This window comes from Ranitomeya imitator, chromosome 2 (genome assembly GCF_032444005.1).
Source record: "Ranitomeya imitator isolate aRanImi1 chromosome 2, aRanImi1.pri, whole genome shotgun sequence".
Taxonomy (NCBI): domain Eukaryota; kingdom Metazoa; phylum Chordata; class Amphibia; order Anura; family Dendrobatidae; genus Ranitomeya; species Ranitomeya imitator.
In genome coordinates this window covers 825,995,397-826,104,588 of record NC_091283.1, presented here as the reverse complement: position 1 = coordinate 826,104,588, position 109,192 = coordinate 825,995,397, and the positions used below count along the sequence as shown (strand labels likewise).

The window sequence follows — 109,192 nt, the reverse complement described above, 5'->3', positions numbered from 1 at the left end:
CACAGAGAAAAACACCAGCCAATGTGTTAGTGGGGTTCAGCACCGCCTGCTGTTCCCCCGCTGTGTAGCCGGCATCGTGTCCAGCACAAGCCACGCTGGCACAACCGACCAAAAGCTGCCACCAGTGCAGGCTTCGGCCTACACTTTGCTCCTCTCCTCCTCCTGCTGACCCTGGGCTCAAACAACGCCAGTTTCTGCCCGGACATGCTAGCTGCACAGAGAAAAACACCAGCCAATGTGTTAGTGGGGTTCAGCAACGCCAGCTGTTCCCCTGCTGTGTAGCTTGCAACGTGACCTGCAAACGCCACGCAGGCACATGAACTGAAATTGAAGGGAGCCTGCCCCCCACCCACAGGTGTTTCTATGTATATCAGCCACCTTGTACAGCAGTACTGCTGCATTTGTACGAGGTGGCTGACTTTTTCTCCTTGCCCACGTGGAACTCAACACGTACAAAATGTGTCTCATTAGAGACCATTACAATGTCCCTGAGGTGTGACTTTCCTTTGTAATGACACGCAGCACCCCCATTGTTAGCGCTGCCCGTCTCCTGACATCATTGGTTGGCTGGCTGTGCCTGTGCGTCCCCCCTGCCCGACACAACGCCCCCCGTTGTCTCATATATTTTGACTGCGAGGGTGTGATTGATGGGCACGAGCAGTGCATATGTTCCCCTGTTTTCACTCCCCTCCTTCCGCCTTCTTCTGACTGTGCGGCCTCATGGCCGCGGCATGCGATAAGGGATCAGCTGAGGCCGCCCAGTCTGAAGCAGGTGTAAGGACATGTGTGAGCGGCGAACATATTTACTGCACAAGGCCACGAATCCCAGCACCGCAGTGTGACTTTAGGAAAAGCCACTGTGGGTCTGGGATTTATGGCCATCGTTAACCGCACCGGCCAACATGAAATGAGGTCATGAGACGGCCTGCACTAACAGGGTATTGCCAAGGGATAACACAAGAGCGCAGACTCCTGTACAGCAAATAACAACGCTCAGGAATCTGCGCCCAGTACCTAGGTGCAAATTTTGACACCTGTGCTGCGTCTCGTTAAAAAGACAAGTCACGCCTCCACAACTGTTTGACAGTATAATGGGCTAAATAGTGTACGTGTTTAATTCAGCGTGTGCAAGGAGCAAAATTAAATAGAGCAACCTTTGACTTGTGCATCATTAATGCTGTTCAAGGTGTGGCTCTTGTACCTTGCAACACCTGAGGGGGGGGTTAAAGGTAACCTTTGAAATTGGTTCAACTAGGCTTCGGCCTACACTCTGCTCCTCTACTCCTCCTGCTGACCCTGGGCTCAAACACCGCTAGTTTTTGCCCGGAAATGCTAGCTGCACAGAGAAAAACACCAGCCAATGTGTTAGTGGGGTTCAGCACCGCCAGCTGTTCCCCTGCTGTGTAGTCGGCAACGTGTCCAGCACAAGCCACGCTGGCACAACAGAACAAAAGCTGCCACCAGTGCAGGCTTCGGCCTACACTTTGCTCCTCTCCTCCTCCTCCTGCTGACCCTGGGCTCTAACACCGCTAGTTTTTGCCCGGACATGCAATCTGCACAGAGAAAAACACCAGTCAATGTGTCAGTGGGGTTCAGCAACGCCAGCTGTTCCCCTGCTGTGTAGCTTGCAACGTGACCTGCAAACGCCACGCAGGCACATGAACTGAAATTGAAGGGAGCCTGCCCCCCACCCCCCCAGGTGTTTCTATGTATAACAGCCACCTTGTACAGCAGTACTGCTGCATTTGTACAAGGTGGCTGACTTTTTCTCCTTGCACACGTGGAACTCAACAAGTACAAAATGTGTCTCATTACAGACCATTACAATGTCCCTGAGGTGTGACTTTCCTTTTTAATGACACGCAGCACCCCCATTGTTAGCGCTGCCCGTCTCCTGACATCATTGGTTGGCTGGCTGTGCCTGTGCGTCCCCCCTGCCCGACACAACGCCCCCCGTTGTCTCATATATTTTGACTGCGAGGGTGTGATTGATGGGCACGAGCAGTGCATATGTTCCCCTGTTTTCACTCCCCTCCTTCCGCCTTCTTCTGACTGTGCGGCCTCATGGCCGCGGCATGCGATAAGGGATCAGCTGAGGCCGCCCAGTCTGAAGCAGGTGTAAGGACATGTGTGAGCGGCGAACATATTTACTGCACAAGGCCACGAATCCCAGCACCGCAGTGTGACTTTAGGAAAAGCCACTGTGGGTCTGGGATTTATGGCCATCGTTAACCGCACCGGCCAACATGAAATGAGGTCATGAGACGGCCTGCACTAACAGGGTATTGCCAAGGGATAACACAAGAGCGCAGTTTCCTGTACTGCAAATAACAACGGTAAGGAATCTGCGCACAGCACCTAGGTGTAAATTTGTACACCTGTGCTGCGTCTCCTTAAAAAGACTAGTAGTCACGCCTCCACTACTGTTTGACAGTATAATGGGCTAAATAGTGTACGTGTTTAATTCAGCGTGTGCAAGGAGCAAAATTAAATAGAGCAACCTTTGACTTGTGCATCATTAATGCTGTTCAAGGTGTGGCTCTTGTACCTTGCAACACCTGAGGGGGGGGGTTAAAGGTAACCTTGGAAATTGGTTCAACTAGGCTTCGGCCTACACTCTGCTCCTCTACTCCTCCTGCTGACCCTGGGCTCAAACACCGCTAGTTTTTGCCCGGAAATGCTAGCTGCACAGAGAAAAACACCAGCCAATGTGTTAGTGGGGTTCAGCACCGCCAGCTGTTCCCCCGCTGTGTAGCCGGCATCGTGTCCAGCACAAGCCACGCTGGCACAACCGACCAAAAGCTGCCACCAGTGCAGGCTTCGGCCTACACTTTGCTCCTCTCCTCCTCCTCCTGCTGACCCTGGGCTCTAACACCGCTAGTTTTTGCCCGGACATGCAATCTGCACAGAGAAAAACACCAGTCAATGTGTCAGTGGGGTTCAGCAACGCCAGCTGTTCCCCTGCTGTGTAGCTTGCAACGTGACCTGCAAACGCCACGCAGGCACATGAACTGAAATTGAAGGGAGCCTGCCCCCCACCCACAGGTGTTTCTATGTATAACAGCCACCTTGTACAGCAGTACTGCTGCATTTGTACGAGGTGGCTGACTTTTTCTCCTTGCCCACGTGGAACTCAACACGTACAAAATGTGTCTCATTAGAGACCATTACAATGTCCCTGAGGTGTGACTTTCCTTTGTAATGACACGCAGCACCACCCTTGTTAGCGCTGCCCGTCTTTTGACATCATTGGTTAGCTGGCTGCGCCTGTGCATCTCCCCTGCTCGAAACAACGCCCCTCGGTGTCTTATTTTTTTGGACAGCGAGGGTGTGATTGATGGGCATGTGCAGTGCATATGTTTGCCTGTGTTCACTCATCTCCTTCCGCCTTCTTCAGACTGGGTGTCCTCATGGCCTCGGCAGGCGATAAGGGATCAGATGAGGCCGTCCAGTCTGAAGCAGGTGTAAGGACATGTGTGAGCGGCAAACATATTTACTGCACCAGGGCACGAATCCCAGCACCGCAGTGTGATTTTTTAAAAACACACTGTGGGTCTGGGATTCATGTCCATCGCTAACCGCAACGGCCAACATGAAATGAGGTCATAAGACAGGAAGCGCTCACAGCGCATGGCCAAAGGATCACAAGAGCGCAGACTCCTGTACAGCAACTAACAACGCTCAGGAAGCTGCGCCCATGCAAAAAGGTGTTTTCGACACCTGTGCTGCTTTTCTTTAAAAAGACAAGTCACGCCTCCACTACTGTTAAACAGTATAATGGGCTAAATAGTCTACGTGTTGCATTCAGCTTGTGCAAGTAGACAAATTAATAGAGCAACCTTTTACTTGTGCAGCATTAATGCTGCAGAAGGAGTGGCTCTTGTTCTTTGTAACACCTGAGGGGGGGTTAAAGGTAACCTTTGAAATTGGTTCAACTAGGCTTCGGCCTACACTTTGCTCCTCTCCTCCTCCTCCTGCTGACCCTGGGCTCTAACAACGCTAGTTTTTGCCCGGAAATGCTAGCTGCACAGAGAAAAACACCAGCCAATGTGTTAGTGGGGTTCAGCAACGCCAGCTGTTCCCCCGCTGTGTAGCCGGCATCGTGTCCAGCACAAGCCACGCTGGCACAACCGACCAAAAGCTGCCACCAGTGCAGGCTTCGGCCTACACTTTGCTCCTCTCCTCCTCCTCCTGCTGACCCTGGGCTCAAACACCGCTAGTTTTTGCCCGGAAATGCTAGCTGCACAGAGAAAAACACCAGCCAATGTGTTAGTGGGGTTCAGCAACGCCAGCTGTTCCCCCGCTGTGTAGCCGGCATCGTGTCCAGCACAAGCCACGCTGGCACAACCGACCAAAAGCTGCCACCAGTGCAGGCTTCGGCCTACACTTTGCTCCTCTCCTCCTCCTCCTGCTGACCCTGGGCTCAAACACCGCTAGTTTTTGCCCGGAAATGCTAGCTGCACAGAGAAAAACACCAGCCAATGTGTTAGTGGGGTTCAGCACCGCCAGCTGTTCCCCTGCTGTGCAGCTTGCAACGTGACCTGCAAACGCCACGCAGGCACATGAACTGAAATTGAAGGGAGCCTGGCCCCCACCCCCAGGTGTTTCTATGTATAACAGCCACCTTGTACAGCAGTACTGCTGCATTTGTACAAGGTGGCTGATGTTTTCTCCTTGCCCACGTGGAACTCAACACGTACAAAATGTGTCTCTTTGAGACCATTCCACTGTCCCTGAGGTGTGACTTTCCTTTCTAATGATACGCAGCACCCCCCTTGGTAGCGCTTCCCGTCTTCTGACATCATTGGTTGGCTACTTGCGCCTGTTCGTCCGCCCTGCCTGAATAAAATGCTCCTCGTTGTCTTAATTATTTTGACTGCGAGGGTGTGATTGATGGGCACGAGCAGTGCATATCTTCGCCTGTCTTAACTCATCTCCTTCAGCCTTCTTCAGACTGTGCAGCCTCATGGCCGCGGCATGCAAGAAGGGATCAGCAGAGGCCGCCCAGTCTGAAGCAGGTGTAAGGACGTGTGTGAGCGGCCAAAATATTTACTGCTCAAGGCCACGAATCCCAGCACCGCAGTGTGGCTTTATGAAAAGACACTGTGGGTCTGGGATTTATGGCCATCGTTAACCGCACCGGCCAACATGAAATGATGTCATAAGATGGGCAGCGCTAACAGGGCATTGCCAAGGGATAACACAAGAGCGCAGACTCCTGTACAGCAAATAACAACGCTCAGGAAGCTGCTCCAAGCACCAAGGCGTTATTTTGGACACCTGTGCTGCGTCTCATCAAAAAACCAAGTCACGCATCCACTACAGTTTGACTGTAGAATGGGGTAAATTGTGTATGTCTTTCATTCAGCGTGTGCAAGTAGACAAATTAATAGAGCAACCTTTCACTTGTGCAGCATTAATACTGCACAAGGTGTGTCTCTTGTACTTTGTAACACCTGAGGGGGGGGTTAAAGGTTTCCTTTGAAATTGGTTCAACTAAGCTTCGGCCTACACTCTGCTCCTCTCCTCCTCCTCCTGCTTCAACACGGGCTCTAACATCGCTAGTTTTTGCCCGCAAGTGCTAGCTGCACAGAGAAAAACACACGCCATTGTGTTAGTGGGGTTCAGCAACGCCAGCTGTTCCCCCAGTGTGTAGCCGGCAAAGTGTCCTGCAAACGCAACGCAGACACAAAGCTGCCTCCAGTGCAGGCTTCGGCCTACACTCATCTCCCCCTGCTTACCCTTTGCTCCAACACCGCTAGTTGGGGCTCTAGGAAGACAATCTTTAATAGGCAAGGCAACGCATCCGGGTTCCAGCACCGCCAGCTGGTTCTCGGCAGTGTTTTTGTCACAGGTACTCCCTCGTGCCAAGCCTGGTTTCAGCACCGTCAGCTGTTTCCGGGTTGTGTCAAGCTCACTGAGACACCTATGCTTGCCTCGTCGTGGTGCGGTCGGGTTAGCCAACTCCAGGGTGCCTCCAGTTTAGGAGCTTCCTATGTGGGCTGCGTGAACTGGTAGTCAAGGCTGGTTCTGTAGTGCCAGTAGGCCCAGCTCCCCCTGTAGGACTGTTGGGGTTCGGTAACTGCGGCTGCCTCGCGGCCTAGCTGTTCTCTCCTCTCCTGTGGACCTTCGGGTCCACCACCTGGTTCCAGCACCGTCAGCTGGTTCCGGGCCGAGCCTTTGGCTTAGGTGCCTCCTCCTGGGTATCCGAGTTCCGCCAACGCCAGGCGGTCCTTGGTAGTGCTTTTAAGCGCGGGCACCTACAGCTTAGTAACCGGGTTCCAGCACCGTCAGCTGGTCCTCGGTCGTGCCATTGGCTCTTGCACACTGGGGCAACGCATCCGGGTTCCAGCACCGCCAGCTGGTTCTCGGCAGTGTTTTTGTCACAGGTACTCCCTCGTGCCAAGCCTGGTTTCAGCACCGTCAGCTGTTTCCGGGTTGTGTCAAGCTCACTGAGACACCTATGCTTGCCTCGTCGTGGTGCGGTCGGGTTAGCCAACTCCAGGGTGCCTCCAGTTTAGGAGCTTCCTATGTGGGCTGCGTGAACTGGTAGTCAAGGCTGGTTCTGTAGTGCCAGTAGGCCCAGCTCCCCCTGTAGGACTGTTGGGGTTCGGTAACTGCGGCTGCCTCGCGGCCTAGCTGTTCTCTCCTCTCCTGTGGACCTTCGGGTCCACCACCTGGTTCCAGCACCGTCAGCTGGTTCCGGGCCGAGCCTTTGGCTTAGGTGCCTCCTCCTGGGTATCCGAGTTCCGCCAACGCCAGGCGGTCCTTGGTAGTGCTTTTAAGCGCGGGCACCTACAGCTTAGTAACCGGGTTCCAGCACCGTCAGCTGGTCCTCGGTCGTGCCATTGGCTCTTGCACACTGGGGCAACGCATCCGGGTTCCAGCACCGCCAGCTGGTTCTCGGCAGTGTTCTTGTCACAGGTACTCCCTCGTGCCAAGCCTGGTTTCAGCACCGTCAGCTGTTTCCGGGTTGTGTCAACTTCACTGAGACACCTATGCTTGCCTCGTCGTGGTGCGGTCGGGTTAGCCAACTCCAGGGTGCCTCCAGTTTAGGAGCTTCCTATGTGGGCTGCGTGAACTGGTAGTCAAGGCTGGTTCTGTAGTGCCAGTAGGCCCAGCTCCCCCTGTAGGACTGTTGGGGTTCGGTAACTGCGGCTGCCTCGCGGCCTAGCTGTTCTCTCCTCTCCTGTGGACCTTCGGGTCCACCACCTGGTTCCAGCACCGTCAGCTGGTTCCGGGCCGAGCCTTTGGCTTAGGTGCCTCCTCCTGGGTATCCGAGTTCCGCCAACGCCAGGCGGTCCTTGGTAGTGCTTTTAAGCGCGGGCACCTACAGCTTAGTAACCGGGTTCCAGCACCGTCAGCTGGTCCTCGGTCGTGCCATTGGCTCTTGCACACTGGGGCAACGCATCCGGGTTCCAGCACCGCCAGCTGGTTCTCGGCAGTGTTCTTGTCACAGGTACTCCCTCGTGCCAAGCCTGGTTTCAGCACCGTCAGCTGTTTCCGGGTTGTGTCAACTTCACTGAGACACCTATGCTTGCCTCGTCGTGGTGCGGTCGGGTTAGCCAACTCCAGGGTGCCTCCAGTTTAGGAGCTTCCTATGTGGGCTGCGTGAACTGGTAGTCAAGGCTGGTTCTGTAGTGCCAGTAGGCCCAGCTCCCCCTGTAGGACTGTTGGGGTTCGGTAACTGCGGCTGCCTCGCGGCCTAGCTGTTCTCTCCTCTCCTGTGGACCTTCGGGTCCACCACCTGGTTCCAGCACCGTCAGCTGGTTCCGGGCCGAGCCTTTGGCTTAGGTGCCTCCTCCTGGGTATCCGAGTTCCGCCAACGCCAGGCGGTCCTTGGTAGTGCTTTTAAGCGCGGGCACCTACAGCTTAGTAACCGGGTTCCAGCACCGTCAGCTGGTCCTCGGTCGTGCCATTGGCTCTTGCACACTGGGGCAACGCATCCGGGTTCCAGCACCGCCAGCTGGTTCTCGGCAGTGTTTTTGTCACAGGTACTCCCTCGTGCCAAGCCTGGTTTCAGCACCGTCAGCTGTTTCCGGGTTGTGTCAAGCTCACTGAGACACCTATGCTTGCCTCGTCGTGGTGCGGTCGGGTTAGCCAACTCCAGGGTGCCTCCAGTTTAGGAGCTTCCTATGTGGGCTGCGTGAACTGGTAGTCAAGGCTGGTTCTGTAGTGCCAGTAGGCCCAGCTCCCCCTGTAGGACTGTTGGGGTTCGGTAACTGCGGCTGCCTCGCGGCCTAGCTGTTCTCTCCTCTCCTGTGGACCTTCGGGTCCACCACCTGGTTCCAGCACCGTCAGCTGGTTCCGGGCCGAGCCTTTGGTTTAGGTGCCTCCTCCTGGGTATCCGAGTTCCGCCAACGCCAGGCGGTCCTTGGTAGTGCTTTTAAGCGCGGGCACCTACAGCTTAGTAACCGGGTTCCAGCACCGTCAGCTGGTCCTCGGTCGTGCCATTGGCTCTTGCACACTGGGGCAACGCATCCGGGTTCCAGCACCGCCAGCTGGTTCTCGGCAGTGTTTTTGTCACAGGTACTCCCTCGTGCCAAGCCTGGTTTCAGCACCGTCAGCTGTTTCCGGGTTGTGTCAAGCTCACTGAGACACCTATGCTTGCCTCGTCGTGGTGCGGTCGGGTTAGCCAACTCCAGGGTGCCTCCAGTTTAGGAGCTTCCTATGTGGGCTGCGTGAACTGGTAGTCAAGGCTGGTTCTGTAGTGCCAGTAGGCCCAGCTCCCCCTGTAGGACTGTTGGGGTTCGGTAACTGCGGCTGCCTCGCGGCCTAGCTGTTCTCTCCTCTCCTGTGGACCTTCGGGTCCACCACCTGGTTCCAGCACCGTCAGCTGGTTCCGGGCCGAGCCTTTGGCTTAGGTGCCTCCTCCTGGGTATCCGAGTTCCGCCAACGCCAGGCGGTCCTTGGTAGTGCTTTTAAGCGCGGGCACCTACAGCTTAGTAACCGGGTTCCAGCACCGTCAGCTGGTCCTCGGTCGTGCCATTGGCTCTTGCACACTGGGGCAACGCATCCGGGTTCCAGCACCGCCAGCTGGTTCTCGGCAGTGTTCTTGTCACAGGTACTCCCTCGTGCCAAGCCTGGTTTCAGCACCGTCAGCTGTTTCCGGGTTGTGTCAACTTCACTGAGACACCTATGCTTGCCTCGTCGTGGTGCGGTCGGGTTAGCCAACTCCAGGGTGCCTCCAGTTTAGGAGCTTCCTATGTGGGCTGCGTGAACTGGTAGTCAAGGCTGGTTCTGTAGTGCCAGTAGGCCCAGCTCCCCCTGTAGGACTGTTGGGGTTCGGTAACTGCGGCTGCCTCGCGGCCTAGCTGTTCTCTCCTCTCCTGTGGACCTTCGGGTCCACCACCTGGTTCCAGCACCGTCAGCTGGTTCCGGGCCGAGCCTTTGGCTTAGGTGCCTCCTCCTGGGTATCCGAGTTCCGCCAACGCCAGGCGGTCCTTGGTAGTGCTTTTAAGCGCGGGCACCTACAGCTTAGTAACCGGGTTCCAGCACCGTCAGCTGGTCCTCGGTCGTGCCATTGGCTCTTGCACACTGGGGCAACGCATCCGGGTTCCAGCACCGCCAGCTGGTTCTCGGCAGTGTTCTTGTCACAGGTACTCCCTCGTGCCAAGCCTGGTTTCAGCACCGTCAGCTGTTTCCGGGTTGTGTCAACTTCACTGAGACACCTATGCTTGCCTCGTCGTGGTGCGGTCGGGTTAGCCAACTCCAGGGTGCCTCCAGTTTAGGAGCTTCCTATGTGGGCTGCGTGAACTGGTAGTCAAGGCTGGTTCTGTAGTGCCAGTAGGCCCAGCTCCCCCTGTAGGACTGTTGGGGTTCGGTAACTGCGGCTGCCTCGCGGCCTAGCTGTTCTCTCCTCTCCTGTGGACCTTCGGGTCCACCACCTGGTTCCAGCACCGTCAGCTGGTTCCGGGCCGAGCCTTTGGCTTAGGTGCCTCCTCCTGGGTATCCGAGTTCCGCCAACGCCAGGCGGTCCTTGGTAGTGCTTTTAAGCGCGGGCACCTACAGCTTAGTAACCGGGTTCCAGCACCGTCAGCTGGTCCTCGGTCGTGCCATTGGCTCTTGCACACTGGGGCAACGCATCCGGGTTCCAGCACCGCCAGCTGGTTCTCGGCAGTGTTCTTGTCACAGGTACTCCCTCGTGCCAAGCCTGGTTTCAGCACCGTCAGCTGTTTCCGGGTTGTGTCAACTTCACTGAGACACCTATGCTTGCCTCGTCGTGGTGCGGTCGGGTTAGCCAACTCCAGGGTGCCTCCAGTTTAGGAGCTTCCTATGTGGGCTGCGTGAACTGGTAGTCAAGGCTGGTTCTGTAGTGCCAGTAGGCCCAGCTCCCCCTGTAGGACTGTTGGGGTTCGGTAACTGCGGCTGCCTCGCGGCCTAGCTGTTCTCTCCTCTCCTGTGGACCTTCGGGTCCACCACCTGGTTCCAGCACCGTCAGCTGGTTCCGGGCCGAGCCTTTGGCTTAGGTGCCTCCTCCTGGGTATCCGAGTTCCGCCAACGCCAGGCGGTCCTTGGTAGTGCTTTTAAGCGCGGGCACCTACAGCTTAGTAACCGGGTTCCAGCACCGTCAGCTGGTCCTCGGTCGTGCCATTGGCTCTTGCACACTGGGGCAACGCATCCGGGTTCCAGCACCGCCAGCTGGTTCTCGGCAGTGTTCTTGTCACAGGTACTCCCTCGTGCCAAGCCTGGTTTCAGCACCGTCAGCTGTTTCCGGGTTGTGTCAACTTCACTGAGACACCTATGCTTGCCTCGTCGTGGTGCGGTCGGGTTAGCCAACTCCAGGGTGCCTCCAGTTTAGGAGCTTCCTATGTGGGCTGCGTGAACTGGTAGTCAAGGCTGGTTCTGTAGTGCCAGTAGGCCCAGCTCCCCCTGTAGGACTGTTGGGGTTCGGTAACTGCGGCTGCCTCGCGGCCTAGCTGTTCTCTCCTCTCCTGTGGACCTTCGGGTCCACCACCTGGTTCCAGCACCGTCAGCTGGTTCCGGGCCGAGCCTTTGGCTTAGGTGCCTCCTCCTGGGTATCCGAGTTCCGCCAACGCCAGGCGGTCCTTGGTAGTGCTTTTAAGCGCGGGCACCTACAGCTTAGTAACCGGGTTCCAGCACCGTCAGCTGGTCCTCGGTCGTGCCATTGGCTCTTGCACACTGGGGCAACGCATCCGGGTTCCAGCACCGCCAGCTGGTTCTCGGCAGTGTTCTTGTCACAGGTACTCCCTCGTGCCAAGCCTGGTTTCAGCACCGTCAGCTGTTTCCGGGTTGTGTCAACTTCACTGAGACACCTATGCTTGCCTCGTCGTGGTGCGGTCGGGTTAGCCAACTCCAGGGTGCCTCCAGTTTAGGAGCTTCCTATGTGGGCTGCGTGAACTGGTAGTCAAGGCTGGTTCTGTAGTGCCAGTAGGCCCAGCTCCCCCTGTAGGACTGTTGGGGTTCGGTAACTGCGGCTGCCTCGCGGCCTAGCTGTTCTCTCCTCTCCTGTGGACCTTCGGGTCCACCACCTGGTTCCAGCACCGTCAGCTGGTTCCGGGCCGAGCCTTTGGCTTAGGTGCCTCCTCCTGGGTATCCGAGTTCCGCCAACGCCAGGCGGTCCTTGGTAGTGCTTTTAAGCGCGGGCACCTACAGCTTAGTAACCGGGTTCCAGCACCGTCAGCTGGTCCTCGGTCGTGCCATTGGCTCTTGCACACTGGGGCAACGCATCCGGGTTCCAGCACCGCCAGCTGGTTCTCGGCAGTGTTTTTGTCACAGGTACTCCCTCGTGCCAAGCCTGGTTTCAGCACCGTCAGCTGTTTCCGGGTTGTGTCAAGCTCACTGAGACACCTATGCTTGCCTCGTCGTGGTGCGGTCGGGTTAGCCAACTCCAGGGTGCCTCCAGTTTAGGAGCTTCCTATGTGGGCTGCGTGAACTGGTAGTCAAGGCTGGTTCTGTAGTGCCAGTAGGCCCAGCTCCCCCTGTAGGACTGTTGGGGTTCGGTAACTGCGGCTGCCTCGCGGCCTAGCTGTTCTCTCCTCTCCTGTGGGCCTTCGGGTCCACCACCTGGTTCCAGCACCGTCAGCTGGTTCTCGGCAGTGTCTTTTGCTCTTGTACCTTCTGCTCCCCATCCTGGTTCCAGTACCGTCAGCTGGTTCCGGGCAGAGCCTTTGGCTTAGGTGCCTCCTTCTGGGTATCCAAGTTCCACCAACGTCAGGTGGTCCTTGGTAGTGCTTTCAGGCACGGGTACCTCCTGCTTAGTAACCGGGTTCCAGTAACGTCAGCTGGTCCTCGGTAGTTCCATTGGCTCTTGGACCTTCGGCTACCCATCCGGGTTCCAGTACCGTCAGCTGGTTCTCGGCAGTGTCTTTTGCTCTTGTACCTTCTGCTCCCCATCCTGGTTCCAGTAACGTCAGCTGGTTCCGGGCAGAGCCTTTGGCTTAGGTGCCTCCTTCTGGGTATCCGAGTTCCGTCAACGTCAGGCGGTCCTTGGTAGTGCTTTTTAGCACGGGTACCTCCTGCTTAGTAACCGGGTTCCAGTAACGTCAGCTGGTCCTCGGTAGTTCCATAGGCTCTTGAACCTTCGGGTAGCCATCCGAGTTCCAGTTCCATCAGCTGGTTCTTGGCATTTTCTCAGCCTTCTTGTACCTTCTGCTACATTTCCAAGTTGAAGACCCTAACGTCGACGACCCGGAAGACCACCACGATGACGACGACACGGAAGACCACCCCGATGACGACGACGACGACGGCGGAGATGACGACACTGGAGACGACGACCCTGGAGACGACAACATGGAAGACCGAGAAGCAGAAGAACAAGAGGCTGCAGAACAAAGAGCAGAAGAACATTAAGCATAAGACTTAATATCAGAGCAAAAGATATTATCTAAATTATATGCAGAAGAAGACTAAGCAGTGTATGGGGGTGAGTCCGTTCCTCCTCGTGGTGCCCCTGGATAAAGCCTGATGCTGCAGGCCAAACTGAACGCGGACAAATGTAACTTTTGTGACTGGCAGAACGGAAGGTGTAATCTTCAAACTTTTATAGATAACAACTACGGGAATGCCTGTCACAAATGAGAATATGATGAAGAAGTAGAATAGGAAGAATAATAACAGTGGAATAAAAAGAATATGTAGAATAAGAAGAATAATAATAGTTGAATAAAATGAATATGAAGAATGTAATAAAAAAAAAAAAATAGGTAGAAGATGAAGAAGAAGATGAATAAGGTGAAGAAGTTGATGTCAAAGATGCTGATGATGATGAAGATGAAAGTGTGGGAAAAGAAAAAAAAAAAGAAAAAAAAGAAGGGGAAGGGCGTGGAATAGTGAAACATCAATATCTGACAAAATAAAAAAAAAATTTACATAGTCAATATCTTTGTCACTCCGAACGTCTTAAAAAAAAACAAAAAACATGCTATTCTATTTGATTGGGATAAACCTCTATGACTTTAATGTCTCCGCCACCTCCCCAAATACATCCGGCATTATTCTTAGTTGTTTTCCTTCATGTAGAATGAACCTACAAGGAAAGAAAGGGTTTATTTTAATTCCGATATTTTGGTCCCATTGACTTGCATTGGGATCGGGTATCGGTATCGGCGATATCCGATATTTTTTGAATATCGGCCGATCCAAACCGATACCGATACTTTCCGATATCGGAAGGTATCGCTCAACACTATTGATGAGACATAATCCTCGGTATTGCGCCAAGTAACGACAGATCACATAATGCTTTAGCAAATGAAATAATTTACTGTAAAACTTGATAAAGTCACACAATATTACATGATTAAAATTACTTTGTAAGGGACAGAGTCAGTTGTGAAGTACAATGCAGACTTTACCTAGTAGTACCATTGTGGAGGAGAACATGCACGGGACCTGAGGTTACAGCTGATGAGAGATCGCTGCTCATGTTCTGTGCGGAGTGAACCTCACATCTCAATGTATTAGATACATGATGGCATTCTTAATAAAACATCTGAATATAAACATTTACATATAAGAACCGCACTTGTAGGGCGTAGTTTTCCAAAAGTAATGGATTAATATTGGCCTGAAATATTGGCATTAGTGTGTCATTGGAGAAAGAAGCCCAGCCCTGGTTTATCAATAGCATTTATTATGGGACAGGACGCTCCTCCCCTGAGGAACTGACCAGGAATAAGGAACAGGTCCATGAGTTAAAGAAAGGACCTGGAAACACCAGATCCTTTAGTCTTGAGTGGAAAAACCAGATCCATTTTGGGGACCACATTTTGGCTACTGCTATAGACCCCACTACTTTTCTGTGAATGCTACTAAAGTTTGCAGACATTTTCCCAATCAACCATAGTTGACCTTAAATCTCCTATTAAATAATTTTTTGAGCATTGGGTACAATCAATAAGCCTTAGGAAACAAATTTATTAGAATATCTGATACATTATTACCCTTTTAAATAATTACATTTATTACAAAACCGATCACATCGTGGAATTAAAAGTTCTTACAATTATGTTCTATACCGATGCCACACCTTCATTGTGGAGTCACAAGGGAAAGGGGCAATGGCGGCGAAGAGGAAGATCTCGACCCAATGGATGTTAGGTGCAAACATAAGAATTTGCCTTTTTTTCTAGACGTAGTTTCCTTCTACTTTAAAACATGAAGTTTCTTCAAAAAGTGGAGTAGAAGGTGTCTTGACATAGTTCATGGCTCAGACAATAACTTGGTTAAGTTGCTGTTTGAATTGGGGAAAAGGGGCTCCAGCTAAAGTTTACCCATACACTTGCTGTTAGTGTTGTGGACCTCAAAAAAGTGGAAAGGTCCAAGGTTCCTGGCTCCTCTATTCCTGCAAAAGTCAGGAGCAAGGTCAGATCCTCATAATCCACATAGAGAACATAGCCTTAAAAAAGTACCCAGTTGGCGCCTCTTCTCAAATTTGGTTATGAGGGTTCCCTTTTCTTTTTGGAGCTCCTTAAAGAAACTTTAATGGGATGTGACACTGAGTTTTTTTAATTGAATTTTTGGAGTGAAAAGTGAACATTAACTCCAAGTTCATAAAGAGTTTTGATTTTTTTAAGAGTATTTGGAGGGTTTCCACATGGTTTTTCCTCCAAGGCTCCACAAAAAGTTGGTGTGCACATACACATAACCGTAGATTTTTTTTTCCAGGTTTTGCCTTTCTTAAAAAAGCATGTAGGCTGCTCTACACCTCAACGTTACATCATGAGTAACAATCATATGAATGAGCTCTAGGGAAAAAATAGCCTCAGAAATTGTGGACAGATGTATCAAATTTGAGCAAAACGTTTTGCAAAATGTAAGAACTGTATGTAATATAGATAAAACTACAATTAATTGCTAAATATATATTTTTTATAATGTTTGGAGTTTTGTTTTTTTTTGGGTGCAGTAAGGTTAATTTGTTCTGTCCTTTGACTTTGTTTTCAGCGCAGACACCAAAAATTTCTGTTTTGTATCTAAAAAGTAATGAATTGTTACGTGTCGCCCTTTTTTATTGCACTTGGTTATATTTGCTCGTGGATAAAATCACAGGTTTTGATGTTTTCATGGACAAAATGAACTATTTTTTTGCAAAAATAGTCCCAGGTCTGAAAGCAAAACTCAACTTGTCTAAAAATATCACAATTTAATCCTTTTCTGGTTGGTGCAAAAATCAGTTTTGTTCTGGGAGTTGCAGAATACTTATCATTTTCACACTAGTCCTTTCTTGCTGGCCCTCAGCTTCTTCTACCATCCCTAGCATTTTGGGATCTGCTTACCTACAGTTGTTTCATCCAGCAAAACAGAAGAGCAAATTGATTTCCTATCAAAATATTCGCATTTGTCAGAATTTTGTTGCAATTTGATTGCATAAATTCTTAGGTTCTAGGAAGGGGTTAATAAAAAAAAACTTATAGTCACTTCTCCAAAGTCCTCCCCTTACCTCTCCCACCAGTGACGGTCCTCCTCTGTCTTCTGTCTTCTACTTTCAGGACCTCCGGTGCTGCCATTCTCCACTGGGCCCTCACTGTACTATGTTATTGACAATAATCTGTGCGCCATGCTCCACGTGACCGGGTGCGACCGGGTGTAATTTTCATTAACATGTCATTAATGTCAGTGGCAGTTGTTGAACCCCAAGTGACAACGTGGCGCCTGCAGAAGAACGTCAGCCTTGGAGACCCAGAAAGTAGATAGGAGACCAAAGAGTGAGAGAGAAGACAGAGGAGCTAATTAGAGGACCAACAGCTGCGGAAAAGGTAGAGGGTGGGCTGAAGAGAGGTGACATTTGCGACAGACATCAAATTTATTCAATGCAAATAACATTTCCCAGCTGATTTAGAGCAAATCTGCCAAATTCGAATTTAGTCAGGACCCCAGATTGGCTCATCTGTACCCAACAGATATTTCTCACATCCACCCATTAATTTTAAACAGCTTGATCAGCTTCCCTAATAATTCATACGGAGGTCATCACTCAAGGCGAAAATCCAACATGGCCAAGTTCAATGTTTATGAATAAATTTCTTCCCCAAAAACCGTTCTTTAGCAGATCTTGACCACAATGGTGGCATCCATGGACAATGTTAATAGACAGCTCTGCATTTTTTTCTTACTCGTCAGTCCCATCAGCCCAAAATTCCAAAGCAGAAACACCATTCATGTAGAATGTGACCATTGGGTGTAGACCTTAATATCTGGCTTCCGAGAGTTCCTGCAAATGACCCCATAATCCAGCATTACACAAACTTAATACCATTTTGTGCCCAATTTTTCGTGAAGGCATTTGCTAATCTTTGTTGTAGATGTATTTTGCTTCTTCATGCCAAGTGCTATCGAGGAGACAAGTAGAAAAATGCCTTTGCCACTAAATCTTTGTTCGTTCCATAATGGAGATCTACAGACCATTGGAGAATTAGGTCCCTCTCCTCAGTTACTGCAATATTAGCAAATGATACAGGCTTTTCTTTTAGAAGGTGTGTGGACTGGGTTATGAACAAGCACTGGACCTTTCTGCTCTGAAAATGTGGTTTGCTATGAGGTGCTTTGTCCAGTTGATCAACCAAGAGTCAAGTGTTGCCAAATATATGCGCCAACTGCTTATACCCCTACATAGTAACATAGTTACTAAGGTTGAAGGAAGACTTTAAGTCCATCTAGTTCAACCTATAGCCTAACCTAGCATGCCCTAACATGTTGATCCAGAGGAAGGACCCCTGTCCTTGTAGGAATAGACAAGCATCAACCACTCTGTTTATTTTAACTAAAGGGTCTTACAAGGCGATGAAAATAATTATTAAAAGGGGCTTATAACAGTTCAAAATAATAAAATAAGGGGTCCTCTGCAGATCTCTCTCCTTACAGGGTCTTTGCTGGTCTTTGTTATCTGGACCAATCCTTTTCACACGCAGGGCTGTGGTTTCGATAAGCGAAACCTCCGACTACGACTCCTGACTCCTCAATTTCCCTGGGGCAATGACTAGAAAGGTCTACTGAGTTGGGTCACCACTCTGGCCACTAATTGGCTAAATGGACATTTCTGGCCATTTCCAGTGTGCCGAATATTGGCTCAGGAAACAGAGTCCGGGGTCACATTTCGGCCCAGAGAAGCTCCAGAATATGACATGTGTAGGATATTTTTATTATTGTTGACAGAGTTTTCTTAGGCTGAAAAACACCTATAAACTTTTGTTTGGGTGGGTGGTTGGTGGCCAAAGATGATGAAAACCCTGAGTGATTTCCCCTTTAGCCCACACTGTGACAACTTGCTCCACCTTACTGTTAGTGGAACTGGGCTCCCTAATGTTGCTCAGCCCCACAAAAACTCTTCTGTCCCGTAGATATGCCCATGTCCCCAGCTCTAGGTTGAAACTATTCATTGCCAGTACGAAAATAATATTAATGGCCGTGTTCATGTCTGTTATCGGTGAATATATATTCATGTAGTGAAGTTTCCTGGAATAAGAATCTGACGTCAGACTGTGATTTATTACAGAGCGTTCGCCCAGTCACGACTCCGACACTTTCCTGTAAATACTATATTTTGCTTTTGTCGGCTTAAGTCTTAATGCATTTTGCCTTAGGGAATGATAAATTGCTGATTTGTGAGACATAAATCTATTGTTCCAGGTATTTTCCTAAGCCTTGTACATTGTGTTTCCAATCAAATCTCTGCATTCAAAGTCCGTTCTTTCGCCATTTACCGAGTCTGTCTTGCAGTGATCACATTCTTCACCCTCTCAGCCATATCATTCAGTATGACTACCCTAGTAACTCATCTTTTATTTTATTTTATTCGAAGCTGAGTATGCTATGTTACTGCTATTGCTAAAAATATAAAGTCCATTTGGTAAGGCTAGGTGAAGGCATCACAGAAAAAAAAAAGTTCTCCAGGTATCGATCCTTTAGCGGAAGGAACCTATGTGTGCGCCGTGAGAAAGGGACTCAGAACACGGATAGGTGAACATGAAGTTCACTGCGTACTTCATGTCTTTGCTCTTCTTGTCCCACTTGTAGATGGCGGTAAGCAAAAGCTTATTTTCTACCTTCCGGCCCATGATTAGAAAGCTCCCACTCAAGTTGTCCAGTTGAGGACATTGACATTCCACCGCGTTTTTAATGTACAATACGAGTTTGCGGAACTCCTTCCTCTTGAGTTTTCCAGCTTTTAGAACCTTCTTCTTCTTTTGGGCCGCTATGAGCTTCAGATCTCCGTTCTCAATCTTCACCTCTTTGATTCGCATCCGTAGAACTGGAATGAATTCAAGAAAATAAATAAGTCAGTCTCGCTGGAAAGTTAAGTGCATACGTCACCAAGTGTTTGAGTTGTTGTCTATTTTCCTTATATTGAAAGTAATTCATATTGTTTTAAGTAAAAGAAGTAAGAAAAGAACAAAAAACAAAGTACTTTGTAAGCTACAGTCAAGTGCCAAAATATTACATAATGGTGAGCGTGAAGCGTCTGGTGGTGTATATTCCCTATTGTTCCCTATAATTCTGGATTAGGAGACTTTTTTGTAGTCATTGGGAAGAGATTTGACTTTCTGATGTTTTTGCTGAGATACATTGTGATAGAAACCTCGATCTGAATACAAGCATATTGTAGCCAAGTCCTGTCATCATTGTGGGGTTTTTTGTCCATTTTTCAGCTCTTTCGAAGGTTACGAGAAGCATCTAGAATTGCTTCACCACACTTCTGAATTAATGGGGTTTTCCAGACTTAACATATTGATGTGATGACCACAGATAAGTGAACACATTACGCCATTTTTCTGAATCACAAAAGGCCATCAAGATGTTAAAAAAAATACTTATATTCACCTTACCGCTCACTTCTACAGACCGTCTACTTCTCACCGTCACCCATCCTAATCACTTCTTCAGATCGCCACTGCTCACGTTGAATTCCATAACCCTCTCACGTTGGATTCAGGTTTCCAGGTTTGATTAGGCCTGGGAAGGTTCTGCACATGTACGCGTGAAGTCATGGCATATGCTATGATGTCCTTATGCCATGACCTTTGGGCCTCATGAGACCTGGAAGTTCGGAATGCGGGAATTCAATGCGAGCACTGTCAATCTGAAATTGCAAAAGGGTGGAGGCGCCGGAAGGTGAGTATAAGTATTCCTTATCATTTTTACATTCTACGTTTATTATGTATTAGGGTCTGCACAGAGTCCAGAGCATAACAAGGGGCATTCAATTTGCGAAGGATAACTTCTCCGCAGATCGAATTTCATGGGAATATCCGCACAAAGAAGAGAATTCAAATTTTGCCTCATCTGCTCTTCTCTAGTGATGACCTATCCTGAGAGACTGAACCAAAATTGGACACCTCCACCTATCCGCTATTTTTTAGCTCTGAAAGCGGTAGTACCTGAGAATGGCCACTACACAATGAACGGAGCTGTGCTGTTTCCACTCCATTCATACTCTGTTTACACCTGCGGGAACTGATCGCCATGGGTGTCAGCAGTCGGACCCTCAATGATCTGCTGTAACTGATCTATCTCCGGGATAGATGTGACATCACGCTTTCCCCCGTATCGGAAGTCCGCTGCCTCGGAGTAACCCTTGACTCTGCCCTGTCCTTCAAACAGCACATCCAAGCTCTTTCTACCTCCTGTCGCCTCCAGCTCAAAAATTTCTCCAGAATCCGTCCTTTCATCAACCGTCAATCTACTAAAATGCTCGTGCATGCCCTCATCATCTCCCGCCTTGACTACTGTTACATCCTTTTCTGTGGCCTCCCTGCTAACACCCTTGCACCTCTCCAGTCCATCCTTAACTCTGCTGCCCGACTAATTCATCTCTCTCCTAGCTACTCCTCTGCTTCCCCACTCTGCAAATCTCTTCACTGGCTCCCATTCCCTCAGCGTATCCAGTTCAAATTACTAATACTGACCTACAAAGCCATCCTTAACCTGTCTCCTCCATATATCTCTGAACTAATCTCCCGATATCTTCCCTCACGTAATCTCCGGTCCTCCCAAGACCTCCTTCTCTCCTCCACATTTATTCGCTCCTCACCCAACCGCCTCCAAGACTTCTCCCGAATATCCCCCTTCCTCTGGAATTCTTTGCCCCAACACGTCCGACTATCAACCACATTCGGATCCTTCAGACGGAACCTGAAAACCCATCTCTTCAGGAAAGCCTACAGCCTGCACTGACCCCCGTTGCCTCCCTTACACTACCGGAGCTACTGCCTCACCAACACCGGAGCTACCGCCTCACCAACACTGGAGCTCGTGCAACCCTCAACCTACTGTCTCCTTCCCCACCATCCTGTAGAATGTAAGCCCGCAAGGACAGGGCCCTTGATATCTGTAATTTGTATGTAACCCCTTCTCATCTACTGCACCATGGAATCAATGGTGCTATATAAATGAATAATAATAATAGGACATCAATACCTTATATCTGGTCAATGCCTTTAGCATAGGGGGTCTTCTTTCCTGTTGATCAGGGTGGAAAGCGGTGGAAAATAGTGTCTGTTGCTCTGTAGGACATGTCCTGTCCTAAAAAAGGCAACCGACTGATTTGAATGGACAGTGTGTAATGCTTTTTTTCCCCCTATGGTGGCGCTGCAGAGAAATAGAACACTTGCTGAGAGATTACAGCTGATTGCCGGGGATCCCAGCAGTGGAGCTTTTTTTTTTTTTTTTAGCAGTGGAGCTTTTAATGATCAACAACCCCTTAAATTAGTCTGGAGAAAGAAAATTAGCAAAGCTTGGGGATCATTAGCTTTCTTTAAAAACCCAAATGTAAATATTTCATTCTTATAAAATGATGGTCAGGATTAGGAAACTTCATCAAAACTATTTTAAAGGAAAACTCCCAACAACTACTACAAACTCCTTGAAGCAAAAATGTAAAAGGCAAAACTTTGACACTGAACAAGAACTTCATGTTTTCTCAGCAAAGTTTCCTACCGGTATGGGACGGAGCATCCTACTGTTTAAAACTGATGGTCTATGCTCAGGATTGGCCATCAACATTGGATTGTGGCGGTCCGTCAAGGCCTTAAGGCTGCCCCTTCTTCCAGCAGATTTGCGAGGGTGACCGGAGTTGCGCCACCACCACGTATCTGGTATTGATGGTTAATAGTGATGAGTGAACGTCTTCGAATAAGGTGTATCTCAGCATGCTCAGGTGCTAACCAAGTGTCTTCGGCGTGCTCGAAAAGTATGTTCGAGTCCCCGCGGGTGCATGTCTTGCGGTTGTTCGACAGCCTCAACACATGCAGGGATAGATGAACAAACAGGCGCTCAAAACTACTGGTAAACCCTAAATCAATATTGTCGTTTTGGAAAATCCCCTTACAGAAGGATGAAAGTGGAAAATAGGAAAATAAACCAGCACTTCTCCTATAACATGTCTGCGGTGTGTGGTCCGACCACCCTAAATCCAATGTAAATGAACATACAGAATGACGGCAGGCTGGTCTGGCCCGTGTTTCCTCTCCTGTGGTACGCAGCCATGTTATACCAAGGATTTATGGGAAAATAATAGTAGATTCCACTTAAACACTGGCCACAATTTTGGAGGAAGTCCCAGTTTAATGCCATGAATTGGATCGTTTGTCTTTTTTCTTGAATTTGCACTTGCAGGAAGTCATTATACCTTAAATCGAAAAAAAATGAACACATGGCGGCGCTCAGAGTTATCTTACATATTCTACTCATATCTTGGATGCATTAGTCTATAGTGAGACGTCACATTGTGTTGGAACCAGAGCTAAAAATTCTCTGTAAATTCCATGACGTTCCATAAACATAGGAAACTTTTTCCTACTTTCCGTAAAGCAAAAAGTTGACGTTCCCCCTGAGAACATAATACGGATTATTATAACTGTGAAAATTCTCAATTTTACAACACTATTGTGTTCATTTTAGTAAATCAAAACATAGCCATAAATCACTTTTATTTTTATTAAAGGCGGTTGTCCACCTTTGGGTGTTTTTCTTTTTCTTACAGAAATGCATGTATTTTTGGATCAATATTTTATTTGCAATTGTGTTTCATTAAAAATGTTGCTCTCAACAACCTCTGTGCTGCGCTGTCTATTGCTGGCTGGCGAATGAGTTTACTGAGAATCCATCAGTGAGTTCAGTCTGAAGTACCAACGGGTGAGTTTCTAACTCTAAGGGCTCATACTCATTTGTGGAAAAACAGACGCATGCAATCCGAGAAAAAAATGGATTGCAATCTGACCAATGTTATTCAATGGGTGACATCTCATCTGCGATTTTTTTCTCACCTGAAATCGGACTGAGAAAAAAAAAACGCAGCATCGATTTGCTGAGTATAACGGCGGAGACTCGCCAATACAAGTCAATGGGTGCGAGAAAAAAAGCACAGCACTCGCACCATGCGAGTGCTGTCCGTTTTTTACGCATCGGTGTCCTTTGAAAAGCCGGTAATTCATGTGCGGTGTACAGGAAAATCACACTGACAGCTTATAACAGAAAAGACAGAATAGATATATACACATAGAATACACATATATAGATGTTAGTAACACACATATATATGTATATATAAGTATTTATATTGCACAGAAAGATAGACGAATAGCTGGTAATTCATCTGCCAGCTTCTGTAAAATCACTGCAGGAGCCGACAGGATAGAAGACATGGATTACATACAGTAAATACATATAGAATAGGTAGATATATAGATGTCAGTGACAAATATAATTAGGACAGTGTGTGTGCAAATTAGGGGACATGCATGTAATTAATAAAAGATTATTTTTGAGGAAAAAAATGGCGTGGGCTCCCAAGCAATTTATGGAACCAGCAGAGGGAAAGCTAATGACTGGGGGCTGATATTAATAGCCGAGGAAGGGACCATGGATATTGCCCCCCCCCCAGCTAAAACATCAGCACTCAGCCGCCCCAGAAAAGGTGTATCTGTAAGATGTGCCAATTCCAGCACTTAGCCTCTCTCTTCCCACTTGCCCTGTTACGGTGGCATATTGGGTAATAGTTGTGGGGTTGATGTCACCTTTGTATTGTAAGGTGACATCAAGCCCTCGGCTTAGTCAATGAGACACCTATCCATAGTTGGTACATGTTAAATAAAGACACAGCCAGAATAAAGTCTTTTAATGAAATAAAACACAACACAGTTTTCCCTTTTATTGTTAGTTACTCCTAATCCATGCAACGCCCTCGATCTCCTGTAATAGAAATAACAAACCAAAGATATACCATACCTGTCCGTCGTTGTGTCCCACGCCGTAATCCATATCTGGGGTATATACAGTTTTCAACCAGGACGGTGCCAAGATGCCACCGCCCCGGCTGAAAACCACTGATGAATGAGGAGATGTTGCGAGCGGAGCTTCAGGGACTAGCGGTGACGTCACTGAAGCTGCGCTCCCTCACAGCCTGACCTGTGCTGAACTCTGGAGCGTGGGAAAATGCCAGTTCATTTCCCCATGGTCCAGAGGTCACCGCAGTTCAGCACGGCTGTGAGTGGCAGCTTCAGTGAGCCCCACAATATGATTAGACATATTAGCCTAACACCATGCTCACATGGCTCAGCTATCTGTAGATGGCCGTCTAGCTTAGTATTGACTTAGTTAAGAAGATCATTATCTCCAGTAGGTGGCACTAGCAAGACAGATCTTTTCCTTTTAGAAGAGGGCTAATTTGCATGTATTAATAAGTTTTTTTTTTTTTAATTACGGTAGTTGATTTTGAGGGTTAATATTTTGAAAAAATATTATTATAAATTATTTATATTTTATTTATTTAAACTTATTTATTTCAATTAATATTTATTTAATTAGTTGATTTTAAGTTTAATATTTTGCATATATATTTTTTAAAATATTATTATTACACATACTATTTATATTTTATTTAAACGTAAATCTTTAGATTACGGTTTATTTAGTTTATTTTGAGTGTTAATATTTTATATATATATATATATATATTTCTAAATATTATTATTATTACATATTATTTATATTTTATTTATTTAAACTTATTTATTTCAAATAATATTTATTTAATTAGTTGATTTTCAGGGTTTATATTTTGTATATATTTTTAAAATATTATTATACATAGTATATTTATATTTTACTTAAATGTATGTGTTTAGATTATTATTTATTTAGTTGATTTTGAGGGTTAATATTTTTTACATATATATTTTTTAATATTATTGTCATTACATATTATTTATATTTTATTTATTTAAACATATTTATTTAGATTATTTATTTAATTAGTTGATTTTAAGGGTTAATATTTTGTATATATACATTTTTTAAAATATTATTATTATGCATATTATTTATATTTTATTTAAACTTTTGTACCGTATTTAGATTATTTTTTATTTAGTTGATTTTGAGTGTTAATATTTTTTATATTTTTTTTTAAATATTAATATTACATATTATTTATATTGTATTTATTTAAACGTTTTTATCTAGATTATTATTTATTTAATAAGTTTATTAGTTTGAGGGTGAATATTTTGTTAAATATTATTATTATTCTTATTATTTATTTTGTATTTATTTAGACCTATTTATTTAGACGATCATTTACTTTTCGTTTCCCCACACTGATATGTAAAACTTTTCCCCCTTATTTTTTTTTTCATATAAAAATATTACAATTTTAATCCTAAAAGGGCTGCACACACTATCTAGAGCCTGCATGCTATCTAAAAAATTGGGATTTGGAAGAGTTAATGAAATCCAGGTGTCTGCCTGATATGGCTTAGCGCTCTCACATGCTCCCTGCACCCTTTTATTTAAATAAGCAAATTTACGTTCACGGGTCAGCGCTTCATAAAGTCTTGCTTTCATTACCTACATCTTGAACAAGCTGATCTTTTGCGCTGACAAGGCAATACACTTGCGCTATTGTGAGCCTCCAGACTGAAGTCGCCCAGCTGGACAGATCCAGGAGTGACAGCTTCTTACTTATTCGCCTTCCAATTCATCACACTTTAACTAATATTCATCCATCTTGGTGGCGTAAAGGAGAAATGACTGTGTGGTCTGTTACCGCTGAACATGCTCCTTGCCTTCTTAGTCTTCTGCCAGAAGACCGAGCCAAGGTCCAGTTTTCCAGCTGATATTATTAATGGCTGCCCTCATGTCCTAGGTGAACATTAAAAGTCACCTTGTCTGGGTTCGCAATACAAATAGTCCATTGGCCAAATCCCTCACAGGTGATAATTTCCCAAGACTTCGACTGCCGAAAAATGGCAAGGAACCCTGATGTTCCAAGTAGTTGAATTTGGAAAGGTCTTCGAATGTTGCGTGCCAAGCTCCCGAAAGACCTCCCGTACTGAATGCTCTAAATAATCACTCTCAGCATTGAAGAGGTGGTCTGAGAGCTACTGTATCATCTGTGAATGTGTGAACTCGTACTCGCCTTGTGGTGGTCTACATTTTTGTAGATATTGGCTTACAGGAGACACATACAACACTACAGGTTGGACAAGGTTACCTGCTTAAGGATACGTGTGGGTCTGCAGTGTGGGTCCGACTAATGCTTGCATGAACTCCAATATTGCTGCAAACGTTAAAAGTGTAAAGGCCTTAGTTAGCGTTTTGTAATCAAGGAGCGGAAAAGCCTCCAACCTTGTCATAGTGCACCTAAATATGGATGGTCCCTGATGATGTTCGTCCTTCGTTTTCGAAGATGACCATGACTTCAGGGTTCGCAGTGGTTGAAGTCATGACTTGCGCTTGACTTGGATTAAAGTGAGGAAGAGTTGCGCAGTCGTCAACCTCACTCTCTCGCCCGTACCTATCGAGCCCCAGAGGCAAGAACTAGGCGAGACAACTGGAGATAGGTCAGGGTGCAGTAGATGGCCAGCAGTGTCCTATATGTGCCTCGCTGTGCCCTCTCAGCGCTCCACAACGCTGTGCTAGAAATCGCTTGTCTGTCCGTTGAATCTTGGTTTCTTCCGCACAGTCTGCCATATCCAGTCTTCACATGCAAGGGTAGGCAAACCCTTGAAAATCACTGTAGGTCTCAAAGAAACCCAACATCTACCCTCACCTGGTTTGGCCCGCTTGCCGAGGCGGTGTTCCGGGGTGTACACGCTGCCACATTCTAGCAGCTACTTGGAGGTACAGGTGAGAGTTGAGCATCAGATGAGGACCAAAGATGGAAGAGCTGTCCAAAAAGGACACGGCAAGCACTCCACCAGAGGTGCTACCTCCATCTAGATAACCCCATATGGTCCCTAAACACTAAATGTCCTACCTGTCTATGCGCCAAAACTGCCTCATGTGAATGGGGGGTGAAAATGAAACCAAGTGTAGCTCGCAATTGAAACCTCATGTTGGCAAAATAGGGGGATAAGGGTGCTGGCCCCTGATGGGGGACAAGCCCCCGATATGTATTACACAATGCCTGGCTTCCTTTTCACTCTCCAGTCAAATGGAGCCGTTTTGGCACATAGAGAGATACGCTAAATGAGGCGGCCTTTACGTTTTTAACATTTGCAGTAATATTGGAGCTCATGTATTTGGAGGTAGTATTGATTTGGAAGTAGTAGTGGGACCTCTTACGTCTTCGACCCCGGAGGGACTTCGCAGGTTGCACCAATAGTATGTCCGCCTCTGTTGTCAGCCTCCACCAGTTCAGGGAATATACTGATATGTTTCACATTTGGGACACTGGGAAATACAGGGATATTTTTCTCATGCATCTAAAATGAAAATACAATTAAAAAAAGTCTCTTTTTTTTTATATCTTCAGCTCTTATACAGATCTTTGTATCTCCGTGGCAACAGACTACAAAGAAATGAATGTAGTCTGATCCTGCAGCTACACTAGTTTCATTCTGTCTACTATTCCTTGCTAACCTAGTAAATGTTTATTATCAAGAAGAAGTAAGGGACAGGAGCAAAGGAGTATGGCTGCAGGGATAGAACTCATAAGGCTTGTTTATATTCTGTTACCATGGAGATACATAGATCTGCATAGGAGCTGTAGACTCAAAACAGTAGAAAAATGTGAGAAGTTGCTTCATTTTGCCTTTAGGTGCATTTTAGTAATACGCCCCATCTCCCCTCCTGAGATTATTAGAAATTAATAATGCTTTCCCCCATTTAGACCCCCATTTGTTAATATCCATGGGATCTTTTGATGCAGACTGTAGAGTGAGTTGCTGTGATATGAGATGAAGGATGAAGATGCCTCGATCCCAATGGTAAGTGATGGTAAAGATGGCTGCTGGGTATAAATACAGAACCCTACATATTTGTATATGACTTGTTATCAGAAAACTTTGTGACTTTTCTCTTTTTTTTCATTTAAACCCTGGCCTAGGGTATTAGATAAAACCATATTTGTCAGAAAAAAGGTAAATCTAAAGGCACTTAACAAGTTAATTAATCCTGATAGCATCACGGGACAGTGGGTTGGAACCTGTTATCCATACCTTACATTCTGGTTGTACACATAGTAAATAGAAGATGCATGTGAAAAAGCATAAAAGTAAAGCAATGTGATGTACATCTGATGTCTTTCCCCAAACTTTTAGCTTTAGCTAAAGCCAAAGTATCTTTAACTGCTATATATTGACTCTACATGTGGGCAAGAGTCTCCAAAAAGGCAAATATTAGTGTTAAAGAGCCAGTATATACTTCTGTGGATAAAAGGGAAAAATAGTGATAGGTAGCAAGTAACTGTAAAGTCACTTTCTTATTATCTTTGGTTTCTTAAAAGCAAAGTTCCACTAGTTTACAATATACAGATGGTAGTCAGCTTTGCAAAATGTTTATAGTGTAATTTGTGGGTCTCCAGTTGTTGGAAAACTACAAATCACCGCATTTGCTAATACGTAGTTTCGTGAATAGGTTGGATGAATTGGTTATTCACTTTTTCCTTTGCCAGCTGTCAGAATAAAATCACCTAACAGCATGTATCAGCAGATAAGAAGCTACAAGGTTAGGAAGGATGACTTAAAATTCCACAATTTTCTCCCTACGTTGTTACACGGCGGTTACGGTTATCAGTTCCTTGCAATGAAATTCATTGATATAATTGGGCAGGAATGATGGTCTGGAACTTGCCAGTGGTCAGAGCTTCAAAGGTAGCTGCACCAGGATATCAGGCTCCTAGGAGATAAGTTATTCCTACAACATACTCGAAATATGTCAGACTGCTCAACACCATCTGTACTCCATATCCCAAAACATCAGTGGTCATAGATCATTTCAGATGGGTTTTTACTGTCTCGTTGACTTATGGTCCATGTAGGACAGTTGCCGTTATCTATGAAATTACGACTATGAACCCAGTCACATTAATATTGAGTGTTTATTTAATTTAAAAAAAAAATATTCAACTAATTAAAGGGGCTATCTGAATCATAACACCCATTTTTAAATAGCTAGTTGGCGAATTCTGATAGATGAAGGTTCCTTTCGTGACCTCTCCAGAAATTTATCAGAGCAGAGAGTGAATTTAGAATCACGTACTGTATATTAGTCTGGATGTCACACACTTTGCCAGTCTCTCATACAGCCAAATCAGATCTCTTGCATTGCACTGATGAGGGGTAACACCCCGAAACACGTGTCTGCAAATTGAGATTCTGGTTTGTCTTTTATCCTAAGTCACATGGCAAGGATTATTGAAGGGTCGTTATTGACTTTTAGGATCTCTGCTTCCAGTAGGAGGCACTAGCGTTCAAGTTCGCTTCCTCCCTGAAGAGGCAATTTGCATATTTAATTTCCCAGAGAACCACTGCATGGCCTATAAGTCTCCTCACACTGGCATGTCAGGCATGTCACTTTCCACAAGGAGATGTTACCCCTTAGACCTCTGGAGGATCCATCACATCTATGCCCCATTTAATGCTTCATTTTCGCAGTGGGGGCACTGGCAGGGAAATGTCCAACTGCTTTAATACTTATATATAATATTAACATCCTTTTTTCTCCACTTCTCAGACTCTTCTTTCTTATATCCCTGTGTAATGTAGTATCTGTAGCCACTCACAATCTCTGCCACCACTGAAAAAGCAGGTCAGTTATGAAGCAAAAATAGCTGCTAATCAGTGATGGAGGCATGGTTGGACTGGAAGGCACAAGGCACCTAGTCCTGTAGTGATAATCTGCTGATAAAATACTGATTATATCGAAGCAGCAAGACACAGCCTAGTAAGTGACACATCGCTAGAATCAGGATCTCTTCCCCTACATCATGGTGCTCTCAGATTACATAGCAAAAACTTGGTGGCAGATTCCCTTTAATATCTTAAATGCTTTACCGCTCCTTTTGCAGAGTGGGAAAGACGTTTTACAGTTCTCACAATATTTCGGAGGAGATAATTGATCACAGTATTAAACATAGTAATTATAGAATCTTTAAGTCAAGGGGGTTGTAAAGGACAATGATATTTATGATCTATTCTTAGGATAGTTCATCACTATCAGATGATCGGGGGTCAAACATCCAGCACCCCAACCAATCAGCTGTTTTCAGGACCCTTAGATGTCGGAATTACACAGCATACAGATCACCACCACGGCTTTGTAGTGGCCCATCTGTATTAATGCAGCTCAGCTTCTATTGTAGTGAGCTGTGACGTTCTATCACTATCCAGATTCGCTATAAAGCATCAAAGGGAATAGGAGTGAATAGGAACTAAGACGCAGTACTCAGTAATGGCCACTATACAGTGCTGTTTAGTAAACTCCCAGATGGTGTCTGAACCTGGCCGTTCTGATATTGAGGATATCATAGTCCTGGAAGACCCCTTTAATTAGAAACAGGCACAAATATGTGTGACGGGGAACAGGATGCAGTGCTCCTGAGTGTGAGTTAACATCATAGTGCCTGTTCCTTCTGAGCCGAGCTCTGGAAGAGCAAACGAGATCTCAAGCAAGTGGACATGCAGCGAGCAGAAGGAAAAGTGTTCCTTATCTTATAGAACATAACAACATACTTTATTTCTGGTCAGAGCTATCAAACTCGCCCTGTAATTGGCCCATAGCTTTAAATAATTGAGCGACTATTTCTTTTTGCTTTAAGCTAACAGAATCCACCCGAGACCTCTATGATGCATCCACCGAGAGCCTAAGTGAGGTTCTAATGGAACAAAGTTATCCTTCACGGTCCCTCAAAGCAGACCAGGCCTGTCAAGCTGATAGGAGGCAGCACTTCGACGTTAATTTGTTAGGTTGCAAGCCATGTGCCTCCCTGTATAATAGAACTAATTGAGGTATAAGAAGGTCATCACGTCATTGAAGGCAGGAGCTAAGTCATCACTTTACGCCGCGAGCCAATAACTTGTCGAGGAGATGAAGCTAACATGATTTTCACGAACGATGAAAGCGAGGAAACTACTCAATGCATATTGTGATTTCGGACTGCGGTAAAATTACCGTAATCACAAATGGGGTCTACTAGAGATCAGTGAATTGATTGGTTTTGAATCAAATTCATGACGAATATTAGTAAATTCTTTGGACCCAGTAAATTTGAACAACTTGTGATTATATTCATGCAAATCCAGAACTGATTGTTATAATCGGTAGCAATCCAGAAAAGAAGGAAGAATTAAAGAGACCGGGATGGATGGATACAGAACATAAAACATTTGTTAAAAAGGAAAAAAGAAATGTATATTAAATGGAAAGAGAGGTCATATCTAAAGAAGAATATAACGCTGTCTGCAGGGAATGCAGGGCGAGCTAAAGCCAATTATGATGTGAGGCTTGCAAGGGAGACTAAAAGCAATAAAAAGGATTTTGGAGGTATGTCAAAAGCAAAAGAGGTTATAGTATTTTTACAGAATGAAAAGGGTGAAGTGGTCAAAAATGATGTTGAGAAGGCCGAATATTTACATTCCTATTTTGCATCTGTATTCTCTAAGGCTACTTTCAAACATCAGGTTTTCGCTGTCAGGCACAATCCGGCTAATTTTTGAAAAAACTTATCCGTTGCAAATAGTGAAAAACTGATGCGACGGATCCGTTTTTCTTCTGGATCCATTTTTTGGTTTTAAGCCGGAGATACTGTTAGGACTTCCTGTTTCGGGGAGAGAGAGACTCTCCAGAATGGTAAATGCAGTCACAGGGCATGTTCAATGTAAAAAAACTGAATCGGTAGCCAGATCCACTCATTTCACCTCACATTTCATCAGTTTTCGTCAGGATCCATCGCTGTGCGCTTTTTCGCCGGACAGAAAAATGTTCCTCTGAACGTTTTCTCCCGCCACCGGAAAACTAATTTTTGACCAATCTGGCAATAAAAGGATGAAACGTGAGCCCATCAGGCGCAATCCGGCACTAATACAAGTCTATGAGAAAAAAACAGATCCAGCAGCAAATTTCGTCGATCCTTTTTTTTCAAAATTCGCCGGATTGTGCCTAACGGCAAAATCCTGATGTGTGAAAAGAGCATAATAAAGCAATTGCAACATTAACTGATCTTCACTGTGCCATCGAAGGAATAAGGGAATCCACACTATCCATAAACATAGAGTGAAGGAACACTTAGCTAATTTAAATTAAATATCCTGGTCCAGATTAATTGCATCCTAGGATAATGAAAGAGTTAGAAGAAATTGCAGAATCACTACACTAGCCAGAATCTTTGAAAAATACTGGAAAACAGGAGAAGTCCCAGAAGATTGGAGAAGGGCAAATGTTGTCCCTATCTTCAAAAAGGAAAGAAGATGGAGCCATGAAATTACAGACAAGTGAGCCTTATTTCTATACCAGGAAAGATCTTTGAACAAATTAATAAACAGCATGTATGTAAGTACTTTGATAAGAATACAGTAATTAACCAAAGCCAGCATAGGTTTGTAGTAACAAGTTATGCCAGACTAATCTAATTTCCTTCTATGATGGAATCACTGACTGGGTGGATCAGGGAAATGCAGTAGATATAGTATACCTCGTGCACCCATCATAGCAGCAGGACATGCTATGGGGCTGTGGTGCACCCATCATAGGGGCAGGACATGCTATGGGGCAGTGGTGCACCTATTATAGCAGCAGGACTTGCTATGGGGCAGTGGTGCTTCAATCTTAGCGGCAGGACATGCTATGGGGCGGTGGTGCATCTATTATAGCAGCAGGACATGCTATGGGGCAGTGGTGCACCTATTATAGCGGCAGGACATGCTATGGGGTAGTGGTGCACCCATCATAGTGGCAGGATATGCTATGGGGCAGTGGTGCACCCATCATAGTGGCAGGACATGCTATGGGACAGTGGTGCACCCATCATAGTGGCAGGACATGCTATGGGACAGTGGTGCACCCATCATAGTGGCAGGACATGCTATGGGACAGTGGTGCACCCATCATAGTGGCAGGACATGCTATGGGACAGTGGTGCACACATCATAGTGGCAGGACATGCTATGGGAAAGTGGTGCACACATCATAGTGGCAGGACATGCTATGGGGCAGTGGTGCACCCATTATAGGAGCAGGACATGCTATGGGGCAGTGGTGCACCCATCATAGTGGCAGGACATGCTATGGGGCAGTGGTGCACCCATTATAGGAGCAGGACATGCTATGGGGCAGTGGTGCACCCATCATAGTGGCAGGACATGCTATGGGACAGTGGTGCACCCATCATAGTGGCAGGACATGCTATGGGGCAGTGGTGCACCCATTATAGGAGCAGGACATGCTATGGGGCAGTGGTGCACCCATCATAGTGGCAGGACATGCTATGGGAAAGTGGTGCACACATCATAGTGGCAGGACATGCTATGGGGCAGTGGTGCACCCATTATAGGAGCAGGACATGCTATGGGGCAGTGGTGCACCCATCATAGTGGCAGGACATGCTATGGGACAGTGGTGCACCCATCATAGTGGCAGGACATGCTATGGGAAAGTGGTGCACACATCATAGTGGCAGGACATGCTATGGGGCAGTGGTGCACCCATTATAGGAGCAGGACATGCTATGGGGCAGTGGTGCACCCATTATAGGAGCAGGACATGCTATGGGGCAGTGGTGCACCCATCATAGTGGCAGGACATGCTATGGGAAAGTGGTGCACACATCATAGTGGCAGGACATGCTATGGGGCAGTGGTGCACCCATCATAGGAGCAGGACATGCTATGGGGCAGTGGTGCACACATCATAGCGGCAGGACATGCTATGGGACAGTGGTGCACCCATCATAGTGGCAGGACATGCTATGGGACAGTGGTGCACCCATCATAGTGGCAGGACATGCTATGGGACAGTGGTGCACACATCATAGTGGCAGGACATGCTATGGGACAGTGGTGCACACATCATAGTGGCAGGACATGCTATGGGACAGTGGTGCACACATCATAGTGGCAGGACATGCTATGGGACAGTGGTGCACACATCATAGTGGCAGGATATGCTATGGGGCAGTGGTGCACCCATTATAGGAGCAGGACATGCTATGGGGCAGTGGTGCACCCATTATAGGAGCAGGACATGCTATGGGGCAGTGGTGCACCCATCATAGTGGCAGGACATGCTATGGGAAAGTGGTGCACACATCATTGTGGCAGGACATGCTATGGGAAAGTGGTGCACACATCATAGTGGCAGGACATGCTGTGGGGCAGTGGTGCACCCATTATAGCGGCAGGACATGCTATGGGGCAGTGGTGCACCCATTAAAGCAGCAGGACGTGCTATGTGCCTCTGTAGCATTGAAGGAGAGATCCAGAGATCTGGGCAGCTTCAAAGAAGCACTTACAAGCTCTTCAGCAATGTGCTTGTAAGCGCAGAGCCTAGGATAGTCTGCAGCAATGGTTATAGAATTATTAGTGTCTCCATTCTTGAGATTGGAGACAATTTTTATTAAAAGGTAAATTGCACTAGTAGCCTCTTACTCAGGAGCATAATTAAAAGTGCAACCTAAGTTGGCGCTTATGAGAAGATCAATACTGTTAAAAACCCAAGTTCAACACTTTGTAGTGTGTAACCGCGTTTCTGCAAGCAAGGTACCAGTTACTCACACGTGTCTGCTATTCCTGAACAATCTGCACAGCTTGCTCAGCCACATGTAGTGCTTCCAGCTTCCCGTAGACCATCCGCTGTCCTGCATAACCTGCTGCACCGTACATGTGCCATCTTGTAAGCCCAGATCTGCTGCCATTTTGCCTCCAGTCTGTGCTGCTCACCCTGGCCTATACCTTAGAGAACCCACCTTACCAGATGAGCCCATAACATTTTTTTTGACTCATATACAATATACATGTTAGGCTACTTTCACACTAGCGTCGTACGACGCACGTCGCAATGCGTCGTTTTGGAGAAAAAACGCATCCTGCAAAGTTGTCTGCAGGATGCGTTTTTTTCCCCATAGACTAACATTAGCGACGCATTGCCACACATCGCAACCGTCGTGCGACGGTTGCGTCGTGTTGTGGCGGACCTTCGGAACCAAAAAACGTTGCTTGCAATTTTTTTTTTTTGTGCGTCGTGTCTGCCATTTCCGACCGCACATGCACGGACGGAACTCCACCCCCTCCTCCCCGCAACTCACAATGGGGCAGCGGATGCGTTGTCAAACTGCATCTGCTGGCCCCATTGTGCTGCGTTGTCACAGGATGCGTCGGTACGTCGGCCCGACGCACTGTGCCTTAGCCTTAGGCTACTTTCACACATCAGGTTTTTGCCATCAGGCACAATCCGTCGAAAGTTGAAAAAAATGGTTCGGTCGCAGATTGTGAAAAACTGATGCTGATGCGATGGATCTGTTTTTTGACGGATCCGACTAACATATTTAGATAATTGGATTAAAAAAAAATTGGAGCATGCTCAGTTTAAAAAAACGGAATCCGGTGCCCGAATCCGTCATTTTCGGCTCTCATAGGATTCCATTCTAGCTTTTTCGCCGGAGACAAAAAACGTTACTGTGTACGTTTTTACCAGATGCCGGAAACTACATTTTTGCCAGATCTGGCGAAAAGCAAACGAAACGTAAGGTCATCCGGCGCAATCCGGCACTAATATAAGTCTATGGGAAACAACCGGATCCAGCGGCATCTTTCACCGGATCCAGTTTTTTTCTAAATTTGCCGGATTGAGCCTGACGGCGAAAGACTTATGTGTGAAAGTAGCCTAAGAGGTGGAGCGTAAATACACATTGCATTTCTTTTTTACCTTCTGATTTCTCTGGAAAAAAAGATCCTAAAGGGATCTGCATATTATCAGCTCATTCTTATCCTCTTATGACTTATCACATGAAAGGGATGGGGAGGAAGCTAATGTATCAAAATAAAATAAAAGATGACATATGAGGATCAGGTCAGGGTGCAGCTTCATGTCATGTCCTCAAAAAGTCTTTATACATTTTTTTTATTGTTTATAAAGAAAATCCAATCAATGCTTTCCTTATTCATGGCTACTTCCCTGCCCTTGGCCATTATGTAAGGCAGGGGGGAACCTCCGTCTCACGAGCCATTTAAGCCTTTTTCCCAGGGACTGTAGTGCTCACACGCCTGGCTCTTCACTACTGAATGATGCGGCGCATGGAATAGAGGATTATGTACTGCATCAGGACTTATTTGTGGGTAGTGTCAGCGCACTCAGCGCCCCGCACTCTGGTCTCACCAACGACAACAGAAGCAGCAGCCCCAGCCCCTCCTGTGATGTATATGCTCCAAGACCCTCCTGTGATGCATGTGCCCCAGTGCCTCATGTGATTTTTGCTACCCTATTCCCTCCTGTGATGTATGTGTCTCCAGGCCCTCCTGTGATGTATATGACCCAGTCCCTCCTGTACTGTATATGCCCCCCAGCCCTTCCTGTGAATATGCCTCGAGCCCCTCCTGTGATGGATGTGCCCCAGCGTCTCATGTGAAGTATGTTCCCTTAGACCTTCCTGTGATGTGTCTCAGCCCCTCCTGTAATGTATATGTTTTGGTATCTCCTGTGATGTACGTATGTGCCCCAGCGTCTCCTGTGATGGACAGTGGCTTGCGAAAGTATTCACAATGGAATTTCACAGATTTTTTTTAGGGTTTGCATCAGTACATGCAAAGAACATGCCTGCAACTGTGCACATGAAGTTTTCTTTTTATTGTGACACAATAAATAGGACAAAATAAATGAAAACTTCAGTGCGCATAACTATTCACTCCCCTAAAGTCAGTACTTTGTGAAGCCTCCTTTTGTGGCAATTACAGCTGCAAATCGCTTTGGATAAGGTTCTATTAGCTTTCCACAATTTGCAACTGGGATTGTTGCCCATTCCTCAATGCAAAACTGCTCCAGCTCCTTCAGGTTAGATGCTTTCCTCTGGTTAATAGCAAACATCATGTCTGACTACAAATTTTCAATTGGATTAAGGTCTGGGCTTTGACTAGGCCGTTCTAACATATTTACACATGTCCCCTTAAACCACTCAAATGTTGCTTTAGCAGTATGCTTTGGGACATTGTCTTGTTGGAAGGTGAACACTTGTCCCAGTCTCAAATCATTGGCAGACTGAAATAGGTTTTGCTCAAGAATATCACTGTATTTCGCACCATACATCTTCCCCTCAACTCGTACCATTTTCCCTATATCTGCTGATGAAAAACATCCCCACTGAATGATGCTGCCACCACCATATTTCACTGTGGGGATGGTGTTCTTGGAGAGATGAGCTGTGCTGCTTTGGCGGCAGACATAGTGTTTACTTTTGTGGCCAAAAAGTTCCATTTTGATCTCCTCTGACCACAGCACCTTCCACCAAACACTTGGAGAGATTCCCATGTGTCTTTTGGCAAGCACAAAATGAGCTTTACAATATTTATGTGTAAGTAAAGGCTTTTTCTGCCCACTCTTACATAAAGCCCACCTCTATGGAGTGTACAGCTTATTGTGGTCATATGGACAGATACTCCAGTCTTTGCCCGGGTACTCTGCAGCTCCTATAGTGTTACCTTTGGTCTCTGTGCTGCCTCTCTGATTAATGCCCTCCTTGCCTGACCTGAGAGTTTTGGTGGGCGGCTCTTTCTTGGCAGGTTTGTTGTGGTACCATGTTCCTTCCATTTGATGGTAATGGATTTGATGGGGCTTCGGGGGATCATCAGAGATTAGGATTTTTTTAATATCCAAACACTGACTTGTACTTCTCAACAACTTTGTCCCTGACTTGGCTGGAGATCTCCCTGGTCTTCATGGTGTTATTTGGAGATCTCCTTGGTCTTCATGGTGTTGTTTGGAGATCTCCTTGGTCTTCATGGTGTTGTCTGGAGATCTCCCTGGTCTTCATGGTGTTGTTTGGAGATCTCCTTGGTCTTCATGGTGGTGTTCGGCTAGTGGTGCCTCTTGTTAATGGTGTTGTAGCCTCTGTGGTCTTTCAGAAATGATAAAGTGTATATACTGACAGACATACAGGAAGGTCAGAAGGCACCACTGTAGATAGATTTGGGGTCACCTATAGCATACAAGGAGAACATGCAAAGAACAATAGAGAAAGATCATGCTATACAAAAAGATATCACCATAATTAAATATACAAAATAATTGTGTTGCAGACTAATAACAACTATTAAAAACAATTAAAAGTCAAACAAATGAATGTACACACAACCAAAATAGGGTGATAGGCCCTGTCTAACAATTAATGCATGGTAAAATGACCTATACCCAAAATTTGATTTGAGACCCAGACTATCTAATTGTATTGTAAATTGGAAATGAGTAAATGGCAGGTTCTAATGTGATGAGCCAATAGGGTAAGTATACAAGCCAAATTTAATCCCCATGCACAACAAGGCAACAATCTCAATATTGGCACTGCCCTGTGGCTAGTAAACAAAAAATCTCTTCAGAATATCAATATCACTTAAGGTACAAAGGGCATCAAAGTATACGTGAGGCATGGACATAAGTAGTAATATTTGTTGCCCAGAATCAAGATAATAATATCAGCACAAAGTGATCAAATTATAAGGTGCTGGTAGTGCAATAAAGCCTCTATAGTAAATGAAGAGGCCCCTGAGGAAGCCACATTTGGTTGGCGACACGTGTTGGGCGTTGTGCCCTCTCTTTGTTCCTGACCTTACTTGACCCAGGCCACCATGCTTGTCTTATGACCAACACCATTGGCATCTCTGCTCTCTAACTGTTAGACAGGACCCATAATCCTATTTTGGTTGTTGTGTGTACGGTGACATGTTTGGTTTGACATTTAATAGTTTTTAATTGTTGCTATTAGTCTGCATTAATAACATTATTTTGTGTATTTCATTTTAGTGATCCCTTTATTGTACAGCATGATCTTTCTCTTTTATACTGACAGACATGTGACACTTAGAGTGCACACAAGGGGGCGTCCTGTCACTAAGCATGGCACTTATGGAGGTAATTGCTTGCACCAGGAATTTTTGGGGGCTTCAAAGCGAAAAGGGTGAATACATATGCACTTGCACATTTTTAGTTATTTGATCCCTTAAATTTAATTTATTCCTATATTTTCTCAGTTCATCAACTTAAACTATTTAGTGCTGATGCATCACACACAAATCAGATTGCAAAAATATTTAAACGCTTGTTGTAATGTAACAAAATATGTAAAAAGCCAAGTTGGTGAAGCCACTGTATGTGCCTCAACATTTCTTGTGATGTATGTGCCCTGGCGTCTCCTGCAATGTACCCTAGTGTCTCCTATGTGATTTATATAGAGCAGTCTCGTGTCTCCTATGTGATTTATATAGAGCAGTCTCGTGTCTCCTATGTGATGTATATAGAGCAGTCTCGTGTCTCCTATGTGATGTATATAGAGCAGTCTCGTGTCTCCTATGTGATGTATATAGAGCAGTCTCGTGTCTCCTATGTGATGTATATAGAGTAGTCTCGAGTCTCCTATGTGATGTATATAGAGCAGTCTTGTGTCTCCTATGTGATGTATATAGAGCAGTCTCGTGTCTCCTATGTGATGTATATAGAGCAGTCTCGTGTCTCCTATGTGATGTATATAGAGCAGTCTCGAGTCTCCTATGTGATGTATATAGATAGATATATAGATAGATTTACATATATATGTAAATAGAGCAAGATAAATTTCAAGTTGATTATTTTGTATGGACCCCGAGTGATGGAATAAATTTCCAAGTGGCCCCTGGCAGAAAAAAAGGTACACCACCCCTGATTTAAGAGGAATCTGTCACCTACCAGAATGTTGTTTAGCTGCAGATATAGTGGAAAACTGTTTAAACCTTAGGCAAACTGCGACTAGCGGTCTTTATGGTCAAATTGGTGCAAAAAGCCACTAGTGAGGACCACACGCAATAAAGAAGCCTTCTTTGGGGCCAAGCAGCACCAGGATAGGACATTAGATTAGTGGAAATCTGTACTGTGGTCTAATGAGCCAAAATTAGAGATTTTTGGTGCAAACAGCCGTGTTTTTGTGAAAATAAAAAAAAAATTGCAGATAGTTGCTATGTATCTTGTGTGCAATGTGAAGCATAAAGGGTGAGGTGTGGTGGTAGGGAATACACTGCAGGTGACACTGTTGGTGATTTATTACAAATGTGCAAGGCACACTTACCCAGCATGGCCACCACAAAGATCTGGAGCGACCACCATCCAACATTTGTGAGGCAACAGGACAGTGACCCAACATAACTCCAGGCTATGAAGGACTTTGTGATCAAGTAGGAGAGGGATGGAGTCTGCCTCAGATTACATGGCCCTGACGATCACTCGTCCTCAACCCAATTGAGATTGTTTGGGATGAGTTGTGAAGGCAAAGCAGCCAACAAGTTCTCAGCAACTGTGGGAGCTTCTTCAAGACTGTTGGAAGCCATTCCAGGTGACAACCTAATGAAGCTCTTGGAGAGAATACCAAGGAGGTATAAGCTGCTGTCATCAGGATACTTTGAGGAATCTAAGGTGTATCCCATATTTTGGTTTCTTTATTTCCTGTTTTCCTATCAGTCCCTTCATGGTTTTGCCGCCTTCGGTCTCAATCTATAGTGTGCACATTCGAATAAGAAGAAGGAAAGCCATAGCATCAGGGGCGGACTGGGCCGGGTGGCAGGAATGCATATGCCCCCCGGGCCGGTGCCTGAGCAGCTGGACAGGGCCGCTGGAGGACCGGCAGCGATTTTAATATGCAGCGCATTCCGCCAGCCGGCCCTTTAAATCTTGTAAAGTCAGGTCCTGTGTGTGCACACGCATTGCCGGCGCTGAGAAGCGCCGCGGCGGCCGTGCTAGTGCACGAGCACGGCCGCGTTCCTAGGTCCTGCACGCGCTCGTCTGCTGCCTGTGCCAGCGCGGGCACGCAGGAGATCAGACCACGCGTGCGCATTGAAAGATTTGAAATGTCCGGCGCCTCCACCTGACTGTGTGTGTGTCTGACGCTGGCCGGCCTGCACCAGCGTCAGAGAAAACTGCTCACCAATGCCTGGGATCCTCTTCACCGCCGACGCTGTCACGCTGGACAGGACCCGTCCCACCTCAGCCCTTCATCCTACCGACCTCACCAGGGACCTGGGTGAGTGCCAAGATGAATTTTTTTTATGTATATACAGCAGTTGCACCTATATAATGTGTATAGACTGCTATATATACATTATATAGGTGATACTGCTGTGTATAATCACTATACTACCTATATAATGTATATATAGCAATCTATATCTTATATAGGTGACAGCTACTGATGCATATATACCTTATATAGGTGACACTGTGGGGTGTGTTTATGTGTATATCTATATATATATATACAGTGGGGCAAAAAAGTATTTAGTCAGTCAGCAATAGTGCAAGTTCCACCACTTAAAAAGATGAGAGGCGTCTGTGATTTACATCATAGGTAGACCTCAACTATGGGAGACAAACTGAGAAAAAAAAATCCAGAAAATCACATTGTCTGTTTTTTTAACATTTTATTTGCATATTATGGTGGAAAATAAGTATTTGGTCAGAAACAAAATTTCATCTCAATACTTTGTAATATATCCTTTGTTGGCAATGACAGAGGTCAAACGTTTTCTGTAAGTCTTCACAAGGTTGCCACACACTGTTGTTGGTATGTTGGCCCATTCCTCCATGCAGATCTCCTCTAGAGCAGTGATGTTTTTGGCTTTTCGCTTGGCAACACGGACTTTCAACTCCCTCCAAAGGTTTTCTATAGGGTTGAGATCTGGAGACTGGCTAGGCCACTCCAGGACCTTGAAATGCTTCTTACGAAGCCACTCCTTCGTTGCCCTGGCGGTGTGCTTTGGATCATTGTCATGTTGAAAGACCCAGCCACGTTTCATCTTCAATGCCCTTGCTGATGGAAGGAGGTTTGCACTCAGAATCTCACGATACATGGCCCCATTCATTCTTTCATGTACCCGGATCAGTGGTCCTGGCCCCTTTGCAGAGAAACAGCCCCAAAGCATGATGTTTCCACCACCATGCTTTACAGTAGGTATGGTGTTTGATGGATGCAACTCAGTATTCTTTTTCCTCCAAACACGACAAGTTGTGTTTCTACCAAACAGTTCCAGTTTGGTTTCATCAGACCATAGGACATTCTCCCAAAACTCCTCTGGATCATCCAAATGCTCTCTAGCAAACTTCAGACGGGCCCGGACATGTACTGGCTTAAGAAGTGGGACACGTCTGGCACTGCAGGATCTGAGTCCATGGTGGCGTAGTGTGTTACTTATGGAAGGCCTTGTTACATTGGTCCCAGCTCTCTGCAGTTCATTCACTAGGTCCCCCAGCGTGGTTCTGGGATTTTTGCTCACCGTTCTTGTGATCATTCTGACCCCACGGGGTGGGATTTTGCGTGGAGCCCCAGATCGAGGGAGATTATCAGTGGTCTTGTATGTCTTCCATTTTCTAATTATTGCTCCCACTGTTGATTTCTTCACTCCAAGCTGGTTGGCTATTGCAGATTCAGTCTTCCCATCCTGGTGCAGGGCTACAATTTTGTTTCTGGTGTCCTTTGACAGCTCTTTGGTCTTCACCATAGTGGAGTTTGGAGTCAGACTGTTTGAGGGTGTGCACAGGTGTCTTTTTATACTGATAACAAATTTACACAGGTGCCATTACTACAGGTAATGAGTGGAGGAAAGAGGAGACTCTTAAAGAAGAAGTTACAGGTCTGTGAGAGCCAGAAATCTTGATTGTTTGTTTCTGACCAAATACTTATTTTCCACCATAATATGCAAATAAAATGTTAAAAAAACAGACAATGTGATTTTCTGGATTTTTTTTCTCAGTTTGTCTCCCATAGTTGAGGTCTACCTATGATGTAAATTACAGACGCCTCTCATCTTTTTAAGTGGTGGAACTTGCACTATTGCTGACTGACTAAATACTTTTTTGCCCCACTGTATATATATGTATATATATATATATGTACATGTATACACAACAGCAGTATCATCTATATAACATATATACATCAGTAGCAGTATTGCCTATATAACATATAGACTGCTATACGTAAATTATATAGGTGGTACAGTGATTATATACAGCAGTTGCACCTATATAATGTGTATAGACTGCTATATATACATTATTTAGGTGATACTGCTGTATATAATCACTATACCACCTATGTAATGTACGTATAGCAGTCTATATGTTATATAGGTGACACTCTGCTACTGATGCGTATATACCTTATATAGGTGACACTGGGGTGTGTGTGTGTGTGTATATATCACACCACTGTATACACAGCAGTATCACCTATATAACGTATATACACATCAGTAGCAGTATTGCCCACATATATAAGATACAGACTGCTATATATACATTATATAGGTGATACTGGCTGCTACTGCTGTATATAATCACAATATCACCTATATAATGTATATACAGCAGTCTATATATAGGCAATACTGCTACTGATGTGTATATACATTATATAGGTGATACTGCTGTGTATATACTGTATATCGTTATATAGGCGATACTGGTGTGTGTGCGTGTGTATATATACACACATATACATATATACACAGCAGTATCACCTATATATAATGTATATACACACCAGTAGCAGTATTGCCTATATAATGTATATAGACTGCTGTATATACACTATATAGGTGATACTATCATATACAGCAGTAGCAGTATCGCCTATATAATGTGTATCCAACATTTGCAGTATCACCTGTATAATATGTAGACTACTGCATATACGTTATATAGGCGACACTGCTGTGTATAGTCGCAGTATATATCTATGTATATACACACACACACACACACACACACACGCACTAGATGGTGGCCCGATTCTAACTCATCGGGTATTCTAGAATATGCATGTCCACGTAGTATATTGCCCAGCCACGTAGTATACAGCACAGAGCCGCGTAGTATATTGCACAGTGACGTAGTATACAGCACAGAGCCGCGTAGTATATTGCACAGTGACGTAGTATATTGCCCAGCCACGTAGTATACAGCACAGAGCCGCGTAGTATATTGCACAGTGACGTAGTATATTACCCAGGCAGTTTTGTCACAGGTTAAAAAATAAACATATACTCACCTTTCCGAGGGCCCCTTGTAGTCCACGGCAGCTTCCGGTCCCAGGGTTGGTATGAGCGCAGGGCCTGTGATGACGTCGCAGTCACATGACCGTGATGTCATAGCAGGTCCTTCTCCCATACCATCTTTGCCACCGGAACCTGCAACGGAAGGCGGCCGGCGCGAGCGACTACGGAGGGTGAGTATAGCAGGTTTTTTTATTATTATTTTTAACATTACATTTTTTACTATTGATGCCGCATAGGCAGCGTCAATAGTAAAAAGTTGGGGACACACAGGGTTAATAGCAGCGGTAACGGAGTGCGTTACCCGCGGCATAACGCCATCCGTTACTGCCGGCATTAACCCTGTGTTAGCGGTGACCGGAGGGGAGTATGCGGGCGACAGGCACTGACTGTGGGGAGTAAGGACTGTGCCCGTCGCTGATTGGTCGCGGCAGCCATGACAGGCAGCTGGCGAGACCAATCAGCGAATGAATAACCGTGACAGACAGACAGACGGAAGTGACCCTTAGACAACAATTATATAGTGTGTATATATATATATGTATATATATCAGTTTCACCTATATAATGTATGTACAGCAGTCACAGTATCACATACAATATATAGGTGATACTACAACTATACACATCAGTCGCAGTATCAACTATATATTGTATATACAGTAGTTTCAATGTGATATATATTCAGCAGTCGCAGTGTCTCTTATGTGATGTATGCATCATAACATAGTATAATGCTGTCTTAAATATGTATATATATATATAATTTGTCTAAGGGTCACTTCCGTCTGTCCTTTCTTTCTGTCACGGTTATTCATTCGCTGATTGGTCTCTCCAGCTGCCTGTCATAGCTGCCGCGACCAATCAGCGACGGCCACAGTCCGGAAGAAAATGGCCGCTCATTACTCCCCGCAGTCAGTGCTTGGCGTCCGCATACTCCCCTCCGGTCAGCGCTAACACAGGGTTAATGGCAGCATTGACCGCGGTGTAACGCACTCGGTTAACGCTGCTATTAACCCTGTGTGACCACATTTTTACTATTCATGCTGCCTATGCAGCATGAATAGTAAAAATATCTAATGTCAGTGGTTAGCACTACAGCCTTGCAGCGCTGGAGTCCTGGGTTCTAATCCCACCCAGGACAACATCTGCAAAGAGTTTGTATGTTCTCTCCGTGTTTGCGTGGGTTTCCTCCGGGTACTCCGGTTTCCTCCCACATTCCAAAGACATACTGATAGGAATTCTAGATTGTGAGCCCAATCGGGGACAGTGATGATAATGTATGCAAACTGTAAAGCGCTGCGGAATATGTTAGCGCTATATAAAAAATAAAGATTATTATTATTATTATAATGTTAAAAATAATAAAAAAATAAAAAATAGTTACATACTCACCCTCCGGTGGCCCTCCCGGATCAGGAACCGGCCTTTTCCGCTCCGCGCGATGTCCCGGTGACCGCTGCATGCATTGCGGTCTCGCGAGATGATGACGTACGTTCTCGCGAGACCGCAATGCAATCTTCAGACCGGACGGCGCGCCAAGCATCGGGGAACGGACGCTTCGATCCGGAGGCTCCAGGAGGTGAGTATGTAACTATTTTTTATTTTAATTCTTTTTTTTTTAACAGGGATATGGTGCATACTACGTGACTGGCCAATATACTACGTGATTGTGCTGTATACTACGTAACTGGGCATACTGCCCAGCCACGTAGTATATTGCCCAGCCACGTAGTATATTGCCCAGCCACGTAGTATACTGCCCAGTCACGTAGTATATTGCTCAGCCACGTAGTATACAGCACAGAGCCACGGAGTATACTACACAGCGACGTGGCTGGGCAGTATACTACGTGGCTCTGTGCTGTATACTACGTGGCTCTGTGCTGTATACTACGTGGCTCTGTGCTGTATACTACGTGGCTCTGTGCTGTATACTACGTGGCTCTGTGCGTAGCTGGGCAATATACTACGTGAACTACGTGGCTGGGCAATATGCTACGTGGCTAAAGAGCACCATGTAAATGGACCTGTGGTCGATCATGCGCACTTCGGCGCCATTCACATGTGGCTCTTCAAATAACGCCTTTAAGAGGAGTGTTGAAGGGCAGGACAAAGTATAGCAAAATTCACTGATTGGGGGTGGGGAGTGTTTGAGTATGTGGACTGGTGGGGTTTTTTGTGGCAGGGCTGCTTTTTTGTCCCTGTCCGGCCCTGTGTGTGTGTGTGTGTGTGATTATACAGTGGGATTGTGCGTGTGTGCACTATATATACAGTGGGGCTGTGCGTGTGTCAATTATACATTGGGACTGTGCGTGTGTGTTATATATATATATATATATATATATGTATATATATCTCTCGCATGTTTGCCGTCACAGGACAACCTGTTCCCGGCGCAGGCACCGGAGAATCCTCACAGAGCATAGTGCGCACGATATGAGGATTCACACATAGTGACTGTAGACATGTAGCTTAAAGGGAACCTGTCACCCCGAAATTCGCGGGTGAGGTAAGCCCACCGGCATCAGGGGCTTATCTACAGCATTCTGTAATGCTGTAGATAAGCCCCCGATGTTACCTGAAAAAGGAGAAAAAGACGTTAGATTATACTTACCCAGGGGCGGTCCCGCTGCTGGTTCGGGCGGATAGGCGTTTCTGGTCCGCTGCGGCGCCTCCCATCTTCATTACAAGACGTCCTCTTCTGATCTTCAGCCACGGCTCCGGCGCAGGCGTACTTTGCTCTGCCCTGTTGAGGGCAGAGGATAGTACTGCAGTGCGCAGGCGCCGGAAAGGTCAGAGGCTCGGCGCCTGCGCACTGCAGTACTTTGCTCTGCCCTCAACAGGGCAGAGCAAAGTACGCCTGCGCCGTAGCCGTGGCTGAAGATCAGAAGAGGACGTCATGGAAAGAAGATAGGTGGCGCCGCAGCGGACCGGAGACGCCCATCCGACCTGACCAGCAGCAGGACCGCCCCTGGGTGAGTATAATCTAACGTCTTTTTCTCCTTTTTCAGGTAACATCGGGGGCTTATCTACAGCATTACAGAATGCTGTAGATAAGCCCCTGATGCCGGTGGGCTTACCTCACCCGCGATTTTCGGGGTGACAGGTGCCCTTTAAGATCCGACAACCCCTTTAAGGATGGGCCACTACTCATGGGCCACTGCTGTGTACTTGCCCCCCAGGCTAAAATTTGCCAGTCAGCCCCTGCATAGCATGGTGTGTCCAAACTTTTACCCGGTATTGTACGTCAGAAGAATACTATATATTTTAATTTACCATCTTTGGACAATGCTACCTTTTTTTACCTAGCCTTTATCGCTCTTTCACATTGTTTTTCACTGGACAGGTCTGAACAATACTGTGTCATCAGCAGAGCAAAAAAGCCGTCATTTTGGTTGACATATTTCCAAGAACCTGGTGATCAATTAGCTAATTCCTGCCAAGTTGAGAGATGGATTTCTCTGCTTCACGCTCTATGGTAACTATCTTCTGGTGATGGCGCAATGGCAAGTCTTTCTTTCGGAAGGTTAAATAATGAGGTGTCCAGAGCTAATGATGAACAGTGCAATGAAAAGATATATTTATTACCATCCACTCATTATACAACACCCCCACCCCCGCAACCTTCTTTTCAACTAGATCCATTTTTCCTCACTTTCCTGCCAAAAAGTCACCTGGCCTCCCGAACTGTTTTCCTTCACGTTGCTCTTTGAGATTTATGAAGTAACACAATTTGGGAAGACAGATGCAGAGGGTGAATGAGAGAAGGAGACAAGTCAGTAAACCCTGACAACTCCTTTATTTATATTGTGTTAATGGATTTTAATTAAAGCCTATCCCTATTCAGACTATGCACCAGTGATTTGTGATCTGGAGAAGGGGGGGTCGTGAAATGCGTGAGCCTCAGCTGTTGTATGAAAGCAAGCTACGCGCTTCAACTAATGAAGGCAATTACGGGGAACGATAGAGTGGAACCATTGCTTTGATTTGTGAACAGTAACACAAGCAGAAAAATGAAACAGATACTTAGGATTTCCTCAAAGGTTCATGCGTAGGACCAAGTTACAGCCGCAGAGCTGTCATACTGCACCCATAGAAGCCCATCGATTCATACTCCTAATATAGGGAACATACAAATGTGGTCTTCCTTACTTTTTCTCTTGGTGCGTGTGATATGACAAGATTAGAAAAAAACACGGTATCATGTTACTCCGTCAGGAGATATTTATGTTATATGTGTCTCTGTGATGAGAATTACAGCCTGGTGAGGAATTTTCTAGCGTGTCTTAATAGTGCATTAAATTTGTAGTCGTTAATGAAATTTGCGGAAAGGTAGTGGAGGATTCTTCTGTAAAAGAATGACCGGTCCCTATGTAAAAGATCTAAATGGCCTCATCATTGTGGCACCAGGTTTTGACACCATGGACAGAAGAGCTTTTCCCTCCATGTCATTTCCATGATCATCAAACTAATTCCCTTTCCTGTCATACATGTGTATGAAGGTGTTATATAGGCACTATACGGTGGTATGCTATGGGGTGTATATGTAGTGGTATATGCACACTGTATGGCGGTATTACTTAGACATTTCATGGTGGTATTACAGTGATGGCCACCCTTGAAATTGTTCCAGAAAATTAAGTATTTCTCCCAAAAAATGATTGAGCTCAAAAAATGGGCCTGACAAACCTGTTCACACCTTCAATTTATTATTTGGTTGCACACCCTTTGGAATAAATAACTGCAATCAATCGCTTCCTAGAACCATCGACAAGCTTCTGACACCTCTCCACTGGAATTTTGGACCACTCTTCTTTTGTAAACTGCTCCAGGTCCCTCATATTTGAAGGCGTCTTCTCCCAACAGCAATTTTAAGATATCTGAACAAGTGATCAATGGGATTTAGATCCGGACTCATTGCTGCCACTTCAAAACACTCCACTGCTTTGTTTCCATCCATTTCTGGGTGCTTCTTCAAGTATGTTTGGAGTCATTGTCCTGCTGCTGGAAGACCCATGGCCTAAGATGCAAGCCCAGCTTTCTAACACGAGGCAGAAAAACAACTCCAAAACATCTTTGATCTTCCACCATATTTGACTGTAGGTACTGTGTTCTTTTCTTCATAGGCCTCATTTCATTTTTGGTAAACAGTAGAATGATGTGCTTTACCAAAAAGCTCTATCTTAGACTCATCTGTCCACAAGATGCTTTCTCAGAAGGATTTTGGCTTACTCACATACATTTTGGCAAACTGCAGTCTAGCTTTTGATGTCTCTGTGTTAGCAGTGGTGTCCTCCTTGGTTTCCTACCATAGCTTTTCATCCTGACTATCCTGCATTGCAACATTTTCATTAATTTTACTCTGCCATTAACGTCCAGAGAGATTAGCTACAGTTCCATAGGTTGTAAACTTCTTGATTATGTTGTGCACCTTGGACAAAGGAACATCAAGATCATTGAGATTGATGATATTTTTCAACAATTTTGGTTCTCAAGTCCTCAGACAGTTCTTTTCTCCTCTTTCTGTTCTCCACGCTTAGTGTGTCACACACAGAAATACAATGCAAAGATTGAATCAACTTTTCCCCTTTTTATCTGACTTCAGTTGTGATTTTCATATTGCCCACATCTGTTACTTGCCACAGGTGAGTTTGAACGAGCATGACATTCCTGAAACAAAGTTATTTACCCACAATTTTAGAAAGGTGTTAACAATTTTGTATGGAATCATTTTCAATTTTCCCTTTCTTCAATTTTTTTGTGTTCAAATACACACAACAGAAATAAACATGGGTATAACAAAACATATGTATTTGCAATTATTTTCTGGGAGAAATACTTCATTTTCTAGAATAATTTCAAGAGTATCAACACTTTTGGCCATGTCTGTATATGGGGTGTATAGTATATGTAGTGTTATATGGACACTGTATGGCGGTATTGCTTAGAGGTTTCAAGGTGGTATTATATGGGTAATATAGTATATGTAGTGTTATATAGACACTGTTTGGGGGCATTATATATGCATTATGTGGTGGTATTTGGTGGGCTGTATATGTAGTTTTATGTGGACACTATATGGAGGCATTATATGGTCTGTATACAATAAGTAGCATTATTAATGCAAAGGGCATTAATATTGTATAGCGATGAAAAGGGCATAATTATTGTATACAGGTGAAAAGGGCATTTTTATTGTACGGGGGCAAAAAGGGGCATTATTATTGTATAGAGCTGAAAAGGGCATTATTATTGTATGGGGGCAAAAGGGGCATTATTATTGTACAGAGGTGAAAAGGGCATTATTATTGTACGGGGGCAAAAAGGGGCATTGATATTGTATAGAGCTGAAAAGGGCATTATTATTGTACGGGGCAAAAAGGGGCATTATTATTGTATAGAGGTGAAAAGGACATTATTATTGTATGGGGCAAAAAAGGCATTATTATTGTATAGTGGTGAAAAGGGCATTATTATTGTACGGGGGCAAAAAGGGGCATTATTATTGTATAGAGCTGAAAAGGATATTATTATTGTATGGGGCAAAAAGGGGCATTATTATTGTATAGAGCTGAAAAGGACATTATTATTGTACGGGGGCAAAAAAGGGCATTATTATTGTATATAGGTGAAAAGGGCATTATTATTATACGGGGGCAAAAAGGGGCATTATTATTGTATAGAGATGAAAAGGACATTATTATTGTATGGGGCAAAAAAGGCATTATTATTGTATAGTGGTGAAAAGGGCATTATTATTGTACGGGGGCAAAAAGGGGCATTATTATTGTATAGAGCTGAAAAGGACATTATTATTGTATGGGGCAAAAAGGGGCATTATTATTGTATAGAGCTGAAAAGGACATTATTATTGTACGGGGGCAAAAAGGGGCATTATTATTGTATAGAGCTGAAATGGACATTATTATTGTACGGGGGCAAAAAAGGGGCATTATTATTGTATAGAGGTGAAAAGGGCATTATTAATGTACGGGGCAAAAAAGGGCATTATTATTGTATAGAGCTGAAAAGGGGAACATTGTTAAGAGAACATGACTTCTACATGGGGCGAAAAGGAGAACCTATTACTGTGTGGAGACCTAGAGGGGCACTATAACTGTGTGGTGGTACACGGTCATCATGGAGGTCTGGGCCATATGGAGAACAACAAGTGAAATTAATGACTACTATCAAAGAGAACATTACTGGATTTATCTTTATTACCGAATAACTTTACGTATGTACATAAATCACTTATTACGAATTGCTCTGCACTTTCATAAACTGTTGTGGTCAATGAAAGTACGATGTTGTCTTCTAGACTCGACCCCCGGGACCCGTTATTTCGCTTACACTACGTACACAAATGCTCGTTGTTCATAAATGTATGAGGTTGTTCTACATCGCAAGAAACAAAGAAAATTATAACTGTTTGATCCTTCGTTGCCAAAATGTCATAATGAACCGAGCCTGAAAACTCCATCTCCTTTATACCAAATACATTATCGGGCATATTAATCAGAGACAGCGATCGCCCGCAGCATTTCACAATACATAAACAAATCGCAAAATGAAAACCAAAACCGCCCTGGAATAAAAAATTCTGTATATTTGCTTTAGATTTTCGGATAGTGGTCTTTGGAGAGGATGTGAGACTGATTAAATAAATAGGAGATTTTTATATCAGAAGAATTATGGAGCAATTAAAAGAAAACAACAAACATATTTCCAAAGCAAGAACTACCTAAAGACTGAAAGTTTAACCCTAGGTGAGAATAAAGAAAACTCCGTCTGAAAACTCCATGTTCTGCATTGGGTGAGGCTGAAATAATAAGTATGTAGACTTTCCAAATTCTAAAAAAAAAACTATATCAATCTGCTTCGCTCCTCCGGCTCTATAAAATAATACCTGTGGATAGGAAAAAGGCAAGGGTTTCATTTAAAGGGAATTTGTCACTGGCTTTTTGCCATTTCAACTGAGAGCAGCATAATGGAGGAGAAGAGACCCTGATTCCAGTGACATTTCACTTAGTTTACTGGCTGCAGCAGTTGTGATACAATCAGAGATTTTAGCTGTACCCCGTAGCAGAGCTGAGAAAGCTAACTCCGCCCACACCCCTGATTGGCTGCTTTCTGTGTACACTGTATATTGATAGTAAGCTGCTAATCAGTGATGGGGGCGGAGTTGGACCAGGAGGCACGTGAGCTGTAGTCCTGTAATGATAATCTCCTGCTGATAATACACTCATTGTATTGGAACAACAGCACACTGCCTAATAAGTGACACATCGCTGAAATCAGCGTCTCAGTCCCTACCTCATGCTGCCCTCAGATTACATACCAAAAACCTGTTGACAGATTCCCTTTAAGCTTGATAAAAAAAAATAGAGTATGGTAAGTTTTTATAAACCCTTTTCCGATAGTGACTACAGGAAGGTAGGATTTTGTCATAGTGGTATTGAAATGGATTTGGTGCTTTATTAAGGATCTATTTCTGTTCATCTGGACGTGACTGGGGGTCAATGATGTCATGTCTACTGATATTTGCCAAATCACATGCACAAGTGTTGTGTGGCCAGTGACGTCACGTCTATGGCTGCCTGTTGGGTTGCAGGTAGGTATCAAACAGGTATCATGCACTTGCCTGATTCTAATGAACTAGAAAGGTGAATGACACCTGACAATCATGCACATGACCCTGCAGGTATCAGTGGACAAAGGAACCACTACAAAAGATCACCCCCAAAGATCACATATGTCATCTACTTTCAGTGATATTTTCAATTCTTTTATTTGCCATGTATATTGTCTAATTTTACATTAGACAATTTGGAGGACTATCCCTCTAATGGAATATTTTCTGTTCCTGCTCCCCTGAGTGTCAAATGACACAAAGTCATAATAGAGAGGAAAGCTTTTTGTTCAGAACAGGTAAGCCATTGGACCATGGCATGTGCAATGCATGCTGAGAAGAAAGGCAAAGGAAGCTCCAGCACTTATTGTTCTGGCAGAATAATGGTGAACATAAACTGTCCAGTGATAAAAGGAAATGACAGGTTACATATCAGAAGAATCAAAATAGTTAGTGAACATATTAAACTGGTATCTGCACCAAAAGCAGTTTTAACTTGGGATAAGAGCGACACTCCCAGTAGTACATCACAAATTGTGAATGGTGGATCCTGTGTTATCTACTGTCTATAGAGGTGTTATCAGTCATTGTACAGGAGGAGGAGGTGAGCTGTGACATCACCTATTGTGAATGGTGGATCCTTAGTTATCTACTGTATATAGAGGTGTTATCAGTCATTGTACAGGAGGAGGAGGTGAGCTGTGACATCACCTATTGAGAATGGTGGATCCTGTGTTATCTACTGTATATAGAGGTGTTATCAGCCATTGCACAGGAGGAGGAGGTGAGCTGTGACATCACCTATTGTGAATGGTGGATCCTTAGTTATCTACTGTATATAAAGGTGTTATCAGTCATTGTACAGGAGGAGGAGGTGAGCTGTGACATCACCTATTGTGAATGGTGGATCCTGTGTTATCTACTGTATATAGAGGTGTTATCAGTCATTGTACAGGAGGAGGAGGTGAGCTGTGACATCACCTATTGTGAATGGTGGATCCTCTGTTATCTACTGTATATAGAGGTGTTATCAGCCATTGTACAGGAGGAGGAGGAGGTGGGTTGTGACATCACCTATTGTGAATGGTGGATCCTAGTTATCTACTGTATATAGAGGTGTTATCAGTCATTGTACAGGAGGAGGAGGTGAGCTGTGACATCACCTATTGTGAATGGTGGATCCTTAGTTATCTACTGTATATAGAGGTGTTATCAGTCATTGTACAGGAGGAGGAGGTGAGCTGTGACATCACCTATTGTGAATGGTGGATCCTGTGTTATCTACTGTATATAGAGGTGTTATCAGCCATTGCACAGGAGGAGGAGGTGAGCTGTGACATCACCTATTGTGAATGGTGGATCCTTAGTTATCTACTGTATATAGAGGTGTTATCAGTCATTGTACAGGAGGAGGAGGTGAGCTGTGACATCACCTATTGTGAATGGTGGATCCTGTGTTATCTACTGTATATAGAGGTGTTATCAGTCATTGTACAGGAGGAGGAGGTGAGCTGTGACATCACCTATTGTGAATGGTGGATCCTGTGTTATCTACTGTATATAGAGGTGTTATCAGCCATTGTACAGGAGGAGGAGGAGGTGGGTTGTGACATCACCTATTGTGAATGGTGGATCCTTAGTTATCTACTGTATATAGAGGTGTTATCAGTCATTGTACAGGAGGAGGAGGTGAGCTGTGACATCACCTATTGTGAATGGTGGATCCTGTGTTATCTACTGTATATAGAGGTGTTATCAGCCATTGCACAGGAGGAGGAGGTGAGCTGTGACATCACCTATTGTGAATGGTGGATCCTGTGTTATCTACTGTATATAGAGGTGTTATCAGCCATTGCACAGGAGGAGGAGGTGAGCTGTGACATCACCTATTGTGAATGGTGGATCCTTAGTTATCTACTGTATATAGAGGTGTTATCAGTCATTGTACAGGAGGAGGAGGTGAGCTGTGACATCACCTATTGTGAATGGTGGATCCTGTGTTATCTACTGTATATAGAGGTGTTATCAGTCATTGTACAGGAGGAGGAGGTGAGCTGTGACATCACCTATTGTGAATGGTGGATCCTGTGTTATCTACTGTATATAGAGGTGTTATCAGCCATTGTACAGGAGGAGGAGGAGGTGGGTTGTGACATCACCTATTGTGAATGGTGGATCCCGTGTTATCTACTGTATATAGAGGTGTTATCAGTCATAGTACAGGAGGAGGAGGTGAGCTGTGACATCACCTATTGTGAATGGTGGATCCTGTGTTATCTACTGTATATAGAGGTGTTATCAGTCATTGTACAGGAGGAGGAGGTGAGCTGTGACATCACCTATTGTGAATGGTGGATCCTGTGTTATCTACTGTATATAGAGGTGTTATTCATTGTACAGGAGGAGGAGGAGGAGGTGGGTTGTGACATCACCTATTGTGAATGGTGGATCCCGTGTTATCTACTGTATATAGAGGTGTTATTCATTGTACAGGAGGAGGAGGAGGAGGTGAGCTGTGACATCACCTATTGTGAATGGTGGATCCTGTGTTATCTACTGTATATAGAGGTGTTATCAGTCATTATACAGAATGAGGAGGTGAGCTGTGACATAATCTATTGTGAATGGTGGATCCTGTGTTATCTACTGTATATAGAGGTGTTATCAGTCATTGTACAGGAGGAGGAGGACGTGGGTTGTGACATCACCTATTGTGAATGGTGGATCCTGTGTTATCTACTGTATATAGAGGTGTTATCAGTCATTGTACAGGAGGGGAGGTGAGCTGTGATATCACCTATTGTGAATAGTGGATCCTGTGTTATATACTGTATATAGAGGTGTTCTCAGTCATTGTACAGGAGGAGGAGGAGGTGAGCTGTGACGTCACCTATTGTGAATGGTGGATCCTGTGTTATCTACTGTATATAGAGGTGTTATCAGTCATTGTACAGGAAGAGGAGGTGAGCTGTGATATCACCTATTGTGAATGGTGGATCCTGTGTTATCTAATGTATATAGAGGTGTTATCAGTCATTATACAGGAGGAGGAAGTGAGCTGTGACATCACCTATTGTGAATGGTGGATCCTGTGTTATCTACTGTATATAGAGGTGTTATCAGTCATTATACAGGAGGAGGAAGTGAGCTGTGACATCACCTATTGTGAATGGTGGATATTGGGTTATCTACTGTATATATAGGTGTTATCAGTCATTATACAGGAGGAGGAGGTGAGCTGTGACATCACCTATTGTGAATGGTGGATCCTGTGTTATCTGCAGCTCCACTAGATGGTATTGAAAAAAAAAGTAACAGAACTTATTTATAACACAGCAAAGATAGAAAGACGCTAAACTGTGAACTAAATAAAAAAATACTTTTAGGGTATGTGCACACGTCAGGATTTCTTGCAGAAATTTTCCTGACAAAAAACGGACATTTCTGACGTTTTTGACGCGTTTTTTGAGCATTTTTTCCCAATTGCATAGAATTGCGGGCAAAATGCAGAAAATCCGCAAAAATAATGAACATGCTCATTTTTTTACCGCGATGTGCACAAAACATGCAGAATACATTCTAAATGATAGAATGCATAATGTATGCGTTTTTAATGAGTTTTTATAGTGTTTTTAGCGAAAAAAACGTGAAAAAACCTGAATGTGTGCACATGGCCTTAATCAAGGTAAAATAATATGTACCCCCTGTTTGATCAGTGGCGTAGTCCTGTTTCTCCTCTATGCTTTATACTGCAGCTTTGCTTGTTCTGCATTTCTTATTAATATATATTGTTATTCTATGATTTTAATTGGTCTCTAAAGTGTCACTATCTAATTAGCTCATTCTTATTACTTCTAAATCCTCCATTGCTTTGGTTACTTTCTTCAGGTGACTAATTATGTTTTTTGTGTTGCAGCAATTGGACTTCAGAAAGAAAAGGCTGAATATTCACAATATGCTGATTCTTACATGAAATTCACACTTTGGCCAAGTAAGTCAATTATTTACAGTTGGGTCTCTTTGCAGCCATCGATTAGAGTTACTGTACTGTGCTATAGGGGCGTTACTCACCAAAATCACTTGCACAATATTGAACCCTCATGGTTTCAGATTTTTGTTCAATTTCACACTGTGTGCAAATCTTGGTTCCTGAAAACAAGCAAAAAAAAAATGTTGAACTGCAGTCGCCGTGTAACGTTGCTTAATTAAATGGATACTGTTATATCAACGACCTAAACACATATACAAACAATATAAATGAATATAAGGATGCGCAGCTACACTGCTCAGTTCTGCAGCATAATGCCCTCAATACAGCTGTTGCTGCTTCTTAACATATGCTACATAGAGACAGGAGAGCAGGAATCCCACATGTCTGGGTGTGCTCTTTATGGAAAATGTCCTAGCAGGTAGTCTCTACCCACTAGCTCAGAGAGAAGTGAAAATTAAAGACGGTTGAGAATTGGTGAAAAATGGGCAGAAATATAGTTAACACATGACAGATTTTTCTTAAAAAATCACCTGAATCAACAGGTACGTTTCATTATTATTTTTTTAATGCCTAAAGAAAACTAAATGCGCCAAAAAACATTATTACATATTTTGTATTGATGCCCAACTTATAAATGATGTTTCACATTTATTGTACTTGTCATTATAGTTCTGGGGATAACACATTTATTTTTAGTATGTCATTGTGAATTGGAAATTAATTATTGTGTTTTTGCTTTTTCTACTGTTTTTTTTTTTTACATTTTTTTTAATTCACAGAATATATATGAATTTTTTCCCCTCTGCAGCTAAAAAAAGGCCCCAGGAAACGTTGTTACACATTTTCTATTAATCTATTTATCCCTAACTTATAAATGATGTCTTACATTTATTGTATTGGTTATTACTGTTGTGGGGATAACAGATTTGTCTGTAGTATGGCATCCTGAATTAGAAACTAATCATTGTGTTTTTGCTTTTTTTTTTTTACTATTTTGCTTTTCAATTTCGCAATATATATTTTTTATGTATTCCTAAAGGATTTTTTAATTTTTATTCTTTTCTTTTGTATTTTACTTTAATTTACTGACATATACAGTTGTAGCTACTGGTTGTGGTCAACAATATTGGTGCCATTGAAGGAATGAAAAATAAGATAGTATATGGTACATTGTCAAGGAGCTGTAGCTTGGCGTCATCTGTCCATGGAATATATTCCCGGAAGGATTGTGGATGACTTAGGCTACTTTCACACTGGCATTGTTTTTAATACGTCGCAATGCGTCATTTAGTGGAAAAAACGCATCCTGCAAAGTTGTTTGCAGGATGCGTTTTTGCCCCATAGAGTAACATTACCGACGCATTGCGACGTATTGACACACGTCGCAACCGTCGTGCGACGGTTGCGCCGTGTTGTGGAGAACCGCCGGGAGCAAAAAACGTTAAATATAACGTATTTTGCTGCCGACGGACCGCTGTTTCCGACCGCGCATGCGCGGCCAGAACTCCGCCCCCACCTCCCCGCACCTCACAATGGGGCAGCGGATGCGCCGGAGAAATGCATCCGCTGCACCCGTTGTGCGGTGCATCAAACGCTAGCGTCGGAATCTCGGCCCGACGCACTGCGACGGGCCAAATCCGACGCTAGTGTGAAAGTAGCCTTATGTAACTTTTTGCAGTTTAGTTACTTTTTTTTACGCCTTTCTTTATCCTCGTTTGTTCGGGGTTCTGCGTATGATATGGAATTAAACCATTACTCCAGAGATATCTGCCGCCTAACATAAAGTTCTTTAGATGTTTTCTTTACGGTTTCTTTTCAACAATTTGAATCAACTTTCATAGCATTCTCGCATCAATTTTCCAATTTTTGCCGCATTCTAGAAGGTTCTTGACTAAGTAGCAAACTTCTTGATGACATTCTAAACTATTGTAACCGGGATGCCAAGTTCTTCGCTTTGGGAATAGTTTTGCACCTTTTAGACTCCTATCATTAAGGGCGTCTTAGTATGCCAGAAACGCGCCAGGTTTTGAGATTTTTCACTTTTATCTTGAATCAATAAACTTCTAGTTTTTATCTAGTTGATTGTGCTGGAAACTACTCTCGTATTTTCCTCTGTCAGCTGCAATAACCAGCAGGTACGGCATCCACTGGTTTCTAATCACAGCAATGGATCCATCTATACTACCGGCCTGAACAGCTCTGACTTTATCCCTCTCCGTTTCCTCCTTACCTTTTAGACTGCTTGTGCTTGGTGATATTAGTGTTTCTAGTTTGCCTTGACAAGCCAGGGACAAATGAGTCTAATTCCTACATAATGACAGGTTAGTTTGCTGTTCTTTCTTTCAAACTAACAATGGAAGCCATTAATCATGTCTTATCACAGTCTTCCATTTTGTAGTTGTTTTCTTAACAAGTTTCTTTTATTTTCTTAGTTTTGGGTCTTGCGCTTTTTCATATCAAACACGTGAATTTACGTAAAGCCAAGCAGTTTTAGGAAATAATTTACTTCAGGAGGTGTTTTATATCATGTTAATAACACACAAAACCTGAGTTCTGGTCTTTGGAGAGAAAAAAACAAATCAGACATTGTTTTTTAAACATCTTTAAAAGATATATCCACCTTTTTGATTTCCATGTCTGTTATTAGAGCTCAGCCTTCTTGACTTTAAGGGTAAGTTCACACAGGGCGTTTTTGCTGCTTTTTTTTCTGCAGCAAAACCTGATCTTCTGGGCAGGAAAGAAGCTGCGTCAAAAACGCAGGTTTAGGTGCGTTTTTTGTTGCGTATTTGGTGTGGTTTTTTTTCTCGTTGTCCAGGCTAATGTCCTTGGATTTTCAGCAGCAAAAACGCAGCAAATAATGATACCTGCGTTTTTGCTGCGTTTTTTTTCAACACCCATTCAAGTCAATGGGTGAAAAAACGCAGCAAAAACGCTGTAAGAAGTGACATGCTCTATGTCCAAAAAACGCAGCAAAGCACAAAATACTGATCAAGCAAAAAAACAATGTGTGCATGAGATTTCTGAATTCTCATAAGCTTTGCTGGTACTGTAAAAAGCAGCTGAAAATTAGCATAAAAAAACGCAGCAAAAAAGTCCTGTGTGAACGTACCCTAATACTGCAGTACCAGAAACAGTATAACGTGTGGTCTGATCATACCAGAAAAATAAAGATGACCTTGACCATGGTACAACAATTTTATTAGGATATGATTTATAAAACCAACATATATCAGAATAAATAAAGGGATACTGGACCATACAAAACGAGGGACAAAACTGCCGTAGGCTACATCCTAAACCTGGGCCAACCTCACATGCAAATACTTGGTATATATCTTATAAGAATGCATGTCATAATACCTAGCTATTAAGATATGTAATATATGTGTTGAAAAAACATTATATACCAAATGTTCCAGTACAATATACAGAGGTAAGCAATTTCTAATTCTCCCGGATAACATACATTACTCTGCACTAAGGAGATAAATAACACTAATCCTCAAATTTATACTTTCTCGACCCTGGAACAAACTGGTATTGTGTGAGAGTGACAAGGCTACCTTAGAGTCGGCCACAAGGGTGAAGTCCTCGGCGTCCCTCTGCCCCGACGCGCGTTTCACACTGCTTCTTCGGGACGCCACTGCCTATGGCAGTTTTGTCCCTCATTTTGTATGGTCCAGTATCCCTTTATTTATTCTGATATATGTTGGTTTTATAAATCATATCCTAATAAAATTGTTGTTTTTTATAAGTACCATGGTCAAGGACATCTTTATTTTTCTGGTATGATCAGACCACACGTTATACTATGTTAAGTATGGTACATAATTTCCCAGAGGGGAAATATGTATATGATTGAGCAATTTTCTGTGAATATAAAGTACCAGAAACTGCCTGTAATGATGAGTGGCGCTGCATCTAAGAAAAAAATATTGCTTTGCTACTGTTAGAAAACTGCTCTAATATTGCTATTGTTCCATATTTCTGCAGTTTCCTCCATGAGCCCTGCGCTGTGTTCCACCGATGCCAGATTTTCGCTGTAGGTTTCTGTTGCATGTCAGAGTTGGCACAGACCTGTTGGCTGGCCGCTTAATATATTAGCAGTCATTTACACAGATTGCATGGCACGGATTGTGCTACGCGCTCCCAGCACGGCCATTGTATATCAATTTACTTAAAGCGTTTGCAGAGGAGAAAAGCTGTGCCAAATAAAAGGTCACTTAGCCGGCTTTTTAAGCGCATGACTTTTGGAGTAAATTCATCTGAAAAATCATTTTGTAACATCTCGCAGAATCTTATTACAGATCTGGGAGTTTATATGTTAAGTGCTCATTGTTTCATTGTAGTCAAAGGTTCAAAAAAAGTGATTATTTTACAGCGATGGGATTGTTGCAACCAAATCCTCATGGACCTCAAAAATTAGTGCGGTAATATATAAAAAAAAAATTTGACTTTATAACCTCCTTCACCCCGTTTAACAGGAAGGCTTAAACCTCAACATTGCTGTAGAAAAGCAGTTGCATTGACAATTATGCGGTTGCAGATTGGGGGTTATAGAGGGTCTACAACTTTCAGGGTCATTTTTTTAAACTAAAATTTTAGGCAAAAAAATAATTGTTGCAGTTGGGTGTCATTAAGAATTTTGCATCATTTGCCTTCTGGGTTCAACTGTCTATTGCATTGCCAGGTGCAGAATGAGTGAACTGAGGATTCATCAGTGAGTTTATTTTGACGATCTGACAGGAGAGATTGTAAATGTTTCATCTGATTTATCACCACAGACCACATCAAAGTGGAATGTGCAGGAAAAGAAAGAATTAATTAAAATCAAATTATTAATGAAACCCTATTGCAAAAAGCAATTTTTTAACCCAAAATACATGCATTTATGTAAACAAAAAAGTCCCTAAAGATGGACAACCTGAGTGACTCAGTGCCTCTGTCTTCCACATCTGGAGCTGTATGCCAAGTGTCAGTGGGTCATGTGCACCTGTCTTAATAATTAGAAAAGGAAGTATTGCATGAAACCTGGCAAAAGATCGTCAATGTAACGCCAACAGCACCGATCACCTACATAGAAGGCACTGGCTAAGCATCATGAACACCCAGATTTTGGAGGGGTTTACAGAAACTCCTTTTGGAGGTGTCCTTAGAAATCTAGGACATGGGGCAACACTGCTCAGCGGAAAAGAAGAAAATGTCATCTACTGTATTTGTCTTTTTATGCTCTATATACACAAAGTCAAAGAGTATATCATGAAGACCTTTCTAGTCGTGGTATTGGAGTATATAGAACAAGCAATCAAATGATCACCAGTTTACGTGCCCTATAGGCATTTTAAAAAAACAAACTTCAAAAATAAAAAAAATAAAAAATTTGAAACACCTCATTTTCCCCAACTAAAATCAAAGAAGCGTTAAAAAATTAAAAAAATAAACTTATTTGGTATTACCTGCCCAAAATAGTCTAATCTATCAAAAAATGAAAATATTTAACCTTTACAGTGGAGTTTATTGTGAGAAAAGTGCAATACAGATGTTTGCTGATGTTGTTGTAAAACTTTGTTAAAAAAAAAAAAGAAAAATGGAAAAGCCTGAATTGCTGTTTTTGTTCGACGCACCTTCTGCAAGAAATGCAGTATGACGCAAAATGTCATGTCAAATCCAAAATGGTACCATTAAAAACTACAGCTCGTCATGCAAAAAATAAGCTGCCACATAGCTCCATGTACAAAAAGTAATAGTTATGGGTCACAGAAAATTACAACACAAACAAAAAAAAAATTTTTTTTTACAAAGTTCTGAACTTTTTAAGACACTAAAATAGTAAAAAAGAAAAAAGTTTACAGGTTTGACATCAGTGTAATTGTAGTGAACCGAAGAATCATGTTGTCAGGTCATTTTTTATCTTTTCATATCTTCTCGGATCTCCTTTGATATGAAGTGGATAATTTCTACTGCTTAGTACATTTTTCAGCCGTTTTTTTTATTTACAAATCTTCGCCCTGGAGACCGACCACCGCTGCTAGACAAGCACGTTTTTTTCTATTGAGCTTTCCAAACGTGGTTTTGGAGTCGGCTGGGGTCGCTGGAGCGCTGTTACCTTCTAATCCTGCCAGTGCTTACCAGCTAGATCGCAGCGGTGGTCGGTCTCCTAAGCAATAAAAGAAAAAAAAAAAGTGATAATATCTCAAAAACGGCTGCAAATTTTAACAACCAAAATTGTAAAAGTGTTTGTTTTTACAAGGCCTATCCGACAATATCCATGTATGAAGATGAAAATGACCCATTAAGGGGTTAAATATTGCTTCACGTACATGCACAGAATATTTTGTATAATTGCAGCCATTTCTGGGGATCGGAGTCAGCGGTAATTTCAGCGTACAGTTGGTTATGTGCCAGTGCTTTTATATTTCCAGTCTAGCAATAAAAGGACATTTTAAAAACAAAGCGGCGGCGTTCAGAGCTTCGTAATAAGATTTCAGGAGACTTTGAAATGCAAATTCTGCAGCTTTATCACAGGTATTGGCAGGGAAATTATTTACATATTTCAGCACAAGTTATTTTATAGAGAACGTTATGTTATGGATGTGAATTAATATTCTGCTCTCATTTCTATCTCTTTCTCCCGATATATACTCCTCAACATTGAAATGGAAGCACCAAGATGAAAAAGTCATGGAATGACGACAGTCATAGGATTAATGTGATAAAAAAAAATGGAAAGTAAATTTCCAAAGCATCTCAATTTATTCAGTATCGAATATGAGCACCCGGCACAGAAATCCCAACACTTACAGCCTTGGCTGTTATCAATGAGGTTGTTAATGGTTGTCTGAGGAATGTTCCACCAGTGAATGCACTCGGACAAATCACCAAGATCCGCCGCTGGCAGCTACTTTTGCAAGTGCCGAACAATGATTTTCCAGATGTCCGGAGAAGGTAACACATTTAGGCCATGGGGGCTGCTCACAGAAGAATGAGCCTGGCATTGTTGTGCTCAAAAACAGCCCCTGGGACACTTTGGAGAAATGGTGGCACCGCGGGTTCCACAATTGATCTCTTCTGTACTGTAAATGAAATTAGACGTCACATAGCAAGCCTAAGGCATCACATAGTATCTGCAAAAGTGATCAAAAAGGGTTGACACGGCATTGATCTACAAGCCGAAGTCCAGCTACAGGTTACATTGACCTCACACCTGTCCTCTCAAAAGTGCAGAGCAACATGACAGTGGAGGGTGGAAAAGAGGTCTATCCTCTTCAGTGTTGAGTCTTGCTTTTGTCTTAAAGTCACTGAAAGTTGTAATGACAGAGAGAGTGTCACTGTAGAGAGCTCAGATGGCGTAAACAGTGGGCACGAGACCGAGAGCCGGGGATGAAAAGAGCAGGGCATGCTGTGCACAAAGAACCTTAGGCTTAGGCATGCTTTAAGCACAGGACCTGAGACTAGACAGTCACGTGACCACAGAGAGGAGGAGTCACCACGCGTGAGGACAGGGAATAAGCCGAGAGTACGGAGTACTGGGCACCGGACAATAAAGTAGTCAGAGTGGAGCCAGGGGTCAAAGCCAGACGAGAGCAAGGTACCAGGGACAAGACAGAAGAGTAAACCGAGACGAGCCAGGGGATCAAAGATCCAGGAAAGACCGACCAGTACCAAGCAGAACACAGGGGCAGAAGTCAAGGGGCAAAACCAGGTCATACACAACAAAGATCACACGCACAGAGGCACAACGATTACAGATGAGTAACCTGGGTCAGCAGCCACTAACCGAGAACACGGAAGTATCACCAACACCAGACCCAGGAACCACCAGAATTAAATAGCCGACCCAGAACCAGAAAGGGGCAGCTCACATTAACCCGGACCTGACCAGGACGGAGGATAGATCATGACAAAAGTGAGAGATTGGGCTGGAGACCAGGTGGGTAACGGCTTGAAGAGGTCTTCACAAGGAAATGTCAAACCGCTCCTACACTTTGGATTATGGTGTATGGTGGCATAATGTACAATAGCCGGACTCCTCTTTTCTTCATTCCATGTGCACTAACAGTTCATGGTTACATTGATTCAGTGGTTGAGCTAGTTATGCGGCCATTACTCCAAAATATCCCAGGAGCTGTTTTGCAACAGGACAACACCAGGCTGCATGTTGCTTGTGTTACAGTGAGCAGTCTGTATGGCCTAAACGGGCTATCATTGCCTGCAGACCCTCCGAATTTGTCTTCCATCGAGCACTTCTGGGACGTCATTGGTCGGTGATTAAACAGGAGCTGCCAGCAGATCATCTTGATTTTTTATCAAAGCGCATTCAGTGTGGCAGAATATTCCTCAGACAACCAATAGTTACCTCATTGATTGCAGCCGAGATTGTTAGTGCTGGGATGTCAGCATGTAGAGATCATACTCCATACTGAATAAATCAAGATGCTTTAAAAATTTTGGTTAAAATTTGTCATCATTTGAAGATCAGTAACTTGTCTATCCATCCCGTGAATTCTATAACTCCATAACTTTTCATTCTAGGTGTTACAAATTCAATATTGTGGGGTGTAGATACCATATTTAGACACATAGCAAAAATCAGCTATACATGCTAGTATACCCTGTGTCCCGATACTGTAGCGGGATTTCACGGGACAATGAACTTCTTCCCTGTCCCTCAAGCTAAGAGGACCCTAGACTCTCCCTGTTCCCCAGATTACCCCTGATGGTGGAGATGCTGAGGTCTCGTACCTTGCTATGCTCCTATATGCCCTGGTTATGATGATGTTTGGCAATCTCAGCAGTAGGATTGATATATTAGTATCCAATGCTTAGGTGATACCGGATTCATCTTTTAGCATATAGTAACTTGGGTGCAACCTGCAATGCAGAAAAGGTCAACAGATCCAGAGTAGTGTCACCATTTTACTCACACCAATTAAGCCTAGCAAGCACGCTTAACCACCTAGATATCCATCTCTATGACTAGTCATAAGGCCTATTTCAGTGCCAGTAACTCTTCCTACCTAGTCACATCATGCTCCTTGAACTAGCCACTAGTGATAGGCAAACGTGCTCGGGTAAGGCTGCACATCTCGCGGCTGTTTGTTAGGCAATGCCTGCATGTGTTACAGCTGTCAAATATCCATAAGACATGCTGCCGCGAGGACTCGAACATATTTTTCGAGCATGCCGAAGACACTAGGTTAGCACCCATGCATGCTCGGATAACACCTTATCCAAACATGCTCTACCATCACTACTAGCCATCTCTGCGGCAAAAACTTTGAGTAATACCACAAAAGCGTCCAAAGTAACAACTCAGTTTACCACTCGGTATCAAGACTGGGTAACTCTTTTTACTCTTTTTCTCAGGCCACCAAAATACCAAGGATGATCTTCTCCTCTACACACATCTAGCATGGCTTTATCTGTTTTGCTGCCCACAGAGGTTTTTGAGCAGGCGTCCATTCTGGTCGCACTTATTTTTTCCAACTCTGGCAAGCTATGGTCCATTAAATACATGCCGACTATTTATAGGCTCCTCATATCCCCACCCACATATGTCGCAAACCCAGCCCACTCAGTGTCGCCAACTGCACAACTTTCTATACATACTCCTAACTCTTCCTTTTACTTCAGCATGGCGTAGGTGTCAATACCTCGGTCAGCATCGGTAACAATCGGCAATATTGCAGACACATGGAATCGTATAATTAATTAAATTAAATAATTAAATTAAATAATTAATCAATTAAATAATTGATTAAACTAGAAGAAGAGGGGACGGGAAGAAAAACATTAGACTCGAACAAAGACGACCCAGGAAAACATACTCAGAAGGGAGGTAAGAACATTTCTAAAACAATCCACAGTGAGGAGATTGGAACAAAACAAAATCCTCTAAACTGCATGCTCGCAAACGCCAGAAGCCTGACAAACAAGATGGAAGAACTAGAAGCAGAAATATCTACAGGTAACTTTGACATAGTGGGAATAACCGAGACATGGTTAGATGAAAGCTATGACTGGGCAGTTAACTTACAGGGTTACAGTCTGTTTAGAAAGGATCGTAAAAATCGGAGAGGAGGAGGGGTTTGTCTCTATGTAAAGTCTTGTCTAAAGTCCACTTTAAGGGAGGATATTAGCGAAGGGAATGAGGATGTCGAGTCCATATGGGTTGAAATTCATGGAGGGAAAAATGGTAACAAAATTCTCATTGGGGTCTGTTACAAACCCCCAAATATAACAGAAAGCATGGAAAGTCTACTTCTAAAGCAGATAGATGAAGCTGCAACCCATAATGAGGTCCTGGTTATGGGGGACTTTAACTACCCGGATATTAACTGGGAAACAGAAACATGTGAAACCCATAAAGGCAACAGGTTTCTGCTAATAACCAAGAAAAATTATCTTTCACAATTGGTGCAGAATCCAACCAGAGGAGCAGCACTTTTAGACCTAATACTATCTAATAGACCTGACAGAATAACAAATCTGCAGGTGGTTGGGCATTTAGGAAATAGCGACCACAATATTGTGCAGTTTCACCTGTCTTTTACTAGGGGGACTTGTCAGGGAGTCACAAAAACATTGAACTTTAGGAAGGCAAAGTTTGAACAGCTTAGAGATGCCCTTAATCTGGTAGACTGGGACAATATCCTCAGAAATGAGAATACAGATAATAAATGGGAAATGTTTAAGAACATCCTAAATAGGCAGTGTAAGCGGTTTATACCTTGTGGGAATAAAAGGACTAGAAATAGGAAAAACCCAATGTGGCTAAACAAAGAAGTAAGACAGGCAATTAACAGTAAAAAGAAAGCATTTGCACTACTAAAGCAGGATGGCACCATTGAAGCACTAAAAAACTATAGGGAGAAAAATACTTTATCTAAAAAACTAATTAAAGCTGCCAAAAAGGAAACAGAGAAGCACATTGCTAAGGAGAGTAAAACTAATCCCAAACTGTTCTTCAACTATATCAATAGTAAAAGAATAAAAACTGAAAATGTAGGCCCCTTAAAAAATAGTGAGGAAAGAATGGTTGTAGATGACGAGGAAAAAGCTAACATATTAAACACCTTCTTCTCCACGGTATTCACGGTGGAAAATGAAATGCTAGGTGAAATCCCAAGAAACAATGAAAACCCTATATTAAGGGTCACCAATCTAACCCAAGAAGAGGTGCGAAACCGGCTAAATAAGATTAAAATAGATAAATCTCCGGGTCCGGATGGCATACACCCACGAGTACTAAGAGAACTAAGTAATGTAATAGATAAACCATTATTTCTTATTTTTAGTGACTCTATAGCGACAGGGTCTGTTCCGCAGGACTGGCGCATAGCAAATGTGGTGCCAATATTCAAAAAGGGCTCTAAAAGTGAACCTGGAAATTATAGGCCAGTAAGTCTAACCTCTATTGTTGGTAAAATATTTGAAGGGTTTCTGAGGGATGTTATTCTGGATTATCTCAATGAGAATAACTGTTTAACTCCATATCAGCATGGGTTTATGAGAAATCGCTCCTGTCAAACCAATCTAATCAGTTTTTATGAAGAGGTAAGCTATAGGCTGGACCACGGTGAGTCATTGGACGTGGTATATCTCGATTTTTCCAAAGCGTTTGATACCGTGCCGCACAAGAGGTTGGTACACAAAATGAGAATGCTTGGTCTGGGGGAAAATGTGTGTAAATGGGTTAGTAACTGGCTTAGTGATAGAAAGCAGAGGGTGGTTATAAATGGTATAGTCTCTAACTGGGTCGCTGTGACCAGTGGGGTACCGCAGGGGTCAGTATTGGGACCTGTTCTCTTCAACATATTCATTAATGATCTGGTAGAAGGTTTACACAGTAAAATATCGATATTTGCAGATGATACAAAACTATGTAAAGCAGTTAATACAAGAGAAGATAGTATTCTGCTACAGATGGATCTGGATAAGTTGGAAACTTGGGCTGAAAGGTGGCAGATGAGGTTTAACAATGATAAATGTAAGGTTATACACATGGGAAGAGGGAATCAATATCACCATTACACACTGAACGGGAAACCACTGGGTAAATCTGACAGGGAGAAGGACTTGGGGATCCTAGTTAATGATAAACTTACCTGGAGCAGCCAGTGCCAGGCAGCAGCTGCCAAGGCAAACAGGATCATGGGGTGCATTAAAAGAGGTCTGGATACACATGATGAGAGCATTATACTGCCTCTGTACAAATCCCTAGTTAGACCGCACATGGAGTACTGTGTCCAGTTTTGGGCACCGGTGCTCAGGAAGGATATAATGGAACTAGAGAGAGTACAAAGGAGGGCAACAAAATTAATAAAGGGGATGGGAGAACTACAATACCCAGATAGATTAGCGAAATTAGGATTATTTAGTCTAGCAAAAAGACGACTGAGGGGCGATCTAATAACCATGTATAAGTATATAAGGGGACAATACAAATATCTCGCTGAGGATCTGTTTATACCAAGGAAGGTGACGGGCACAAGGGGGCATTCTTTGCGTCTGGAGGAGAGAAGGTTTTTCCACCAACATAGAAGAGGATTCTTTACTGTTAGGGCAGTGAGAATCTGGAATTGCTTGCCTGAGGAGGTGGTGATGGCGAACTCAGTCGAGGGGTTCAAGAGAGGCCTGGATGTCTTCCTGGAGCAGAACAATATTGTATCATACAATTATTAGGTTCTGTAGAAGGACGTAGATCTGGGTATTTATTATGATGGAATATAGGCTGAACTGGATGGACAAATGTCTTTTTTCGGCCTTACTAACTATGTTACTATGTTACTATGTATACAATTGCAAAAATGAACATCAGACACATATACATAAATATTAATAAGGGTAAAGTTTACACCTCTAACCCTTCATGCCATTCAAGACATTTACAACCTCTTGGGAACCTTCGTCAGGTCCTAGACCCTCTGTGGTGACCACCACTACAAATGAGGCTTACTCCCTTCTATTGAACTGTGAATATATTTGAAAGGGTTAACTACTGGAATGTGATTTCTTTATTTTTTGGGGTGGAGGGTGTAGGACTGTATGGGCCTCCATTCCTCTGCTAAACATACAGGTACATTACAAGAACCCACGTACAACAAAAGCCTTGTGTCATGCTACTGCAATTGAGGTAGGTGCAGGCTTCACTAGATGTCAGTAGAGAGGAAGCAGGTCTGCAGCTAAACAGAGCTGACCTGCAGTGCAGCAATGAGGCTACCACAGGTGGCAGCAGAATAGTCAGACAAGCTGGGTCAAATCCTAGACTGTAGCACAGTACCAAAGGAATAAAGCAAACACGCAGTCAGAGCCAAGCCAGGATGTCCGTAACGGACAGGAGCGGATAAGCCAAAAGACAAAGGACATAAACAGGTCAGGATACATGCCAAGTCAAACCAGGGAGTCTGCACACTAAAGGGAAACACTGAGACAAGAAGGAAACAAGGGAAAACAGAGACACAGGTTCAGACATCAAACACAGCAGGATCAATCAGAGCAATCAGAGTCAGTTACAGCAGCACCAGGCAAAAACTATAACTGACATGCCTTCAGGAAGCAGTGGCGATAAATAACCAACCTGAACCCAGACAGAGGCTGAGAAAGGTTAACTCTTGACATGACCAGACCGGGAAAAAGGCAAAACAAGACTCAAAACCCGGTCTGGATCACGACACCTTGTGCCGGATTAAGTTTTGAGACAACAAGGGGTGACTTCGATATGACAAAATGCACCAAAAATTTTGCCAATATGTGGTAGCAAAAAATATTGGCCTAAAGTAGGTCAAGTGGTGGTAAAAAGGAAAAGAGTCAATCAAGTCTAGTAAGATGCGCTCAATCTATGGCATGGCGTGCCTCACGGTTCCTGCCTGTCTCAGTCTGACCTAGTTTGGAGGTAAGTTTAGGAAAGTAATAATAATTCTGCTCCGCCGTATCCTATTTATAACATTTTACACCTTGATCAGGTCTGTGCACTTATGTGGATAATATAGAAACTACTGTTTGCCTCCAGGCGACTAGTAACGAGCACGGCTGCGATTCTACTACACATCACCCTAAACAGCACTGACAGGTCACGAGACACGTGCTGGAAAGTGCAGGAAATCACTAGCTGTGGCCTGCCAGGTTCTACTTCTTAAGTGGTGTTCCTATGCCCCAGAGTTTTATGATAAGTCCCGGTAAAAATAAGTAAGCATCAAGTAACCAGCGGAGCACAGAAAACCAATTTGCAAATGCTTTGTGAGCCTTGTTGTATTCAATGCACATTCAATTTGCTCAACATTATGCATATCTAATCCATGTTCATGAGCATTGCTCCTTGCATCGTTGGATGCCAAGTCATTTTCACCTCTCACTCAAGACAGGACTAACGATATTAAATAAATCCACCCATACTTTTAGCGCTCGTTCACATGTGTGCGGCTGTGCACCAGTGGCAATCTTTTGGTGTCCCTTTGCCTTGTCTATGGTTGCTGTAATAGTACGTGAGTGATCATCTGTGTCATCTTCTCTCCATCTGTGTCATGATAGGATTATAAAAATGGTCGCATATTCGAGGCTATTAGTACAAAGTTACTATAGAAAGTACTGATCCTCCTTGTGCAGATCCAACGAGTTTTGAGCTTTCAGGACAATACTACATAGAAAAAGTACAATATATGGGTATGTTCATACGGGACAGAATTTTGTGCCCGGATTTTTCTTGCAGAAAATGTGAAGTATGTTACAGTAGCATCTCAAAGGGTTTGTTGTACATTTTTCCTATTTAGTGAAATGAAAACCTTTAGTTGCAGATTACGTAGTGGATTACACACAGCAAAATCTGCAACTTCTGAAAACTTTTTTTGTGTTATAAGGAAGACCACTATTACCAACTTCCTAGGCTCTTCCATTGGTCTCTGTGTAACCCAATCAACTTTGGCGGTGTCTCGTCCCATATGATTGCGGCAATTCTGCCCCATGTGGACTTATGTGGACCACCCTCCAAATTATTTAGGTCAGGTTCAGAGATTCATAACTTTGGGAAGCAATGTTCAACGGTGGGGTGATCAGGTGTCCATAAACTTGTAACCATAGCTCGAGAATGAAGGGAACCTCTAGTGCAACCAATCAGGGCCGGACTGGCCATTGGGCAATTCTGGCAAATGCCAGAAGGGCCGGTCTGGTTGTGGGCTGCTTTGTCTGCTATATTGTTAACAGAATCGATGTTCTCAGGACACCCATACTGTTAACAGTTGTGATGAAGCACAAAGCCACTCACTCCGTCAGTTACCCAGCATGCCATGGGTATCATTTGAAATATTGGTCATGTAGTAAATCTTTCTTTCCTCCATCCAGGGTAATATTAGTGATATATCCCATCTGGTTCTTGAGGACGAGGACAACATGGGCCTATGTGGTTTCAAATGCCAGGGCTGAATTTCAGCCTCAGTCCGTACCTGCCACCAATAGACGGGTACATCAAGAAGTTCATAGTACCAACCTTCTACTTCTGACACTCAAGGGATTTACAGAGTCATTCTCAAGTTATTTAATGTGTAAAATTGCAGAGGGCTTGTAAAAACAAGCGAGTTTACTTGATACTAAAAAAAAAATCCTCACTATTCTCAAAAATGGAAAGATTTTAAATTTTATAGCTTACTGCTCATTGGCTCGGTTACCGTCCACCTCCGCAGTCTCTCAGCGGTGGCCAGTTATGGAGGCAAGCTCTTTCCAATAGAGATTGTAAGCGCTAATTTCTGTCACTGGATCCCGCCATCTTCAGTGCCCCTGCGCTCCTTTGATGATGCCGAGACAAGAATGCATCTGCAAAGTTCAGGGTAAATTGTCGATCAGGAGCACACGGCTCCCCAGCAAGAAGGAAGCCGGGAAGCAGAGGAGCGGTGTGCTACTGAAGAATCCCTATAAAGGGGTTTTTTGTTATAAAAATGACTGGTCTGTGTTTTTTCTGTTAAGAGCGCCTCGTCTTTCTGCTGGCTGTATCTAGTATTGAAGCTCACTCCGCTTCACTGTGAATAAGCTGCTCATCGCTCATATTTCATTCATCGTTCTCTCCTGGGTGTAATATCTACTGTATATATGGACAAGTCCTAATCTGTATGTCTTGATAAGAGGGAACATTGCTGTGAAATGTCTCCCGCCCTGAAGAAGGCTTAGCTGGATACTGGAATGTGGTGTCTGCCGAGTGCTGAAAGGTCAGCAAAGTATCAGTATGTTGGGTAGTCTGCCCCTCTTCGCCCTTTCCCGAGGGATGGGAACTTCAGAGCACCCACCGGACTTTACTCTGAGCTACTAAAAGGAGTTGAATGAGGTCAAAAGAAAAATTTAATTTTTTGTTCTGCAGCACCACTCTTGTCCAGTGGCTGAACCTGGTATTGCAGGTCAGCAACATTAATCCTGCAATACCAGGTTCAGGATTAACGGTGCTGAGCTGCAATACCAAATGCAGCCAATGGACAAAAGTGACGCTGTTTCTTTAACTAAAAAAGCAGATTCCTTTATTTTCCAACTTCCTGAAATTTAATATGGCTTGAGCAGAAAACTCATCTTCCCACTTACATTTCTGTTATATACCATCCTGGGTGCCTCACATACATCATTCCCGTGACTGCTGCAGCCAATCACTGGCATCAGTGGTAACACATAGCATCTCTCAAGCCAGTGATCGGCTGCAGTAGTCACGTGAATGATGGCCATGACGTCATTACTGAAGGAAAGATAGGGACTAAAGTAGCGATGGTGCTGGATTGTTGAAGTTATTATTTTAAGCCATTTTCGACCAATTTTTGAAAATTCCAGAATGCCCTTTTTCATTTTTGCACTCTTCCTAATATTTGCTTCAGCTACACAGCATCACTGGCACATGCCGCGGCGCGGCTCAGACTTGTGACTCAGCAATGCAGCTTTATCGTTCTACCTCCGGAGTTACTTGGTGAAAGATGTGACCGCATGGGGAAACTTTTGATAAATGTCTGTTTAATGTCTGCACACTTATCTGAGGAACCTGCAGAGCTGTGAAAATAATTTACAGTAAAGACTTTCACCAGACCATTAATTCACCTCGCTCCCAGCAAGCCTCCTTTCATGGCCACACTAATAAATAGGAGTCTACGCTCAGTATATGGAGTCTAGGCTCAGTATATGGAGTATAAGCTCAGTATATGGAGTCTACGCTCAGTATATGGAGTCTAGGCTCAGTATACGGAGTCTAGGCTCAGTATATGGAGTATAAACTGAATATATATGTTACATCAGACCATTAATTCCCGCGCAAAGTGCTTGTCACGATTCCCCCTGACCGCTGTCACCAATGGGTCAGGATTCACACCGTGACCGTCACCCCTACGTCACGGATTGAGGTGACTTTAGGCCAACAGACGGCTATCACATGTGCAGGGGGCTTATCTTAGTTATCCCTCCACTCCACGATGTGATGAAAAAAACCACACACAAGGCTATTGACCTCTTGCTTACAGCAGGGGCTTATTCTAGGTATCCCACTGCTTTTCTATATACCACGAACTGCAGGGATTTATGTATATCCCGCTTACAGTTCCACTTAACACTTGCAGCTCTCTGGCGCCCCCTTACTCTCAGGTCAGATTAGGTACTGCACCCTGGGTAATTAGTCGCCAGAAAGGCTGCCTGCTATGTACTGGCTATTGGGCACGCTGCAGCGACGCGATAACTACTCCCACTCAGGCAGGAACAATAATTATTAACGTCGCAGCCGCTACAACATAACCCAAAAGTCTGCACACTTCTCGCTGCCACCAGCTTCGATTAAACGGGTCCGAAGCTAACCCAACACAACAGTAACAGTAGCGTATTTCACTTCAGAAGACAGGGTAAGTTTAGAGCATGGATGAACGAACTAATATATAATAGTATATTCCATTGAAATTAATTAGGCAGTGCTTTATGAAAAATATTTTATAAAGAAGTTACAAAGGAGACAATTGCCAATATGTACAAGGGTAATTATAACATAAAGGGAATATATGAGAAAAAGCAACACTTACATGTTCAAAGCATGACAGGCAACCAGGCTAGGGCAGTTTCCATATATCCCAGTCCATGGGATGCTGCTGGCTTCAGGAGAGGACAAGAAGTCAGGAAGAAATCTAGCAGAGAGACAGCTGGGGATGTGTGCAGCCAGTTATACTTTCAAGGCTGTGACATCACAGAAAGGCTGGCTTATCCAGACCCTCCTCTCTCTACATTCTGCCTAAACTTTAAACTATTCTCTCTGATTTCTATAACTTCACTACAAAACATGTCAGAGTCAGACCAAGCTCCTCATTCATCTCAGATTAACGTGGGCATTCTAATGAGATCAAATATGTCCTATCTGGGATACATATTTCCAGAGAAATCCCTACTTCTTTACCAGATGGAGTTAGAAGCTCGTGTTTCGCGGGTTGTGTAGATACACCGAGTGAGAATAAAAATATATATTTTCGTATTTCTAGCTTAAATCGTTTGCCTAATATCTAACAAAAACTAAACAAAGAATCTTTCCTGAATCTTGGAGCCACTTTTCCAGTTTGAACTAGAGAATGTGGGAGGGGTGAGGGACTTTCCTCTGAGCCTGGAATTTACGACCCCAGAGCAATAAAACCTCTCTTCCCCCATACTCTCAGAGAAGGAAAGCCAGGAATTTGCAGCTACAAACTGTTGCTTCAAGAGGGGGGGCTTAGCCCACACAGGCTAGAGAACTACTTATGATATTTCATACCATATCGTGACACCTCCCCCTTTTGGTGTGCGCTAGGGAGGCAGTACCCCACGGTATGCCTCCATGGGCACCTCAGTAGGTTCACCCTGGCGGGAGAGTCCATCTGCATTCCCATGCTCTTTGCCCGTTTTATGTTCAATGGTGAAGTCAAACTGCTGAAGGGCAAGGCTCCAGCGTAGCAACCTGCCGTTGGTTCCACACATGGCGTTTAGCCAGCGAAGAGGGTTGTGGTCGGTCACCACAGTGAAAGTGTGACCATACAAGTAGGGCTGCAAGCGCTGCAGGGCCCAGACTATGGCCAGGCACTCCTTCTCAATTGTGGAGTAGGCCACTTCCCTCGGCAAAAGTTTCCGGCTCAGGTATAACACGGGGTGCTCTTGGTCCTCCGAGTCAACCTGGCTGAGCACAGCACCAAGGCCAAACTCGCTGGCGTCGGTCTGCACCAAGAACGGTCGACTGCTGTCGACTGCTTTCAACACAGGGGCGTTGCACAGTGCGGTTTTCAACGCCTGGAAGGCCCCCTCACAGCCATCTGTCCAGTTGACAATGTGAGGTAGCTTCTTCCTGGTGAGGTCCGTCAAAGGTTTTGCCAGGCTACTATAGTGCTTTACGAAGCGCCTATAGTACCCTGCAGTGCCCAAGAAGGACATCACCTGTTTCTTGGTCACGGGAGTGGGCCAGTTCACGATCACTCCCACTTTGTCAGGCTCTGGCTTCAGGGTGTTCCCGCCTACCCGGTGCCCCAGGTAGTGAACCTCCCTCATGCCCATCTGACACTTTCCCGGCTTGATGGTCAGTCCTGCTTGGTGAATTCGCCTGAGCACCTCCTCGAGATGCTGCAGGTGTTCCTTCCAGGAGGGACTGAAGATGGCAATGTCATCCAAGTACGCCACGGCGTACGTCTCCAGTCCCTGAAGCAGGAGGTTGACCATCCGCTGGAAAGTGGCAGGGGCATTCTTCATGCCGAAGGGCATGACCGTGGACTCGTACAGTCCAAAGGGTGTGATAAAGGCGGACTTTTCCTGCGCCTCGGGGCTCAGGGGAATCTGCCAGTATCCTCGACTCAGATCCATTATTGTTAGGTAATCTGCGCCAGCTAACTTCTCAAGCAGCTCCTCCATGCGCGGCATTGGGTGCGCATCCGAGGCTGTGATGGCGTTGAGCCCCCTGTAGTCCACGCAGAACCGGGTGGTCCGGTCCTTCTTTGGCACGAGAACTACAGGTGATGCCCACGCGCTCTTTGACCGCCGAATCACCCCCAGCTGTAACATCTCATCGATCTCTTGGCGCATAGTCTGCTGCACCTGGTCAGAGATTCGATAGGGTGTTCGCCGTAGTGGGGCGTGATTCCCGGTGTCCACCTCGTGGACTGCTAACTTAGTCCTCCCAGGTCGGTTGGAGAACACGACCCGGAAAGGTTCCAGGGTGGTTTGCAACTGCACCCGCTGGGGTTCAGTTAACGAGGCGCTTACCTCCACATCCTCGATGGACCCATTGGCCTTGGCTTGGGCCAGCAAGTCCAGGAGGGTGTCTTCCTCACCGTCTTCGGGCAAGCTGCAGACCGGTAGGACGAAAGGTTCACGTTCGTGATGAGCCTTCATCATGTTGACGTGAAAGGCCTTTCGCCTACCCCGAGCGTGGTCAAGCGTGACCACGTACGTGACCGGGTTGAGCTGTTGGTGGACGACGTACGGGCCCTCCCAGGCTGCCTGAAGCTTATCCGTTGGTACGGGGACCAGCACCCACACCTTTTGACCCACGTGGTAGGTCCGCTCCCGGGCGTTCTGGTCGTACCAGTGCTTCTGATCAGCCTGAGCCTGCGTCATGTTGTCATGCACCAACTGCGTCAAGGTCTGCATCTTGTCACGGAAGCGCATGACATACTCCACTATGGACACTTCAGAAGGGTTCGGCTCCTCTTCCCAGGATTCTCTTACCAACCCAAGGGGTCCCCGGACTCGCCTGCCGTACAGGAGCTCGAAGGGGGAGAACCCCGTCGAGGCCTGTGGAACCTCTCGGTAAGCGAACAGCAGGTGTGGGAGGTACCGCTCCCAGTCGCGCCCTTGAGTCTCAACCAGCATGCGTAGCATCTGTTTGAGGGTACCATTGAAGCGTTCACACAAGCCATTGGTCTGTGGGTGATACGCACTCGATACCAGGTGCTTCACCTGCATTCTCTTACCGAGAGCCTCCATTAGGCGAGACATAAATTGGGTCCCTTGATCAGTAAGCATTTCCCTGGGAAATCCTACACGTGAAAAGATGGCCAACAGGGCATCCGCCACCTTATCTGCCCTAGTTGACGACAGAGCTACTGCCTCTGGGTACCGGGTAGCGTAGTCTACCACAGTAAGGATGTATTGCTTTCCAGAGCTGCTGGGGACGGCCAGCGGGCCCACAATGTCCACCGCGATCCTCTGGAAAGGCTCCTCTATCACTGGCAAAGGGATCAGGGGAGCCTTAATAGCAGGCCCCGCTTTCCCCACCCTTTGACAGGTGACACAGGAGCGGCAGTAGTTTGACACATCTGTCCCCATCTTAGGCCAATAGAAGTGTTGAGACAGCCGGGCCTTAGTTTTGCTGATCCCCAAGTGTCCAGCTAGCGGGATCTCATGGGCAATCCGCAACAACTCACCCCGGAATTGCTGTGGGACGACCAGCTGTCTTTCCCTCAACCACTCCTTTTGTGATTCTCCGGGTACTGTCTCCCGGTACAACCTTCCTTGTTCCCAGAACACCTTTTCCTTATCAGTCTCGGAGAAGGGCGTCCCGGCAAGTTGTCTCAAACTCTCTAGGCTCGCATCTGTGTGCAGAGCGGCCTGAAACTCCTGGCTAGGGGAAGCCAGAAGCGACGTCAGGGTCCCTTCCCCACGGGAACCCTCTTGGACCTGCTCTGGGTCCACCTCTGGTTCAGTCACAGTGATGACTGAGGAGGGTCCGGAAGGCTGACAGTTATCTGCGTTCCGGGTACTCTGACTGCGGGTGACAGCAGCTACGTAGGCTGTCTCCCCGGGGATTTCTACAGGCCCATCAGCCGGCAATGCTATGGGCTCTACCTCCCCATCCACCCCCAACACTCCAGGGGCAGTGCTACTTATGGGCCAGTTACCTTCCTCGGTGGCACTGGTCACTTTCATGGCGTCACCTTCCTCACGGTTCCCATGCATCTCCCCATTTCCTGTAGCACCGACACTTGCCCCTGTTAGGGGTTCCTCAGCCGTCTCACTCCGCAGAGCGACGTGGCTGGGCACGCCTGTACCTATGGACACATTAACCTTCACAGAAAAATCATTATCAGGTTCCGCTGGCACAGGTACAACATTTTCACCATCAATCCTGGGGAAAAAATGGTTATTAGATGCATCATTACAAGATAAAGCATGGTCAGGTAACACATGCGATTTCCCATCATCATCATCATCATCAGGGTTAACGTTACCCTTATTAGTAGATTGGGGAGGGGTGTCAGGGACGTAGTATGCAAACATCCTCCCCAAATCAGTTCCCAACAAAACATCAGTGGGCAAATTATCCGACAGCCCCACTTCCTTCACCCCGCTCCCAGCACCCCAATCAATAAAAACCCGGGCCATCGGTAAGGGACAGCTGATGCCCCCAATCCCAGTGACAGTTAGGGTTTTCCCCGGAATGATTTCTTCAGGGGCCGCCAGTTCGGGTCGGATGAGGGTTCGTTCAGCCCCGGTGTCCTTGAGGCCTGTAGCAACATGGCCCCCCACAGTGACGGGCTGTACGTTGTCACACACCCTCCCAACCACACCACCCACCAAAAGAACTGCTGCATTAGGCCCTGGGGCCTTGGCTGGGGGGTTCTTCGGCCTGTCTGGACAGAAGGTACTGATATGCCCAGGCCGCTTGCAGGTGTAACACGCGCGAGGTTCGGTGGTAGGTCTGGTGATGTTGGCCACAGGGCCAGGACCTCGGGTGTGTTGGCTGGCAGGGGTACTGGCGTTGGTTGCAGGCTTACCCCCTCTCCAGCTGGTGGTGACTGGCTTCCGCACTTCCGATCTACGGTTGGCCTCATAGGCATCGGCAATCTGCGCTGCTTTCGTCACGTCTTTGGGTTCTCTGTCCATCACGAACTGTCGCACCTCAGCTGGGCAAAGATGAAAGAACTGGTCTTTGATCATCAGGTCTCGCAGCTGCGCAAAGGTGGTCACTGACAGTCCTTGGGTCCACTGGTCAAAGTGGGTCCCCAGTCCATGCACCACATCACTGTAACTGTCGTGTGGGCCACGTTGGAGGGTCCGGAACTTTCTACGGTACACCTCGGGTGTAAGCTGGTACTTGGCTATCAGAGCCTTTTTGATGGCCTCATAGTCACCATCTTGTTCTTGAGGGAGGGCAGCAAACGCCTCCAGAGCTTTACCTCTCAGCCCTGGTGTCAGGTATCGGGCCCATTCATCTGTAGGCAGCCGGTACTGTCTGCAGGCTTTCTCAAAGGCCCGCAGAAAAGTGTCCAAGTCTCCGTCCTTCTCCATAACAGGGAAGTGATCGGGCCGGGGTTTAGGCATCTGAGCGCTGCTGGGCTCACGGCTGGACTGGGACGACCCCTGCATTTGCAGTCGGGCCATCTGCAGCTGGTACTCCCGCTCCGCTTGCTGGGCCTGGGCCTCTCGCTCAGCTCGGGCCTCTTGCCGATATTGCTGAATCAGCTGCCAACGTCCCTCATGGTCGTCAGTGGGGAATTCTTTCAAGGCCGCCTGCAGGTGGGGGTCTAATTCGCCCGGATTGCTAACAGGGCCAGCATTCAGTGGGTGGACCTCTGCTGCAGCACCATGTTCGCTGGTGCTGGCTTCTGCGGCCTCTGAGCTCTGAGATTGGTCTCGAGCGGCTTCCCATTGCACCAGATCTGCGACCAGTTGGGCTTTGTTTTTGCTTGCAAAGTCAATGTGCTGTGACTTGCATAAGGCGACAAGGGTGTCTCTGGTCTGCTGCTCATAGAAGGTTTCTCCCAGCACAACAATGGTTGCCAAATAAAAGATAGGATAGAAAAACGAAGAGAAAGGGAGGGGATAATTACCAGTACGCAATTGTCTCACAACTAAAAAGCACTGAGTTCGTTCTCCAAACTTATTTGCGCAGAGTCCTCGCAAGAACTTTCTGCAAGTTTTTAGTGAGAGGAATGATTACTCAAACCAAATCACTAATGCTCTAAGACATCCCACCGCCTTGCCACCAATTGTCCCTCCACTCCACGATGTGATGAAAAAAACCACACACAAGGCTATTGACCTCTTAGTTTACAGCAGGGGCTTATTCTAGGTATCCCACTGCTTTTCTATATACCACGAACTGCAGGGATTTATGTATATCCCGCTTACAGTTCCACTTAACACTTGCAGCTCTCTGGCGCCCCCTTACTCTCAGGTCAGATTAGGTACTGCACCCTGGGTAATTAGTCGCCAGAAAGGCTGCCTGCTATGTACTGGCTATTGGGCACGCTGCAGCGACGCGATAACTACTCCCACTCAGGCAGGAACAATAATTATTAACGTCGCAGCCGCTACAACATAACCCAAAAGTCTGCACACTTCTCGCTGCCACCAGCTTCGATTAAACGGGTCCGAAGCTAACCCAACACAACAGTAACAGTAGCGTATTTCACTTCAGAAGACAGGGTAAGTTTAGAGCATGGATGAACGAACTAATATATAATAGTATATTCCATTGAAATTAATTAGGCAGTGCTTTATGAAAAATATTTTATAAAGAAGTTACAAAGGAGACAATTGCCAATATGTACAAGGGTAATTATAACATAAAGGGAATAAATGAGAAAAAGCAACACTTACATGTTCAAAGCATGACAGGCAACCAGGCTAGGGCAGTTTCCATATATCCCAGTCCATGGGATGCTGCTGGCTTCAGGAGAGGACAAGAAGTCAGGAAGAAATCTAGCAGAGAGACAGCTGGGGATGTGTGCAGCCAGTTATACTTTCAAGGCTGTGACATCACAGAAAGGCTGGCTTATCCAGACCCTCCTCTCTCTACATTCTGCCTAAACTTTAAACTATTCTCTCTGATTTCTATAACTTCACTACAAAACATGTCAGAGTCAGACCAAGCTCCTCATTCATCTCAGATTAACGTGGGCATTCTAATGAGATCAAATATGTCCTATCTGGGATACATATTTCCAGAGAAATCCCTACTTCTTTACCAGATGGAGTTAGAAGCTCGTGTTTCGCGGGTTGTGTAGATACACCGAGTGAGAATAAAAATATATATTTTCGTATTTCTAGCTTAAATCGTTTGCCTAATATCTAACAAAAACTAAACAAAGAATCTTTCCTGAATCTTGGAGCCACTTTTCCAGTTTGAACTAGAGAATGTGGGAGGGGTGAGGGACTTTCCTCTGAGCCTGGAATTTACGACCCCAGAGCAATAAAACCTCTCTTCCCCCATACTCTCAGAGAAGGAAAGCCAGGAATTTGCAGCTACAAACTGTTGCTTCAAGAGGGGGGCTTAGCCCACACAGGCTAGAGAACTACTTATGATATTTCATACCATATCGTGGCAGTGCTAATAATAAACCCTCCCAGCAAGCCTCCTTTCATGGCCACACTAATAATTAGGAGTCTACGCTCAGTATATGGAGTCTAGGCTCAGTATATAAAGTCTAAACTCAGTATATATGTTTAATCAGACTATTAATTCCCCCGCAAAGTGCTAATAAACCCTCCCAGCATGTCTCATTTCATGGCCGCACTAGCAATTAGGAATCTACGTTCAGTATATGGCATCTACATTCAGTATATAGCGTCTACGATCAGTATATGGAGTCTACGTTCAGTATATGGCGTCTACGATCAGTACATGGAGTCTACGCTCAGTATATGGAATCAATGCTCAGTATATCGAATCTACGCTCAGTATATGGCGTCGACGCTCAGTATATGGCGTCGACGCTCAGTATATGGAGTCTACGCTCAGTATATGGAATCTACGCTCAGTATATGGAGTCTACGCTCAGTATATGGAGTCTACGCTCAGTATATGGAATCAACGCTCAGTATAAGGCGTCGACGCTCAGTATATGGAATCTACGCTCAGTATAAGGCGTCTACGCTCAGTATATGGAGTCTACGCTCAGTATATGGAGTCTACGCTCAGTATAAGGCGTCTACGCTCAGTATATGGAGTCTACGCTCAGTATATGGTGTCGACGCTCAGTATATGGAGTCTACGCTCAGTATATGGAATCTACGCTCAGTATATGGTGTCGACGCTCAGTATATGGAGTCTACGCTCAGTATAAGGCGTCTACGCTCAGTATATGGAGTCTATGCTCAGTATATGGTGTCGACGCTCAGTATATGGAGTCTACGCTCAGTATAAGGCGTCGACGCTCAGTATATGGAGTCTATGCTCAGTATATGGAGTCTACGCTCAGTATATGGAGTCTACGCTCAGTATAAGGCGTCTACGCTCAGTATATGGAATCTACGCTAAGTATATGGCATCTACACTCAGTATATGGAATCTACGCTCAGTATATGGAATCTACGCTCAGTATATGGAATCTACGCTCAAAATATGGTGTCTACGCTCAGTATAATAATCTTCATAATAATCTTTATTTTTATATAGCGCTAACATATTCCGCAGCGCTTTACAGTTTGCACACATTATCATCACTGTCCCTGATGGGGCTCACAATCTAGAATCCCTATCAGTATGTCTTTGTAATGTGGGAGGAAACCGGAGTGCCCGGAGGAAACCCACGCAAACACGGAGAGAACATACAAACTCTTTGCAGATGTTGTCCTGAGTGGGATTCAGGACCCCAGCGCTGCAAGGCTGCTGTGCTAACCACTGCGCCACCATGCTGCCCATATATGGAGTATATGGAATCTACGCTCAGTATATGGAGTCTACGCTCAGTATATGGAATCTACGCTCAGTATAAGGCGTCGACGCTCAGTATATGGAGTCTACGCTCAGTATAAGGCGTCTACGCTCAGTATATGGAGTCTACGCTCAGTGTATGGAGTTTACGCTCAGTATAAGGCGTTGACACTCAGTATATGGTGTATACGCTCAGTATATGGCATCTACGCTCAGTATATGGCATCTACGCTCAGTATATGGAATCAACGCTCAGTATATGGAGTCTACGCTCAGTAAATGGCGTCGATGCTCAGTATAAGGAGTCTATGCTCAGTATATGGAGTTTACGCTCAGTATAAGGCGTTAACGCTCAGTATATGGTGTATACGCTCAGTATATGGAATCTACGCTCAGTATACGGAATCTACGCTCAGTATATGGCATCTACGCTCAGTATATGGAATCTACGCTCAGTATATGGAATCTACGCTCAGTATATGGAATCTACGCTCAGTATATGGTGTCTACCCTCAGTATATGGAATCTACGCTCAGTATATGGCATCTACGCTCAGTATATGGCATCTATGCTCAGTATATGGAATCAACGCTCAGTATATGGAGTCTACGCTCAGTATATGGCGTCGATGCTCAGTATAAGGAGTCTATGCTCAGTATATGGAGTTTACGCTCAGTATAAGGCGTTGACGCTCAGTATATGGTGTATACGCTCAGTATATGGAATCTACGCTCAGTATACGGAATCTACGCTCAGTATATGGCATCTACGCTCAGTATATGGAATCTACGCTCAGTATATGGAATCTACGCTCAGTATATGGTGTCTACCCTCAGTATATGGAATCTACGCTCAGTATATGGCATCTACGCTCAGTATATGGCATCTACGCTCAGTATATGGAATCAACGCTCAGTATATGGAGTCTACGCTCAGTAAATGGCGTCGATGCTCAGTATAAGGAGTCTACGCTCAGTATATGGTGTCTACGCTCAGTATATGGAGTCTACACTCAGTATATGGAGTCTACGCTCAGTATATGGAGTCTACGCTCAGTATATGGAGTCTACGCTCAGTATATGGCGTTGATGCTCAGTATATGGAGTCTACGCTCAGTATATGGCGTTGATGCTCAGTATAAGGAGTCTACGCTCAGTATATGGAGTCTACGCTCAGTATATGGAGTCTACGCTCAGTATAAGGCGTCGACGCTCAGTATATGGTGTCTACGTTCAGTATATGGAATCTACGCTCAGTATATGGAGTCTACGCTCAGTATATGGCATCGATGCTCAGTATAAGGAGTCTACGCTCAGTATATGGAGTCTACGCTCAGTATATGGAGTCGATGCTCAGTATAAGGAGTCTACGCTCAGTATATGGAGTCTACGCTCAGTATATGGAGTCTACGCTCAGTATATGGTGTCGATGCTCAGTATATGGAGTCTACGCTCAGTATATGGAGTCTACGCTCAGTATATGCAGTCTACGCTCAGTATATGGAGTCTACGCTCAGTATATGCAGTCTACACTCAGTATATGGAATCTACGCTCAGTATATGGAGTCTACGCTCAGTATATGGCGTCGATGCTCAGTATAAGGAGTCTACGCTCAGTATATGGAGTCTACGCTCAGTATATGGAGTCTATGCTCAGTATATGCAGTCTATGCTCAGTATATGGAGTCTACGCTCAGTATATCGTGTCTAAGCTCAGGATATGCAGTCTACGCTCAGTATATGGAGTCTACGCTCAGCATATGGAGTCTACGCTCAGTATATGGAGTCTACGCTCAGTATATGGCGTCTACGCTCAGTATATGGAGTCTACGCTCAAAATATGGCATCTACGCTCAGTATATGGAGTCTACGCTCAGTATATGGTGTCTACGCTTAGTATATGGAGTCTACGCTCAGTATATGGCGTCTACGCTCAGTATATGGAGTCTACGCTCAAAATATGGCATCTACACTCAGTATATGGAGTCTACGCTCAGTATATGGTGTCTACGCTCAGTATATGGTGTCGATGCTCAGTATATGGAGTCTACGCTCAAAATATGGCATCTACACTCAGTATATGGAGTCTACGCTTAGTATATGGAGTCTACGCTCAGTATATGGCGTCTACGCTCAGTATATGGAGTCTACGCTCAGTATATGGAGTCCACGCTCAGTATATGGCGTCGACGCTCAGTATATGGAGTCTACGCTCAGTATATCGAGTCTAAGCTCAGAATATGACATCTACGCTCAGTATATGGAATCTACGCTCAGTATATGGAGTCTACTCTCAGTATATAGAGTCTACGCTCAGTATTTGGCGTCTACGCTCAGTATCAACGCTCAGTATATGAAATCTATGCTCAGTATATGGATTCTACACTCAATATATGGTGTCTACGCTCAGTATATGGTGTCTACACTCAGTATATGGTGTCTACGCTCAGTATATGGAGTCTACGCTCAGTATATGGAGTCTACGCTCAGTATATGGCGTCTACGCTCAGTATATAGGGTCTATGCTCAGTATATGGAATCTAAGCTCAGTATATAGAGTCTACGCTCAGTATATGGAGTCCATGCTCAAAATATGGCATCTACGCTCAGTATATGGAGTCTACGCTCAGTATATGGAGTCTATGCTCAGTATATGGTGTCTACGCTCAGTATATGGAGTCTACGCTCAGTATATGGCGTCTACGCTCAGTATATGGAGTCTACGCTCAGTATATGGAATCTATGCTCAGTGTATGGAATCTACGCTCAGTTTATGGCGTCTACGCTCAGTAAATAGAGTCTACGCTCAGTAGATATGTTACACCAGACCATTAATTCACCCTCAAAGTGTTCTTACTCACTCCCAGCAAGCCTCCTTTTATTACCACACTAGTAATTAGGAGTGTACACTCAGTATATGGAGTCTACGCTCAGTAAATATGTTACAACAGATCATTAATTCACCAACAAAGGGCTAATAAACACTCCCAGCAAGGCTCCTTTCATGGCCACGCTAGTAATTAAGAGTCTGCATTCAATATATGGAATCTACGCTCAGTAAATATGTTGCATCAAATCTGGATTGTTCTACTCTGGAATCTCGGCATGAACAGGTGTGTAGGGGGCTGGCACGCATGAGCCATACTTTCCAGCCTCTTAGGCTTCTTTCACACTTCCATCGGTACGGGGCCGTCACAATGCGTCTGCGCGATGTACCGATGGACGTTGTGAAAATTAGGCACAACGTGGGCAGTGGATGCAGTTTTTCAACACATCCGCTGCCCATGGTAAAGTCCCGGGGAGGAGGAGGCGGAGTTCCGGCCGCGCATGCGCGGTAGGAAATGCAGGATCCGACGTACGAAAAAATGTTCCCTTGAATGTTTTTTCGATACGACAGTCCGCCAAAACACGAAGCATCCAGTGCACGACGGACGCGACGTATGGCCATACATCGCGATCCATCAGCAATACAAGTCTATGGGCAAAAAATGCATCCTGCGGGCAACTTTGCAGGATGCGTTTTTGCACAGAACGACGCATTGCGACGGAGGCCAAACGACGGAAGTGTGAAAGAGGCCTAAAAGGGGTACCAATAATTGGCTTCACCTAGGCCAGGGTTATTAGATACAAGACTAGGACAGTGACCTGAAGTTTATTAAAAGCTTGGCGTCATTAGCAGTGCTCTCCAGAAAAGCTAATTTCCGCATCAGTGCTCATGCATAATCTGCAGATATTTTGCAGAATGCATTGAGTAACTTTAAAATCTTTTCAAAATTGCTCAAGTCAAGTAATTTGCTCTGTTGAAGCAATTTTTTAGTTCATCAACTATTTTTATAACCTTCACAGAAGTCATTGGTAAGACTCGCGCATGTACCAGAAACTGTGCACTGACCTCTTTTCTCAAGATAGGTTCTGTCCCAGAGGTGTGGTCAGCTTCTAATTGGACATTCATGGCATATCCTGTGGATAAACTATAAATGCCCAAGATGTGAATACCCCTTTAAGGTTTGAAAAATGTCTTAGCTCAAAAAGTCTAGATGCTGTGCTACCCTTCTAAGGTAGTGGGACCTATCGACCCCTAATAGGCATCAGGACTGAGGTGCAACTGCAACCTCTTCACAACTTAACACTACACCGATGTGTAGAACTCGGCTAAAGGAAAGTTATCATAAAAAAAAAATACTTATTGTTTAAATCATATTTTTGTGTTAAATGTGTTTATTTCTTTTTGGTAATGTGTTTTATTCATATTAAAGTCTGTATTACAAATCAAAAATAGAAATCTTGCAACTTTCATTGTGTTTTTTTTAGATTCTAATTTCTTATTGTTTCAGGAAACAACACATGTACATTAGCCACAATGCTCAGACCTCGACCCTATCTGTTGTAATAAAGTGTCAAATGAGCTTGTGCAAATGTCATTATGAAGCGAGGAGCAGGTGAGCTTTGACATCACATATCATGATTGGTGAATCCTGTGTTATCAGTTGTGTATAGAAGTTTTACTAATTTTATCTTGCCTCTGATGATAAGAAGCCCGCTGAAAATTCTTTCTGGATGTACAGAAATTGAAAGTCTATGAAAGTCACTTTGGCCATTGTAAAAATTGATTACTAATTTATTTTTGTTTGTTTTTTTGGCACTGTTTCTTTCATATGACAGTTTGTATTAAAAATCCAAAATAGAAAACTTGCAATTTTTACACTTGTCACTGGGTTTTTTAGATTCTAACTTTTTAATGTTTCAGGAAACAACACAATTACATTAGCAACAATAGTCTGACCACAACCCTTTCTTTTGCATTAAAGTGTTAATGAGCATGTGAAAAGATCATTGTAAATTGAGGAGGAGGAGGAAGTGAGCTGTGACATCACCTATTGTAAATGCTGGATCCTGTGTTATCTACTGTATATAGAGGTGTTATCAGTCATTGTACAGGAGGAGGAGGTGAGCTGTGACATCACCTATTGTGAATGGTGGATCCTGTGTTATCTACTGTATACAGAGGTGATATCAGTCATTGTACAGGAGGAGGAGGTGAGCTGTGACATCACCTATTGTGAATGGTGGATTCTGTGTTATCTAGTGTATATAGAGGTGTTATCAGTCATTGTACAGGAGGAGGAGATGAGCTGTGACATCACCTATTGTGAATGGTGGATTCTGTGTTATCTAGTGGATATAGAGGTGTTATCAGTCATTGTACAGGAGGAGGAGGTGAGCTGTGACATCATCTATTGTGAATGATGGATCCTGTGTTATCTACCTCCATTGTACAGGAGGAGGAGGTGAGCTGTGACATCACCTATTGTGATTGGTGGATCCTGTTATCTACTGTATATAGAGGTGTTATCAGTCATTGTACAGGAGGAGGTGAGCTGTGACATCACCTATTGTGAATGGTGGATCCTGTGTTATCTACTGTATATAGAGGTGTTATCAGTCATTGTACAGGAGGAGGTGAGCTGTGACATCACCTATTGTGATTGGTTGAGTCTGTGTTGTCAGCTGGGTATAGACGTTTTATTTGCCATTGTAATCTGGTCTCTGATGATAAAAAGCCTGCTGTAAACTCTTAAAAGTACAGAAAATATGAGTATAAAAAGTCCTTGTAGCTAATTTAACCTCTTAACCTCCGGAGCTTTTTTCGGTTTTGCATTTTCTTTTTTCGCTCCCCTCCTTCCCAGAGCTATAACTTTTTAATTTTTCCATCAATATGGTCATGTGAGGGGTTATTTTTCGCGGGACGAGTTGTACTTTTGAATGACACCATTGGTTTTACCATGTTGTGTACTAGAAAACGGGAAAAAATTACAAGTGCGGTGAAATTGCAAAAAAGTGCAATCCTACACTTGTTTTTTGTTTGGCTTTTTTGCTAGGTTAACTACATGCTAAAACTGACCATTATGTAATGCCATTATGATGCTCTGGGTCATTATGAGTTCACAGACACCAAACATGTTTAGTTTTTTTTTATCTAAGTGGTAAAAAAAATTCAAAACTTTGCTTAAAAAATAAATTGCGCAATTTTTTGGGACTAGCTGATGTTTTTTGGTGCAGATACGTTCTTTTGATCGCCCATTATTGTATTTTACCGCAATGTCATGGCGACCAAAAATGTATTGATCTTTTTTCTCCCTACACCGTTTAGCGATCAGGTTAGTTCATTTTTCTATCGATAGATCGGGCGATTCTGAATGCGGCGATTCCAAATATGTGTAGGTTTGATTTTTTTTTATTGTTTTATTTAGAATGGGGCGAAAGTGGGGTGATTTGAACTTTTATATTTTTTTATTTTTATATTTTAAAAAACATTTTTTTTTATTTTTGCCATGCTTCAATAGCCTCTATGGGAGGCTAGAAGCTGGCATAGCCTGATCAGCTCTGCTACATAGCAGCGATTCTCAGATCGCCCCTATGTAGCTGAATTACAGCATTGCTATGAGCGCCGACCACAGAGTGGCGCTCACAGCAATCCGGGCATCAACAACCATAAAGGTCTGCAGGAGACCTCTGGTTGTTATGCCAACGCACCGATGACCTCCAATTACGTGACGGGGGTTAGTGGTGCGCGCACTTTCGGTCCGATGGCCGGGAGCGCTTATTAAGCGGTTGACAGCAGCATTTAGCTAGTTAATAGCTGCGGGTGGATCGCGATTCCACCCGCCGCTATTGCGGGCACATGTCAGCTGTTCAAAACATACATTGCTATGAGCGCTGACCACAGGGTGGCGCTCACAGCAATCCGGCATCAACAACCATAGAGGTCTTCAGGAGACCTCTGGTTGTTATGCCACCGCACCGCTGACCCCCGATCACGTGATGGGGGCAACCAATGCGGTTGACAGCAGCATTTAGCTAGTTAATAGCTGCGGGTGGATCGCGATTCCACCCTCCGCTATTGCGGGCACATGTCAGCTGTTCAAAACAGCTGACATGTTCCGGGCTTTGATGTGGCCTCACCGCCGGACCCCACCTCAAAGTGGGGGACACTGCCATTGGACATACTTTTCCGTCCGATGGCAGAAAGGGGTTAAAAATTACAAGATTACTAATTTAGTTTTTTGTTTGTTTTTTTAATAAAGATTGAAATAAGAAAATGTAAAGGATGTTGTTTTTTTTTAAGTATGATACCTGATATAAAGAAAGATTCATTTTCATATGATGGCTTCTCTTTAGAAATTGTATTTGAGAAATGCAGATATATATTTTTTAATGCAATTGTGCTGTCTTTTTCTTCCATAAAATGCACCGAGAAGACTTTTATTGAGCACAGCGCCATATTTGCTATCCCAAAACTATCCCTAGTTGTAAAAAATGATCCCTCTCTGATGAACCCATCACATCTAGTGATCAGTTATAGGGGATCACAGCAACAACTATTCAATTTCCCTGCAGCACCGCCACAGGACAAATGATGTATTACACATACGTATTGCCTCTTGGACTAGTCATTGAGCAGATGACGAGCAGATCTGTCTTTGTTCAGGAAACTTAATTAGCGCCAAAGTTATCCAATGCAAATGAAATGTTCCTTACACTCCTGGGTGTCTCTAGAGCAGTGTTCTCTAAGTCCGGTCCTCAAGAGCCACCAACAGGTCATGTTTTCAGGATTTCCTTAGTATTGAACAGGTGATTGAATGCTTGCCTGTCCAGGTGATGCAATTATCGCCTGTGCAATACTAAGGAAATCCTGAAAACACGACCTGTTGGTGGCTCTTGAGGACTGGAGTTCGGGAACACTGCTCTAGAGCATAATAAACATAGGTTAAAAAAAATATTACCACTGAGCAGTACTGACACTGCCCCCCGTCTGGTCCTCTGTGCAGCTTCCTACAGTATTGCGACCCCAAAGTCCTCTTCGGTTCTTCAAACATCTTAACCCGGTGTCGGGATGCCATCATCATCCAGCACCTCTCTCAACCCAATATATGAAATCAGAGGCATACAGCGCCGAGTGAAGACCCCCAAATTGCCAAAAAGGACCTCACATGCACAAAAATTGTACCCAAAAGCTATGGCAATCTTGCATTTTTTTCCCAGCTTCACCACACTTGGAATTTTTCCAATTTTGCCAAATTTTCCAAAAATTGCCAAAGAGGACCGGATGGGAAGCTGTGACTGTGGGAAGGGTGAAGTGAGGGTTCTTTTTTTGGTTTTGTTTATCGCTTCTTTTTTGGACCATCTTCAAATTAGAAAATTTGCTTGCGGACACGAAGCAAATCACAAAAAATTTAGATTGTGGAGAATCTGAATTTCTTGTAAAATCCAAGGCAAATTCAAATAGCCTTGAACCGATTTGCTCACCCTACCAGTCATCCGAAACCGGAATCTCGAGGGATAATTTTCTCTAAAACGCCCTAGAGTTTTCAGTGTAAACCACTCCCGACTGCAATAACCCAATGTCTAATTCATGCTGCCCGTGGTTCGTGCCGCCTGCATCTGCTGTCGGGTTTCTTTTATCATTCATATGTGTTGAATTTATTCTTTATCAAATTCAATTTCCTAGCAGGACTCCGAATTCAGCTTTCAATGTGAATTGAGAAGAAAAAAAACTGAACAGAAGAAAAATAATAGCATATTTACTACTTTAAATCTCGAAAGTTTGTACGTTGTTATGCCAAAAGTGATTTTCTTTAAGAAACAAAAAAATGGATCCGTTGCTATTGTGTCGCATCTACGTACAAAAGACCGTCATTAACTGCAGATAATAAGTCATTGTAGGTCAGCCATTCACTGAACGCTAATGACTGGGAGACACATCAGGGTGATAAGCAGATGCCCCCGAGGTTCCTACTTTCAGGTCTTCGTCTTGTATTGTTTGTATGGTGAAGTCATTGTTTCTGTTTTTGTTTTGAGCCGGAATTTGGTGGATTCTTCTATTATTGTATCACCAATTAACTTCCTATGAGTCACCGAAACGCAGTGGGAGCTATTCAGAGAGGTTTTTATTCTACGCGCAATGATGTCGCTAATGACAATTAGTGCGTGGAGAATAACGAACTGTTGATGGGATTGATCTTCCCTTTAACTTCTGTGATTTCAGCTTCCTGGAGCTTCACATTGTTTAATGTAAGTCTAATCACCTTAATTAATGAAGGACGGGGAAGTGGAGAGACTGAAGAATGACTTGGCAATGCTCACTGCGGTCAATGCGGGGTAGACTTTATATTAAGGTGTAGAGGATTTTAACCGCTTCACACAGCTGGTGGCGTATCAGCATCACCATGTGATCGACAGATGCCCATCGGTGGCAACAAATGAGAGAAAGCACCAATGCCTACCATTTTATGCTTAAAGTTTAAGATAGTTTTCATAAATAGCCTTTAGTTAGTAGTTTTGACCAGTAGAAGACAAGTTCCTGAGACCCTCATGATGACTCGAAAAAAGAGGCTCATGTGTTCAACTTAACCTCTTAACATCCGATGACGGATATATCCGATATTGAACGCCTCCCCCTGTTTGGTGCGGGCTCCGTCGATGAGCCCGCACCTTTTCTGGCACATCAGATCAGCTGTCATGTGCCCCTAACAGCCGTGGGTGGAATTACGATCCGCCTGCAGCTGTTACCATGTTAAATGCCGCTATCAAACTCGGACAGCGGCATTTAACATGCACGCGCAGGAAGCACGTCATTAATGCCGCACATTGGCGCCCATGTCACATGACAGTGGATCGCCAACAGGTTGGCATGACAACCCGGGGTCTGCAGGAGACCCCTGTGGTTGTCATAGCTGGATAGCTATGAGCACCGCCCAGAGGTTGGCACTCATAGCAAATGAACATTTCTGCCTCATAGAGCAGAAAGGCAAGGGGACCCCTATATCCCCAAAGGCAAGGGGACCCCTATATCCCCAAAGGCAAGGGGACCCGTAAACTTTCTGCTAAGCTCCTTCACCACTTTACACAAGCTTGAGAATAATCTGCCCCTTTTTTAAGTGATCAGTGGTGGTCTAATCGGAAAAACATCAAAACAATGGCTACAACATTTCAAAACTTTATAAGTTTATTGACCCTTTCCACCCTTCCCTCCTCAGCTAATTTACATTTTTGCGCTTTTTTTTCCATCCCCTTCTTTCATGAACCACAACTTTTTTGTTGTTGTCCCATCTACATAGTCATATAACAGGTTGTTTTTGTGGGACGAGTTGCAGTTTTGAATGACGCCATTCATATCACCATTCAATGTACTAAAAGTAGGAGAAAAAAAAGTTGGAAAAATTCCCAGTGTGGTGAAATTGGGAAAAAAAAATGCAACATTGCCATGGTTTTTGGGGGGTTTTGTTTTTATGATGTACATAGTGAGATAAAAATTACTCTGAATCGTGGGATTCTTCTCGTCAGTACGATTACAAAAATACAAAACTTGAATTGACTTTTATTTTAATTCAGTAAAGAAATTTGTTTTTGAAATTTGTAAAAAAAAATTTTTTTGATTTGTGTCACCATTCTATGAAACCCATAAGATTTTTGCTTTGCCATCGATAGAAGGCTTGTTTTTTGAATGAGCTGATGGTTTTCCTATTAGAATTTTGTGGCTATATATGCCATTTTTATCTGTTTTATTGCATTTTATTTAGGGAGGAGTAGCGATCAAAAAAATAAAAAAAACACATTTGTGGCAGTTTGAATTTTTTATTGTTGCTTCATTTTTAGCAATCAGGTTAGTTAACATTATATTTTGATAGATCAGACTATTATGAATGCGGCAATACCGAATATGTTTATTTTTTAAAATTTCTTTATTTCCAAAGGGGGAACAGTGGGATAGATTTGAACTTTTTTTTTAAACTTTTTTTTAAATTTTTTACTTTATTCTTTTGTCCCTAATTGTCCTATCGCTTATACCATATATCACAGCATGGCAGTATATAGTATAAAACTTGGTCTTTTTGAAGATCAGCATAGAGCTGATCCTCGGAGGAGTACCAACATGACATTGATGGGCACCTGCTGAAAGTAGTAATTACCGATGAGTGAGCATGCTCAGATAAGGCGAGTGAGCATGCTCGTGTGCTAACCGAGTGTCTTCGGAGTGCTAGAAAAATATGTTCGAGTTCCTGCGGCTGCATGTCTGTTCGACACATGCAGGGACTGTCTAACAAACAGGAAATCCCTGCATATGTTGCAGCTATCAAACAGCCATGAGGCATGCAGCCGGGAAACCTTCAACTGCAGGGACCCGAACATATTTTTCTAGCACTCCGAAGACACTCGGTTAGCACCAGAGCATGCTCCGATGACACCTTATCCGAGCACGTTCACTCATCACTAATAGTAATCCATCGGCACTCCGTGGCGACCTGATAGAAGCCGGAAAGAGCCACGTTTTACTAAAATGTCACTATAAAAACAATTTCCCAACTTGAAAATTCCATAAAAGTTTGCAATCCAAATCAGAACCACATATAGCATAAATACCTCCTATCAAAGCAAAAAAATAAATCTCAAGTCATCTTGCTCCACGCATCTCAAGATATTTCAAATCAAGAGCAAAGGTAAGGAAAGTTCTGTATCACTTATTGTCAAAGGCTAAGACCACACGGTGCATCCGAGGAACAAAAGCGTGCGTCACGGATGCAAATCTCTTGGCAAAAGCACACTCCGCTCACTGGAGCCTATATGATTATTTAATTGAAGCATATGAAATTTCCATGGGTTGGTCTATAGGGAATGTTCTGTTCTGCTGGGGTGGAGGAAATGGAAGACATGTCATGATATATTTGTTATTGTACTTTATCTGTGCATATGTTTCGCTTCCAGCAAAGGTCTCTCCGGATGAGAAAAAATGCACGATTCAGGCCCATTTGCAATAAAAGTGTAAATATTCAAGGCTTGTCAGATTCCTCCTGACACCGGGGACCTGCGGCAGCATCCTTTACATCTCACCCGCGCTCCCAGAGGTCGGATGTTTAGGAAGAGGAATACAGATAGGGAGGTGAAGCGGCTTCCGTGGGGAAGGTCCGGAAATATTTATCTGTTGCTAATAAAGGGAGAACTGGATTCTCCGAGAGACCGAGGAAGTTCTTACATGTTCTCCAGGCACACAGAGCAATATAATGCGAAATCCCCGAGGTCTCCCAGAGGGCTGAACATCTCTAATGTGAACTGATGCTGACGACCTGTCATTCTAATGTGCCGGCTCTGGCGCTGCCGCCATCTGTGCAGAACCTGCAGATATTTCGTAATGGAGCAACTTTCACCGTTAATTGAGGATCACACACCTCAACTACTTCATGATCCGTCGTGTTATTCAGTATCAACCCCATCGTGCCACAGACAGAAAAGTTCACGTCCAAGAGCCAAAAGAAAGAAATCTGGCAAAACACTTTGATGAATTGGGCGAGCCCTATATGTTTTCTTTCTTTCTCTCTCTTTCTTTCCAATCTATATATATATACAGTTAGGGCCAGTAATATTTGGACAGTGACACAATTTTCGCGAGTTGGGCTCTGCATGCCACCACATTGGATTTGAAATGAAACCTCTACAACAGAATTCAAGTGCAGATTGTAACGTTTAATTTGAAGGGTTGAACAAAAATATCTGATAGAAAATGTAGGAATTGTACACATTTCTTTACAAACACTCCACATTTTAGGAGGTCAAAAGTAATTGGACAAATAAACATAACCCAAACAAAATATTTTTATTTTCAATATTTTGTTGCAAATCCTTTGGAGGCAATCACTGCCTTAAGTCTGGAACCCATGGACATCACCAAACGCTGGGTTTCCTCCTTCTTAATGCTTTGCCAGGCCTTTACAGCCGCAGCCTTCAGGTCTTGCTTGTTTGTGGGTCTTTCCGTCTTAAGTCTGGATTTGAGCAAGTGAAATGCATGCTCAATTGGGTTTAGATCTGGAGATTGACTTGGCCATTGCAGAATGTTCCACTTTTTGGCACTCATGAACTCCTGGGTAGCTTTGGCTGTATGCTTGGGGTCATTGTCCATCTGTACTATGAAGCGCCGTCCAATCAACTTTGCAGCATTTGGCTGAATCTGGGCTGAAAGTATATCCCGGTACACTTCAGAATTCATCCGGCTACTCTTGTCTGCTCTTATGTCATCAATAAACACAAGTGACCCAGTGCCATTGAAAGCCATGCATGCCCATGCCATCACGTTGCCTCCACCATGTTTTACAGAGGATGTGGTGTGCCTTGGATCATGTGCCGTTCGCTTTCTTCTCCAAACTTTTTTCTTCCCATCATTCTGGTACAGGTTGATCTTTGTCTCATCTGTCCATAGAATACTTTTCCAGAACTGAGCTGGCTTCTTGAGGTGTTTTTCTGCAAATTTAACTCTGGCCTGTCTATTTTTGGTATCCACTGTATCTATGTATCTATCTATCTATCTATCTATCTTTTATCTATCTTTATTATTTTTCTCTTTGTTTTCTTCTCAGCAAAATGCTTATTTTTTTGTGTGGATGTGATGATTTGAGCAAAATGCTTTTGCGCATACAAAAGATCATCGTCCTCAGCAGCACATTGTCTTGTGTAAACATTTCTTGCCCTACTGAGAACAATGGCAGCCTAATTGCACTGATCTCTTATGGTACCGTTACACTTAACGATTTACCAACGATCACGACCAGCGATACGACCTGGCCGTGATCGATGTTTCGTCGTTGTGTGGTCGCTGGAGAGCTGTCACACAGACAGCTCTCCAGCGACCAACGATGCCGAAGTCCCTGGGTAACCAGGGTAAACATCGGGTTACTAAGCGCAGGGCCACGCTTAGTAACCCGATGTTTACCCTGGTTACCATTGCAAATGTGAAAAAAAAAAAACACTACATACTCACATTCCAGTGTCTGTCACGTCCCTCGCCATCAGCTTCCCGCACTGACTGTGAGGGCCGGCCATAAAGCAGAGCACAGCGGTGACGTCACCGCTGTGCTTTACGGCCGGCGCTCAAAGTCAGTGCGGGAAGCTGAAGGCGAGGGACGTGACAGACACTGGAATGTGAGTATGTAGTGTTTTTTTTTTCACATTTACAATGGTAACCAGGGTAAACATCGGGTTACTAAGCACGGCCCTGCGCTTAGTAACCCGATATTTACCCTGGTTACCAGTGAACACATCGCTGGATCGGCGTCACACACGCCGATCCAGCGATGTCAGCGGGTGATCCAGCGACCAAAAAAAAGGTCCTGATCATTCCCCAGTGACCAACGATCTCCCAGCAGGGGCCTGATCGTTGGTCGCTGTCACGCATAACGATTTTGTTAATGATATCGCTGCTACGTCACAAAAAGCAACGATATCGTTAAAGAAATCATTCAGTGCGGCAGTCGTTAATGCCGCAGGTTGGGTGTAAATAGACAATAATGTGAATATATCATTGTACAGCTGTAAGTGGTGCACAAGTGGGAGCCCAACCCGTGAATAATATAAATATATAACTTGGCACTCAACTTTTGTCTAATTTGACGATTTTTAATGCAGTCCAGCAAAAATAAACAATGTTTCGGTCCTCACCGGACCTTCATCAGGAACGTTGCTATGGTGGGAATAACCACTGTGTACTTGCGAGTACTATAGTGGGTCCGTGACCGTGTATAGAGCCGAAAATTCCCAGGTAAGGCAAAAGGTCACCGTATTAGCCGGTCTGTTAGGGAGTATAGATGTACGCTATAAGGCCCCAAGGTTTCTCTATGTAACGGGTTCACCCATTGGTGATTCAGTGGGCGGCGTGACGATCTCTCCAACGCGGCATCCACCGCTTGTTGTGTCTACACACTATTACACACGGAGGGAGCGTCTTCACCCAGGCACCAGATCTCTACCAGTTCCTTGGGACACATTATAAAGTAATACGGTGACCTTTTGCCCTACCTGGGAGTTTTCGGCTCTATACACGGTCACGGACCCACTATAGTACCCGCAAGTACACAGTGGTTATTCCCACCATAGCAACTGTCCAGATGAAGGTCCGGTGAGGACTGAAACGTTGTTTATTTTTGCTGGACTGCATTAATAATCTTCAAATTAAACAAAAGTTGAGTGCCAAGTTATATATTTATATTAAAGGGAACCTGTCACCCCGTTTTTTGAGATTGAGCTATAAATACTGTTAAATAGGGCCTGCGCTGTGTGTTCCTATAGTGTATGTAGTGTACCCCGATTCCCCACCTATGCTGAGATATAACTTACCAAAGTCGCCGTTTTCGCCTGTCAATCAGGCTGGTCAGGTCGGGAGGGCGTGGTGACATCGCTGGTTCTTCCTCAGCTTTACGTTGGTGGCGTAGTGGCGTAGTGGTGAAGACACAGCGCCCGATCTGCGCTGTAATCCCTTGCATCGGTGGGGGCGGCCATCTTCCTGGGGCCGCGCGTGCGCAGATCGAGTGCTCTGCTGCACGGGGCTTCAGGAAAATGGCCGCGGGATGCCGCGCGTGCGCATTAGAGATCGCGGCGGCCATTTTCCCAAAGCCGAGATGCAAACTCGGCTTTGGGAAAATGGCCGCCGCGATCTCTAATGCGCACGCGCGGAATCCCGCGGCCATTTTCCTGAAGCCCCGTGCAGCAGAGCACTCGATCTGCGCACGCGCGGCCCCAGGAAGATGGCCGCCCCCACCGATGCAAGGGATTACAGCGCAGATCGCGCGCTGTGTCTTCACCACTACGCCACTACGCCACCAACGTAAAGCTGAGGAAGAACCAGCGATGTCACCACGCCCTCCCGACCTGACCAGCCTGATTGACAGGCGAAAACGGCGACTTTGGTAAGTTATATCTCAGCATAGGTGGGGAATCGGGGTACACTACATACACTATAGGAACACACAGCGCAGGCCCTATTTAACAGTATTTATAGCTCAATCTCAAAAAACGGGGTGACAGGTTCCCTTTAAATAGACAATAAGACTGGACTTTCCAACATCTGTCTGGTCTATAATCACCAAACCAGTGAATATTGATTTATGCTATTACATATTGCCTTGTGATGTAACATTTTGTATCTTAGTGGCCTCTCCTGTATCTGATCATCTGTTTTCCTTGGTGCATTGTGTGTCATGGTAGGAGACATAAGTAACACCACCATTCCTGCTGAAAACGTTCCTACCATTGCTTAGTGAATACATGACCCTTACCGTGCCCTCTGACTCTCGTGAACCCGGGGAGTATTTGCAGAACATGTGGACCGATTTTCTGTTCTGCATACATCTAAGACTGGTGCTCAACTCCACAAACTTGTGTGGAATGAGGCTATATCACACTGCAGGATTAGTGGAGGTCCCAATGATAAAACACCCACCATGCACTTGTTATCATCTATCCTTTGGATAACTTTTCATGTTGGTGATATCCCTTTAATGGATCCTACGCTGGAGTGGCATACACTGTTTTTCTTGCACAATGCTTCCAGCTTTGCTGGGCGGTTGGCTATGTTGCCTCTGTGCAGCAAAAACATAGGTAGCAAAAGACTAAACCGTTCCCTTTTTATAGTCTGTGCTGTCCCAAAGATTGGACCATCAAAATCATAAATGAGGGCACTTTAGGGGTGCAGCCAGATGGCCATATAAATTGGACCACAATGTTCGGACTGGTCGGCAGGTCTCCCGATCCAACTTCATGTCACGCTGCAACTCTGCAGGTAAATGCAAATTCCACTAGGTGGCAGCAGAGTGGAGAGAGGACAGAAATCCTGTTCAGAGCAGACCAGCAGAACTGCAGCGAGGCTACCACCAGGTGGCAGCAGAATAGTCAAACAAGCCGGATCGATACCAGAGAGTAGCGTAGTACCAAGGGGAAAATCACACACAGAGTCAGAGGATCGCCAAGAGGTCAATACCAGTCCGAAGCAGAAATACCAGAAGTAAGAGGCAGAATCAGGTCAGAGCCAAACCCGAGTTGAGTATCCGGGAATCCAGACACGAAGGGAAAAGACAGAGTCGGGGTAGGGAGAGATGAATGAACACAAGGGCAAAGTCAGCTAAACACAGCAGGACAAATCAGGGTTTCACCAGAGTCAGCTACTCATGCCGTAAGCAGGAAGTATAACTGACACTGCCTACATGATGCAGCGCAGAGAAATAGCAGATCTTAAACCACAACGAGGCAGAAAGTTAACACCTGACAAGACCAGACTGGGGAAAGGAGAGACAAAACCCAAAACCCGTTCGGATCATGACAGCATCTCTATGCTGCTGTCATGCTCGGCTTGGTAGAGCCGCTAACCAGTCCGTGCACTACGTTCCGATCTTTGTTCCATTTATACTGCCATCTGACCGCACTCTAAGGGATAGGGAAACAGGAAAATCCATTTGTAGGTTGTTAAGGAAACCTATGGCTGTTAATTTAGGCAATGAATAGTACATAAAAGGATAAAAAATCAATAACATTTTCTCAATAACAGAAAAATTGCAAATTGTATCCATTTTAGATGATGATAAAAAAACCCTTTAATGATCCCTGGTAGATGTAGGATTATTAGATATTCTGGATTATCGAACAGCACTCGGAAAGTATAAGTATAAAACTCATATGTAAGGGTAGGGAACCTATAGATGGAAGGCCCAGATTAAATCTGATGCTATAACTTGAACTTACTCTGTGAGGTTTATATTGGCGATACCCCTCTAAAGAATATAATCACTAAATTGTACAGGATCTGCCACCCAATAAAGAAACATATTATTATGTGTTCACAAATTCAACAGTGACTAAGGTGTGACATGGGCTACAAATGAAGCAGAGCAGGAACATGGGATACCAATGCTGCAGAGCTGGAGGAACATGGGCTACAGATGTAGCATAGCTGGAGGAACATGGGCTACAGATGCAGCAGAGCTGGAGGGACATGTGTTACTGGTTCAGCAGAGCGGAAGGAACATGGGCTACAGATGTAGCATAGCTGGAGGAACATGGGCTACAGATGCAGCAGAGCTGGAGGGACATGTGTTACTGGTTCAGCAGAGCGGAAGGAACATGGGCTACAGATGTAGCATAGCTGGAGGAACATGGGCTACAGATGCAGCAGAGCTGGAGGGACATGTGTTACTGGTTCAGCAGAGCGGAAGGAACATGTGCTGCAGATGTTGCAGAGCTGGAGGAATATGTGCTACAGATGATGCAGAGCTGGAAAAACATGTGCTACAGATGTTGCAGAGCTGGTGGGTCATGGGCTACTGGTGCAACAGAGCTGGAGGGACATGTGTTAGAGATGTAGCAGAAGTGAAGGAACATGTGCTACAGATGTAGCTAGAGCTGGAGGGACATGTTTTACTGGTTCAGCAGAGCGGAAGGAACATGTGCTGCAGATGTTGCAGAGCTGGAGGAATATGTGCTACAGATGATGCAGAGCTGGAAAAACATGTGCTACAGATGTTGCAGAGCTGGTGGGTCATGGGCTACTGGTGCAACAGAGCTGGAGGGACATGTGTTAGAGATGTAGCAGAAGTGAAGGAACATGTGCTACAGATGCAGCAGAGCTGAGGTCCTGTTAAAGGGAATCTGTCAGGAGGATTTAGCTATGTAATCTTAGAGCTGCATGAGGCAAAGACCCTGATTCCAGGGATGTGTCAGTTACTTTGTTGAGTGCTGCAGTTTCAATACAATTAGTATTACATCAACATTAGATTACTACTACAGGACTAGGTGTTTTGTGCAGGCTAGTCCAACTAATCTTTGTAACCCCGCCCTCAACACTGATTAGCAGCTTGATGACAGTGTACACAGGAAGCTGCCAATTGTGTGGGCGGGGTTATACAGCGCTCAGCATTCTGAGCACTGCTGCATCTACAGCAGGGAAAAATGTGATTCCTGCCAAACTACAGCAAGCAGACCAGTAAGTGACACATCACTGGAATCAGGATCTCTGTCCTAACTAACACCGTACTGCTCTCAGATTACATAGCAAAACATTTAGAGATAAACATATAAGGATTGTTTGATCATTTGATTGATCGATAGCACAGTACATCTCTTTATCTAAAATCAGTTTCAGTAATTTATACAATCAACACTAAGGAAAATACTGTTAGTGTCATCTGCCCCTCCAGAATCTGCGATGTACAGTCGTTATTGCCCCGATGCAGTAGAGCTTAATGTGTGACAGAACTGGGCAGCTGGTATCAGCAGTCCTATGTAAAATACCTAATTTTGATATCAACATGAATTATGTCATTTCTGCATTGGATTATTTTTAATTTATTATATTATTTGTTTTTTTCTTTGTTACTTTAGCAGTTTTCTTTATTGTTGATCTCTTTTTCATTTACCTGAGATAAATCTTTATAAAACTGTAACAAAAAAATTATACAAGTAAATAAAATAGCCGCTAAAAGAATTAATTATTTAGAATCTAGAAATTAATTTTGTTTAAATTACAAATAATGATTTGTAATTATTATATACACCAGCAATTCTAGAGATCACTTTACACATGTATGTTTTCATGTAATTTTTTTTTGTTTTTTTTTTCATTTTAAGCCCATGTTCCCATGAAGCCTACATGCTGCGTTTTTTTTTTTCTGCCACTTTTTTTGAGCCTAAAACTCATGCCCACTGTGTGCTTAAAGACTGAAGAACTCTGATTTTTTTGGTGCATTTTTTCCAAATAAATCTCTATGTGGAGCCTGAAAAAAATTCATTTTTAAAAAAATGCAATTGCGTTAAGTGCCGAATCCCAGCATTTATGCACTAAAAAACTCTCTTAAAAGATGTTTTAGCCAATCTACAAGAAGAACTTATCTAAAAGGGGGAAAGTGAATTAAAAATGCAGCAATAAGCTAATAATCAGAGCAGATTTTTGTTGCTTATTTTGCTGCAGTTGGAAAAATTGCAAGTGGGGACAAGGTCTAATGTAGATATTTTGTTGTATTTTTTTGGGGAAAAAAATGACAATAATTTTTTAATATATATTGTGCTGAAAACCTACAAAAATCTAAGATAAAAATACCCTTGGGCATCATTTATACATGTGGCCCATAAATGGAAAAAGTGGGGGTGAGTAACCCCTATGACTATCATTAAAAAACACAAAAAATTACATTTTTCCAAAACAAGGGGAAAGTTATCCTTAATTTAATGCCCAGTTCTGTGACATAGTCTCTGGGATACTGCATGTAATATCCCATACTGTTGCATGTAGGTTTTTTTTACCAATAATCAAAAAAAAAGTCATGACAAGGTTAATGTAAAAAATTGCCAAGTCTAAATCTGCATTGCAAGATCAATTATTTAGTTGTAACATACTAGAAATTCAAATCTAAACATTAAAAAAAAAAAAAAAAAATTAAAAGCACAAATTTTCATCACCAAAATTCAAATTTCCAATTTTTTTTTTTTCTTTAAATTAATGTGCGGAAGGAAAATATGCTTTGCCATTTGGGTCATAGCCAACATCTATACACAAAAGGTCAACCCCCAAAATGCCCATTCTCACCCATCCTTATAATGTGAACTTTGAGCGTAGAACCCAAAGTATCTCTTATCTCCTCTAGTCTCTATATTTTCTTTAATTCCAAAACAATTTTTTTTATTTGTCTTCAAAAAGTTCTTAAAATTCGTGTACGGTAATTCGTTTTCAATGTCAGATCTTATTTTTTTTTTTTTCCTAAGATCTTTCCAACATTTTGGGAGAGTATGACGTCACTACAAGAATTGCTCATATTTACAATTTTGACTCTTGTGTTCTCATTCTGTAAAACTCCAATATGTTCTACTCACAGGAGTCTCCTGGGAACTGTCTGCGTTCTTATCTGTCCAGCAAATAATACCACCTCTGGAATGCAGGCTTTTTCTTTACATTTTTCGATGATTTTTTTTCAAGTTTTAACCATGTGTAATCTTTACCACATAGTACTGTCTTTCTTGTAAAAAAAAGTAGAAATGACTTTAAAAATATTAATTAAAAAAAAAAAAAAATATATATATATATATATATATATATATACATATATATATATATATATGTTTTAAATGTATGTAATCCTTACCACACAGTAATCCCTTTTGTAAAAAATAGTAAAAAATAACTACAAATATATATATATATATATATATTTTTAACGTTTTAACCATATGTAGCCCCAACTACATAGTGCTATCCTTCTTGTAAAAAAGTTAAAATAACTAAAAATATATATATATTTTTTTTTAAGTTTTAACCGTATGTAGTTCATGCTACATAGTACTGTCCTTCTTGTAAAAAAGTAAAAAATAGCTAAATATATATATATATATATATATTAAAGTTTTAACCATATGTAATTCTTACTACATAGCACCGCCCTTCTTGTAAAAAAAATAACAAAAAATATAATTTTTATGTTTTTATGATTTTTTAAAATTATTATCATGTGTAACCTTTACTACATCGTACTGTCTTTCTTGTAAAAAAAAAAGTTAAAACAATACTAAAAATATATATTTTTAATATTTCAATTCTTTTTTAAGTTTTATCCATCTGTAACCCAAACTCCTTTTTGTAAAGAAAAAAAAGTAAAAAAATTATATTTTTATATTTTTCATTTTTTTAAGTTTTAACCACATGTAATCCTTACTACATAGTACTATCCTTATAAATAAATAAATAAAACTGTTTATATATATTCAATTATTTAAAAATGTATATTTTGTTGTTTGTTTAAAAAAAATGCTTCTGATTTTGGCAAAAAAAAAAAAGAATTGTTTTGCATTGCCTGTGGGAAATTCTAGGGTAAATGCTTAAGGCTATAAGGACTAAACATTGATGGAAATGATTTCCATTGGGTATGAGCCCAAACTAGTGGTAATGCTGACATAATTTCTTATTTGTCTGTGGCTTCTATGATCCTGGAGCTCAACAACTAATCATCTACTTACATGGACTCAAACCTGTGGCTTCCCAGCTGTTGCGAAACTTCCACAATTGGTGAGCCACAGGTTGGGCACCACTTACTGGAACCTTGGCAGGAAAAGTTTTTAAGGGGATTACAAAGACATCATCTCACACCTGATTTTGGGAATATTCATAGGGCAGTTCATTTTTTTATGCCCCACATGCCCCCACAAATACACAAGACAAAGTAGACTTGGATAATTTTAGTTGACGAAAAAAGAACAAGGGTGATAATACAATTTTTGAATGTTTTTCCAGGACACCTTTCTTACCACCATTTTTCCATTGGTGATAAGTCGTGTTAGATATTGACCCAATGGACTAGTTCCCGCAAGGTAAATCTTATAATATTTGCCTTCTTGGCTGCAGTTCCAATAGATATAGTCAACATGGACATGATAAATCCCCGCCAACACATAAGACTAATGTCAGATATCAACGGGTTCAGCCGACGGTCTAATGTGAATGGCAGCCTTAGACAATTTATTATATTGATCCGGCATGTCCGATTTTGGACATGTGATCATATTGTCTCCCGTAGATAAGCCACCGAATGAACGCCCATGTCTACAGGACAGTCAACCGAGATGGCTGCCAAACCAACGATCATTACAACCACCATTGAGCCGACAGCTATCTAATGTGTATGAAGGGCTTCATCCAGAATTCAAATATGATCATAACTTTTTTTTGTTGCATTTTTATAGTTTTTGCTAATTAGATAAAGAATAAATGTTAGTTTTTAAAAGAGGGTTCAAGGGGAAAAGTGAAATTATTCAGTGACGACAAACCTTTAACGGGGTATCCAAAAAAACATCACCTATCCACAGGATCAACTTTGTGCCCCAACTTTCAGTTAAACAGAGGTCACAATTTTGATTCCGATGGAAGAAAAAGTCACTGATTAGATAGAATTCCGAACCTCCTTGAGGGTCTCGATTGGCCATTTTGGTGTTTTTGATGTTAAGAATAGCTTAGTCGGACATACAAAGTACAAGGCCTCTAACAGAAGCCTAAGAAACTCTACTAAAAAAAATTGGTTTGTTAGTATAATTTTGAATCCTTCATAGATGTTATCCCCAAATTTACATTTTTAATTACTAGACACAAAGTTGACCACATTTAACATATTTTTCCCATTGGTTCCCTCCATTTACTCCAATTTCCGACCACAATGTGATTAGGTTATTGACTTCCCATAACTTTGGCCGTAAAGAATGCTCAAGAGGGAAGTTTAGGGACAAGTGCCGACGGGAAAACTTTGTAAAGCATTGGTTAGATATAAATGAATTACCTGATGGTTGAGTCACTTGCTTGGTGCCATATTGCACAGTGATACAGAGATCATTATCGAGAGGAAATTTATTACAGTTCAGCATCTCTGGCCAAGGAAAACCATACGACTCCATGACTGGTGCACAACTGTCACGCACAACCTCGCACAGCGACCGGCATGGGTAAATGGGTCTCTCCAAGCAAATTGGTGCAAATAGGGAGCACAAGAAGAGTTGAGTATCTCTATGACATCTCTTTGCCAACAATGGAACCCAACTACTGGCTTGTTGCTTTACTTCAGGCATGGTCTCGTGATCCAGTAAATTAGGAAGTCTCATCTTCTTATAGCCAACATTATGGCAGAGATGAAGATCTTGGGGAATGTCCACACATTTGCTCTGCTTGGTGTAGAATCGTCCATTTTGAAAATTGTCCGATTGCCAGCTGTAATAATCATATTCTTCCGCAGAACTCCAGAGGATGAACCCAAAGTTTAGAAGGGCCACAACGTTCCAATGGAAATGCATGACTGCCGAACGAGTGGCCAAAGGTCCTTCAAGACTTAGTCATGAAACGCCCCAAGACACTTTACCTTCTCTTCAACTTTCTTCTAGTAAAAGTGCATTAAGTACAAAAAAGAAAACAAAAAAAGTAAAAGTTCTTCTTCCTTAGAGCCGGAAACACTTTCTATTCTTACTCTGTGACTTTCTCCCTTGCCAGGTTCTGTGCAGCTGCAAATAGAGAAAGGTAGAGAGAGAAAGAGAGTTAGGAGGAGAGAGAGAGAGAGAGAGAGAGAGACCGCTGGAGCTTGTAGGCTGCTCCAGAAGTGAATTCAAAGTCAGTGCTTGTTTGCCTGCTTCCAAAATCCTTACCCAGTTCAGGGAATCTTAGCACCACCCACCTCTAATCTTTTAAGTGAGCCCTGAAGGATTAGCCAGAAGTCAGTGTACAGTGGCCAAGCCTCCGCCTGCTGCCTGGACTCTGGTGACCGTCCTACAAGAGGCTCCTTCTGTGCAGCTGCGGAATACGGACTCCATAGGGAGCACGGAAAGCCTTTACTTCTTCTCTGGGGACTTTCACCTATAGGCACCATGTTCCCTATATGTCCTCCATCATTGTAGTGCTGGGAACTGCAGTGCATGCAACTCTCTGCTGGGCCATTCTCTACTGCACCAGCTATTATCTATCTATCTATCTATCTATCTATCTATCTATCTATCTATATACGTATCTTTCTATATAATATCTATCTATCTATCATCTATCTATCATCTACAGTATATATATATATATATTATCTATATATCTATCTATTATCTATCTATCTATCTATATACGTATCTATCTATCTATCTATTATCTATCTATCTATATACATATCTATCTATCTATCTATCTATCATCTATCTGTCTATCTATCATCTATCTCTCTATCTATTATCTATCTATCTATCATCTATATATATCTATTATCTGTCTATCTATCTATCTATCTATCTATTATCTGTCTATCTATCTATCTATCTATCTATCTATCTATCTATCTATCATCTATATATATCTATTATCTGTCTATCTATCTATCTACGTATCTATCTATCTAATATCTATCTATCTATATACGTATCTATCTATCTATTATCTATATATCTATCTATCTATTATCTATCTATCTATCTATCATCTATATATATATTATCTATTTATATATCTATCATCTATCTATTATCTATATATCTGTTATCTATCTATCTATATACGTATCTATTATCTATCTATTATCTATATATACGTATCTATCTATCTATCTATCTATCTATCTATCTATCTATCTATCTATTTATTACCTATCTATTTATCTATATATCTATTAACTATCTATTATCTATCTATCTATCTATCTATCTATCTATCTATTACCTATCTATTTATCTATCTATCTCTATCTATTATCTATCTATCTATAATCTATATATTATCTATCTCAAATCTATCTATCATCTATCTATTATCGATCTATCATCTATCTATCGATGTCTATCTATCTATTATCTATCTATCTATCTATATATCATCTAACTATCTTTATAGTAACTATTATCTATATATTTTCTATCTTCTATCTATCTATCAATCATCTACCTATTATCTATCTATCTATCTATCTATCTATCTATCTATCTATCTATCTATCTATCTATCTATCTATCTATCTATTATCTATTAATCTATCATCTATCTATAGATTATCTATCTATCTATAGATTATCTATCTATCTATCTATCTATCTATCTATCTATCTATCTTACCTTCTGTGGGAGGAATCATCAGGACATCCACCCAACATACCCCCAATGCAGGTTGTGGTATAAATATGCCTTCTTTCCTATTGTCCATTGTCCATGATAAATCCATAGAATGTACCTGATGATGTTCCATATATTTGCTCTTCTTCATAGTGAGATACTTGGTGCACCAGAGCTTGGCACCTCTAAGCCCAGACATTGGTGTCTTCTGTACCTAGACCCCATCTCTCTTTGGACCTGTCAGGTCATTGTAGTCTATGTGTCCCTCTATAAGGTGAAAGCATAGACATCAATGCATCATATGTCACTTGTAACACACAACATCAGCATATATGAAAACATTGGGCATAAGTAACTACAGTCCCCAGGGAAATGCTTGGACCTGAGGATGCAGATAAAATTGAAGGTGGCATTAGCCCCTTGTTGGCACCCTATATCTTTGTGCCCGGCCACCCCTTTTCCCTTGCAACTGCAAACATTGCTTCATTTATAGGAAAGATAATAGGTCAACAGAAAGGAGTAAAGTTGGGTCCTTTACTGGTGGTGGTTGATATCATCGGGCCATCTTTGTTAGAGGTCCATGCAGTGCTTCTTGA

The 109,192-nt window shown here is 43.8% G+C and overlaps 1 protein-coding gene across 1 annotated transcript; it reads right to left on the bottom strand.

Annotated features, from left to right (window-relative positions):
* Nucleotides 1-13,707: 13,707 nt before the first annotated feature.
* SFRP5 (secreted frizzled related protein 5) lies at nt 13,708-107,170 on the bottom strand. Its single transcript, XM_069754020.1, has 3 exons — nt 106,309-107,170; nt 56,662-56,739; nt 13,708-18,715 (listed from the first exon to the last, which is right to left on the bottom strand). The coding sequence occupies exons 1-3, from the start codon at nt 106,814-106,816 to the stop codon at nt 18,369-18,371; spliced, it is 933 nt and encodes a 310-aa protein (XP_069610121.1). The 5' UTR covers nt 106,817-107,170; the 3' UTR covers nt 13,708-18,368.
* Between the last annotated feature and the right edge of the window lie 2,022 nt (nt 107,171-109,192).

Bases quoted from the DNA above. Each gene is read 5' to 3' on its own strand.
- SFRP5 (XM_069754020.1), bottom strand. From the start codon at position 106,816: ATGCATTTCCATTGGAACGTTGTGGCCCTTCTAAACTTTGGGTTCATC. The intron at 56,740-106,308 runs GTAATTCATTTA...GCTTGTTTTCAG, and splicing joins GCAAGTGACTCAACCATCAG to GAACCAAGATTTGCACACAG. The intron at 18,716-56,661 runs GTGAGTAACGCC...AATTCATTCCAG, and splicing joins ATATTGTGCAAGTGATTTTG to TTCTACGGATGCGAATCAAA.